Genomic DNA, 126,587 nt, shown 5'->3' with positions numbered 1-126,587 from the left:
TGCAAACGCACCCAGCACACTTTTGAAAACCCAGGTTCTAAATGCTTTAAACCATTGCTAAAAGAGGCAGGATGAGTCGGCTGCCCCTGACAGCAGTTAGATAAGCATTTTATTCCACTTTCAACCAGGAAATGGGAAAGACTAAACTCAACATTCACATTCAGTTTACCTGAAAAGTGCTTTAATACTATGGTGGTGATGGGTCAAGAAAACCTTAAGATGAACAGGCAGGCATCTGACACAGTTTACCTTGGACAGTAAAATCCCTGAAGGCAGACCACGTCAAGAATGTCAAAAAGCAATGCTTCATAACATAAGGTCAATTTTCCTGCCTGGATTTGGTTTTAACATCAGCAAAGGTGGCTAAACGTGAGAATGCCTCTACCTAAGTATGTCGAGGAGGGAGGGACATGTGATTCCTGGCAACAGTGCCACTATTTCCCTACCAGAACAGTCATACAAGGAGTGCATTTGGAAGCCGAAACTGAATAGGTCTCTATGGTGGTCAATGCCTGACTTACACACACTTCAGAGGACAACCCTGAAGCAAAGGAGGTAGTAACTGAGTAGCAGTTTACTCAAGCTCCCTCTGCTTCCCCAACAGTAGGATTCTCTGCCTACCTTCCTCTCACAGTCTTGCAAGATCTTTTATCCACCCTCCCCTTCTCATATGAGGCTTCTTCGAGCGGTGCCTGCGGATGCTCCACTCAGGTGTTGGCACGTCCCGGCGCTGCAGATCAGAAAGCTTTTCGAAGCAGTGCTCCCCCATGCCACGCCTGCGCACTCAGAGCCTCAAGCTGTTGCCGCTCTGTGGAGTACGCATGCAGCACAGCCCTCGTCGGTTCCTTTTCAAGCGTCCCAGGCTGAAGACGGTCTTCAGAGCAGTTCTTTTTCTGACTGAAAAAAAAAAAAGAAATTCATCATTAGTTTTAATCTTTTACCTCATATTCTTAATCGTTTTACCTTTTTAATGCTAACTATGAAAAAAAAGCAGTGACTGCTGCAGTGCCAAAGCGGTGGCTTTTTTTTTTCCTTTTTCAGCATGCCGGGTTCCCCCAGACTAAAGAAGTGATGGGCATGACCCTTGTGTAAAATGTCATTGAATAAAGTGCCTTCATTGCCTGAACATGTCCACAAGGGCTAGAAAAGACCACGAACAGAGGTAATGTGGGCGCAGCAAAAGCCCTCTGATAGGACAGCTTTATTGCCCAGCAAAGGTTCTCAAGGCACAAGGGCTTCACCAGTACATTCTCTATCAGCATTGCCCAGAGACTTGCGTTCCCTGGTCCCATCAATATCTGGTGCCATGGAGAAATGCAGGTCCACCTCAGCCAGAAGAACTGAGGCAGACACCAAGCGAGCCACATCAGTTGGTGCTATTGAGGCATCAGCTTCAAAAAAAGCTACATATACCTCCACCAGCAGCTCCTAACAGCTCTGCCTCTGTGCCAGAACAACTGGCACCACAACACAGAGAAGTGCTGCGTAAGATGCGGCACCTACAAAAATCTCCTCAGCCTGACACAGGAGCACAAGCTTCTTCACCACGCTCTGTAACGCAAGGGCACATTAATCTCCCACAAGGTGCCCCACACTCTCCTATACCGCTATCCCCACAATCTGATTATGGAAATGTGGATGTGTCCCCCACATCAGTTCCCACCTCCATGGGCCCCTGGGATGCATGGCAGGGCTACCAACGATATTCCTCTCATACCTACCATTCAAGATGCACTATCACTACACCTCAGCATCAGCAGGCCTCCAGGCACTCACCCACAATCTCTGCACACTTCTACTGTGCCAACCTGTCTTTAGTAATCTCCTAAGCAGTTTCCAACAAGCTCAATCGCTTACCGCATTCAGACTCAGAGAGCTTCTCACAGGGGCCTAAATCTAGGCAGGATAAAGCAGTGTTCCAGATCTCACCCTCTCTACTGGCAGATGATCTGAAACAATTTCAGGAGTTATTTAAACAAGTAGCCCAATCACAGGACATCACATTGCAAGAGGTTCAAGATAAACAATATAGATTGCTTACTATATTACAAGCCACAGCATCCTCGAAAAATCTATTAACGAGGCTATCCTGAGCTTTTGGATGCTCTGTGGAAAAATCCAGCAATTTTGCCCACAAACTGCAGCGTGGATAGGAAATAATTTGTCCCTGTAAAAGACATGGACTTACTTTTTTCTCATCAACAACCAAACACTTTAGTAGGGACTCTGTACATCACAAGGCTAAGAGCCCACAATTTAAATCTACGCCCACTGACAGACAGCATAAATGGCTAAACGCTTTTGGACATAGAGCTCACTCTTCTGCTACACTCCAGTTTCATATATTAAACTATAGAGCTCTCTAGCCAATTATGATCATGTTAATTATGCCAAATAATTGATACAGTATGCCCCTGACAACAAGCGACCTCTCCTCCAGTTTGTTACTAAGAAGGGTTTGTCAATAGCCAAAACAGCTCTCCAGGCCGCTGTGGATGTCACCACGGCATAAAGTCAGGGCTTTGTTCCTGGGAGAGCGCACTGGAATGGAGTTCCGGCACCTTTTTTGGAAGCTCCAAGCAGCACGTTCAGGTGTCAGCAACCTGAGGGGCTGAACACTGCTGCCGCTGATGCCACTTGTGGCTCTGGAGGCTGCTGCCGCGCAAACAATGCCCAGCATTAAAACTACATTTAGTATTTTTGTTTAAGTGGGGGCAGCCTCTGGAGCCACTGAGCTGCAGCAAGGAGCCCCAGCAGGGGAAGCTGGCAGGGCAGGGAGCTGCCCGCGCACTCCACGTGGGGGAAGTCTAAGCCTACAGGAGAGCTGGTGGGAGGAGTGCTGAGCCTGCCCCTGCTGGAGCTGTGCTGAGAAGGTGGCAGCAGGGTGTGGGGCCAGCAGTGGCCATCGAGGAGCAGAGCGTGAACCTGACTGACCTGGCAGCCAGCAGGAGAGTGGGCAGCTCTGCTCCAGCCACAGTGGGGAGTCTCAGCCAAACAGGGAAGAGAGGCGGCTGCTCTTCCGCCAGCTGTTTGCTCCCCCTTCCCCTGCTGCCGCTGCCAGCTCGGAAGCACCCATCCGCAGCACCTGGTGCTAGCGCCACTGCTGCTCAGACTGCACCATCAACCTGTGCTGTGAGTGGGAGTGGGCACCAGCTCCGGGCCGCCTCCTCATACCTCAGCAGCCAGGGGAGGTGGGCAACACACAGAGTTGTCGCCTGAGGCAGGTAAATCCTGGGGTTGTGGGGGGCAGGTTTGGGGCTGAAAGGCATTAAGCCTGGGGTGTTGGGGGGGCAGTTTGGGGCTGAGTTCCGGGACCCTTTTTTCTCGAAAAAAAGCACTGCATAGAGTTGTGTGGGTATGGTCACCTGGCATCCCAAGAGAATTACAAGAGAAGGTGGAGGATCTCCCCTTCGGCAGAAAGCAGCTTTTTGCTAATAATACAGATGAGAGCCTATACATAATGAAAGATTCTCGAGCGACACTTCATGCTTTGGGGATGTATACCCAACTGAATAGGAAACACAAATATACTTCCTACCATAGGCCCAGGGACTTTAACTATAGCCATTACAGGCAACAACAGAGGCCATATGATAACAGGTCCAAGCAACGTTCCCACAGGAGGAAGACAAAGCAAATCCATTCCTCTACAACTCACTCTACCTCTCACAAACAACAAATTTGAAGTTTTGTTCGGGTGTCTGAATGACCATCCGACAAATCCAGTGCATCCCAAGGCTACCTGTCATCACTGCCTGAGACCTTTTTATCAACAATGAGCCCAATTTACCAGAGACAAATCATAAATCCTATAAATCATCAGACTGGGTTATACTATTCCCTTTACTTCCACACCTCCTCCGGGTCAAGGGGTTCTACTCCACCTGTTTCCTCACAGCCAAGAAAAGAGAGGTATGGAGACCAATCTTAGATCTCAGGAAACTGAACAAATTCATTCACAGCACAAAGGTCAGAATGGTGATCTTGGCAACTATCATACTGACACTGGATGACAGGGACTGGTTCTAAGCCCTTGACTTCCAGAACACATATTTCCATTTGACTATCCAGCTGTCCCACAGAAGATTCCTCAGATTCATTGTGGTCCAGGACTATTATCAGTATCGGGTCCTACCTTTTGGCCTTTGTATGGCCCCTGTAGCCATGGCATTTCTTAGAAGACAAAACGTCATCATTTTCCCTTATCTTGTTGACTGTCTGATCAAGGACCCTACCTACCAACTAACTATTTGCATGTCAGCCACTACCAGGGAATGGTTCTCCTGACTTGGCCTTTTCATCAACATACAGGAGTCTACCATACAACCCATGCAAAAGATAGAATTAACTGGGGCACTGCTAAATTCAGGTGATCTCATTCATCTGCTCAGGCAGACCCCTTTCTCCACAGCCCAGAGGTACTTCCAATCATTGGGGTACATGGTTGCCACGACATTTGTAGTCTTGTTTGCGAGACTACACAGGTGAGCCTACAATATTGGCTTGCACACAGGTACATACCCAGCTGACACAGCCTCTCAAAGTGCCTTGTGCTTCCTCCACTAGTGCTGCACTCTCTCGAACGCTGGATGTCCCCAGCCAATCTCCTCGTCAGTATACCCTTCCACTGACCAGACCCTTCAATGACTATAACAACAGATGCATCACTCATGGGCTGAGGAGCTCATTGTGGTGCAACCTCAATACAGGGAACATCGGCCCAGCACGAGAGACACTTTCATATCAACACCCCAGAGCTCAGGACCATTCGCAGGGCTTGCACCCATTTCCCTCCTCTGATAAGAGGCAAAACTATCCGTGTCCTCAAGGACAACACATCCACTATGTTTTATGTTAATCTATGTTCCGAAGCACTCAGATTCTGGAACTGGGGCATCAAAAATCAAATAACCCTGACAGCAATGTACATACTGGGACAACAGAATGTGAGGGCTGACAGACTGAGCAGATATTTCTCAGACCAACACGAATGAGAGATCAACACCAATATATTCCTCTCAATATTCCACAAATGGGGTTTCCCAGTGATAGACCTCTTTGCAACTCGTTACAACTGCAAGTGTCACAGATTATGGTCCCACACAGGGCTAGGCAGGACATCACAAAGGGATGCCTTCACCATTTGCAGGACATCTCTCCTACTTTATGTATTTCCTCCAATACCACTCGTTGCCAGAGTGATCAACAAGATTTGAGCCAGCTGGGCCACTGTAATCTTAATAGCACTAGCCTGGCCGAAACTACCTTGGTTCCCTTATCTACATTATCTATTGACAGATCAGCCAATCCCTCTTCCAACTGTGCTGAATCTCCTAACAGCACCACAGCAACACGTCACCTCAACATCAAAGCCATGAAATTCACTGCCTGGCTTCTTCAATGGCTTCTCCATGATTCCAGAATGAAGAATTTACCTGCTTGGAGAGGGTCAAACATGTTCTTCTAAACAACCATAGTCCCTCCACCAGAAGCACCTACCAAAATAAATGGACATGCTTTAAACAATGGCGTACAACGTGCAGTTTACATCCCAGGTCTGTCCTCATACTTACCATGCTCGACTACCCTAAGGATCTTAGTGACACAGGCCTCTCTATCAGTTCCGTCAGTGTGCACCTGGCAGTGATTGCAGCCTTCCATGAGTCGCTAGATGATTCCTTTCTCTTTGTGCATTCCACGGTGAACTGTTTTTTCCCAGGCTTACAGAAAATGCATCCAAATATGCACCCTCCGGGACCACCCTGGGATCTGAATCTTGTTCTAGATGCACTCACCAGACCACCAAGGTAACCCGAAATAGCTGTGCCATGTACACACATCCTAGAGCTCACTGCCATCTGCCCTTTCAGAACAATGTGTGCATTTTCTGCTAGTTGCCAGTTCCTCTGGGTTGTCTGTCACTTTGCCTCACTACAAATAATACGCAAAAATTAACAACATGATTTCACTTATTGCATGTCTCTGAGTCTGGTAACAATGGATGTCAGAAGGGATGCATTTTTTCTGAAAAAGATACTTCCTCTTTCTTATAATTTCACTGAAAGGTCTCATCTGGGCTCAAGCCACAAAGTTTGTATTTCGATCACAAATCTCCTCAGATTAGGAAGCTTTGGGATCCACAATTTTGTTTATCCTGATTGTAGGGATAACAGATAGTCCTAGATTTAAGAACCATCCTTCCCTAAACCTAGGAATGTCCGGAAACAGAATTTTAATTCTGGACCATCTTGATGCACATCATATTAAGTTACATGTGTAACAGTCTTCAGCAGTAAATGAAGTATTGGGGGTGAGGGAGGAGACCGGTGCACATCAGTGTAGCAGTGTAGCAGCTTCATTACCCTGAACAGTGAATCTGGGTCAAAGTTTGGCAGCTGACTAACAATTAGTGAGCACAAAATGGTGTGTTCTGATTGCTGGAAGCCCGGGAGGAGAATAATCTTTTGCTCTGTGGTTGCAGCTGTTAATTTTTCATAACACATTCCTGATTTTATAGATCAGCAGTTATGGTTTCTCAGCTATTATCTCCACAGGTGCTTCATTTAGTGACCAGGCTGTTCATGGATTTACAATGCTTATATAAATCTGTTATTGATTACGTAGATTTGTGCACTTCAGCCAACAGTGAAAAGTGAAAAGTAAATTTAAAAGGAAATGGTGAAACGGATCCTGCTTAAGCCTCTAAACTATTACTTCCTCAGGGAATAAATAACCAGCCATGCTAATGCTAAGCTACCATAGACAGGTTTTGGGCAGTGTTATTTCTTTATGTTAGCCTTGTGCTTTGGCATTTTCCAATGAAAGGAGTTACAGAAGTCCAAATTAACCATAGTATTTAATTTATAATTATATAATTACTAGAAGTGACCATCATAATTTTGGTTGGGTCATATCCTGCTCTGTGCTGCTAAGATGTGCTCGGTATGGAAGAAAGCAGCATGGCAGAAATCTGTGTAATAGTGTATCATTATTCCAGGAGGTATGGCCAGGCCCACAGCTGGCTTATGTACATGCTAAGGACATCAATGACTGCTAGGAAGATGACAGTGCTCTTCTCCTAGGGGTGATCAGTTATATGTGGAAATGTTTCTTCCCCCACACATCCTATTTTGTGCCAGCCAGACATTATCATGCCAGATATGCAGCTGGTACCACTCTTCTCCCCCCAGCATGGCCGCACTTGTTGGAAGTCAGGATATCACTCTATGGCCGTGTCTACACTAGCCCCAAACTTCGAAATGGCCATTTGTGTGGCCATTTCAAAGTTTACTAATGAAGCGCTGAAATGCATATTCAGCGCTTCATTAGCATGTGGGCAGCCGCGGCACTTCGAAATTGATGTGCCTCGCCGCTGCACGTCTCGTCCTGACGGGGCTCCTTTTCGAAAGGACCCCGCCTACTTCGAAGTCCCCTTATTCCCATCAGCTCATGGGAATAAGGGGACTTCGAAGTAGGCGGGGTCCTTTCGAAAAGGAGCCCCGTCAGGATGAGCCGTGTGGCGGCGAGGCGCGTCAATTTCGAAGTGCCGCGGCCTCCCGCATGCTAATGAAGTGCTGAATATGTATTTCAGCGCTTCATTAGTAAACTTCGAAATGGCCATTTGCGTGGCCATTTCGAAGTTTGGGGCTAGTGTAGACGTAGCCTATATAACAGACAGGCCTACATTTCCCATTTGCTCTGAGATTCTATGATTGTATCCCCATTGCTAAAATTGAAACCAACTGTTATCTCTCTCCACTGGTAGTAGAAACAGTGGTAGTTATTCTCAGCACAGGGTTAGAATACATGGGGTTAAACAACCCTGAATTCTGTCTAAACCACATTCTGCATTGGGAATGGAACCCATCTTTCCAAATGCAAGGAGGACTTAGGACAGATATTTTGTTGCTTTAAATTTACAGATAATATCATCTAAACCCTGAAAAGTCTTATCTGGTCTGACACACTGAAATTTGCATGGCAATTCCCTTCATTTTTAACATTCAACTCAAGAGAAAGAAGTGGGGATGGCAAGGCCACGCTCTCTGAAAACCATCATCTAGCATAGTCCATCAAACTCTCAAATGCAACCCAGAAGGAAAACGCAAGAGGAAGACCTCAGACAATGTGGAGAAGATCTACTGAGACTGAAGGACAACAACTGGGGTACTCCTGGGGTCAGCTAGAAGTTTTGTCCTGAGACAGAGTGAAGTGGAGGATACTTGTAGATGACCTATGCTCCACCCTGAGTAAAGGGTTTAAAGAAGAATGGAGCTCCAGGGAAAAGGCTTCGACCACTTGCAGTCTATTCTAATGACTACTCTAAGAATGCTTTTATTGTTGTCTGGTCAAAACTTTTATTTATTTTTCAGCAACTATTTCCTGTCTTAACTTCCTATATCATTATCCTCATGACTTAAAATCTCGCATTCCGAATGGAGCATTATCCTCATACTTCAATATTACTGACTCAATGACATTTAGCTATTCCCAACTCCCCCAATCTCCTTTCTTCATCCCATTCCCAGCTCGTTATTTTCTATGTCCCTAGACCTGTTTGGGTAGGCAAACATTTCCACATGTTAATCTCTTCCTCTTACCTCCATTATATACCCAGACCAATTTAGTCATCTCTAATTAACACATGCATGTTTGTGATTTCTGGTCCTTTTAATTGTCCTCAGTTCATTATGTATGAGTATATGTGATACAGTGCAATTTAACTTCTTTTTTTTTCCCCTTCCCACTCCTCCTTATATAGATTATAACATCTCTCTCTAAAATTCCAGTTACCTGTTTTAAACCACTTTAGAAATATGCTCTGGTTATGCAGAAAGCAAAACTACCACCAATTGTTATGTATCCAATTAATGGAATTTTACAGCAAAGTTAAGTTCAGGGAATTTGATCTGGTACTACACAACCGTTTGATTTCAAAAACTGGAATAATACAAAAGTCAAGATGACACACATGAAATGGATTAAAAACTGGCTGAGTAATAGGTTTCAGTGTAACTGAAAAAGGGAGAAGGAAGCATCACGGAGTGGATGTGTTTCTAGTGAGGTCTGCAGAGATCCATTCTTGGCCCTACCTTATTTAACATTTTTATCAATGACCTGGAACAGAACATAAAATGATAGCAGACACAGTTTGCAGATGACACAACAATTAGAGGGAGTGGAAAATAATGAAGAGGACAGGTCACTGATACAAAAGAATCTGGAGTGCTTGGGAAGCTTGAGGCAAACAAACTATAATTGGAGCACTATAATCAGAGTGGTCCCATCTAAAGGGGCAGGTGCTCCTGGCCTCATGCTTTTGGGGGTCTTTGCACAGCCTGGAAGGCATCAAGGGTGCAGTTTCTGGAAGATGTGGTGGGGGGTGTCTACAGCCATGTGTACTGAGATGCTACTTGTTTTCCTTCCCCTTCTCATCGTGGAGTGAGAGGAAGGTACACAACTCGTGTGCATTCCGCCCACTTTGAGCTGGGGAGAGGAGTAAGTTATCCAAGCTGTGTGCTTTCCTCTTGCTCCCTGACACACATCACACATCTCCTAGAACTGGGAGGGACCTGAGGAGGTCATCGAGTCCAGTCCCCTGCCCTCTCGGCAGGACCAAGCACCATCCCTGACAGTTTTTTTTTTCCTTCTGTCCTTTAGAACCAGGCACCCCCAGCTCCCTACTATAAGCTAACCCCCCTCCCCCCATCCCCGCTCGAATTCAATGCTGGTGACTCGCCAGAGCCATTGCCACTGCTGCCACCATGCACTTCTCCCACCAAGTGCTGGGATGCAGCATGCAGTGGTGGATGGCACTCCCTGTGCATGGCTCTGAGGAGGAGCCACATATAATGGCTCAAAAAGATGCATGTGGCTCAAGAGCTACGGATTGGCCACCCCTGGGCTAGAGGCTGCTTAATTGTCATATAGGTGTTCAAGCTTGGGCTGCAGTCCAAGTCCTGGTACCTGCCCATCTCACAGGTTGAGCCCAAATATTTACATCACAGTCCCTGTGAACCAGAGTCAGCTGGCACAGAGCAGTCACAGGCTGCATCTACACTACAGTTCTGCTTCGAAAGAGAACATCGAAAGATGGTGTTTCAAAACGGAGCGTCCACACACACCAGCGGGGACTGAAGGTCTGGTCTGTTCTTTCGAAAGGCCCCCAGCACAATTTCAAAAGAGAGCGTCCGCACATAGCAGGGTGCTCTTTCAAAAGAGCAGGGGCAGGAAACGCCACGGGCAGGGTCACATGGGGGACACGACCTTCTGAGACTGCTGCCCGCCGTCCCCTTAAAGGGCTCCCCCCATGCCTCAGCCTGCACATGCCGAGGACCAGCAACCCTGTCCTCAGGCACAGCAAGAGCAAGAGAGAGACATCAGAGGTGGCATCCTGGGCCACCCTTGACCCCGAGCAGCAACCCCCTTCCATCGCAGCCGTGGCTGGCGCCCTGGCCGCGGTCCTGGCCACTATGTTGCAGTGGCTCTGGGTGGCCAGCATAATAGCCACCCTCCTGGGTGCCATCCTCAGGGCGCAATGTCCCCATCCGGTCCACTGGGTCAGCCACTGCCTGTGGAGCTTCCCCACAAGCAGCAACTGGTGGGACCAGCTGGTGCTGGAGGACTGGGCTATTGACTGGTGGCTACAGAACTTCAGGATGACCAAGGGAACATTCCTGGAGCTGTGCCGCTGGTTCGCTCCAGTCCTCAAGCACCGGGACATGCATCTGAGGCCAGCACTCCCCCTGCACAAAAGGGTGGCCATCGCCCTATGGAAGCTGGCCACCCCAGACAGTTACCAATCCATCGGCCACCAGTTCAGGGTGGACAAAGCCACCGTCGGGGCTGTCCTCATCGAGGTAAGCCATGCCCAGGTCACACCTAGACTGCATGCGGGGAGCAGCCTGGTGACAGGCACCATCGGGAGAAGGGCAGGCACCCCAGGGACGGGGTGGGGATGGGGACGGGCACGGGTGGGCAAGCCACACTCCAACCCACGCCCACAAGCGCACCCCTCTATGCCCTGCAGATCATCCGGGTGATCAACAAAGTGCTCCTGAGGCAGCTGGTTTGTGTCGGGGACCTGGACGACACCATCTGGGGATTCCAGGAGCTGGGCTTCCCCACCTGCTTTGGGGCCCTGGATAGCACCCACATCACCATCTGGGCCCCGGAGCACAGCCATGGGGCCTACATGAATCGCAAGGGCTACCACTCGGTGGTCAACGCCAACGGCCGGTTCCAGGACATCTGTGTGGGCTGGTCCAGACACGCACATGACACAAGGGTCTTCCAGAACTCGGGGCTGGGACGTTGTATGGCCGAGGGGACCTTCATCCCCCAGGAGGATCTCCCCATCAGAGACACAACGATGCCGCCCTGCATCGTGGTGGATGCAGCCTACCCCCTGTGGGCCTGGCTGATGTGGCCATACACCAAGCACACCCAGCCGAGCCAGGATCTTTCTAACGAGTGGCTGAACCGTGCCCGGGAACACCGCAGAGCAGGCATTTGGCTGCCTCAAGGGGTGTTTTAGATACCTCTACACCAGGCTGGAGGTGGGCCTCCCTGACATCCTGGCAGTGACTGGGGCCTGCTGCACCCTCCATAACCTGGTGGAGGCAAAACACGAGCCCTATATGCAGGGGTCGGCTGCCGAGGCGGGGAGCAGGAGTGAACAGCCCCCTGCCACCCCGTGCCACCAGGCCCAGCAGGACGGAGTGTGTATAAGGGAGGCCCTGCACCAGGCCTTTCAGCGGGGGCCATGGTAACACACAGGCGATGGGAGTGTGGGGGATGGTGGGGGGGTTGACGGGGGCATGGGTGCACGAGTGACCCACGATGGAGTGGCGTCAGGGGCCAGAGGGCCGACCACAGCCTGGGTGAGGGCGTCCAGGTTGGACTCCACCCAGTCGCACGCCTGCAGCTCCATGGCAAGCCACTCCCGAACGACGCCCATCAGCTCCCTGAGTGCGGCCGTGTGGGCCGTGTCCCCTGCCTCCTCCTCCCTGGCCTGGTGGCACCAACAGAGGGACTGGCGGTGGCCCTGCGCTGTCCCAGACTGGGGCCTGGGCTGCCCCCCCTCGCTAATCGGGCTCCCCGGGCCTGTCGCGGGGTTGGTCCGGCTGCTGGAGCTGTGGAGATAAAAGGGGAGAGGAACGGGCCATTCGTCCTGGTGAGGGACCCCTTGAACTCACCCTGTCCCTCCCACCCCATCCCAGGGGCCCTGCAGGGACCGCATCTGGGCTTTCCTGTCTGGGTTGCGGGAGCGCTGGTTCTCCTCTGCCTCCTTCGGTCCCTCCGTGGCCCATGGTGCTGTCCGGTCCGCATGGTGCTGGGTGCCACACATCAGCCCTGTGAGGCTGGGACAGTGGGGCCGTGTGGCCTGCTGTAGCCAGACAGAGCTCCCCCTTTTGCTCTACTCCATCTTGTCTCTCCTAGGTTCTCCTAGGCTCCTCAGAACACTACAGGGTTAAAGAAACAGCTCAGCCCTGGAATGCCCGAGAGCACAGATGTGCTTATCTCAGGCACAGTCTTTTGATGCTCCAGAGCAAAACTGCAACATAACGACCCTGAATGGGCCGAAACCAGACAACAAAGACAAATGGGCTAACAGACAGCTGGGGCCTCGGGCTGCCCTTGGCTAGTACCATCAGTTGATCCACCTACACAAATGTCCCACACGAGGAAACCTCCAGCCCATAAGGAAAGAATGCCCTAAAATTATCTCCACCTCACAGGTGTGAACTAGATCTTGAATTCCCTGTGAGAACTAGTGTCACGAGATGATCTAATTCAACTGGCATCTTTTGAGATAAGGAAGAGTGTACATGACCCAATGGGTATAAAGTAGGGCCTGGCAGCCCCCTCTAACTGAGCTCCAATTACCTCTACCTGCCAGTCAGGAGGGTCTTTGCCTCCCGAGGTCCCAGGGGATGCCCTTTCCTCGTATGGTTTCTTCCCGAGGGATTGAGTGAAAATGCTGATCATGCCACGTTGGGTAATGCAGGGGTGAGAATAAGACCTGTTAAGTGTATTGCTTTTGCTTTTGTGCACATTCAATAACAGATCTATGAATTGTTATATGCTAGCTATTGGTGACTAAAGAAGGCAAGTATAAACCCTGTAACCTTGTAACCATAAGAGTTAAGTTCCTTAGTCAATAAATAAGTAACTGGTTAAGTTTTTAACCTGACTCTTCCTGTAACTGTGCAAACCGAACACAAAACAAAGAACTCAGCTGCTTTTCAGCTGTTTTAGCCTGGTCACTGGCGAGGCGTACTGAGAGCTGAGCGCTGAGTCGTGCTGCCTCCACAAAGCAGATTCTTGGGGCACCTGTCAGCCACCCCTGGCTGCCAGCTGCGAAAGGACCATCTGTCCTAGCAGTTAAAGAATCAGATGAAGTGAGGGCACAGGTGGTATATCACCCCATCGGCTAACACCTGCCTGTGCCCTGGGGATGATGTCCCTGTGGATGGGCTGCAGCCACCTTGGGTGGGACTGTGTGCTCCCTCCCCTGGCCCTGCAGCCACTGGCATGCACGGTACCTACCTGTGGGTCCCTCCAGGAACTCCAGTGAGGTGCAGTCGGAGGGGGCCAGGCTGGATGGGCCCGAGGGGATGTTGATGACGAGGGCCCCTTTGCTCGAGCCCTCGTCATTGCTGGTGTCCTGGATCCATGGGGGGCACCTGTGGATGGTCAGTGGTCCGGGGTGGTCCTCCCCCTCTGTCCCCATCCCCGTCTCCTCCAGCTCAGTCAGGGGTGTCTGCCATGTCGAGGTACATGGCGGGGGGTCCCGCCTCCTTGGGCCCAAGGAGGCAGTCAAGTTCTTGAAAGTAGGGACAGCTGGTGGGCGCTGCCCCTGACCGTCCAGCCATGTCCCGAGCCCTGCAGTAAGCTGCCGGAGCTACTTGACCTTGGACCTCACCTGGTCCGGGGTCAGGTGACCCGGGCTGGTGAGGCCCTTGGTCAGGTGCTCGAATGCTGTGGCATTCTGGAGCTGGACCCCCATCTGCTGCAGGACCTCCTCGTCTTCCGACATGGCGAGGAGGTCCTGCAGTTTGGCCTCTGTCCAGGACGGGGCCCAGCGCTTGGGGGGGCCTGGGAGGACTCTCCATGGTCCCTGCATGGCCCCTGGGGTGGGCGGGAGTCCCGGCTGCTGGCCACAGTGCTGGAGGTGCTGCAGCTTCCCCCGGGGCATCACGGCTGGGAGCGGTCAGAGCAGCAGTGTGGGCTCCCTGTTGCCTGCATGCTCTCAGCTTCCTGCCTGAGGGCTTCTGGGCCTGTGTGCTGAAACACGGCCGGATGCTGGAGCCACAGAGCTCCACTTGTGCTGTGAGCAGTGCCGCTGCTTGCCAGCTGATCACGGCCATAGAGGACCCGCTCTTTTGAAAGAGCACGTGGAGCGTCTACACTTGCTCTCTTTTGAAATTATCTTTCGAAAGAGGGTGCTTTTCCCATCCCAGGAACGGAGGACTGACTTTGAAAGAACGGGGGAGTTCTTTCTAAATTAATTTCGAAAGAGCGCCGTGTCAGTGTAGACGCTCTGTGGCTTCTTTCGAAAGAACTTGGTCTTCCCATCCCAATTTCAAATGTACTTGCTAGTGTAGATGCACCCACAGTGTTTTAAATGGCAGCGTAGACATAGCCAGAGAGGAAGGAAGGAATGGGTTCAGTGTGAGAAATAGGAAGAAGGTAGATCCTCACTTAAGTTAATCTAAAGGGCTCGGGTTCAGATCCGGGTATGGAATAAGACTTAACCCTCATTTTTCTCTAACCAATTTACCCACCCTGATTTTCAATCACCAGGAAACATTCACAGAGGTAGAAGTCTCTAACAGGGTAACAGCAACATTGTAAGCTAAAAGTACTGTATTTGAATATTTTAGTGCTGCTTGTCCTTCAATTTTAGCTTGATGAATGCTGCACCCTTGAGGATGAACTTTTTGTTGAGATTTGGAATATCATTGGTGCTCTACTGTCAGGGGTGATTAGTTATGAAGGATGCTGAGAATCCCACTGGCCACTTGACCCCTTCCAGAACTCCTCCACGTGCCATCGGGGGAAGACCAGGACCACCCCCAACACATACATTCTACCCAAGACCCCACCTCATCCTGATGCCATGCCACCTCTTCCCTGCTTCCTGCTGCAACCACAAGCCCTGCTAGTCCCCTAGCCAGCACAGCAGCTTTGGTCTCTTGCCTCTTGCACCCTTAGCATTGGGGAGGGGGGCACATGGTCCCTCAGGCCCCCTCATGTGTCACCAGTGCATACAGGATTGAATCTATGGCCTCCTAGGAAATCATAATTATCGTTACAGTGCACATCACAGCCACCTGGAACTTTACCACGACAAACAGATTATAACTCAGATCTTCTTGCTAAAATGCATTGGGGTTCCTATGATTTGTTAACAGTATTGGTGCTTATGACCCATAGTTAATCCATGCCAATTCCACTCTGTAAAGGCCAACTCAGTTGCTGTCAGGGATCTGCCTTGAATGTTTTCTAATGTTGTGGAGAATGAAGGATTCATAGCCCAAACAGTGGCAACTGGAAAAAAAAAAGTTGTCTGACATATTCACTTATAAAGAGGTAAACAAAATCAAAAATCCACCATTCCACAAACCAGTTCATTGCAGCATTATTCTGTTAGCCTCACTGAGAACTAACAGCTGAATCTATAACAAGCTTCAGAATTGTGGCAGACCTGTTTGCAAAGACATTGCAATTACACAAGAAAAACCTTTGACAAATTGAATAGAGCCCTCTTCATCTTCAATGAAATTGCATAGTCTTGACTTGTTCCTGAAGAGGATTTAATGTTCTTGCACACCACTGATGTTGCATAACTGTTGCACTCAGACTCTTGTGTCTTTTAACAATGCTTTTATATACTTTCTCGAACACACAGTAAAACACAAGCCGCGTCTACACGTGCCGGCTACTTCGAAGTAGCCGCGCCAACTTCGAAATAGCGCCCGCCACGGCTACACGTGGCAGACGCTATTTCGAAGTTGACATCGACATAAGGCGGCGAGATGTCGAAGTTGCTATCCTCATGAGGGGATGGGAATAGCACCCTACTTCGACGTTCAACATCGAAGTAGGGCATGTGTAGCCGATACGCGTCCCGCAACATCGAAATAGTGGGGTCCGCCATGGCGGCCATCAGCTGAGGGGTTGAGAGACGCTCTCTCCAGCCCCTGAGCTCGATGGTCGTCACATGCAGCGGCCCCTTAAAGCTCCCCGCCCCCTGCCTTCCTGTGCAGGAAGCTGAGAGACTGTGCAGGTGGCAGCACAGCCACGCAGCCAGCCTGCACGTCTCACAGCAGCCACAGCCCAACAGCCTGAACCCATGGCAGCCAGCCAGCCCCCCAAGCGCCCCCAGGGGACCCCCCCAAGGGGAGCCAGGGCTCCCAGGCTGGCAGCCAGCTGGGGAAGAGGCAGCGGGGCCCCTCCTGGACGGAGGCCGAGCTTCGGGACCTGCTGGGGCTCTGGGGCAAGGAGGAGGTGCTCCAGGTAATGGGTAGCAAGAGGCGGAACGCGGATGCGTTCGCTCGGCTGGCCAAAGGCCTGGCCGCCCGGGGTCACCCTGCCTGCACTCCTGACCACGTCAGGGGTAAGGTTAAGGAGCTGCAGCAGGGTTACGCCCGGGCCTGGGATGCGGCCAGCCGATCTGGGGCTGCCCCCGTCACTTGCCCCTTTTACAGGGAGCTCAGGGAAATCCTGGGCCCCCAACACACCTCCTCCCCTCCGGCCACTCTTGACACCTCGGCTGACGAGCCCCAGCAGGCCCCAGAGGCGGAGTCCGCCCCGGAGGCAAGCCCCGCACACCAGGGGCCCCCCCAGGAGCCCACCCCTGGGACACCAGAGGAGGAGGACGAGGGGGGATCCTCCTCCAGCGATGGGGGGCTCCGGATCGCCATCCCGTCCCGGAGCTCCAGCAGGGCATCTGCCCACCGGCTGTCCCCCCGACTGTGGGAGCAGACCGTCAGGTATGTACCCCCCCCCAGTGCACACCCCCGGGGTTGAGAGGCGGGGGCAATAGACATGACCAGGGCCCTCCACATGCCCAGATGACCATGGCCCCAAGGACAGCAGTGGCATGTCTCTCAGAAGAGTGCATCAGCCGCTGCCCCCCCCAGCACGACAGTGCCATGCCCCATCCCTGGGGATGGGGGGAGCGGAACCTAGGGTCCCCCAGGGGGAGGGGGTGGGACACCCTGCAGCAGCAGCAGCATCTCCTGGGGACGGGGATGAGGAACCAGCAGCAGAGGGGTGGGGGGACAAGGGCCACGGCTCGGGGGCCACACTAACGGCTGTCTCCACTTTTCTTCCCCGTGTTCTGCAGCTGCACCATCGGAGGGACCGGAGAGCGCTGGCGAGGTGTCAGTGGTCCTGGAGAGCCCACCGGGGCCATCACTCCAGGCCAGCCCCACGGCGGAGCACCGACCAGCCCCAGGGCAGGGACGAGGGTGGACCCAGCACCATCCGAGGACGGCGACGGACCCCCAGCTGCTGGCGATCCTCCGGCGGCAGCTGGAGGTCTCAAAGCAGCGCCTGCGGGTGGAGGAGCGGCGCCTCCATCTGCAGGAGCGGGCGCTGGCCTGGTGCCAGGAGGCATGGGGGGCCTTTATATGCACATTTGAGCGCATCGCAGACTACCTGGCCCCCCACGCCACGCTGGCTGCTGCTCTGCCCGCCCTGCCTGCTCCACCCGCCGCTCCACACGCTGCTCCACCCGCCGTCCCACCACCGTCCGCCACCTAGGGGCCATCCACCGAGGGGGACCTGAGGCCTGCTGACACCCGCCAGCCATATCTGCCAGTCCGCCTGCCCCCAGCCAGCCCCGGCCAGGGCTGAGGCCAAGGTGCGGGTCACGGCCGCCCACCCCCAGCGCTGGACATTAGGGGGTGCGGGGCCCAGGACTTGCCCCCCCCCCCCTTTGTACATATCCCCTTTTACTTGTGTTTTGTATATAGTTTGTATTAGACACCTGTTATTTTAGGATACCTGCCCCCCCATGTAAATAGTTCTCTCCTTCCTTGTCTTCCCCTTTTTTTTGCTTATCATCATATAATATATATAATATTTATATTTGTTGTAAATAATATAATAATAAGAATTCAACGTTTGGTGGTTTCACGAAGCACAGGTCTATTTTTATTTGCAAGAAAAGTGTGTGGGGGGTGTGCTCTTGGGTGCTCTGTGGTGTGGGTGTAGGGGCAGGGAGTGTTGTGGAGGATGCGGGGGCGCAGTGGGGGGCCTGCCAGCGTTCACCCCGCGGCCTCGTCGAAATGGGCCCGCAGGGCCTCCCGGACCCGGATCCCCTCGGGGTCCACCTGGCGACTGGGGGCAGCGGATGGCTGCACGTCAGCCCTGCCAGTCTCCACAGCCCAGCCCTAAAAGAATGCCTCTCCCTTGCTCTCCACCAGGTTGTGGAGGGTGCTGCACGCGGCCACAATCTGGGGGATGTTGGTGGGGCCCACATCAAGGCGGGTGAGAGACACCTCCAGTGCCCTTTGAGGCGGCCAAATGTGCGCTCAACCACCTGGCGCGCATGGTTCAGGCGCATGTTGAAGCGCTCCTGGCTGGCTGACAGATGGCCCGTGTAAGGGTGCATGAGCCAGGGCCGGAGGGGGTACGCCGCATCTGCGATGACACAGAGGGGCATGGTGGTGTCCCCCACAGGGATCTACTGCTGGGGGATGTAGGTCCCTGCCTCCAGCCGGCGGCACAGGCCCGAATTCCGGAACACCCGGGCATCGTGGGTGCTGCCAGGCCAGCCAACATTTATGTCCAGGAAGCGGCCCCGGCTGTCCACCAAGGCCTGGAGGACCACTGAATGGGAGCCCTTCCTGTTCAAGAAGCGTCCTCCACTGTGCTCCGGAGCTCAGATGGTGATATGGGTCCCATCCAGAGCCCTGAAGCAATTTGGGAACCCCAGGGTGGCAAACCCTGCGATGGCGGCATCCGGGTCCCCAAGCCGCACGAGCCTGTGGAGGAGCAGGGCGTTGATGGCGCGGACGACCTGCAGGTGAAGGACATGGGAGAGCACCAATGAGGGGTGTGCAGGGTGTGTCTGGCCCTCCCCTCCCTAGGCCTCTCCTCCCCTGCCAGGCGTCCCCTCCACCCCCAGGGCTGCCTCCCCCTCCCCGTGCGTCCTCTTACCTCCATGAGGACAGCCCCGACGGTGGCCTTGCCGATGCCAAACTGCTGGCCCACGGATCGGTAGCTGTCTGGAGTGGCCAGCTTCCAGACAGCGATGCCGACCCGTTTCTCCACGCTGAGGGCACGCCGCATGGCAGTGTCCTGGTGCCTCAGTGTGGGGGTGAGCCACTGGTAGAGCTCCAGAAATGTCTGCCGGCTCATACGAAAGTTCTGGAGCCAGTGGTCGTCATCCCACTCGCTGAGCACCAGCCGCTCCCACCAGTCGGTGCTCGGGGGGAGCTCCACAGCCAGCGGCATGTGCGGCAGTGGGGGGCGGGGGTCTGCAGGGTCTGAGGTTGCTTCCTCCTCCCCTGGGGGCAGCTCCTCTTCTGTGGCTAGAATGTGGTCAGCTGCCTCCTGCATGGCAATGAGCTGGGCAAGCACTCTTCCTGCAGGGGCAGCTGGGTGGACCTCTGGCTGCTGCTGCTGCTGCTGCTGCTGCTGCTGCTGGGGGTCCATAACTGCGTCGCCGAGGTGTGCGTGCCTATGGCTCTGCAAACCGCGTGCTGTGCAGGCTGAGTGTGTCTGGGAGGGGCCCTTTAAGGGAGCGGCTAGCTGTTGCCCGGAAGTGCTAGTCTGCCCTGTGACCCTGTCTGCAGCTGTTCCTGGCACCCTTATTTCGATGTGTGCTACTTTGGCGTGTAGACGCTCCCCTGCAGCACCTACTTCGATGTGGTGCTGCCCAACGTCGACGTTGGATGTCAACGGCACCAGCCCTGGAGGACGTGTAGACGTTATACATCGAAATAGCCTATTTCGATGTAGCATACACGTGTAGACGTAGCCACATTGAGGCTAAAAGAAAGCCTTCAGCAGTTCTCAGCAAAATGGACAGAACCCAATGCACAAACAAGGAACATTCCCAAATCCTTTAGCTTGTTTTAATAGTTCAGGCATTGGCAAGTCTATGAAATAGCTGGGAGCCGGACAAAGCATTCTGGGAACTGGCATGAAATGATCCTACTATGCAACAATTTACTCATAAAAATATTGCTTGTGCACCTTTGTAGAAGTAGCTACAATTTTCTCACGCAGTCAAGTTCATAGTTTCTGTATTATTGCATGTTATTGCCCCTTAAACCATGAGCTATTGAATGGATAGAAAGATCCAGAACATAGAATCTCTTGAATTTAGATTACAAACTCCTTTTCTCTGTGGTTCAGGGATGTTTGTTTTCACTTGGCTCATCTGAAGCCCTATCTATACTATAGGTTGAAACTCTAACATCTGTGACTCTCTGGTCCAGCAACATTCATGGTTTGGCATGACCACAGACATGGCTGGACCAGAAAGCCCCAGAACCCTGAGAATTGGGTGCTGGGAGATGAGGGGGATGGCAGCATCCAGCCAGGGCCAGGGAGCTGTGACCAGGGTGGAAGCAGAGCAGGGAAGGGGTGAGGCATGCAACACATGGGGATAGTTGACCAAGACCCCATTACCCCCTCACATCAGCCCTGGTACTAGCCCTCCCCAGGTGATTTAAAGGGCCTGCGGCTCCTGTTGCTGCCACTGCCATAGTATCAAGAGTGTTGCTCCTGGGCCCTTTTGAATCAGTGTGCCTTGGGGAAGTTGTTCCTTCTGACCCCACAGTTGGTGAGCCTGACAAAGACTGAAATAGAATGAATCCATCTCAAAAAGTAGGTGTGTCAGATTCAATGTATGAAAAATATTTTTCACATGTGTACAGAATTGTTCTGAGGATTCAGATGTTAAATGTTTAGGTCTCTGAAAATCACTATGGAAGTGAAAAATAATAGTATTAGTTACAAATCTTAGGGACTGAAGTACATGCCTAAAGCACACTTTTAGATGTTAAATTGAAAAAAGAATACTTTCCCAAGCGGGGGTTGTAAATTACAAAATCAAGCAGTTGAAAGTTTGGAAATGTCAAAGGTATATGCACCATTTTAATTTAGCTCCTTTTTTGCATGTGTTGATACTATGCTCAATTTAAGTAGAAGAATTAGGTCTATAAGAGCTAGAATTTTAGGTGTCTAATTATATTTAAATCTGATCCTTAATGCCCCTTATTTATAGTTGTAACCCTGTCTGCCTATGTATTATAGTGCATAACTTAATATGGAATTGGCTGCAGGCAAAGGAAAAAAAGTTAAGATGTTTTGAACTCTGGGTTGTAGATGGGAGTATCAAGTGAGAAATCCTATGGCCTAAAAAAGAATCAAGCAACATTTAACCGTTATTATTTTTGGATGTCTATGTTTACCATCAGCTACAAAAGTTGTGGCTGCCAAACCTTACTGCTCACATAACAGTTTGGACACGATACTGGATTTTTGGAGGACAGCTCGGGTTACTCAAAGTATGATTTTAAAAGATTTTACTTCTTGAGAAAATTAGACTTAATTTCAATAGAATTCAATAGTGATCACTCCAGCAAACTGGGAAGAGACTCAGGATGACAACCCAATTCGTTATCAGGCACAGGAGTACAGGCTTTAAAGCAGGGCAACAAGTTCTAATTGTAAAGATTTTGTGTGGGAAAGAATGAAGAGGCTCTGACAAAACTTCTAAAAAAGTTACATTTTTTTTGCCAATTTTCCTTTTTTTGTTACAAAGTGAGATTTCTCTTATTATTTCTCATCATCTATCTTATTATTTTCAGGTGATTTTAGTATTGTGGGGCTTGGGGTACGCCAATCAGTGTAGCATTATTGGCTATTGGTCACACTTCAGTGTAACAAAACCACAAAGAATCTCTATATTAATAAACTTTTTCTAAAACAGAGTAAATCATGAGGCCTAATCTTGGGTGTTTATTTTAATACTCTACAGAATTCTACTAAATTCAGTGAGACTATTCACATGAGGGAAAGGAGAGGAAATCAATAAAAAGGGAATAAACTGAGCGACAGTTCAATACCTGTCTACATTTATGATTTGAAAAACAGTATTTACTTTTAGCTCCCACCACTATCAAATTAAAGACCCAAGAATGTGCAAAGATTGGTTACTCATCCCCTTATCCTTGGAAGACTTCAGTTCAGCGCCCTGTCCATTACTGGAAATTTGAATTGTATGTTTGCAAAGCAAACTACATCACCTTGCCACAACACTTGCTATAAACTACCAGGTTTTCAATTGGCTAAATAACTATTTCTTTCCATTTAAATGGTTTCATACTTGGATAAAACCTCATTTAGTTGCTACATGCTGAATGAAATTATCTAGATCTGCTAGGGAATCATGAAGAGAATCATTCATGTCCTGACTTCTGAGAAACCTTCGAAGAGTATCTAAAGCAGTCAGAGCCTCATTTTTGGATGGCAAAGGCTGTTCAACTCCTGGAGCTCCATCACCTTCCTCTTCCTCTTCATCATAAACAAACAAATCAGTTTTGACTGAAAGGTTTTCTTTAGTCCATATTGTATCATTTGTAGTGATTTCACATGTTACCAAGTCATCATCAAAAGCTGCATATTCCTCCAAAGATAAACCTTCTGGAAACTCTACCCCAGCTGCCAATGCATATGCAATTAAATCTAAACCACTTTCAATCTCTATGCCTATGTCACCATTGTCCCCTGTTTGTGATTTGAATCCTGCTTCTTTGTAACTTTTAACAATAGTCTCTGAAGTTACATTCCTCCAGCACAAATGCAACATTTCAATTGCATCAAGCAGAGTCAATGTAAACTCTTTACTACTTTCCACACAGTCTACAAATCTCTTGATAAGATGATGCCGGTATTTGACTTTCAGACTTCTTATAACTCCCTGTTTCATAGCTATACATGTGGATGAGGAGGATGGAGGAAAGAATACTAATTCAATAGACTTAAGATTTTTTACCTCTGGATGAGCTGGGGAAGAGTCAACAAAAATTACAACTCGTCGCTGCTGTTTCTGAAACTTCTCATCAAGTTTATGCATCCATTGATCAAACAGTTGTGAGGACATCCATGCCATTTTGTTTGCCTCATAAACCACTGGCAGAGACCTTATATCTTTAAAGCAATGTGGATTTTTATTTTTTCCAATAATTAGCAATGGAAGTTTCTCAGACCCATCCATATTTGTACTAACCACTACAGTTATTCTCTCTTTGCTTAGTTTGCCAACAGAGCACGTTTCCCCTTTAAATGAGAAAGTATTATTAGGTAACATCCGATAAAACAATCCAGTCTCCTTTAGATTAAACACATTTTTTGGCTGATAATCATTTAAATAGTAAGGAAGAACATTTTGGTACCAAACAGTTAAAGTATCTACTGTAGAAGCTTCTACAAGTTGAGATCTGAATACTAAACCATATCTTGATTTAAAACGATCAAGCCAGCCATTACTACACTTGAAATCACTATGTCCAAGTTTCTGAGCAAAATCATTGGCTTTGAAACGCAACATTGGACCATTTACTGGTACATTCAAGCACTGAGCAATTCTGTACCATTTCATTAATGCATCTTCCAAATCTGTATAAAAAGCTGTTCTTAGTCTTTTTCTTTTTGGATCAAATCGTAAGGACTCAAAGGCATCCAGAACCTTATCTTTATTCTTCATAATTGAAGATAATGAATTTTTCTTTATACCATATTTCGCTGCAATGTCGGCCTTTTTCTTGCCACTTTCCACAGCACTTATTATGTCAATTTTTTCCTCGATGGATAAACTTTTCTTTTTCCTTATAACAGAAGAGGAAGCCACTGGAGTCTCTGCCATGGTCTCCTGTGCTCTTTTACAAACAAGCACACGCACACACACACACACACCCTTTGTAGTCCCTTCTGATGTCAGCTTCTTTAATTAAGTTAGATTTCAAGTATATATACACTGATGTCATACATCACATTTGTGAATGCTGATGTGGTGAAGTCACTGGCATCTTCTTGAATAATATTAGTACATCACTACCAATTTAGTCCATCTAACTACTCCAAACAAAGAGGAGTCTAAAAATGAGGTTAGCATTTACAAATTAACACAATAATTACAAGTTAGTTCCAGGTTCATTTTGCAAAACTGGTCCCCCTTGCCTCACGCTCCCAACTGAAAAAATAAACGGGAAAAATAATGACTTCACTGATATTGTATTATTAAAACCTTTCAGTCTGCTGATTTATTTCTGGCAAGTTATAATCCACACCTACAAACTAATTCGAAGCAGAGAACAAAGTCAATAAGAAAGTGGCCTCCTATGCCCTTTCCGCATGAATAAACAATCTTTTTCATAGAATGTACAACTGCCTGGTATTCTTTTTGTTCAGGACCATCCCATGATGTTAAGTTTGCTGTCAGGCAAAAGCCTAGGAAAGACTTTCCTGTCAGCAGCAGGTTTCTTCAAGCTACTGCCTTCCCCTCAGGCCACTAACACAAGAGGAAGCACTTCTTTCATTTACTATTCCCCAGCCCGCTGGATTTCATCTGGGAGTCAAGGTAGCCTGCCATGCTATTTTTTCAAGGTGCCCACCACCAACTGACACAACCTGCAGGAACTGGGCCCACCACTGCCACTGAGGCTGCATCTATATTACGAGCTAAGATTGATTTTATTAAAATTGATTTCTTAATGCTGGGTTTTATCCGTTTGATTTTGAGCATTTTCATCTTCCCACATGCTCCGCACAAAATTTTCTTATTGTTGCCACATACAAGTAACTTAAATGAGCTTAAATTGAGGGCTGCAGCAATTTATTGTGGGAACCTATCCCACAGTTCCCTGAGCCCCATAGCATTCTGGCCCCGCAAGTAGATACAGGTATCTGACGACATCTTCCCACATTTCATTCCCTTCTTTCTCCTGCCGTGTTAAACAAATATCTCTTTTTCCAGATGGGGGTCTAGCTTGCCTTTATGAGAGATGTACTTTTTATAATTGAGATGAGTGGAGGGGTAGTAAACCTGTCCCAACTGACAGGTTTTTGAAAATGGGATGCAAAAGCCCTGGATCTTTGCAGGCTTGGATCTGGATTTAGACCTCCTGGCAAAGAAGACACTTAAAAAAAAAGAATATGTTTAAGTAGACACAGGTGCTACACTGAATCTCAAATGAATCATCAGTAACGGCTCGGAGTGGCTAAAAGACAGCAGAAGTCTGAAAGCCTCAAAAACCATGACTGCTCATGGAGACCTGCCACCGGCCCCTATGAGCAGCGTACCTACGCTTTGATTCATTTTGGCCCTGGATATGGATTTAGGCCTCCTGGAAAAGAGGATCCTAAGTAGACACAGACACTACACTGAATCTTGAATGAATCACCAGTAATGGCTCAGGGTGTCTAACAGACAGCAAACATTTGACAGCCCCAAAAATCATGACCGCCTAGGGAGACCCTTTGATTATATTTGGACCTGAGTCTGGATTTAGGCCTCCTGCCAAAGAAGACCCTTTGAAGAAGAGTATGTTTAAGTAGACACAGTTGCTACACTGAAACTCAAATGAATCACTGAAACAGTTACGTCTCGAGGTGGCTAAAAGACCCCCCGAATAAAGCCAGCCACTTTGGTCCCTGGATAAAGCCCATACAAAAAATTTATTCTCAGAGGACAGCCACTCTAGTGACAAAGTACTTTACTCTATTGACTGAAAATCATGTCCACCGAGGGAGACATCCCCTGGGTAGCTAAAAGACCCTCAAGCTACCGCCAGCCCCTGAAAATCATGACCACTGAGGGAAGACATCCACCGAGCAGCTAAATGACCTGTGGCTACAGCCAGCCCCCGAAAATTGTGATCCCAATGGAGACATCCCCTGGGCAGCCAAAAGAACACAGACTACGGCCAGCCCCCAGAAATCTTGACCCTCACCATGTTCAAGCTACCTGGCACCTTGTGCAGCATGTCCTTTTATTGGTTCGGGGTCAAGCCATGTGATGAGGCTGGGAGCAGGAAAGTTCCAGACTGCGCTGCGCCTCTGCAGGGAGGGAAAGGAGGGGATGTAGGGATCAGGACAAAATGTGTGAGGCTGAAAAGAAGTTTCCTGTCCAAGCATGACCACCACCCACAGACTAGCTGCCACATGATGCGTGCAAGGGAAAGTTCCAGAATGTGTGGTGCCTGTGGGGGACAGAAGGGCGGGGATGTGGGAAGTAGGAAAAAATGTAAACTGCTGAAAAGAAGTTTCTTGTCCTATAAGACAAGCACGACACCCACACACAGCCCAGCTGACACATGGTGCAGACGGGCAGCAGCTGGCTCCAGGGTATGCAGAAAAAAAAGGCAACTAGCAGGGGTATACACAGAACCACAAACCCCACAGTCATGCTAATAGTAAAGAAAATGAAAGATTTTTCAGCCTCTCCTGACACTACAGTCACGCGCTTCCAGGTGCCAAATTGAAACAGTCTTCTTGTTGCCTAATTCCTCCGCACCTGAGAGCACAGGAGATGTAAAACGCCAGAGTGGAAAACTAGGGGGCAGTGGGGGGCACATATGGGAACATGTTTGGAGGCTAATGAATTCAATTTAAAGACACAGCACTTCCTCACTACTCTTCATTTGGCATTTTAAATTCAAATTGAATGCTACACCCATCAGAATACTATGATATATCGATATTATGTGAATTTTACTGCTCCATAAATCGAACTAATGGAATTTACAGTGAAGACAGGTACTTGGAAAAATCAAGCTAAATTACTTAAAATTATGGCAACCATATCTCCTGGTCCCAAATACGGGACAGGGAGATATCGGGGGAGGAGCGGCTCCTCCTGGCTCCTGCAAACCCCAGAAAGCAGGAGGCAGCCACCCACCACCATGGAGACCCAGGCCGCAGCAGCCCCCAGCACTCCTGAGAGCCCCAAGGAAGCATCAGAGACTTGGCAGCTGCAGAGCTCCCTCCCCCGACCATCCCTGAACCTCCGTGGTGGGGAGGGGGCAGCCGCTGTGTCCCCTGTCCCCCACCGCGCCCCAGGGAAGAGGAAAGAAGACTAACCTGCAGGCTCCCTGATCTCCAGCCAGTAGCTGTTCAGCTGCTGGCAGAAAATAGGGGACAATTAGTCCCTTTTCTAAAATAAGTAGGGGCACCATTTTGGGATGTAAGGGAAGGCTCAGTGGTTTGAGCATTGGCCTGCTAAACTTTGGGTTGTGAGCTTGATCCTCGAGGAGGCCATTCAGGGACTGGGGCAAATAGATGTCAGGGATGGTGCTTGGTCCTGCCAAGAGGGTAGTGGACTGGACTAGATGATCTTCTAAGGTCCCTTCCAGTTCTACACTATCAAAACAAAAAGCAGTCAAGTAGCACTTTAAAGACTAGCAAAATAGTTTATTAGGTGAGCTTTCGTGGGACAGACCCACTTCTTCAGACCATAGCCAGACCAGAACAGACTCAATGTTTTTAAGACACAGAGAACCAAAAACAGTAAGCAAGGAGGACAAATCAGAAAAAGATAATCAAGGTGAGCAAATCAAAGAGTGGAGGGGTGGGGGGGCAAGATCAAGAATTAGATTGAGCCAAGTATGCAGACGAGCCCCTATAGTGACTCAGAAAGTTCCCATCACGATTTAAACCATGTGTTAATGTGCCGAATTTGAATATAAAAGTCAGCTCGTCCACTTCTCTCTCTAAAACGGTGCGATAATTTCTCTTCAGTAACACACATACCTTGAGGTCATTGACAGAATGCCCCATTCCATTAAAATGTTGACTAAGTGGTTTGTGGATCTGGAGTGTTTTGATGTCTGTTTTGTGCCCGTTGACCCTTTGTCTAAGGGAGTTAGAAGTCTGTCCAATATACAAAGCATCTGGGCATTGTTGGCACATGATGGCATATATGATGTAATATGCCATAATGTGCCAACAATGCCCAGATGCTTTGTATATTGGACAGACTTCTAACTCCCTTAGACAAAGGGTCAACGGGCACAAAACAGACATCAAAACACTCCAGATCCACAAACCACTTAGTCAACATTTTAATGGAATGGGGCATTCTGTCAATGACCTCAAGGTATGTGTGTTACTGAAGAGAAATTATCGCACCGTTTTAGAAAGAGAAGTGGAGGAGCTGACATTTATATTCAAATTCGGCACATTAACACATGGTTTAAATCGTGATGGGAACTTTCCCAGTCACTATAGGGGCTCATCTGCATACTTGGCTCAATCTAATTCTTGATCTTGCCCCCCCACCCCTCCACTCTCTGATTTGCTCACCTTGATTATCTTTTTCTGATTTGTCCTCCTTGCTTACTGTTTTTGGTTCTCTGTGTCTTAAAAACATTGAGTCTGTTCTGGTCTGGCTATGGTCTGAAGAAGTGGGTCTGTCCCACGAAAGCTCACCTAATAAACTATTTTGCTAGTCTTTAAAGTGCTACTTGACTGCTTTTTGTTTTGATAGTGTATAGACTAGCACGGCTCCCTCTCTGTTACTATCCAGTTCTACACGTGTGTGTAAATACGGGACCATCCCGCCAAAAATGGGACAGATGCTCCCCCGCGCCCCCGCTTGAAATCGGTATTATCTTGGAGTGTAGACATAGCCTGAGCCAGGCGCCTCCGGCATCACCCCCCATGGCCGCTGACTGACACAGAGCCCCCGGGTCTCCCTCTCGCGGACCCCCGCCCGGCCCAGGGAAGAGGCAGCCGCTGCGAGAGCTTGCAGGTACCGGGCGGCGGAGCGGGGCAGGTGCCTGACCCCGGCTGACCGAGGCGAGGAGTCCGCTCCTCGCATCCCGCGCTGGGGCAGGCGCTTCCTGGAGGGTCCGGAGCGCCGCTCAGCCTCGCCGAGCCCAGTCAGGAAACGCCACGTCCCCGCAGGATCCCGCTCTGCCTCCGAGCGTTAGCGAGAGACTCTCCCGGATGCAGCGCCTCTGTTCCGTCCCAACCAGCCCGGGGCCCAGGGGGGCCGTGACCGCCTTCCGGCGCCGGTTCTCGACCGCCTGGGGAGCCTTCTGGCCGCTGCGGGAGCAGAGAGAAGTCAGGGAAGCGGCGGTCCAAGACGTCGTTGCTATGGCCACGGCGGGAAAGTAGAGACATCACAGAAACAGACATAGTTGGCTAGAGCGACTCTTCCACGTCATGGCCATAGAGTGGCGGGCACTGTCCCATTTCCGGCCAGTCACTTCCGGCTGCCGCTGGTGCCGGAGGAGAGAGAACCAGAGGTGCCGCGTCGGCCCCAGAGCCGTTTCTACGCGCCAGCGCCTCTCCTCCCCACGCCAGGCGTGACAGCGGCTGCTCCTCACCCGGCCGCGGCGCAGGACGTGAGCGGGCGGGGGTGGCGCCGCTGGCAGGTGAGGGGCTGGGGGCGGGGTGGGCAGCACTCCAGTGCCGGGATCCGCATCTCTTGAGGTTGGGGGGGGCCGGCGGCTTTCGGCTGCGCGCTCCGGTGCGGGACGCGGCCCGTGGTGGTGGGCAGGGAGCCAGGCCGCAGCGCCTCCCTCCTTTGCAGTGTTACGTGTCACATCCTAGCGCGGAGGCCGGGAAGCTGCTTCCTGGGGTGAGCAGACACTTGCCTTCTTTCTCCCCCCGCGGGCCCGCGTCTCCTGTCCCAAGGGCCAGCGCGGGCGGTGCTTGTGCGGGGCTCAAGGGAGCCGGGCTCTGAGTGGCGGCAGTGCCCTGGGGACAGGGCTCGCTCCCCGCCGCCGCTGCTGCACACCTGGCGGCAACGATCCCGACTCGCTTCTCTTCGCGGCTGCTATCCGCTTCGCCCAGGCTCGTCAACTCGCCAGCTGCAGAGAATCTGCACAGGGACACTAGTTGTGAGTTTCGGCTGGTGTTCACAGTTAGTTTATATTTTCATCTAACTTTAGCGCCTTGAGACTTTAGCTGATAATTGACATCTTAAGGCTTGCTTGAAATGATAAACTAAATGGGTACTTGATTGTTTCATTAAAAATTAAATGCAAGTGAAAAGCAAAAAACCAAGATTCTTTTAAATAGTCACTTGTTTTGATCCTATCTTCCTGCATGGTGTTTAACCTCACACAAAAAGCCACTTACCACATTGATTGAAGTATAGTTGGAAATGAAAGGAGGAAAGAAACATGAAGAGGAAATGATACAAACCATGATTTGCAGCAGTCTGAAATTCATGTTAATTCTTTCAAAATTCCTTTTAAACAAATCTTGCTCTCTTCATGTATGTGTAGTGTTTTTAAAATGACTTTTTGAGGAAAGCATGGCCAGTTTCTTCATGATAGAGTTTCAGTTTTAAATAAAAGCTTCAATTTCCATGTGTATAATACACATGCTCTCTCTTGGACAGCTAGAGAGCCATTTTGTTATCAGATGGAGTCACAGATTGGGGTGAAGTCCCTTCATATTACATTGCACTTCAGCCTTCTATTTTCCTGTAATTGCTAACATCTGTTGACTTCCATTTGCTCAGAAATCCTGCGGCTTTGCTTCCAACACATGTGAGACTCTTGTGATTGAAACTCCAGTTGTAGCCATACAGAAAGTGGGATGCCCCTTGAATATAGAAATGGAAATTGGCTATAGCATATGAACCCCGCGCAAGAAACAGAACAAATATTTGTTTTGTTGTGTAGCACTGCTGAGGAACTTTACAAGGTGACAAAATGAAGTGGTGGAGGGGTCAGAATTACAGGATATTATTAAATGGTCTCTGTCCATGCATGATTTCAATTATAAATATCTAAGATTATATTTATATCTTATGGCCTAAATGCTTAGTAGAAGAACTTGTAGAACCGATGTCTTTTGCAGGTAGTGTTCTTGCATTTATAATCCGATTGGGCTGCTAGAGAATGAGATTAGTTTGTCACTCAGTGGCTAAAATGGCTTTCAGGCTGACAGTTTCACTCTACATGTTAATGAGAAGTAGGCAGTGACTGGGAGAGTGTGCATGTGGATAGGAGTTATTTTTAATTGGACTGTGTTTGATGTGCATTAAGTAGAAAGAAGTCTATGGCCCTTGGCGGGGAATGCGAGATGTGCTCTTTTTTTTTTTTTCCCCCTTCAGGTGTAGTTGTGCGTCAGTCATATTACTACCAGTTCATTTAACAGCATGACAGTATGCCCTTTTTTATATGCATTCTCCAAGGTGGTTAAGGTGTGTTCTCTGATTATATTGGCTTTCTACAGCAGAATGAAACATAACCAGCGGCTGATAGTTGTGGCTGAGATGAAATAGAATGAGAGCTTGTTACAAATCTATGGGGGAGCCAAATTTCATATTTTCCTTTGATCTTTCAAAATAAGAAAAAACCCACAGTGTCTCAAAAATAATACTTTTGTAGTATTTTTCAGAGTATTTAGACACAGTTGACCTCAACAGACACTAGTGTATTTCCAAAAACATGATTGTCCTGGACAACATTGAGCGATGCCTTGTTTTAGGTGTCCAGATGGAATTAAGCAAACTGAAATGTGCTTTAATCATGTCAAAGAACAACCATGTTGTTACTCCTCCTTTTAATACTATTGTATTTACAGAGTACTTTGACCCTATGGTATTTTCCAGTAAATTTACTGTGCTGTGAATCTTGGCAAGTCAATGTTTAATAGAAAGGTAGAGTATGGAAGCCTTGCTTGGACAGATTACCCTTGAAGAATGGACTCTGAGATAAAAATTTAAGTATCTTCAATTTAAGAAGTCAGTTGAGGAAAACATTTTTCAGTGGTACTATTATTTTAATAAGCAAGATTGAACAATCTGATGAAGTAGGGCTGTGATAATCCATCACTATACATTAGTATTTGTACATTTATATTAGATACAGTATTGCATGTTTTTTGTGTATGTGATAGAGAAAATAAACAGCATATTTTTACTTCAGATTAACAAGCATAATTCAGCCAGGGAGGTGGTATTGTTTTTCAAATGTAGTAATTAATGGATTCGTGAAATCTGATATGTTGGTTGTCATGGTCCTTTAAAGAGAACAAAGGAGCAGTTTGGAGTCTTGTCTTCCTCCCTGTAATGTATATGTTAGTCGCTTACCAATAAAAAAAATGAAGTTTAGATTCGGAGCAAATGCTTTGTTTAAAAGGGAGATTTTAATGTATCTGGTTGGAGTATGTCAATAAATACAGTAAGTGTCACCAAAAACACCCTTTTCACATGCGGTAAAACTTAAACATGGATTGTCTTCATTAAGGTCATACAGTGTGACAGAGTTAATGTCTCTAATTTTGTGTAGTCTTGTATTTTAGCTATATTCAAAAAGGGCTTATTAGTCTACTAGTGCAAACAAAGACATTCACGCATGGCAGCAATGTTACAGGTCAAAAGTGGGGTATTGGCAGAGTTGTGTGGGGACACATGTAATAATGACTTGGGGGTAAGTCCTTTATGTCTGCAAGCACCTATTCACATTACTTATTGAAGTAGTTCGTAAGACTTTTGGGTAAGTGCAAATCTTTGTTTTGCTGTATAGACAGTTCTGAATGTGGATAGAATTCTTGCATTTGTCATGAATGTTGCTCGTTTTGTAGGTGATCTCGCATAATGCTATTCATTTACCTTTCTAAAATGAAATATGAGTCAGACCAGCATAATATAATTCAGGCAATTCATTTGCCCAGGTTTTCTATAGTTTGCTTATCTTATTTCATACAGCACAACGACCATCTGACTACTCATGATTAGACTTTATGTACATAAAACATTTAGCACAAATTGGAAGGTTGAAATTTGATACGAAGATAACTAGTACTGCTTTATTTAACTGGGATTTTCTGCATCTGGTGTAAAAGTAAGTGAATATGAAGTGCTAGGAGTCTTACTCAATTCAGGGCACGTTACCTTTCATTATACCAGTCCCGATTTGTTTATTTTAAAGATCAGCTTTCTACCTCACAAGTTGTTTAAATAGTTGAAACCTAGAAATGATAATGCACTGTCTGGGATTTTTTTTCAGGTCACAGTCTTAAAGTGCATTTCTGTTATGGAAAGTGATCATATAAAATAGTACTACAGGTTTACCTCTCTACTCCATCATGCTTGGGACCTAACTGGGGCTAAATCAGAGAGTTTGCTGAAGCATGGAATGTCCATATTATCTAGCAACATTACCAAAACTTGCACTACTTACTAGGCTAGTAGAAGTCATGAATTAGAGTTAAATAACAATGCACAATGCCCAGGACTGGTATCTGGAAACAATCTTGAGCAGATCAGTGGAAATTTGGCCATACCCATGATTAGTGACATCTAGCTAACTAAAATCATGCTGGACCATGGATGTTGGTGCACCAGAGAGTGCAGGACTAGAGAGGTGCAACCTGTACTTTACTCAGCGGAGCTATTCCTTGTGTGTATTCAGAGAGCTGAGTTCATTTCTGTTTATTGCATGATACACTAGTGCTAGTATATATTATTCTAGCAGTTTACACCAGAGTAAATAGGTTTCCTGTAGCTTCAAATTGTCCTCAGTAACTAATGGTTTACAGAGGTAACTGCAGTAAATAATTGATATTTATAACCTTTGTTACAGGAGACTAGCGAAAAAAATTATTTTGATCTCTGATCACAATTATTGTTTAAAAGTTTAGTCTGCTTTCCAGGGCATATACCTCTTCATGCTGCCGTCTTCACAGCCTTGGGAGCTTGTGGAAGAGAAACTTCTGAGGGGAGCTGACGTGAAAATGAATTGGCAAGAGTAGTGGGGAGGGGGAAAAAAAAAAGAAAGCAAAACCAGCTGCAGCTAGAATTTTGGGCACTGTAATAAGTATCTGGATTGTTTGTGCAGCTTTTACTCTGGATGCTCTTTCTCTTTGCTGAATGGGATATTTACTCCAATTTCCTGAACATCTCTTCTCTTCATCTTCATTCTACCAGCCACCCTCACATACCTTTTCCTCCCTCTTCCCTTCAGTTTCTCTTCTACCTTACTTTCTGTTTTCAGCTAATGTTCTATGGGATCTAAAGCACCCTGTATTCACACTCTGTGCACTGTTGTAATAGCCTAATGACAAAGTACAACTGACTTTTTTAGTCAAATTTCAAGGTAGAACCATTTTTTGAAAAGATAAATGTGCTGATTAAGATGAAATTGTGTTGGCATCTTCTGCTTTATAAAGGGTCACAAAACCAGGCAAAATCATGAGGAAATTTACTTTTGTTCTGTTCTCCCATCGCAGATAGTGTTCTGTGTTTTACATGAGTAAAATCTGACATCTGTGAGGCGAAGACTGAAAGGTTTTGTCAGTATGTAACCCAGACATTGGTCTGATGTGTCTCGCGTTCAGACCTGCTGCTCTTTTGGCAGTGCAGGTTGAACCTCTCTAGTCTGGCACATTCCCATCCAGCAACATCCATAATCTGGCAGGATTTTAGCTAGCAGGTTTCCCGTGGTCCCATAAAGTTTGTTTATAGTTATCAGTCCCGTTTCTTTGTTCTGTGCTGTTATTTCAAAGCCAAATAAGGAAGTGTAAATGTTGGTGATGGCGTTAGATAGCATTGACCTCCCATAGTTGAGCAAATTTTCATTTGGCAGTGGTCTGAGGGTGTCAGATTAGAGAGGTTCAACCTGTAGTCTGTTTCATAGTAGTAACAGCTACAAGCCCTTCTCCCCATGTAGCTTAAAAGGCTGAGAGTTGGGATGTGTCATTAACTGCAAAACCAGAATGGACCTCTGCGATTATCTTCTCTGACCTCATGTAACAGAGGCTGCATAACTTCCATAAAATAATGGAGAAAGTAGTAATATTTAGTGAGAAATCAGAAGAGGAACTCTGAGCTGGAGGGTGGACAGCCTGAAGAAGGAAAGAGGGGAGAGGGTCAGGAGTCCCATCAGGTAAAGGAGAGAGATGCATCAGGATTAATGGGGCTTCTCCGGCAGGAAACACACTTTGGTGGACCTGCAGATTTAACAATCCAGTCTCTTCTCCCTTTGCAGCCCATTGGGAATTTAATAGTGTGGCCTCTGTTTGCCCCACCTCAACATTCCATGTGGTGTCACTGATTGATACACTACTCTACAACCCTGCCTGGGGTTTATAGTAAAGACAGTCTCAGCTTCAAATACACAGATGTGAAACGTACACTTGGAATTATTTGGAATGTAATTCGTCTTTATTATTTCACAACATATGCTCATGAGGGCTTGGTAGTTCTGAAAGCAACCAATTATCGGTAATAACTAATAGAGTCAGACACAAACAAAATGAATGGGTTAATTAACAATGTTATATTCCTACATGTACAGCGATCACCCCACATGTGCCACAAAAGAGCAGGACCAGATAGAATAAACTGTAACAAAAGGTGTTACTCTGGCCCACTGTTAAAGTGGTCTTTCAAAACTTCACCAAGCCCTGTATCTCCATGTTGAGCTCTTCTAATACGTTTTGCATCTGGCTGTTCCAATTCAGTAGACAGCTGCTCCACCCCGCCCTCCCCGTGGCAATCCTGTGTTCTTAAAGATGTGTGTGTTGTGTGCTTTCCCTGACTGGCTCACACTGATGTCTGTGAATCATTCCCAGTGATCCACCAGTGCTTTCATAAGCACAGAAAAGTATGCTTTTCTGTTGACGTATTCATAGGAAAGGTGGTGTGCTAGAATAGAGATGTGTGTGCTGTCTCCCAGCTGCAGTTTGGGATCCCCAGTCACAGTCTTGCATAGCAGGGTGTGATTAATGACCTTGTATAACCGTGGCCTCCATAGCGGATTTCTGGACGCCAAATTGATAAATGACTGAGCAGTAACAATTTGGTATGACAGGTTTTCACCGTGCAGTTGCCTCTTCTCAGCTGTCAGCGAAGCTCTCCTTTTGCTCTCCCTGTGCTGACGTCCTGGGCCACACTCAATAGACAGATGCAGAAATGCAGCCTTCTGCAGCCAAAGGTTCTCCAGCCACTGCACGTTATCCCAAACATGCATTATGATAGGATCCCACCAATCGGTGCTGGGTTTTTCAGGCCGAAAAGCAGTATTTGCCATCTACAGCTGCTTGGTGAATGCCGCAACACTTTTGAATTAGTTCTCGCTATGTCCCACAGCAATCTGTCCTGCAAGGAATCCTCATGCTCCCTGCTCATTTAGTTCTTTTTGCAGCTGTGAAAATGTTTCAGTATTATGCACTGTGTGCTTGAAAGGATCATGACAAAAAGGCAGAGCTGTACAGCTTCCTTGCTTCTGTAAAAGATGGACAGCTGGAAAGGCCAGGCAGGGTTGAGGAGTTTTTAAAAGCCATAAAAATTATGGGATCCTTATACCATTATGAAATGGAGATACTTGAAACCTCAGAAGTTGACTGTATGATCTCGGTCACTGCTGCATAACTCCTTTTGCCCCATCCATTACCAGAGCTTCCCAAAGATCAGTGAGCTGGGTAGTGAGGAGTTGTACAGTGAGATATCTGCCATGGAGCACTATATTCTACATCAACACAAGCACTCCTAGTAAATAGATGCATGGCCAGCACAAGAAATCCGGTGTGCTCAAATTATGTACTAGGTTTAGCAACTGTATGCCGACATACCTTGAGTCAACAAGTTAGTCGTGTAGACATGGCCTTAAAGATTAACTACTGCAAAACATTTTAAGGTATTTCCGTGTAGTAATGTAAGACAAGGGGTTAGAACTCAGGCTCAAGCTTAATCCCTCTTTTCTGTCTAAACACAATCCCAGGCTCAGACCCAAGGTCTCAGAAACCTATGGGGGTGGAATATGTGAGCCTGAGCTAGGCTGGGATCCCAGTCTCCAGCCTTATTTCTTTACAGTCTCAACATAGCACAACTAGACTTGTGCTTTGGGTATCTGCTAAAAGTATTCCACAATGCCATGGCTAACTTTCTTAGTTCTGGGGCAGTAAAGCTTTGTGAACAGTCAAGTTTTGCCTTATTGCACCACAGATGAGGGGCTAGAAGAGCCACATTTTAGGAGGGTGTGAGGTGATCTTGGTTTGGTAGTTGGACTGGGGATCACATAATGCAGTGTGTGTGTAAAAAAAAAAAAAATTATTAGGTCTTGATTATCTTTTTCTGATTTGTCCTCCTTGCTTACTGTTTTTGGTTCTCTGTGTCTTAAATATTGAGTCTGTTCTGGTCTGGCTATGGTCTGAAGAAGTGGGTCTGTCCCACGAAAGCTCACCTAATAAACTATTTTGCTAGTCTTTAAAATGCTACTTGACTGCTTTTTGTTTTGATAGTGTATAGACTAGCACGGCTTACTCTCTGTTATAATGCAGTGTAGATTCTGGAGCCTCAGGCTGGAAGCTAAGATTCAGTAATTCCCACCCTGGGGTTACAAATGAGTGCAGATGCTCAAGCCATATGTTATTAAACTGAAGGCTTGCTCACTTACTTGCTATTAATCTTGGGCTTATATTACAGTGTAGACCTATACTTAGTGTTTTACATGGTTTTCCCAGAGAATGGCCACCAAAACCATGCCATCTGTCTTGGTGTATCAGTAATGTGCTTATGATCAAACTAAATCTGCTAAAATTGGTTATTCATACGATCCCTTTTGACTTTTATAAAATATTCCACTATACTGCAGCAATTTTATAGTAAATTTGGAAGTATTAGATTTTAATGCACAGGGAACATGGCATTAATATTTTCTGAAAGTTTGCTAATTTTCATTGGTGATATCTGTGAGGTACATTTAATCATGTGCATAAGAATTAATGCATGCTCAACATATTTCATTTTCAGGTATGTCAGGACACAGCAACGATCCTACAGCAGTTGATGAATCTCATCCAGCCGCAGAAGAGGTCCTGTCTGACTCTGAGGTGATTGAGTGATATTTGTCTAACTTTGTAAAATCAACCAATCCCCAGTTAACAGTTTCAGACTGCCAGAAAAACCTTGTATAATATATAATAAAATTCTTGAGTGGGTACAGATGTATGTGGTGCTGTTAGATTTATATTCTGGCTATTTTAATTTTGTTGGGTTTCTGATTATTCTAGTGCATCTGTAGCAAGTAAAATTAAGTTTAGTCCATAATTGAGGATCATTTCAGCCAGTAACTTTCCTTTGGTGCCGTGCTACTATTTAGTTTTATAAACTAAATGGGTTTAGGTGGCATGACAAACTAGATGGCCCCAATGTTTCTTGTCAACTGTGTACTGGTACATCCAGTCGAGAGACGAAAATGCTGCCCAGCTGATTAGCAGAGCACCTACAGCAAGGTTTTTGGTTTCTACTGGTGGTGCACATTCACGCTTGCCTCAGTATACTTAAAAACTTATTCCATATATGGATGGATTAAAATCTATATGTGGATGGAAAGGATTAGAGGGAACATTAGAAGCCACATACCGGTGATACAGGAAGAGTCACCTGTAATTAAAAAGATGGTCATCTTCCCTCAGTCTGCCTGGAGTAGTTCCTTGGCATGATAGTATTGCACAGAGTGAAAACAAACACTGAGAATGTGATCACATGTGGCTAACAATTAAGGCAGTAAACTCTGGCATGCTTCAGGAAGAAAAGAGCTACATTTGACGTTAGTCAAAGGACTAAAATAGGTACAGTAGTTGAATTTGGCTAAGAGGTAAACAAATGATTTAGGCAACATTTTCTTTTGCCAGTAAGAGATCATCTTATGGGGATAAACATCATCAGTTGTATGTGTAGTCATCTTATGCATGTCTTGTAATACTTGTCTATCTGAAGAATGAGCAAATTCACAGTGCACATCCCATTGTCACTGGTGGGATGTACAGCTGTCCCTTTCCCATGTAGCTGATGTGGGAAGAAAATTAGTATTGTTCATAGAATTGCCTCATTGGAATAGTTTGAGTTAACTCAAGAAACTTTTAAAATGCACTTAATTTTATAGTTTGTTTTTTTTATTATCTAAAATGCGCTTTTAATTTAATTCTTGGACAATTATTACATTTTACAGAGTTGGTGGTGAAAAGTTGGGGAACTTGTGCAGTGGACTGGATGCAGACATGGCTTTGACAACAAAGTGAAAGTGCTTGTGAAACACTGACTCATAGAGGATTTGGGATTTTGAGTGGATACCCAGTTGTGTATATATAGGCACTCCCACAGTGAATCAGTTTGCTTTTTTGACTGCTGCAGCACATGGAGTGGATGTTTTCAGAGAACTATCCACAATGACTGCAAGATCTCTCTTTGAGTGGTGATGGCTACATACGAAATTATGGGGTCTAATTGATAGTTGAGATTGTGTGCATTACTTTGCATTTATCAACATTAAAATTCATGTGCCATTTTGTTGCCTCATCGCCTAGTTTTGAGCCATCCTTTTGAAGCTCTTCATGGTCTGCTTTGTTCTTAACTATCTCGAGCAGTTGAATGTCATCGGCAAATTTTGCCACCTCACTGTTTATCCCTTTCTTCAGATGATATATAAATATGTTGAATAAGATTGGTCTGAGTACAGACCCATGGGGGACACCGCTGGCTACCTCTCTTCATTCTGAAAACTTACCATTGATACCTCCTCTTTGTTTCCTGTCTTTTAACCAGTTATCAGTGCATGAGAGGACCTTCCCTCTTATCCCGTGACAGCTTACTTTATTAAAGAGCCTTTGGTGAGGGACCTTGTCAAAGGTTTTCTGGAAATCTTAAGTACACTGTATTGACTGCATCTTTCTTGTCTGTTCGCTTGTTGATCACATCAAAGGACTCTAGCAGATGGCTAAAGTGTGGGTTTTCTTTACAGGAACCATGTTGACTTCTCCACAACAATTTATTTTCACCTATGTGTCTTACAATTGTAATCTTTTCTATCATTTCAACTAACTTCCCCAATACTGAAGTTATTTTTCCACTCTGTAGTTGCTGGGATCACCTCTAAAGCACTTTTTAAATGTTAATGTCACAGTAGCTATCTTCCATCATTAGATACAGAAGATGATATGTAGGATAGATTATTAACTGTGGTTTTCATTTCTGCAATTTTACATTTGCATTCTTTTAGAACTCTTAGGCGAATGTCATCCCATTGATACTGTTAAGTTTATCAGTTTGTTCCAAAACTTCCTCTAAAGACAGCTCAATCAGTGACAGTTCCTCAGATTTGTCACCTAAAAGAAAGGGAGATTCCCAAACCTGAACCAAACCTCCTCAGCTGTAAAGACAGAAGCAAAGAATTTATTTAGTTTCCCTGCAATGACCTTATCATCTTTGAGTGCTCCTTTAGCATATTGTTAGTGTAGTGGCCCAAATGATAAAGAATATGGGACCCTATTTAATCGAGATCCCTCTGTAAGCTTCAATTCATGGAAAAGTTTGGGATTTCACAGGATTCTTCAGAACATTTTCAGTCACTCAAATATTGTCACTGAGCTGCCCCTATTCCCTGCTACCCAAAAAGTTATTCTCCACAAAAACTAGTTTTGAGTTTTGCTCATTTGATTTTTTTTGTGACACATTTGATTTTCTCCACCTGAAAAACTACAGAAAAAGCATCCACTTCATGTTGTTTTTGCTTCCTGATTTTGCTGCAGACTTCGTATATTTTTGGGAGAAGTAGGTAACATCGCTATACTTCAGTTCCACCATCTGTTTAATGTCAAAACAAAAAGCAGTCAAGTAGCACTTTAAAGACTAGCAAAATAGTTTATTAGGTGAGCTTTCGTGGGACAGACCCACTTCTTCAGACCATAGCCAGACCAGAACAGACTCAATATTTTTAAGACACAGAGAACCAAAAACAGTAAGCAAGGAGGACAAATCAGAGAAAGATAATCAAGGTGAGCAAATCAGAGAGTGGAGGGGTGGGGGGGAAGATCAAGAATTAGATTGAGCCAAGTATGCAGACGAGCCCCTATAGTGACTCAGAAAGTTCCCATCACGATTTAAACCATGTGTTAATGTGCCGAATTTGAATATAAAAGTCAGCTTGTCCACTTCTCTCTCTAAAACAGTGCGATAATTTCTCTTCAGTAACACACATACCTTGAGGTCATTGACAGAATGCCCCATTCCATTAAAATGTTGACTAAGTGGTTTGTGGATCTGGAGCGTTTTGATGTCTGTTTTGTGCCCGTTGACCCTTTGTCTAAGGGAGTTAGAAGTCTGTCCAATATACAAAGCATCTGGGCATTGTTGGCACATGATGGCATATATGATGTTAGTAGAGGAGCATGAGAAAGTGCCCGTGATTCTGTGAGTAACCTGGTTAGGTCCAGTGTTGGTATTTCCAGAGAAGATATGTGGACAAAGCTGGCAGTGAGCTTTGTAGCAGGGAAAGGTTCCAGGACTGGTGTTCCTGGGGTATAGGCTGTGGCTGTTAGTAAGGATCCTCATGAGGTTGGGAGGTTGTCTGTAGGAGAGAACAGGCATGTCACCCAGGGCCTTCTGGAGTGTAGCATCCTGATTAAGAATAGGTTGTAGGTCTTTAATAATTCGTTGCAGTGGTCTGAGTTGGGCGCTGTAGGTGATGACCAGTGGTGTTCTGTTCTGTTGGCTTTTTTGGGCTGATCTTGGAGTAGCTGGTCTCTGGGTATGCGTTTGGCCCTGTCTATTTGTTTTTTTACTTCTCCTGGTGGGTAATTCAGGTGTATGAATATTTGGTAAAGTTCTTGTAGTTTTTGGTGTCTGTCAGTTGGATCAGAGCAAATGCGATTGTACCTAAGAGCTTGACTGTAAACAATGGATCTAGTCACGTGTGCAGGATGGAAACTAGAAGGCTGTAGATAAGTATAGCGATCAGTAGGTTTTCAGTACAGTGTGGTACTGATCAGGCCATCCTTGATTAGTACTGTAGTGTCCAGGAAATGTATCTCTTGCATGTTGTAATCGAGGCATAAGTTGACGGTGGGGTGTAGATTGTTAAAGTCTCTGTGGAATTCTTCTAGAGCCTCTGTACCATGGGTTCAAATCATAAAGATGTCATCATTGTATCTTAAGTAGAGGAGGGGTAATAGGGAACGAGAGCTGAGGAATCGTTCCAGGTCAGCCATAAATACATTAGCATATTGTGGGGTCATGTGGGTGCCCATAGCAGTTCCACTAATCTGGAGGTATAAATTGTCCCCAGATTGGAAATGATTGTGTGTGAGAACAAAGTTACAGAGGTCAGACACCATATTGGCTGTGGTGGCATCAGGGATGGTGTTCCTGATTGCTTGTAATCCGTCTTTATGTGGAAAACCTACTGATCACTATACTTATCTACAGCCTTCTAGTTTCCATCCTGCACACGTGACTAGATCCATTGTTTACAGTCAAGCTCTTAGGTACAATCGCATTTGCTCTGATCCAACTGACAGAGACCAAAAACTACAAGAACTGTACCAAATATTCATAAACCTGAATTACCCACCAGGAGAAGTAAAAAAACAAATCAACAGGGCCAGACTCATACCCAGAGACCAGCTACTCCAAGATCAGCCCAAAAAAGGCAAGAACAGAACACCACTGGTCATCACCTACAGCCCCCAACTCAGACCACTGCAACGAATTATTAAAGACCTACAACCTATTCTTAATCAGGATGCTACACTCCAGAAGGCCCTGGGTGACATGCCTGTTCTCTCCTACAGACAACCTCCCAATCTCGTGAGGATCCTTACTAACAGCCACAGCCTATACCCCAGGAACACCAGTCCTGGAACCTTTCCCTGTTACAAAGCCCACTGCCAGCTTTGTCCACATATCTTCTCTGGAAATACCATCACTGGACCTAACCAGGTTACTCACAGAATCACGGGCACTTTCTCATGCTCCTCTACTAACATCATATATGCCATCATGTGCCAACAATGCCCAGATGCTTTGTATATTGGACAGACTTCTAACTCCCTTAGACAAAGGGTCAATGGGCACAAAACAGACATCAAAACACTCTAGATCCACAACCACTTAGTCAACATTTTAATGGAATGGGGCATTCTGTCAATGACCTCAAGGTATGTGTGTTACTGAAGAGAAATTATCGCACCGTTTTAGAGAGAGAAGTGGACAAGCTGACTTTTATATTCAAATTCGGCACATTAACACATGGTTTAAATCGTGATGGGAACTTTCTGAGTCACTATAGGGGCTCGTCTGCATACTTGGTTCAATCTAATTCTTGATCTTCCCCCCCACCCCTCCACTCTCTGATTTGCTCACCTTGTTTATCTTTCTCTGATTTGTCCTCCTTGCTTACTGTTTTTGGTTCTCTGTGTCTTAAAAATATTGAGTCTGTTCTGGTCTGGCTATGGTCTGAAGAAGTGGGTCTGTCCCACGAAAGCTCACCTAATAAACTATTTTGCTAGTCTTTAAAATGCTACTTGACTGCTTTTTGTTTTGATAGCGTATAGACTAGCACGGCTTACTCTCTGTTATTATTCATCGGTTTAATGGTGATTGAGAGGCTTAATTAACGAGTTAAATGATTTCTAGTCTTTGATGGCAGGCATTCAAATAAAATGTAATCCAGAATGTGATCACTGTCCAACTCATGTGTCTTGCATGGTTATATGGGACAGCCCTTACTACTTTAAACCTCACCTCTGCATGAAGAATATAGTCTCTTGTACAAGTGATAAGAAAATAAATTACTTTGACTTGTCCATTAATTGCAGTACCACATATGGAAACAACTGGAGCCATTATGCCAAAATAACAGACTGTATTCTGTTTCTATTTGAAGCAAGCAATAGTTTTATCATAACTTCATCTAAATGTAGACTTGGTGTACGAGAGTTTAGTTTGGAGAAATTTTTAAAAAAGGTTCAGCTGTAACCAGTTTAGTAAAATAAGGCTTAATTTTGGCAGATGTTTAGTGTGTCCTGAGATAGAGTGAAATGGAAGAGACTTGTAGATGACCTGTGTCTCCAGGTTTAAGTCAAGTAAGTCTTAGCGTTTCTGAGCCTAATGTTCTTTCCTAGGAGTGGGACAGATATTTTCTCACTATCCACCAATTTATTTTAATGCATTTAAAAACACCCCTAAATATTTACTGTAGTGCCATACAGCTTGTGGTGCACTTCAGTGTATTTTTAGCTATAACTTCACCCAATAAACTGATAGATTTTGGCAGTGGTTTTTTTTTTTGTGTTTGGTTAAAGGACTCAACCCCAAATGTTCTCTTCAGTACGTGCACGTCAGATGTAACAAAGCAGGAAGTACCTCCTGAATGCTACCAGTAGCTGATTGGAGGGGGGGAGTTGCTAATCCCTAGGGCCTGCAGGGAGCAGAAGGGGAGCTGATGCAGGGCTCTTGCTCGTATTGGTTCCAAGTGGCAACCTGCTACCTGCAAACAATATTATAAGCAAACATTACACAACTTTAAACAAGTATTGGGACAGAACAGTGAAACAACCTTAACCAGGACCCGGTTAAGTGAGGAGTTACTGTGTGCGCTACATAAGGGCACCTCTAAATAGTGAAATACATTGCAACTCTCATTTCTACCTCTTTAGTTTTAAAGGACAAATAAGTTTGTACAGCAGCGTACTGTGTGCAGATATTTGCCTAGGCTGAATAAACGTAGGCTAATGTTGTGTTGATTGTCCACAAAGATTTCATGTTAGACAGGGAATTCTTATATTTGTTCATCATATGCACTACAACTTAATAGCGACAATCTTTTTGTGGCGCAGATCCATCCCTCTCATTCATCGTTGCATAGACAATCTTCTCTCCCATTGACAATTGAATAATATCCTTGTAACAACTACAAGAAAGTGTGACACAAAACCAATGGTATTTGGAGATAAGGAAATAGGAAAGAAGATCAGTGTAGATGGGATCGAACTAGAAAACGTGGAGAAGTTCTCATATCTGGGAAACAACATAACATATCTAGATTGTAGGAAGGAAGTAGCAACTAGAATAGTGAAAGCAAGAGTGAGTTGGAAGGTGATGGATAAGATCAGGAAAAGCAAAGAGATCAGCTAAGGAACAAAAGTGAACATTTTAAAAATGTATCTCTTCAGCATGTTGTACAGATACATGAGACGTGAGTGATAATGAAAGATTCAAAGAGAAGGATATTGGCATTCAAGAGGAATTGTTATAGTAGGATCGTGAGAATAGGAAAAGGAAGGTCACCACTGAGGAATTATGTAGGAAAAACAGTTGAAAGAGAACCTACTGCAGAAGGTTATACAATGGAAGTCACAGCTATTCGGGCATATCTGCAGAATGAAGAACGAATGGAAAATCAATACCCTAGTATTTGGCATAATGGATGCCGTTGCGGAAAAACTAAATGATTTCTTTGCTTCCGTCTTCACAGCTGAGGATGTTAGAGAGATTCCCAAATCTGAGCCATCCTTTACAGGTGACAAATCTGAGGAACTGTCCGGGATTGAAGTGTCATTAGAGGAGGTTTTGGAACTAATTGATAAGCTAAACAGTCACAAGTCTCCAGGACCGAATGGTATTCACCCAAGGGTTCTGAAAGAACTCAAATGTGAAATGGTGGAACTATTAACAGTGGTTTGTAACCTATCCTTTAAATCAGCTTCCATACCCAATGATTGGAAGACAGCTAATATAACACCAATATTTAAAAAGGGCTCTAAAGCAGACCCTAGCAATTACAGACTGGTAAGTCTAACATCAGTACTGGGCAATTAATAGAAAGAATAGTAAAGAATAAAATTGTCAGACACATAGAAGAACATGATTTGTTGACCAAAAGTCAACATGCTTTCTGTAAAGGGAAGTCATGTCTTACTAATCTATTAGAATTCTTTGAAGGGGTTAACAAGCATGCGGACGGGGGGGATCCAGTAGACATAGTATACTTAGATTTCCAGAAAGCCTTTGACACCAAAAGCTCTTAGGTAAATTAGGTGGTCATGGGATAGGAGGAAAGATCCTTTCGTGGATTGGGAACTGGTTAAAAGACAGGAAACAAAGGGTAGGAATAAATGGTAAATTTTCGCAATGGAAGGGGGTAACTAGTGGCATTCCCCAAGGGTCAGTCCTGGGACCAATCTTGTTCAACTTAGTCGTCAATGATGTAGAGAAAGGGGTAGGCAGTGAGGTGGCAAAGTTTGCAGATGACACCAAACTGTTCAGGATAGTCAAAACAAAAGCAGACTGTGAAGAACTTCAAAAAGATCTCAGCAAACTGAGGGTCCTGTGGCACCTTATAGACTAACAGAAAAGTTCTGAGCATGAGCTTTCGTGAGCAAAGACTTCATCAGATGCATCTGATGAAGTGAGTCTTTGCTCACGAAAGCTCATGCTCAAAACTTTTGTTAGTCTATAAGGTGCCACAGGACCCTTCGTTGCTGTTACAGATCCAGACTAACAAGGCTACCCCTCTGATACTCAGCAAACTGAGTGATTGGGCAGCAAAATGGCAAATGAAATTTAATGTGGGTAAGTGTAAGGTAATGCACATTGGGAAAAATAACCCCAATTATACATACAATATGATGGGGGAAAATTTAGCTATAACAGATCAGGAAAGGGGTCTTGGAATTATAGTGGATAGTTCTCTGAAAATATCCACACAGTGTGCAGTGGCAGTCAGTAAAGCAAATAGGATGTTAGGAATAATTAAAAAAGGGATAGGAAATAAAACGAAGAATATCTTACTTCCCCTGTATAAAACTATGGTACGCCCACATCTTGAGTACTGTGTGCAGATGTGGTCTCCTCACCTCAAAAAAGATATATTGCATTAGACAAAGTTTAGAAAAGGGCAACTAAAATGATTAAGGGTTTGGAACGGGTCCTGTATAAGGAGAGGCCAGAGAGACTGGGACTTTCCAGTCTAGAAAAGAGGAGACTGAGGGGGCAATATGATAGAGGTATATATAAAATCATGAATGGTGTGGAAAAAGTGAATACAGAAAAGTTATTTGTGTTCCTATAATATAAGAACTAGAAAACACCAAATGAAATTAATGGGTAGCAGGTTCAAAACTAATAAAAGAAAGTTTTTCTTCACACAGCGCACAGTCAACCTGTGGAACTCCTTACCAGAGGACTCTGTGAAGGCCAGGACTCTGACAGAGTTTAAAAAAGAGCTCAATCAATGTTTGGAGGTTAGGTCCATAGATCATTGTCTTCAGTTCACCTCCTCTGGGGCACCTGGCATTGGCTACTGTTGGCAGACAGGATACTGGGATAGATGGACCTATGGCCTGACCAAGTATGGCCATTCTTATGTTTTTATGGCTAGGAGAGGCAGCCCCCATAGAAAATGCGTAGATTGGTGCAGAGCTAGCCTATAGAAACTAAGCCACTGGACAGGGAAAGTTGGAAGGAAATAGTGAGAGAAGCATGAGCTGAGCCCATAGTTGTAGATGACGATGATGATGAACAGCTACGGTAATTGTTCATTCAGAAAAATTTTGGGAAAGCATTTGGTGTATTAGCTTTTAGCTAATACCCCTATTCTAGGTGCTGCAAGACTGGATCTCAAACACTTTTAAACTGATCTCTTTTAACTAATTTGGAGGAGAAATTAAAACACTTCAATCATTTTGTGGGTGAGGGGATGATGGACACTGTCTATCTTACTTCCCCTCAGCCCAAACCCCCTCCTTCCGAAATAAACAAAATTTAAACCTGAAAGACTCAAAACCAAAAAATTTTCATCTGTCTCTCCATGGATGAGTTTCTAACTACTTTAACAAACACTTATTCTGTAATTTGCTTTGGGCAGTTGCATATTGCTTTTAATGTGTATTTCTGAGTGCATAGTTGATTTAAAGCATTTGTAATCCACTCTTCCAAATGTGTGTTAAATGCTTATAAGAGTTCATTCAAAAGCCAGGCTATCTTGTTTTTGTATTTTATTTTAGGGGAGCTTTGTAGAAGGTTGTCTTGGGACAGTTTTGTGTAGAGTCCCTACCTTACAATTGCAACTTTATTTCACTAGTTTGAAGAGAAAGTAAAATGTGGAAATCAGTTGATTCTTTGGGGACTAAATGGAGAATGAAACTAAAAATATAAAACTTTAGATTTTCCTGTACCTATACACTTGTTTGTAACATGTTCTGTAATTGCCTAAGAGAAAAGATGATAGTGTGTAAGCAAGCGTGCTGAGAATAGGAAATTGCACTTTCCTCTTTCTCTCTTGCACCTAAAAGTGATGCTTTGTGAGTGTTGAAGGGATTTTTGTTTGTCTCCATGCTCTTTCCCTGTTTTTACACTTGTAGCTTGATTTCAGCATAAATTGTGAAGTCTTCTAGAAGTATAGGTTCTTTTAAAGCAAATTGGTACTTCTAGAACAAATTTTATAAGTTTTGCACAAAACCTTTGGATGTAATACTTCAAGAACATAATACTTTGTACTGAGCAAGGTTTGTACGTTTTCAACCCTTTAAATCTTTGTACTATACAGTCATCCCTTTACTAACAAGTACTCGCTAAAACAAGGAACATATAGACCTACCTTCATTCGTTAAATGAGTGAACTTCCCCTGCTTGTACGAGCAAGATCCCTGGCTGGGGGGTGGGGAGACCCACAGCCCCACGGCTGCCTCTGCTCCAGCTGCAGGGTCCCTGGCTGGGGGATGGGGAGACCCATAGCCTCGTGGTTGGAGTCTTCTCCCTCCCTTCCCTCAAACATGCAGCTGTCTGACAGCCCTGTGGCTGGGGGAAGAGAAGGAGAAGGCTCTTAGCCTGGTTCCCTTCCCTGCACTGGTGAGAATGTGAAACTGACCAGCTATGAGCTGATCAGTTTCCAGGTTCTTCAAGCCATGGGGAGGTTGGAACCAGACTGCCCTTGGTTCCCAGCTCCTGCCACTCTGGGAGCCAGGAAACTGATCAGTCCTGGTGGTTCCTGGCTCCCCTCCCCTTGCAGGAAAATTTGAGTTATGCAGGGGTTGCAGGAATAACCCCTGGCTAACTTGAGGGTTTACTGTATTAGAACCCCCTGCCCGCCCGGCATACCTCACCCTCAGCCAGGTTTTAACTACCCCCAGCAGCCCCAAACTGCCCTCAGCATTAGACCCCCCCCCGTTCCCGCATTCCTAAACAGCCCCAGCCTGAGACACTCCTCCTCTTCCTGCAGCCTCTTCACTGGGGCTGCTAGGTTGGGTAGCTCCCCCAGTTCTCCTGTTCCTAGCAATTAAGTGTTAAGGTTTCAGCATCTAGGCATAAGGTAATTGCTATTCCTAGTGATAGCAATAGCTACCATCTCCAGCAGCTATCTCTATTGATAGATATGTGCCTGAAGCAGCAGTGTTAAGAAACTGCAAATGGGTTCTTTAACAGCCACATGCAGCTGAAATCTGCCCAGCTGGCAATCTTTAACAAATCTAATGGGACCAATGTTTGGGTCCCGACCTACAAGTTGGGAATCCCTGCTCTGCATACAACCACTACATCCTGTTTCTGGAGCTAAACTATTCAAATACATCAGAAAAGTACCTAAACTCAACTGGTGTATGTCAAGTTACAAGCACTTGGGATGAATTGGAGACTTTTACATCTATTTTAATGGGAACTTAGTGTCGCTCTTATGAGTTTTCTCCTATGAGCAGAAATTTGGGAACCAATTGTGCTCGTATAGTGAGGAGTGAGTGTACTACATTTTTTCTGTTGGGACAGGAGAGATGCCAGGTTTCAAATCTATTTGAAGGCTTAATTTTGTTGTTTGAAATGTTAAGTCTTCTTTCCCCCAGTTGTTGGAACAGTTAAGGTGCTTTTTGTGTGTGAACTGCCGTGGTGAGAACAGGAGGGGGAAAAACAACCACCACCACCACCACCAAAAAAAAAAACAAAACAAGCCAACCCTCAATATGCTCCTTTCTTTAGCCTCTTTCCTTTGGGTTTTACTGCAACATAAATGGCTCCAGGGAGCCCATGGTTGTTGGTGATAATGATGATGAACTGCTATTTCTTGCTGCTTTACCAAACGGTGGCGGCAGCAGCACCGTGAAACTGAAGTGATTCTTTCTCAGCAGTAGAACTGATTGTTGAGTCTGCTGCTTCTGATAGAGCAATGAACAGCAACAGAAACATTATAATTGTTTAGTCCAGAAGACAGTGTTGTATTGGCTTAATTTGTTCCACTCTGCCACTTAAGGGGCAGAATCATAATTTCTTTAAAAATTAGAGCTTAAATTTGGCAGTAACTGATTATTAAAGCCATTTCGTTCATCAGGAAGCAGTTGGTGCTTGCCAAGAAGAGTGGGGATTTTCACACTAGGCTCATTTCATTGCTAAGTGCTTTGGAACATATGGGATATAACCAGTGTTCTTTTAAGGGGAGTGCTTGCGCAGCCACCCAGTAGAGATTCAGGTGCCACCCAGCTGACTAGCAGAGTCCCTACAGCCACCATGTGTTTCTGTTGAGGGTGCACATCTTGGTGCACATAACACATGTATTCCATCCATGAATGGAAAAAATTAGAGGGAAGACTGGATATGGTAGATACCATCAGTACAAACAGTTGATTCTTTAGGGTGTTATGAATTTAATTCTACTTTTCAGATTCTGATGTGGACATACAGGTAAGCAGAATGACATTCTTAATCACCAAACATTGTCATGTAGGTGAGGTCCTAAGTTTTCTGGTTTTGTTTTGTATCTTGGAACTGTTAGATAATTTTTGGCAAGTTATGCATCACTGTAACACGTCCTGTGACGCCCAGCCCCTTGGTCTAGGGCGGGCGGCAAGAAAAAAGGGGGTTAGGGCACTAGCCCGTACTCAGTTCAGGCAGACAGCGGCTCACCGCTACCACCATACAGGCCCCCAGCCCTCCGTCTAGGGCGGGGCAGCAGTTCAGAAGAGTTGTATAGTTCTGGGCCCAGCCCTCAGTCCAGGGCGGGGCAGCAGTTCAGAAGAGTTGTATAGTTCTGGGCCCAGCCCTCAGTCCAGGGCGGGGCAGCAGTCCCACGTAATAATACAGTTCTGGGCCCGGCCCTCAGTCCAGGGCGGGGCAGCAGTTCACAAGAGTTAAGCACCAGCCCAGCCCTCAGTTTGGGGCGGGGCGGCAACACAAGGGTTAAGCACCGGCCCAGCCCTCAGTTTGGGGCGGGGTGGCAACACAAGGGTGAAACACCGGCCCAGCCCTCAGTTTGGGGCTGGGCGGCAACACAAGGGTGAAACACCGGCCCAGCCCTCAGTTTGGGGCCGGGCGGCAACACAAGGGTTAAACACTGTCCCAGCCCTCAGTTTGGGGCCGGGCGGCAACACAAGGGTTAACAGACAGGCTCAGCGGGGGCTGGCCCTGTCAAGGAGGAGGGGGTAGGGGGTCGCAGGCCCTCCCACTCCACTGCGACCCGGCCCGGGGCCCTGAGGGTCGCTCACCTGCAACCCCGGCAGTGGGGATCCAGACCGCAACACACTGCCATTGGTTCGTGAGCGATGTTCCCCGGGCCACTTCCTACCTCACCCTCTGTTGGCGGCAGGTCCCAGTCCATCTGGTCGAGGGGTCCTCCTAGGTCGGTCTCCTCTGGGTCATCCACCTTTGGGGGCTCCGGCCAATCGTCCATAACCACGTCGTTAGGGTAGTCAGGCGGTGGCAATACAGGAGACGCAGGGCGGTCCTGGGTCTGAGTGTTGTAAGGGTCCGCCGGGACTCTGGGGCAGCCCGCTCCCGGGGCCTCTTCCAAGGTGGGGGGTCTCCGCCGGCGGGAAGGTCCTGGTAGGTCCGGGAAGTCCAGGTAGTCTCCTTGGGGCATACGGACCCGGGATTGCGTGGAGCCTCTGGGGGCCTGCTCCTCTGGCCTGGCCGGGCGGCCGCAGGCCCTCTCCCTTTGGCCCCGAGGAGCTCGTGCAGGCACGTCCTCCCTGCCCGGAGGCCCAGCCCTGAATGGTTCCTGAGTCCCGCCTTTGGCTCCTCTATCCCTTGGCCCCGCCCTCTGAGGGGCAGGCCTCTGGTCTCCTGACTCCGGCCCCGCCCACCAGGGCCTCTGCATAGCTTCCCCGGCCTCCGGGTCTGCAGGAGGCCATACTGACTCACTACAATCACACAGTGACTGCTTTTGTATGATTTAAATATTGACTGAATTAAGATTCAGTGTATCAGTGAAATGTTACAATTAGATTCCTACTTTGTACAGCAGCTGGCATATAAAATCAGTTGTTGAATGTTCTTCCTTCAGCTTTTATACTACACCAATTGCTCTGATGTACTGGCAAATACTAACCTGTTACTTTTTACACTGTAGGATATTGCAATGGCTCAAGAATCTCCCAAAAATTCAGCAGCAGAAATTCCTGTGACCAGTAATGGAGAGCTTGAAGATTCACGTGAACGCAGTTTTAAAAGGGTAAAAAGATTTTCTTCAGTCTCTTAAACTACCACTTTGTTACTCTCAGAAATCCAGCCCATGAAATGCTGAGATTACAAGGAAATATTAGTAAACAGAACCTGGCTGGGCTGATTCCCTAGATCTTACAGAAAGCTAGATTAGTTAATATTTCATCATGTTGTAGGTGAACCTATTAATATTCTTTCTTGTAGCTGGAGAAAAGGTTAGACTAAAAACTGTTGTATCAGAGCTTCTTGATCGTCAGTGGTTCATTACCCAAAAGAGTCATGTAGTGTGACTTAGTTTTTTCATTTACTGTAGTAATCTTTATGTTCATATTTAAACAGTATGACGGGAAACGCTTAGTTTTGATATATCTGTATTATTCTCACAGCAAAATGACTGATCAAGTATTAGTTTTACCCACTGCAGTGGGCTGATGACACAGTAAAACATTCTGATTGGTTAGTAATGTACATTCTTGAACAATTAAGTCAAACAGAACTTTCATTTGTGCTGCAAAGAGCTGCAGGATACACATTAAAGAGACACTTACAGCTTGCGCGCCTCAGTCTGAGTGTTCCTGTGCTACATAAAGGTGTTTTCTGGAGGCTTGTATTTGTTCAGTGAAATGTGATTGAAAGGCATTGTAGTGCTTTGTCAAACAGACAGAAATGTGATAAAATTTGAGCTTATTAAATTTGGTTTGAGTAACCTTCTGGACTACTGGGTTGTCTTGCTCCCCCCCCATAATCAGTAAGTTAAGATACATCTATCTATATGTTTATTACTTTTAAGTGTTTCTCATAGACACTTAATGTAAGTACTTATTTATTATTTCTGTGTGTAAATTCACCCAAATTCTAATGACAGTTACTACTAGGGTTATGAGCTGAAAGTAGAGTCTCTCCCATTAGACAAATCATTTCTAGTGCCTCAGGTTTCCTTAAATATTTTGGGGTTTTTGTACACTTCTGTCCTAGTTGTAAACTTAATTTTATATGGGGACAAAAAATGAGTTTGCAAAAAGCAGTACCTCATATGCTTTATTTTCTGTGGATGAAATGTCCATTGCAGGGAGATAAGGGGATGTTAAGGATCATGCCCAGTGACTGGGACGGATAAGGGGCCAGTTGCACTGGGGCCCAGCATTTCAAAGGATCCAAAAGCTCTGGCTGCTGCCCTTGTTACGTTGGCAGCAGTAGGTGCTTCAGGCCCTTTTGGAACACTGTGGGAGTGCTGCTCCATGAGGCCCGGGGGGAGAAGGGCAGTGCCATGTTCTAACTGGAGTTAAGGGCTGATTGCCCAAGACCTTGCTCTTTCCGCCCTTGGCCCTGCCCCTTCTGGGGGGCACAGAGCAAGACCCCCACCCCTCTTTGCTGTGGGACCCGCAGAGGATGTCAATCCGGCTGTTAGTGATCTTGGTAGTCTTTGGACAGCATTAATGGAAACACTTCTTTAAAAAAAACTGTGTGTAAAAAAATCAAGTTTAAAGTAGATAAAACCACACTGGCATAACTTTGTAATGCAATTACTTTATGCTTTCACTATTCATAAAACTCTGCCATTAGTAATGTACCATATAGCTCATAATCCAGCATGTAAAGATTACTTTCATAATAAAATATCTCTAAAAATAGATGCTATGTTACATTTTTGCCCCAAGTTTTTATTCATTAAAATGTCATAATATGTATTTGTGGGCTGGTGCACAGGTTTTTGGTGTCCTTGGAGAAGTATGACTTTTGCACGCCCACCCATTCAATATAGAAAAAAAAGATGTATGTAAAGTGAAACTTTATCTTGAAATTTGAAAGGAACAATGCAAAATTAAAATAAAATCTACTATTCATTAACTCTAACATGATGACACTGTATACAGGAGTTGATTTTCATAATATCTGAAAATCCCTTAGTCCTTGATATGAAATACAACTCAAAAATAGATTTTAAGTTTGGCATTTGGCTGTCGATCATGGTTCATAACACTGCAAAACAGCTGTTGCAGGTCAGTGACCTTCATTCACTAAGCATTGACCAACAGTGAGTCACCTATATGACTGGCCAACATTGAGCTCTGGAGAAGGACTAAAGTGCCAGACCCCACCCACCTCCAGGCAGCAAAACAAAGCAGCACTCTTGAAGCTATGCTGTGGCACATTTTAACTGTAAGTACACAGCTGTGCTCCACAGTGTGAAATAAATAACTCAACTTCTGACATGGTAACGATGCAGTGTTTTACAAGTTCAATATTTGATACTTTATAAGCGATAACATGTGGTGGACCAGAGCAGACTATAGTAGCCTTATGGAGGACAAGTATGTGGGCAGCTGGGTCAGTGCCTTTGTGTTTCCCAGGGATTGAGGCTCATCAGGGATAGGCCTGGAGCAGCAGGCTAATCCAGCACCTGGGGCTAATCAGCCACCTGCAACTAATGAAGGCCCGTGGAATCCTTTAACAGGCTTCTACTCAGGCAAGGAAGGGGAAGGAGAAAGAGCAAGGACCAGAAGGAAGGAAAGGTCTATGGAGGAGGGCCTGCAAGGGGGAAGGTCCTGGGGGAAGCATCTGGGGAAGAAGTTGTTGCACTTTGGGCTGAGGGAGACAGTCCCTCCAACAGCAGCTACCTAGTGTCCCTGGGTGGGAACCTGGGTCGAGTGAGAGGGGACAGGGTTCCCCCCAAACCATCCCATACTCTCCAGGACAGCTCAGAAGGAGCAGGAGAAGACCCAACACCTATGTGGAATCTCTTCTCTCCTTCCCTCTCCCCCATGTTTATGACTATGCCAATTATGAGAATGGCTCAGTAGGCTGTGCCCTGCCCCTGGGAAAACTAGGAGACAGAGCAAAAGGGATACAGCGAGGCTCTGTGCCATATCTTTAACTGCCACGAAGCACAGGATGCATGAGAAGTTGCTCAGGACTTTGTCACACGTTATATGTATTTTAAACAGAGAGCGAGAGAATTCACTTAGGTCCCGTTCGGTGCCCTTTAAAACCTGGTGCCCTAGGTGACTGCCTAGTTTGCTATGTGATTGGGCTGGCGCTGCTTGTGTGGTTATGCAATTGCTGTTCACATAGCTGCTGCTTAAGTTTCGCTTGGTACAATGCCGGCCCCGTCAAAAGGCTTAAGAAGAAGTGGCACATTTTAAAATTACATCTGACTGCACCCAGATAGCATTTGTAAAAAGCAGAATGTAATAATTCTGTTTATTTGGGTTATAGCATTTTTCATGCCTCATATCTGTATGAGCAATACCTATAGCTATACGGTGTCATAGAATCCTAGGGCTGGAAGGTACCTTAGGAGGTCATCTAGTCCAGCCCCGTGTTGAAAGCAGGATTAAGCCCAACTAAATCATCCCAGCCAGGATTTTTTCCAGACAGCACTTAAAAACCTCTAGGGATTCCACCACTGCTCTAAGTAAAGTATTCCAGTTCTTCTCCACCCTCCTGGTGAAATAGTTTTCCTAATATCCAAACTACACCTCTTCCTCTGTAACTTCAGGCCTCTGCTCCTTGTTCTGCCATCCATCACTATTAAGACCAGCCTCTCTTGAGCCCCTCTTGAGGAAGTTGAAGGCTGTTCTCAAATCACCACTCACTCTTCTCTTCTGCAAACTAAATAACCCCAGATTCCTCAGCCATTCCTCATAGGTCATGTGTTTTAGCCCCCTGATCATTTTTGTTGCTCTCTGCTGGACTTGCTCCAACCCATCCACATCCTTTCTCTGCTGAGGGTGTCCAGAACTGGACACAGTACAGTAAACCCTTGAAATGTGCAATTTTTGGGTTGCTCTTAATTCACATTAACGTGAGTTAAGCGCAACTCAAAACCCCACTGCCCCTGGTTCAACCCTCTCCTGCCCTGCGTGGCTCTGGCTCAACCCTCCCCCCTCCACCTGCCCCAGTTCAAACCCCTGTGTGTGGCTCTGGCTTAACCCCCTGTGGCCCAGCTCAGCAACCGTGCCTGGCTCCAGCTCACCACCCCCGTGCATGGCTCTGGCTCAACCTCCCCACGTATGGTTCCGGCTCAGCTCCACCCCCTGCAGCCCCAACCCACCCCAGGCTAAACCCCTCTGCCCCCCTCCCATGGCCCCAAGCCACCACCAGGCTTAACCCTCCCCAGCTGCCAGGGAAAAAGCCGCCTCCCCAACTTATGCAAAGTACGAGTTAAGGGAGGGTGCGTGGGAACGCAACCCTTGTTTAACTTGAGGGATTACTGTACTGCAGATGTGGCCTCACCAGTGCCAAACAGATCTGCTGGAAATGCTTCTCCTAATGCACCCCAATTACCATTAGCCGCCTTTGCTACAAGGGCGCACTATTGATTCATATCAAGCCATAATCCCCAGGTCCTTTTCTACTGCACTGCTACTTGACCATCAGCCCGCAGCCTGTAACAATGCTTGTGATTCTTCCGTCCCAAATGCAGGACTCTGTGCTTGTCCTTGTTGAACCTCAGGAGGTTTCTTTTGGCCCAATCCTCCAATTTCTCTAGGTCTTTCTGGACCCCATCCCTACCTTCCAACCTATCGACCTCTTCCCTTAGCTTAGTGTCATCGGCAAATTTGCTGAGGGTGCAATCCATCCCCTTATCCAGGTCTTTTAATAAAGAAGTTGAACGATACTGACCCTAGAACCGATCCGTGGGGCACCCCACTTGAAACTGACTGCCAGCCAGACATTGAGCCATTGATTGGTACCTGTTGGGCCTGACCATCTATCCAGCTTTCTATCCATCTTACAGTCCATGTGTCCAGTCCATACTTCCTTTACTTATGGGCAAGAATGTTGTGGGATACTGTATCAAAAGTTTTGCTAATGTCAAAGTATATCACATCCATTGACTTCCCCATGTCTGCAGAGCCACTTATCTCATGGTAGACACTAATCAGTTTGGTCAGGCATGACTTGCCCTTGGTGAATCCACATTGGTAACTCTTGATCACTTTCCGCTCTTCCAAGTGCTCCAAAATGAATTTATTGAGTATCCTTTCCATGATTTTTCCAGGGACTGGGGTAAGGCTGACAAGTCTATAGTTCCCTGGATTGTCCTCCTTTCCTTTTCTAAAGTTGATGGGCACTACATTTGCCTTTTTCCTGTTATCGGGGATCTCTCCCGATCTCCATTAGTTTTCAGACATAATAGCCAAAGGCGCTGCAATGACATCTGTCAGTTCCCTCAGTACCGTTAGATACATTAAATCCAGATCCATGGATTTGTGCTCATCTAGCTTTTCTAAATAGCTTTTAACCTGTTCTTTCCCCGCTGAAGGCTGCCCATCTCCTTCCCATGCTGCATTGCCTAGTGCCGTAGCCTGGGAGCTGACCTTGTCTGTAAGGACTGAGGCAAAAAAAGCATTGAGCACTTCAGCCTCTCCCAGATCATCTGTGATCAGGTTACCTCCCTCATCCATTAACAGCCCCACGCCCTCCCTGATAACACTCTTAGGCTGTGTCTACACTAGAGAGTTTTGTCAACAGAAGGGGCCTTCTCTTGACATAACTCAGGGAGTGTCTACACACAAAGCATTCTGTCGACAGAGTCTCAACAGTACTCCGCATTTACCTCAACATTATTATCCCTAAAAAAATTGAGGTTCTGTCAAGATTTCCCTGTTGACAACAACTTTTATTGACAGATGCCTCTAGTGTAGTCGTAGCCTAATTGTTAACATGCCTGTGGAAACCCTTCTTGTTGCCCTTCAGAGTCCTTGCTAGCTGCAGTTCCAATTGTGCTTTTGCTTCCCTGATTACTGCCCGGTATTCTCCAGCCATATATTTATACTGCTCCTTAGTCATCTCTCCAAGTTTCCATTTCTTATACACATTTGCATTTAAGCTCACCAAGGATTTCCCTGGACAGGAAGCCAAGCTGGTTGCCAGCCATATTTGCTTTTCTTACTGCATATTGGGATGGTTTTGTTCCTGTGCCTTCCATAAGACCTCTTTAAAATATTGCCAGTTCTCCTGAACTCCTTTCCCCTTCATAGTAGCTGTCCAGGGGATCCTGCCCATGAACTCTCTCAGGGAGTTGAAGTTTGCTCTTCTGAAATCAAGGGTCTGTATTTTACTGCTCACCTTCCTGCCTTTGGTCAGAATCGTCATGATCACTGCAGCCCAGGTTGTCACCCACTACTATTTCTATTTCTAATAATAGTTTCCATTCTTATGAGGGAACATAAAAATGGTAGCATTTATATTACATGGTACAGAATTAGTGTTCAAGGGCATGCCATTTATTTCAACTCCTTAACCTTAAATAATAGCTCTTCAGTTGTTCCTTGATTGACCAGCAGGGGCCGGTATGGTATAAGCCTACAGATTTAGGTGCCACAAGACCTCTTATTAAGTATCAGAGGGGTACCCGTGTTAGTCTGGATCTGTCATAGCAACGAAGGGTCCTGTGGCACCTTATAGACTAACAGAAAAGTTTTGAGCATGAGCTTTCGTGAGCGCAGACTCACTTCTGTGCTCATGAAAGCTCATGCTCAAAACTTCTTGTTGTTCCTGCAGATTTAGGCATTTTCATTTTCTGACTGTCAAAGCAAATGATGGAACAAAACAAAGGCTTGTTCGTGCTCTAAATGCTTGTTTACCCTTATAGCCTAGGGTTAAGAGAGCTTCTAGCAGAAAATGAATTAGAATCAGACCCATTAAATGTGCTCACAATTGGAGTAAAGCTAACAGTTCTGCTGATGACCAAGCTAGAATAGAATTCCAACTTACTCTGTTGTGTCTTTGGCTCTGTGGGACTGCTAGGTCAAATACAGCAGAAACTTGCTATAGTTAGTAAGTTAAGTACATACATAAGGGATGGTCACTAATTTTTGTTGGGAGCCACTCCAGGAATTTGGTAAGTGGTCAAGGGCCATGCTATTCCATTATATTAATGGAGGAAGTGTAGGGTCTGGGATGGAGGCTGGGTGCAGAAAGGAGTTTGGGGGTAAGGGATTGGGGTGTAGGAGTGGACTATGGAATTTGGGAGGGAGTTAGTGTGTAGGAAGGGGTGGTGACTGGGGACAAGGGATTCAGGGGCAAGGTCTATGCAGGATGGGGGCAGAGTTTGAGTTATATGGGGTAGAGGTGCAGGAATGGGGAAGCAAAAGCTGGGGGAAATTTACCTGGGTGACAGCTGGCTAGCAGTCCAACAGATTCCCTATCTTCCATATGCCAGCAGGTCAGTTGGAGCAGCCAGCTGCAGAGCCATGTGTATCTGTGAACAGCTGTGAGCCTTATGGGAGGGGAAAGGAGTACTTTGCTGGACAGGCAACTCCAGCTGGCCAGCTTCCATGACTTTTCAGATATTTCAGCATCTCTAGGGCTGTGTCTAAACTAGCAAGTTCTTTTGGAAAATCTGGCCCTTCTACAAAAGAACACACAATGCATTCTCTCAGTCCAAAATCAGAAGAATATGGCTCTTCTTTGCAAGCCCTCTTCTGCTCCTGGATCAGGAAGAGCACCTTCTTTCAAAAAAAAAAAAAAAAAAAAAAAAGTGTGTGAAAGTGCCCTGGGGCCCTTTTTTCAGAGAGCAGTCCTCATGGCATCAGATTTTTGATCCCTGGCTCCTTTTTTTGAAAGAGTGGGGGTTGCATGGATGCTGTCTATTGAAAGAGCGGATTGATCTTTTGGGGGGGGGGTGGGTGTGTGTGTGTGTAGACGCACTTTTTTTGGAAGAGATCTTCTGGAAGAACTTCTTTTGAAAGAACTCTGTAGTGTAGAGATAGCCAAAGAGCATTTGTTCTCAGCTGAAAGCAGAGTTGTAGCTGTGCAACTCATGTTCAGTGCTAATGTTACTTATGCAAACACTTGCTCTGGAACTATACCCCTTAGCAACAGAGGAACATTAGGGATCAACTTGAAGCTCTACTTTGCCCCAGAACGTAGATGTGGACATTTGTTGCATAAACCTATTTCTGTGCATGCACAAGAAAATGCAATATGCATTTGTGTATGTGTGTGTATACATATAGTTTGAATACTTGTGGTAAAGTTATTTAATTTTGAACTAAAATGCATTTAGTGTACTTGCATATAGTATTAGGCAGGAATATTCTGTGAAAACACAAGTTAACAAATGTACTTCATTTAAAAGTATTTGGTAACCTGTTAGTACAGCAGTATTTACTGTTTGCATCACCTCTAGTATGCCCTTGGTTCTATAACAAAACTCAAAGTAATAATTAAAAAGATGAAATCATTGTTTAATATCTTTATAAGCAGACTGCTGTATTCTCACTTGTCCTCATGCACCATCAAGAATTAAAGTACAGCTCTGATTGAAATTGCAACTTGGTTTGTCCAGCTACTGTGGTGAGATGTAAAGTTTTTAGAGTGACAGAACTGAGATGTAGCCTTGACCTGTATTGGCCCAAAAATTTGTTGTTGATCTGCTATAGTAGGGTGTAAACAGTATTGGGACTCATTTGATAGAAAGAGTTTAAAACATGTTCAAACATACTTGTTTTACTAGTGGCTATGCATCTTTTACGTTCATTATTAATGGCAGTGTTAATGGTGTTACTAATTGGCACAGTCCCTTCATTACTGTTTGCTGGAGGAAATCTAGCTAATTGCAACTTTTTACCTTGTTGGTTGTGTACTTAACATTTGTTACAACATGAACAGTGTAGGAAGTTTTACATTTTGTTCTTAATCCTTTCAGGTTTTTTTAACATATTTGAGGCTACTTAATTTTTTTTTCTTTAAAAACAAACCAGACCCTGACATAGGGGAAAATGCGTTATTCTTTGTAATTTGAAAACACACAATGTGTTGAGGTAGAATTCTAAGATTGTCTGGCTAACCAAGAGCCTAGATATTTGTTATCTTAAAAATGTACTTTCATACATTGCAAATTCTTTGTGAAGATGCAAAACCTGATGTGTGTGTTCTGAAAATTCATTTTATTAGCCTTCTTTTGGTTTCCTGTGTCTCAAAGCACAAGCTTTTTAATCCTGGCTCTTTGAGCATGAACGTTCTTCTAAGCATTCTTTATACAGCTAATAGCAAGGATATAAGACAGTGAGGGGAAACTTGAGCTTAAGTGTGAATCTTCAACATGTGTCATTGTCATAATAAAGAATATCTTGATCTCTTACTCGCTGCGCCTGCACTCATATCACCTTGGGCTTTAATCTTGTCAGATCATATAAGCCATGCAAGGTCAGAGCATTCATATTGGAGACTAGCAGAGTTTAGGATGTGATGATGCCTTCTGAGTCCATATTGAGCTAGCGTCAGATAGGTAGCCTTGTTAGGCTCATTTAGCAAAAATAAAAGGTCCTGTGGCACATACGACTAAAATATTTATTAGGTCATAAGCTTTCATGGGCTGCGTACCTCTGATGAAGTGAGCTGCAGCTCATGAAAGTTTTATGCCCTAATAAATTTGTAAACAACAGGTAGTCCTATGGCATGTTAACTAATGCTGAGCTTGGATGTTGCTTCCTGTGGTACTCTATTTTAGATGAATTAGAAATCAAAGACCTGATTATTTGTCATGTAAGTTTCCAGTTCACTTTTGTTAAAGCTAGGTATATTACCTCTAGCTCGGCCAAATTCCAGATTGGGCAATTTTTATTCAATTGTACTAAAACATTTCTCTTGTAGAAGCCAGTACACAAGTCCAGTCCCTTCCACTCGCAGCAGGACCTATCGCCAACCCTAACAGTTTTTTTGAACCTGCCCAGGTCCTTTGAAAGGCCCCTTCAAGGATTGAATTCATGACCCTGGGTTTATAAGGCCAGTGCTCCTAACCAGTTTGCTTCCTCTCATTAAAAACAAACCTTAGAAACTTCGATTTTTTTTTTCCCTTACTGCCAGGCAGCATTTTCATGCCTTTTTAAGGAGTAAGGGTCTGAACATTCTTGGTAAGCCAAGAGGGGAAATTGGTCAGGAAAGTGGATTGTAAGGTGAGATGTGAAGATGGAAACTGCTTTGGTTGCAGGAGGAAAGGTACTCTGCCAAGTGAAGAGTAGCATGATGTCAGGTATGAGGCCAGGAGTAGGAAAAGAAGATACATGGAGTGAGTAGTAAGCAAATGAAATAGGTTTAGTGCAAAGCAGTGGTGTGCAACCTCTGAGTCGCGATCCCCAAGGGGGTCACAGGTATCTTCCTGGGGATAGTGGCTCTCTAAAGAACCACTTGCAGTTCCGACCGTTGCTGCCGCTGACTTCGCTTGCAGCTCTGGAGGCTGCTGCCACTTAACGTTTAAGCAATGGCAGCCTTCAGAACCGCAGGTGGAGCTGGTTGGCCAGGGAGCCTCAGAAAAGGAAGCTGGCAGGGCAAGGAACTAAGTCTGCAGGAGAGGTGGCTGAGCCTGCCCTGCCAGAGCCACACTGAGAAGGAGGCTGCAAGAGGGAGGTGACAGCCATGGAGGAGCAGCGCATGGTGCTTATCACTTCAGTCAGGCAAAACCTGGGGATGGCAAAGTGGTTTGGGGCTGAGAGGGGTTAAGCCTCGGGGTCGGCAGCACGAGTGCAATAAAATATAGGGGTTATGGCTGAAAAAAGGTTGAGCACCACTGGTGTAGGGGCAATAACAAAACACAGATGTAGGTGTGGGGGGAAAAATATAGTGGAGCTTTTTAGCTTAAGAGGAGAGCTTAGAATGGTAGTAATGCAAGCAAGTAATGGCTGGGTTCACGGGGAAGTGTGAAGAGTGGGTAATACATTGGCAGAAGTGACATTTTAGTGTAGACCAGTGGTTCTTGACCTACTAATTGCTGTGGATCATGTATGCATTTATCTGTTTTATGGGGACTGCATCCACACGCAACACATCTATCTATATGGCCACATGGGCTGTGGCTGTGTGCTGATTGGGCTGAAGGTTGAGAACAACTGATGTAGACATTTGCGGAGTGAGGGTGACCATGAGTTGCCTTTTGAGAGTCTAACTCTGCAGTGTAGACCAGGCCTTAGGAAGGAAAAGGCAAATGAACAGCAACACAGTGGGAATAACTGTGCAGAAAAGGATCTGGGGTTTATAGTGGATCATAAATTGAATATGTAACATGTTGCAGTTGTGGAAAAGATTATTATCCTTCTGATGTGTGTTGAGGCATGTCATATTTAGGAAATTGTCCTGCTGGTGAAGCCTCATCTGGAATATTGTGTCCACTTCTGGGCAGCATGATTTTCGTGACTAAGAAAGGATAGCACTTTTTAAAGGGAAAAGAAACACCCCAGGGAAGGATCAATAACACAAGATGATTGGACTAATTCATATTGTTCCAATCATTTGAAATCATCTTGAAAATGTGCCATCGTAAGTATAAAATCTTCTTGTCCCACCCTTATAACATGGGACTATGGAAAGTCTTTTTACTTAAAGTTGCTGTTTGGACATGCAGAAGAGTAATATTTTGCAGATCTAATTATATATAATCATAAACATCCCCATATGGTCTGCAGGTTTTGATACACTCCCCACTGGTCAGACTAATCCTAGAAATGCACAGCTGTAAGGGACCTTGAGATCTATCTAAACCAGCTGCTTATGCAGAGGCAGAACCGAGAATACCTAGGGAAAGAGCAGGTTAGCTAACTGCTCTGGCCAAAGGGCAGTAATACTTGTATCAGTTGTGGAACTATTATATTTCATAAGAGTTTGTAATACAATGTCACGCTCTTCTATGTATCAGGCACACATTTAATAAAGCAGTTACTTTTTGGAGCAGGGTAATTACAAATTACCTATAAATGTGTCACTTATGGCACGTGTATTTCCTTTTACTGGCATATCATGCTGGAGCACACTTTTTTAAAAAAATTATAAAGAAAAGACTGTTAACAGGCTGGTCGCTTTTTGTTCGAGGAAAAAATGTTGTTTGGTTGGTGGGCTTTTTGCTTAAATAAGAATGTATTTCCTGATAGCATGCTTTCGTTTGTGTGTGTGTTAAATTTCAGATGTCTTGCAGTCTCTTCATTGAAAATGTTTAATTTTAAATGAAAGCAGCGTTTTAAACTAATTTAAATTAATTTCTCCTCTGAAAATAGAGAATCTTTAAAAATATATGCAGATTGTCCAAAAATCCAAACTTTGACAACATAAAACACCTCAACCAATTCATATAACTTTCAGTTTTTGTTTGTTTGTTTTTTCCACGTAATGAAATGTCATCAGCAAACTAACTCCATAGTTTCAGCCTAGACTGTGGGTAACTGTTACTAAATGTACTAAGTAATTTCACCAATATGATGCACCAGCTCTCCCACCACATTATACCATTATGATTAAATACTGTATCCTTATAATTAAATTAGCCATAAAATATTAACTGAGCACTTGTGTGTACTTGCAAAATTATTTATTAACCCAAAAATGGCCTCTTGAATTGATGGAAACAGAAAAATCTTCAGACAATTATGTAAAATACCTTATTAAAGCAGTTGTGTACTATGGTTTATAATTACTTCTCATTAAAACATGAACTAAGTCCCATCCCCACCCTAGTATATTCAGGTAATGTTATGTTTAACCATTAGGAAACGCAATTACGTGGCAACCTTTTTTCACTTTTATCACATGACATAAACCAGGGAATGTAGAGGCCAAGTTTGATACTCTCCTTTTCATTAAGGAATTTTAATAACCTCTGGTATGTATTTGCATATATGGATCAGTTTCTATATTTCCTGTATCACTTTTGTTTGTAACTAGTCCTTACTAGACTGTGTGTGTGTGTGTGTGTGTGTGTGTGTGTGTGATATAAGCTAGAGTAGCAGTTAATGGAATCTTTATAGGGAAATAACTTCAATATACTTGAAAACAGTAGATTTTCTTTTTCCTATAGCTTAAGCTTTGTCCAAATCGCCTTCAACTCTAGATCTCAAACACTCGAAAGAAAAATTTAAGTAGCATTAGGGCTGAAAAACATTGTGTGGTAGTATGTATATGCTGATGCAATCAAATGATACAAATGCATTCTTGATCATTTTTGTGTCTCTTCTCATTGGTTCACCTGGTTGCCTGGAGATTTTCAGGGACCCACTATCTCTGGTTTAACTCTTCACAAGAGATTTAATTAACTGAATGGTTGGCATGTCTAGAAAAGCATAGTTGCCCTCCCATCCGTCACAGTTCTAATCTGAGATTGAAGTCTGAAAAGATACAAAAATGTCTTATCTGTTTAACTTAGTGAGAGAAACAAGTTTTACTAATGAAAGCAATACATTGCTGAAAATAGTGTGGGACTTTTTAATCAACAAACTATCATCAAGTTCTGATTAGAGAATCTCTTTGCTGTTTAAACTGTCCACCAAAAGACAAACAAAAAAACCTCCACTAAACCATAGCTTGATACTATCTCAAATTTTAGCATGACGTTTTTCATCCCTGGTACTTACAATGCTAGTAAAATGATGAATTTTACTGGATGTAAAATATTGCACCTTTACAGAGTCTTTGTCGTGTCGTGTTTGCTTTTAACAAAACTTATAAACGTATGTTGTGTTGTATGAAGTATATTATATTAATGAGTTTTGGTTTTATGCCAAGAACTCTAGTTCTTTTTTTTTTTTTAAGTGTTTGTCCACATAGATTGTTATAGGTTTGTGCTCACTATCACCATGCTTGAGATCAGAATCTTTGAGCCAGCTGGGTTAACTAGTCACAACAGGTCTCCCAGGTTTTAAAATCTGTCCTGCTTGTGAGACTGCTGTGTCAATCAATGATATGCTTATCAAGTGTTTGTTTTGTTTAAGGTAGTATAATCGCTAGCATGTGTGCATCTTGTACATGGTTTCCTAAGCATGCTCAGTGGATTTATGGTGCCTGTGTGGAAAGTGTGTGTGTGACTGAAAAGTTGCTCTCTTGAGAGCAGTCATCTCCTGTTTAAAAGCAGGTTCCAACAAGTGGTCCCAGCTACAAGAGCCACCACTCTGAGACATGAGAGATCTTTCAGAAGGAAGAGAACAGCAACTGTCTCTGGATGGGATACAGGACTGATGGCCATCTCTGATACCGAACAAGAATGAACAAGAGTCACTGTGCTAATCTCTCAAAAGAGTCATTTTTGCATTACAACTAAGTCTTCAAAGGCCTGGCGGACCGTATTCTTTAGTGACCTGCATGGCTTCCATAGTACTGGTGATATCAATCTGTATATGTTGGAATATGTAATCTGACAAGACTTCTTTTAGGACGCTACCTTCTATTACTGATTCTTGTGTACAGAACAAGAACTGGGGAAGAATATCTGACTTTTCTAGCCAACTGAAGCCTTATAAATATGTCAACATATGTTCTTTGTTAACTAGAATCTATTATTTTCAGCCCAAAATGGAGACGAGGACAGTATTTACTTTTTACCAACCATCAGTAGTTTCAATCAGTTGTATGAAAAGCTTTTGGCTTAATTATTTTTAGTTTCAGTGAAGAGTATTTTCTTCATTTGGACTAGTTTGTGCAAAGTTGAAAAAATAAATCAAGAGCTGAAAAAGGACAGCTTGTTTTCCTCTTCCAATCTGCAAATAAAAATCAGGTGGGAAAGGATGAGCTGTAGTAATTCTAAAAACTTGGAAGCATGTGGAGCCATATTTGCAATGGACTTAGCAACCTAATGACGTAGTTGAGTGCAAGTGTGATTTTATTTTTTCTCCAAGCGTACCTAAGGTTAAGCACTCCCACTAGCCATCTCTTGCATTTCTAGGTCCCTCCCTTATAGACTAACAGATGTTTTGGAGCATAAGCTTTCGTGGGCCAGAGTTGACAGGATGGCTCTCCCCTTGACTGAGACTCTCTCCTTCTCGTAAGCCTATATTTAAGCCCTCCTTTGGAACCTCCCCACTCAGGCATCTGACAAAGCAGGTCCTTGCCCACGAAAGCTTATGCTCCAAAATATCTGTTAGTCTATAAGGTGCCACAAGAGTTCTTGTTGTTTGTGAAGGTACAGACTAACTGAGCTACCCTTCTGATACTAGATCCCTCCCTGTAGCTTTGAAAAAATCCTATCCCCATAGGTAGGTAATGTCATCAATAAGCTCTGAAGCAGCACAGCAGGACTAGTGCAGCTCTGGAGTTGGCAATAGCAGATTGCAAAATACCATTTGGGGGTTACGTCTCAGGGGAGAAGCACTCTTCAGTTTTTAAATGTATGCAGTGGAATTTGGGTACTACATGGGTTCTACATTGACAAAGACAAAAGAGCAGTCTAGATAATACTTAGCATTGGGCTGAGTGCAGGGAGCTGGACTAGAAGACCTTTTGAGGTCCTTCCAGGCCTACGAAAGTGATGGACAACTGCTCTAAGTAGGAAGCCGCTTTTTTGCCATCCTGCAATTTGTCCCAGGATGAGCGAATTGTCAAGAGACAACGTAGGCTCACTTTCCTTTTAAAATGAGATTATTTCCTTACCACGCTGCTCATCTTGTACCAGATAACAAGCTCCTAAGGGAATGCAAGTCAAAGCTGCTGCACCCTTCAAAAAATGTCTCCCATAGCATACATATAATTTCTCTCCTGTTGTAAATAGGAATATACATATTATTCCTCTCATTTTTTTCTACAGCTTTTCTCCATATAATATCAAATTTTATTCTGTATAAACAGTCAATGATAAATCCCTTCATCAAGATCATTACAGGTTGTTGGCAGCCTTCCTATATAGGAGTGTCGTGTAATAAATCATAACTTGCTGTTTGAAATTAGATGCCAAAAACCAAGCTCATGTTTTTGTGCAAGAACTTGTATGTCCAGAATAAACACCTCTTCTGTTTATTTAAAATCCCTCTCCACAAAAAACCCTCCAGTCAGAGATGACTTATTTTTTTCAATCAACAATTTCAATCACAATTCAAATTGGCAAGCAAGAACCCTGGAATAATTTATTCTGATTTTTTTAGTCCTTGTTCTTTTTAGTTAATTTTCTTCATTTAAAAAGTTGACTGTTATTACTTAGTATTGCCGTGAAAACCTGTTGATTTGCAACCAAATACTGCATAGCCTTTCAATTAAGTGATTGTCTTCACTTAATGGGAGATCGAGGCTTCAGAGATCTCCTGGGGATTTATTTAGTGCTTATAGTAGGGACATGCTGAACATCAACCTCGGTACCCACAGGGTTGCAAGGAGTAAGAGATGTAGATGGGAGAATTTCTCCCATTGACTTTTCACTGTGAAGACACTGCAGAAATTTGGCTTAAGGTATGTCAACTCCAGCTATGCTAGTCATGTAGATGGAGTTGCATATCATAAGTTAACTTTCTCCCTAAGTGTAGACCTTCCCTTTCTATATGTCCGTATTGCATTCACAAGGTACGAATGCAGCTATAGTAGACACACCGTAGTTAGTTTGGGTCCCAGAGCAGTGAAGCCATGGCAATGCAGGATAGCACTGTGAGTAATTAACCAGAGTTGTGGGTGTGCTTGTAGTGCATGCAAAAGCACCTTCATTGCTCTGAAACCTGCACTTCCTACATGAAAGCTAGCTTAAATATGTGTACTCAAGCTGCAAACAGACCCTGTGACTGCAGGATAGACACCCTAAATTTGCTCTCTTGGTTTCCTAACCTGAAAGAGATTAAGCTATGTAATTGCCTAAAAATCTGTCAAAGTAAATTTGTTCAAATTGTGAGTGTTTCACTTATTTTTACTCAAGATTTGTAGTAGGCTGTATTTGGATGGAAGTTGTAATTCAATTAAATAAACAGAGCATTTTAAATTTTCTCTAAGTTTTATTTCTGTGTGTGGGATACATAAGAAAAAAGTTGAAGTTTGCTTATGCCTACAGCATTATAGAGGCAAAGCTACAATGGTACAGCTGTGCTGCTGTAGCACTTAGTGAAAATGCTGCCGTTGGAACTGGGATTGCAAAAAAGATGTAAGGGATCTAAAAATGCAAAAGGTGCCTTGTGAGATTGTTAGGAGTACCTAATTATTTGGGTACCTACTGGAATTTTCAGAAGTACATACCTGCATCCTTAGGTGCCTAAGAATATGGCAAATCAGGCCCAACATCTTTACACATTGTTGGAATTCAGTAGCTCTCTGCCTTTCTCACCTGATTTTCTTCTTTATAGAGTGTGAGAGAAAAATAAGCGGCCTTGCTTTTTTTAACCCCAATTTACTTTTCAGCTTTGCTTGTACTAGTCTAAACGAAGAAAACACTCTTCACTGAAACCAAAAATGGTTGTAATGTAAGTTTTTCTGTAGAACAACCTGAACCTGCTTGTGATTGCTGTTTGCCATTTTAGACTGAAAGTAATGGATGCTTGCTTGCTTGCTTACTAAAGAACATGATATTTTGAAACATAAGACATGAGTTGACTGGAAAAGTCAGGTGTTTTTCCCCCATGTCTGTATTCAGTTAAAATATAACTGTCTCATAAAAATTACATGTGAAATTCTGAAAGCCTGTAGTAAGCCCTTAATTCACTATAAAATATAAAAATTCTTTAAATATTCTGCATCACTAAACCCTGATGTTAATAGACTTTTTAAAGTATTCGATTTAAATAATCCAGCTCTTAAATAAGAGTCTACGTTTTAATCCAACCTACCTCAGGTTCACAGTGTATCAAATCTTGGTAAAACAGTGTTGTTCTAGAATGAACTATGGTAGAGCCTCTGTTTATTATCTTTGTATCATAGGCTTTGTCTAGATTACAAGGATTTGTTGACAGAAGTTTTTGTCGGAAGGTACTGTCTGATACAACTTCTGTCGACAGATTGTGGCCGAACTGCCAAGTGGATCACTCTTTGGATCGGCTTTGTCAACAGAGTGGCTGGACTGCCCAGCCGCTCTATTGGCAAAACAGTGAACTGGAAACATAGCAGACAGAGTTATCTGGTGTCCTGGAAGGCCTGTCTGTTGACAGAGTGCTCCCAGGAATGCCCAGACCGGCTTTCTGTCAAAAGATCTGTCAACAGAGGTGTTGTGCCTCGTGGGGAGCAAGGTATGGCTGTCCACAAAAATACTGCATGCGCCTTGGAAATGTGGACCCTGTTTGTTGACAAATGCTCTAGTGTACACATAGCCATAGGTTCCCTGTGTGCTGCTACTTGTGGGTCAGTGTGTCATTATCCTGACATAATACAAACTTTTTTTTTTAAATCTCTGCCTCAGAGAGCTTATACTCATGGTTGTAAAATAAGGAATAATGTAGCAGGTAGGTAAACAAGTGGGAGCACCAAGAAACCGAGACAGTACTGTTTGCTACAGTAGGTAGTGTTCAGAGAATGCCAATTGCTTTATCATTGTCCAGGCTTTACAGGCATTATGGCAAAAGAGTTCTAAAAGGAAGGGAGGAAACATAGTTTTGTCAAAATTTGGCAAACAGGCAACGAAGGCTAACATCAGTAGAGTGAAGGTGAGAGTACACACGTTACAGAGATTTGAAGAATGCAGGGGGGTGTCAGGGGGTTGGAGATATCTGAGGGGCATGTCTATAGAAGATACAGAACTATCTGAGGGGCATGTCTATATGTAACCAGGAGAATGACCTGATCAGGGTCAATCTTTCTGGGTTTGGTTTCATGCACCTATCGGGGACGTGCAAAATTAACCTATCTGGGCTCAGAAGTCGACTCCTGTACTCATTCTTGCATAGAGTAAGAGAGGTCAGTGGGAGAATGTCTAGCTTTGAGGTCTGGTGTAGACCTGCAATGATAATTTTAACACTTTCACAGGAAAGAGGTTTGGCTTTCACTGGCAGGTAAAGAAAGGGCCAGCTGAATATAGTGGAGGCTAGAGTTGAGAGCCTTTAGAAATTCAAATTGTGTTACAAAGCTCTGTAGGAGGGCAGTGTCAGTATGTAGGCTGAGTCCGAGGCTATGTCTGCACTACATGATAAAGTCAATTTTAAGTCAGTTAGCTCATTTGTTTTTGTTTTTGTTTTTTTTTCCATGTCACTGTCTTCACTTCAAATACTACTAGGTCAATTTTTAGGGAACACTAAGGCCAGTATTATAACACCATGGAAAGTGACTTGGTGTAGTGTCAAGTTTGAATTTAAAAATTCGACTTAAGGCTATTGTGGAAATGTCATGTCTTTAAATCAACTTTATTAGCCTCCAGAGGTGTCCCGTTTGTATGCCACAATGCCCTACAGTTGTCCTCTCTGGCTACTTCCATTTCTGCTGTTCTCCAGGTGTGCAGGAAGTAGGTCACCAGAAGCCTGCAAATTTGAATTAATCACCAGCATGCCTGGGAAATTTAAAAGGCGTCAGAAAGCCTGAATTTCTTTTAGCTATTGCATGGGTAGCCATCACATCTGTTAGCCATCTCTTGCCATCATGAGTACTCTGAGTTATTGGTTATTGGGGGGTGCATTAGTCATTGTGGAGGATGGTGGTACTACAACAGTCAAGTACAACAAAATCATGTGGCTGCCTGACCATTCATGAAGCTATTTTTCAAAGCCTCCCTGATTGCCACTGCCTCTGCGCTGCATTGGAGAATGCCCTTGTGAGCGGCTATGAATAAGCCCTGCTCATGGCATCAACCTCTGCAGTCATGAAATTCTCCTGCTTGGATTCACAAAGGTTATGCAAAATACAACAAGCTGCAACCACAGCCGGGACATTCATTTATGAAAGGTACAAAATGAGGTTAATAGGCACCTGAACCTTACTTTTAAATGGCCAAAGGCGCATTCCACCAGCATTCTGCACTTCCTGAGCCTCTAATTGAAGTAATCCTTGCTGTAGTCCAGGGCACTGTATATGGCGTCACGAGGCAAGGGAGCAGAGGTCATCCAGCATTACTATAGGCATCTCCACATTGCCAATCTTTATTTTCTGGTCTGTGAAAAAAGTCTCATCCAGGAGCTTTCTGAGCAGACCAGAATTTCTGAAGATGCACGCATTGTGAACCTTTCCCGACCATCCCACATTGATGTTGGTGAAACGACCTTGGTGATCTACCACCGCATGCAACACCGAGTATCCCTTTCTCTTTATGTACTCAGAGGCCAGGTGGGCCGGGACCATGGTGGGAAGGTGGGTGTCATCCATTGCCCCACCACAGTTAGGAGACCCCAATGCAGAAAAATCATTCACTATGGCCTGTACATCTCCCAGGATCATGGTGTTCCTCAGGAGTTGCTGACAGTTTGCACTGGCTACCTGCACCACCACAGCCCCCCACTGTAGATACACCCACCCCAAATTGCCTTGCCACTGACTGGTAACTGTCCAGTTTTGCGGACTTCCTTAGACCGATTTGCCACTCGCTTGTGAACCATTAAAGCTGGTCTCATCCTTGTGTTTGTTGCACTTCAGGGCAGGGGCCAGCAAATCAGAAGTTCCATAAAAGTGGGCTTGCACATGCAAAAATTCTGCAGCCAATGCCGGTCATCCTAGGATTCCAAAACGATGGAGTCCCATCAGTGTGTGCTGGTTTCATGAGTCTAAAATTGTCGCTCCACTCCACTGTCAGCAATGCATCCAGGGCAGCCAGCATTTCTAATTTCCTGTTCTTCAATTTAGCAATTTCATGTCAGACATTTTCCTCATGATCCTCACCTATCTTCTCAGCTCACTGCCTTCATCATTGAAAGATAAACTGTGCGACATTGCCTTAACAGCCTGTGCCAAGACTTGAAGCATTCGAGGATCCATGCTTGCTGTAGCGCTGTGCCTCAGTCTCCCATTCATTTTCGTGCAGTTAGTGGGTGCTCTGAATTCTGGGAGAGTGCTTTGTATTCTGAGAGAGTGGCATCACACCCACAAGCAACTGCAGCAATCTTTTTTTCCCCAACAACACAGTGGAACAGAGCCTCACCTCAGAGTGCAACAGGGCTAAGGTGTTGTGGGCTAGGTACCCACAATGCACTGCTTGTGCAGTCAGACTTGGACAAGGCAATAGGGATGTGGTAAGTCGACACAGAGAAATGGTAAGGTGACTTCCTGGAATATTTGTGGACTATTAACTTTGACTGAAAAAAATTGAGGTTAAAAAGTCAAAATTATTAAAAATCAATTTTATTTTGTAGTGTACATGTAGCCTTTAGTGATATGGGCAGCATAAATTACCTGAACATAAGAGCGGGTGTTGCCCAGCTTCTCCTGCCAACATAGCTTCTGTCGCTACCAGAAGTGATTTTTATTATGCTGATGGGAGAACATTCTTGTCATAAAACCTCTTCACCATTGATGTAGTTGTGACCCTGCAGTACTGTATGTGTAAATTTGTCCCAAGAAACAGCCAGTGATAGTTGTGCTGCTTATTTTGTCCTCATTCACTATTGCACTTTTTGTTTGTTTATAAAAGACCAATCAGAAATCCTAGTTAGCTTAGGATACCAGTTTATTACTTTGAGGTTTGTGTGTTTTCTAGGTTTCCCTTTTCTGTTTTCCTGATCGTTGATTTATATTGCAGGGAATTATTAATGTGGCCTGGCATTATTCATAGCCATATTCTAACTTCCTGTTTGGACCCTTAGGTAATATCACACCTGTGCCTCAACTCCCATGGACTTTGAGATTATGACAAAAGACATAATTTGAGCTAGGATATTAATAATTCTTAGTGTTTGTTCTCTGTGTCTGTCTGTGTGTGTAAGTCATAGTTATGGCATGTTCCTTGTAATAGCACTTTGAAGGTAATTTTTCCCTGCATATTTAGGGCCCCTCCAAATTCACAGCGATGATCATGAAATCTGGTGTCCTCCTGTGAAATCGGCCATTTTGTGTGCTTTTACCCTGTACTATACAGACTTTACGTCCATTTCCTCAAATTGGGGGTTCTAACTCGAAAGGGAGTTGCAGGGGAGTTAAAAAATTATTTTGTGAGGGTCATGGTATTGTCGCCTTACTTCTGTGCTGCCTTCAGAACTGGGCAACTGGAGAGCAGTAGTTGCAATGTTGGCTGTGTGCCCAGCCCTGAAGACAGCACCCCACCAGCAGCAGCGCAGAAGTAAGGGTGGCAATACCATACCATGCCATCCTTCCTTCTCTGCTGCTGCTGCTGCTGGTAGCTCTGCCTTCTGAGCTGGATTCCTGACCTGCAGTCGTTGCTCTTCTGCTGCCCAGCTCTGAAGACAAAGCTGCTGTCAGAAGTGTGTGGAAATTAGGGTATCAGTACCACAACTTCCCTACAATAACCTTGTGACACCCCCCGCCCCACACACAACTCCTTTTTGTCAGGATCCCTACAATTACAACACAATGAAACTTAAGATTTAAATACCTGAAATCATGAAATTTACCATTTTAAACATCCAGTGACTATGAAATTGACCAAAACGGATTATGAATTTGGTAGGACCCTGTGCTTCACTCATTGCTCATCTGTTGCTATAGTATCTATTCCTTTTTACCTTCTGAAGATTGAAAGATTCAGAATTCCATGTCAAGTTTTCTGACTAAGTACTCTACATGTATGTGACTAATTTATTAGTCTCTGCCGCCTTCTTGCTCTTTTTAATACTTCTATTCAAGAAACAAGAAGGCTTTTTACAAATACATTGGTAACAAGAGGAAGACTAAGGAGAGGGTAGGGCCGTTGGTCAGTGAGGAGGGAGGAACAGTAACAGGGAATTTGGAAATGGCAGAAATGTTTAATGATTTCTTTGTTTCGGTCTTCACTGAGAAATCTGAAAGAATGCCTGACATAGAGAATGCTAGTGAAAAAGGGGTAGGCTTAGAAGTTGAAATGAGAAAAGAACAAATTAAAATTTACTTAGAAAAATTAGATGTCTGCAAATCACCAGGGCCTGATGAAATGCATCCTAGAATCCTCAAGGAGCTGATAGAAGAGGTATCTGAGCCTTTAGCAATCATTTTTGGTAAATCGTGGGAGACGGGAGAGATTCCAGAAGACTGGAAAAGGGCAAATATAGTACCCATTTATAAAAAGGGGAACAAGAATAACCCGGGAAACTACAGGCCAGTCAGCTTAACTTCTGTGCCAGGAAAGATAATGGAGCAGGTAATTAAAGAAATCATCTGCAAGCATTTGGAAGGTGGTAAGGTGCTTGGGAACAGCCAGCATGGCTTTGTTAAAAACAGATCATGTCAAACCAATCTAAGAGCTTTCTTTGACAGAATAACGAGTCTTGTGGATAAGGGAGAAGCGGTGGATGTGGTATACCTAGACTTCAGTAAAGCATTTGACACGGTCTCACATAATATACTTATCAATAAACTATGCAAATACAACTTAGATGGGGCTACTATAAGGTGGGTGAACAACTGGCTGGATAACTGTACCCAGAGAGTAGTTATTAATGGTTTTCAATCCTGCTGGAAAAGTAGAACTAGTGGGGTTCCGCAGGGGTCTGTTTTGGGACCGGTTCTGTTCAATATCTTCATTAACGATTTAGATATTGACATAGAAAGTACACTTATTAAGTTTGCAGATGATACCAAGCTGGGAGGGGTTGCAACTTCTTTGGAGGATAGGGTCATAATTCAAAAGGATCTGGATAAACTGGAGAAATGGGCTGAGGTAAACAGGATGAAGTTTAATAAGGACAAATGCAAAGTGCTCCACTCAGGAAGGAACAATCAGTGTCACACATACAGAATGGGAAAGGACTGCCTAGGAATGAGTACAGCAGAAAGGGATCTGGGGGTTATAGTGGACCACAAGCTAAATATGAGTCAACAGTGTGATGCTGTTGCGAAAAAGGCAAACATGATTCTGGGATGCATTAGCAGGTGTGTCGTGAACAAGACACGAGAAGTCGTTCTCCCGCTCTACTCTGCGCTGGTTAGGCCTCAGCTGGAGTATTGTGTCCAGTTCTGGAAACCGCAGTTCAGGAAGGATGTGAAGAAATTGGAGAGGGTCCAGAGGAGAGCAACGAGAATGATCAAAGGTCTAGAGAACATGACCTATGAAGAAAGGCTGAAAGAATTGGGCTTGTTTAGTTTGGAAAAGAGAAGATTGAGGGGGGACATGATAGCAGTTTTCAGGTATTTAAAAGGGTGTCATAAGGCAGAGGGAAGCAACTTGTTCTTCCTTGCCTCTGAGGATAGAACAAGAGGCAATGGACTGAAATTACAGCAGGGGAGGTTCAGGTTGGACAGTAGGAAAAAGTTCCTAACTGTCAGGGTGATCAAACACTGGAACGAATTGCCAAGGAGGTGGTAGAATCTCCATCACTGGAGCTATTTAAGAAGAGGTTAGATAGATGGCTTTCAGGGATGGTCTAGAAAATGCTTGGTCCTGCCATGAGGGCAGGGGGCTGGACTCGATGGCCTCTTGAGGTCCCATCCAGTCCTACTCTTCTATGATTCTATTCATAAGTAGTGTGGAACAGAGAAATTTGTGAGGTTGAAAGGCATTCTATTTTCTAATCCTGATTTTATTTGCTGCATAGCCTTTGGGAAATATCTTAATCTTTTTGCCTAAATTTCCAGATTTGTAAACATTGAGAATACTAGCTTTCCCACCTCAGATCCGCTTTAAGGGTGTGTTAATTTTTTCGTAGTGTTTTGAATAAGTAAAAGGTGCTAAATATAATACACCATGAAAAGTAACTGAGAAATAGCCATGTTAGTCTGTGTATTCTGTCAAAACAAAACAGCAGTCATGTAGTCATGATTTGTTGTGATACAATATTTGTACTTCTCTGCTTTATAGATTGCGGCTGTTTTAGTAAGGCTATAGTCTGAAGAAGTGGGTCTGTCCCACAAAAGCTCATCACCTAATAAATTATTTTGTTAGTCTTTTACAGTATTACATGGCTGCTTTTTTGTTTTGATTATACATTATGTTGTGTTGGGCACTTTACACCACAAGTGAAACAATGCACAATACAGAAAAACATTGTCTAGGTGAAGACTTGGACAACGGGAAAACCTTCTGTTATCGGTTACTGTTAATTTACTTTCTAAGTATTAATCTTGCACTTAGCCATTAAAAAAAACCTGGAACTTAGTTTCTTGTTTTTCCTTCTGTAAGGACATTGGTAGGGGAAGGAAAAGATTTTTTTGTTTTGTTTTCGTGTATTCATTTTTTTCATATATTTAACAAATGCACACCCTTGAAAATGGGCATGCAAACTGTTTTGTTTAGCACACGCTGTGTTGTAAATGTTTGCTATTAATGTGTCACAATAGGATGCCATGACACCATAAGACATGTTTCAGGCTATAGACAGAATTGTTTAAGATGCACTTGAAAAGATATTGCAGTGCCTGAAAGTTTCCTTATCTAGGTTTTCATATGGATTTTCCCTTTTATTCAAACATTTCCAAGGATTTGAAACGTTCGTTACCAGTTGGACTTGGTCTCTCGGAAACCCAAATAACATCTCATGGCTTTGACAGCACCAAAGAGGGAGTCATTGAAGCAGGGCCATTTCAAGGTAAATCATATATCTATGTGCTTTGTAAATTTTCAACCACATATGGTTCAGGTGTATATGAAAGGAATAGCCTCATAAGCAGCTACGACGTATCAAGACTTATCCAACTCTGTAGCTACTTTAGATTTGAGTATAAATAACAAATCTGATATGTCATGTATACCTGAAGTCTAAATGTATTTTCTCCTTGGTAGCTGGGCTGCTAAAATGAGAAAATTATCTCCTCTTGTCACAGGATATTAATGAAAACACCTAGCAGATTAGGTAACTTTTTAGCTAGCTTGCAGCTAATTGTAATAGTTCTTTCCTATAATCACGTTGGATTTCTTAATGAAAATATTCTTGATATTACAAGTTGTGTGTGCTGTTTGATGGATAAATTAATAACTGTTATATTCAGAAGTGAAAATTTAGGTGGTTATACTGTAAATGCTATGCATAATTAGTTATATAACTAAGTTATTGTTTAAGTTGTAATTATAACTGATTGTGGGATTGGTGTGAGCTATCAGTCTACTTTTTTCTAAATCAAGTAGAATTACAATGAATTTATTTGTCCAGTTGTTATTCCAATGAGACTAAATTGTTTCCTCTTTATTATGATGATATTGTATATGTTGTAAAATTTGTTAGACACCGATCATAAGATTTGGTCCTTAAAAAAACTACAAAATTTGCCTATATTGAGGATGGATCCACTGTTTTACTTGCTCAAAATAGAGCTTCTTCATATCTCATGGAACTGGAAGGGACCTTGAGAGGTCATCAAGTCCTGTCCCCTTCACTCTCGGCAGGACCAGTCACCATCTCTGGAAGATTTTTTTTTTTAAATCTATTTTCCCCAGAGCTGTGAGTTTCTTTTAATTTGAATATATTTAAAAGCTAACCTTGAGAAATGCAAAGATATCAAACAAGCCAATAATAAAGAACATAGGAAAAAAGACATGAATAATATCTTAAACTATTATATGTGGTTTTACTTGACCTAGAGGAGTATTATGAATTTAGAAAATCTGACTAAATATTGAGTGAGCATCTGAGATTCTTTCTAATAAGAATAACTTGTGTCCTTCCTTTTAATAAGTAACACCTTAAAAATCCAAAATATTAAGCAAAAAGTACAGCTTCTTACATAAGTAAAATGTCTTAAGGGCTTATGAGTGTTTGATGAAATCTTCATACCACTAATGAAAAGTAGTGTAAACGATCAGCACTACTTGCCATCCCTTTTTTCATATCTTCCTGTCTGTAAGAAAGTAATAAGCCAGTGTAACAGTGTGCTGGTTAAACCTCCTAATCTGGAACTCTGTTGTCCAGCAACATCTGTAATCAGACATGATTTTAATTAGTGAGTTTTCCTTGGTCCCGTAATGCCACCAGTCCTGGCTTTGTGTTCTGTGCTGTAATTGGCTGTAATTTACCCCTAAATATATCCTAAGAGCCCAGTAAGCAGTGAAAGTATTAGTAATGTTCTAGACAATATTGAACTTCCATGGTCCAGCAAATTCTCTCATCTGGTGCTGGTCAGATCCCAAGGCTGCTGGATGACAGAGGCTCAACCTGTAATATGTATGACAGAATTACTGCTAAAATAAAGTGCACAGGACATGGTTCAAGATGTGCCAGTATTTCTGAAATGCCATAAATGCTTTACAGTGTAGGCAAAAAACTTTTATATGTTTTATAGAGAGAGAACTTTCTTTGTGTGAAATATATTATAATCATTAACAAGATTAAAAAATACTCCAATATTTCTCCAGAGCATTTACTTCAGATTATTTCTAATTGTTTTTCCCAAATGAATGAGAGATGCTGGAAATTAGACTTTGAATAACAGGATAGAAAAGAAAGATAAAATGATTGATACCAAATTTTAAGAGCTTTTATTTCTGTTCATTAAGATGTATAACAAAGAAACACGGGGGGTGGGTGGGTAGGCAGGGAGCAATATTATTTGGCATCGAATGGTCGCAGGGTATTGTGAATAGTGAGGTGTAGGTGAAGGTGAATGATCTTGTGCCAGAAGCCAAAAGACTTAAAAGTTGTTCTTAGCTTCTGTACTTTCCATGATAAGACAATGCTCCTATAATAAGATCCTTACGGGCAGATCTTTTGTGCCTGTATGAATCCAGTTGCAGGATTGGGGACATTTATTATGTAAAGGATTGCAGGTCTTATAGAACACAGCATCATACTGTAACATGATAGGGCAAGTTAAATAAATGTATTCCAGCCTTAAATTTGTGTGTGTTTGGAGATTAATGATGTTGCTAAAATTGTTATACTTTACTCTTACGGTTGGAATAATGAGGGTGGACAAATTTTCCATGCTGCAGGGACATGTATAGAAAACGTGCTGATTCTTGCTTCAGTTATTTAAAGAGCTCTTTAGGGATGTTACTGAATTAATAAACTACAGGTTGAATCTCTCTTGTCTGGCACCGTCAGGACCTGAACGATGCCAGACAAGAGAATTTGCCAGAACATGGGGGGTCAATATTGTCTAGGTGATTACCAACACTTTAACTGCTTGCTGAGCGCTCAGAAAACATTTAGGGTTAAGTTACAGCTAAACAACAGCACAGAACACTGAGAGCCAGGACTGGTGGCTATTAACAAACTTTTGGGACCATGGGGAATTGGGCCATACCCATGATAAATGGTTGTCTGGCTGACTAAAATCATGCCAGACTATGCATGTTGCTGGACAACTGAGTTCTGGATTAGAGAGGTTCAACCTGTATAATTTATACTGTACATGATTTTAAGGGCATGTTGACCCAGTAGATCTTCATTCTGTCTTGAAAAAAAGTTACGAAAATCAGCATGCCCAGGAGCAAAACTGACTTGCAATATAATGATGATTCGGTGGGTGGGGAATGCTGGTGAGGAAATATCACTAATTTTAGTCACCTATCACTAAAAAATAAGCATTTTGTCATGGACAAATAAGATGAGGTTTTTCATGGTGACCTTTGTACAATTAACTGGTTAAATTGGTATGGTTTCCTTGATGTGGAAGAGTATAAAACTACACTCATCCCTCGTTTAACAAGTACTTTACTAATGAGTACTCGCTAAAATGAGGAACATATATACCTACTTTTATTCATTATGGTCTTGTCTACACTATCCCAAAACTTCGAAATGGCCATGCAAATGGCCATTTCAAAGTTTACTAATGAAATGCTGAAATACATATTCAGTGCCTCATTAGAATGCTGGCAGCTGCAGCACTTTGAAATTGCAGCGGCTTGTCCAGACGGGGCTCCTTTTCGAAAGGACCCCACCAACTTTGAAATCCCCTTATTCCTATCAGCAGATAGGATGTCTGGATGAGCCATGTGGCGGTGAACTGTGGCAATTTCAAAGTGCCGCAGCTGCCGGCCTTCTAATGAGGTGCTGAACATGTATTTCAGCGCTTCATTAGTAAACTTTGAAATGGCCATGCAAATGTCAAAACTTCGCATGGCCGTTTCGAAGTTTTGGGATAGTGTAGATGTAGCCTATATGAGTGAATTTTCCCCGCTTATATGAGCAGGGTCCCTGGCCAGGAGGCTGGGAGACCCATAACCCTGCGGCTGGCTCTGCTTCAGCTGTGGGGTCCCTGGCTGGGCCTGCAGCCCCGTGGCTGGAGTGGATTCAGCTGCTGAGTCCCAGGTCGGGGGTGGAGGGACACGGAGCCCTGCAGCTGGAGCCTTCTCCCTCCCTTCCCTCAGACATGCAGCTGTCTGGCAGCCCTGCGGCTGGGGGAAGAGAGGGAGAAGGCTCTTAGCCTGGTTCCTTCCACTGCAGTGGCAGGAACGTGAAACTGACCGGCAATGAGCTGATCATTTTCCCAGCCCTGCAAGCCATGGGGAGACTGGAACCAGCCTGCCCCTGTTTCCCAGCTCCTGCCGCTCTGGGAGCCAGGAATCTGACCAGCCCTGGTGGTTCCTGGCTCCCCTCCCCTTGCAGGAAAATTCGAATTATGCAGGAATTGCAGGAACAACCCCTGAGTAACTCTCAGGTTTACTGTATTAGACCCTGTGCCTGCCCCGTAGACCTCACCCTTGGCCAGGTTTTAACCCCCCCCTCCCCCGGTCCCAAACAGCCCCCAGCCTTAAACACGCCCCCAGCAGCCCCAAACTGCCCCCAGCATTACACACACACCCCAGCAGCCCCAAACTTCCCCCAGTCTTAGACGTGCCCCCCCCCCGGCATCCCTCAACCACCCCACCCTTAGACACTCCTCCTCCTCCTCCTCCTCCCCCAGCCTTTTCCCTGGGGCTGCTAGGCTGGATGGCTTCCCCAGCCCTCCTGCTCCCAGCAATTAACTCAAGTATTAAGTGTTCAGCACCTATGTATAAGGTAATTGCTATCCCTAATGAGAGAGAGCTGCTGGAGGTGGCAGCTATCTCTATTGATAGATATCTGCCTGAGGCAGCAGCGTTAAGAAACTGCAAATGGCTTCTTTAACAGCCACCTGCAGCTGGAAACTACCCAGCTGGCAACCTTTAACAAATCTAATGGGACCCATAGGCTTGGAATACCGGCTCTACATACATACACTATATACTATTACTGGTGCCAAAATATTCAAATACATCAGAAAAGTACGTAAACTCAACTGGTTCATGTCAAGTTACCAGCACTTGGAACGAATTGGAGACTTTTACATGTATTTTAGTGGGAATTTAGTGCCGCTCTTATGAGTTTTTGCCCATGAGCAGAAATTTGGGAACCAGTTGTGCTCCGATAGGAACGGATGAGTGTGTTGGCTGTATGATTTGCTTTTAAATACATATTACAGCATTGGGAACATAATACTCTTTCTGTTAACACAACAATATAAATTAATCAATATTCTAATAGAATTAATGTTTTTAGTAGGCCTTTTTGTTCTAGACAGAAAACCACACAGGCTATTACTTTTAACAGCTGAATGGCTCACTCTTAGTCTGAGCTATTCAGGCATTATTGCTACATATTACAGTAGAGTCATATCATTACTGTACTTCATTAAAATATGTTCTTTGATCTGCTTCTCAGAAATTGGGATTGAATCCAGAGTCCAAGCAGCAGCACTCAGATATAGGAGTATTTAATGATAATGATAGTGCCTTTCACTTGCAAAAGAAAAAAATCAGATTTCAGCTAGAAGGCAGCCATATTGAACAGTATGAAAGTCATTTTGTTGTCTTTTCTGCCCCCACTATTTATTTAGCATTTTGTGTTTTGGTTGATTACCACCAGTCATACTGCCAGTGTCTTTTAAAGAGAACACACAATTAAGTCTAGAGTAACTTTGTGGATTCATATTAACAACTGCCCATGTTTAAATATAGTAAACTCTTTTGTATCTGGCAGCCCCAGGAGTAGGAGGTTGCTGGATATTCAAATAACTCTGGATAATAGAGAAGTATACCTAGCAATACATAACACTAAAGAAAAATAAGGTTAGATGTTAAGGAACAAACAAAAGTGGATGAAAAGTACTTTATTTACCAACAACAGTAGTATTGTACTTGGTAAACTTATACTGTATTTGCTGTATTTATTTTCAATATACTGTATTTATGGAAAATGTAACTAAAATCTACTTATGATTAAAATGCCACTTATTTGAGAGTTCTGGATAATAGAATACCGTATATGAAAGATTTTACTGTGTATCACAACCATAAATTCCATAACGATTCCAAACATTATTCTACTTTGTATTGATGATACAAGTATATCTTCAATATTAAAGCTGTCTCAGTACATAACAGTACACATTTTCTGAGGAAAGATGATGATGTATTTTCATGGTTAAATGTGTCGCCTTTTCAGGTTCCTCAGGATCACCCATATCATCTGTTATATCTCCTAGCAATGCAGCAGCTATCAGATTGGCTAGACAAGGGAGCGATTTAATTTTTCCCACAGGTATTCACAACATTGAGTGGATAACACCTTCGTTAGTTATACTAACACCTTTTCTAGTTATACTAATTTCTACTCTCTAATCATTTGATTTTTTTTTTTTTAACTAGGTGACTGTGTAATTCCTGCTTTTTGGTGGTTCTCTCACTTCTGGGTTTCAGCAGTTTGCAAAGTAACCTGTACTTCTGAACAACTCTTCCTGCTCCAAAGCATGAAGTATAAGCTGTACAACCTTTTATCTTTTTATGAACAATAAATAAAAATGATGTATTAGAAGTACTGCACATATAATAGTGTTAAAGCAGTCAGCTTTTTTCTCACTGCCAGGCAAAAAAGCAGCATTATTTTGACACTCCATGTGTGAGATTAGATTTTGGAGTTCACAACACCTAGAGTGCGCTTTGCCCTTGTCTGCCTCTGTGGCTTTGGTCAAGTTACTTAACCTCTTTATGTCCATTTCCACCTCTTCAAAAGGGGAGAATACATAGATACCTCAGTGAGAATGCTGTGAGGATTAATTACTTAGATTTTATACAATATTTTTAGGATGTAAATCTCATCTTGGTATTCAGTGCTAGAAAGAAATGTCTGGAGACACATGCAGACATCCACTGTTTTTGTAAACTCTTTATTTACAAATAACCGTTCAAGGTTAGGGTGATTTTATATATAGTGTTCTGCCTTATACAAGATGTGGCAGATGCAAGGATGGTTGTTCTCTTTCTCTCTCTCTCTCCCGCCAGTTTAATTGGACCTTCTGAATAATTGTAGCTTTATGTGCCGATGGATCTTCTGCTAATAATTTACTCTTGCAGCTTGGAATGTCATTGGAAAGCTTAATGAATAAACTTCATTTGTTACATACCTTGCTTTTTTCTATCTGAAGGGGAGAAGGGGACACTGTCAAATATCTTTTTTTAAACCGTTTAGGTTTTTAACTTTACCACGTGTGCAGTGTTTCCTTAGGAGTGGAAAGAAAAACATTTCCATTACTGAGTGTCTTGCATCTGATGACATTTTATTTAGACGTGAAGTCAGCAAGGCTCTGTGGATGCTGTTAAGTATATGCCACATTCAGTAGCCATGTAGAGTGTATGCAACTCCAGGAATATGTTCATGTACTAGCAAAAAAGTTAGGACTGAATGTAGTATACTGATGATGATCCTTTATTCTGTTTCGCTGCTTGCTGTGGTTTCTTCCTTTCTGATTTTGAATGAGAACTAATGAGTTCTACTGTCTCGGTGAATGAGGACCTAATAAAAGTATCAAGTACACTAACTTTTTATATATACGGGAAAGTTAAGATCCTTCTGTTTAATTTTAATGAAACCTGTTGAAGCTAACAGCATGATCTAGAAAAAATTAAATTTTCTATTTGTATGTTAACAATAAATATTGTTCTGACAATTGCATACATCTTACGTTGCCCATACTTGATGGCAGCAGTTTGGTTGTACTTTGCATATTTCTGTAAATTATTAATAATGGCTTATGGCATGTAAATGTTTTTTAGATTGATTGGGTTGTAGACGTTGCCTATTTGCTGTTTTAAAATAGCTTAAATAATGAAACAATACCTGAATTACAGGTGAATGGTAATAAAAATTCTCTACAGAAACAGCCAAGTAACTTTATCATACTTTCTTACTAAATTTAGTTGGTTTACGTAAATTATTCATGTATACAAAAACTGTCTTCCCTTTATTTGTATGCCCTTAGAAGCCTGATTATTTGCAAAAAAACAGCTTTGTGCTTGTTTTTCATATTCATTTACCTAGGACAAAAATGTTAACAAAAAGTCTGGTTAGATACATCATTTGCTTTTCCATGTACAAGTATCATTTTATGACTCTTTGAATTTGCAGTTGTATGCTTGACTTTTTAAAAACAGGGTCCTTAAAAATTTTTCTTTGTCTTATATTTCCAGGTAGTGTGAAAATGCAGCAGAAAAGTGGACCAGTTGTTTTAGCAGATGAAGTAAAGAATCCAGCAATGGAAAAATTGGAACTTGTAAGAAAATGGAGCCTAAACACTTACAAGGTTAGTAAATTTGTATTGTTGTTACTAGTCTATTGCCAATGTAAATTAAAATGTATAAAAACATATTGCAATGCAGGATGTATAGATCTCTTCATCTTTTAATGCTGAAGTCCATCAGAGGTGGTAACCTCTCCACCTCTGGGTCAGTGAGCAGTCAGTCAGCCTCACTACATCACTATTGATCACAGGGAATTAGCAGGATGACTGGAGCCGTGAACATGGGTCTCTGGTCAGGGCTATGCAGTCAACACCATCATGGAGTCTCAGCTTCTAAGCAGGGCAGAGCAACAAAAACATTATTGTCGGGGTCTCAAGCCCGTGTTCAGACAGAGCTATAGGCTGGGGGCAGCCAACCCTCGAGGCTTTGAGCCTTTAAATGTGGCTCCTCAGAACTGCACACTGGGAGTGCCATCCATCCGCTCCGCACATGTGCCCCTCCACTTGGTGGGAGAAGTGCATGGTGGCTCCAGCAGCAGCTTCTATAAGTTGCTGGCATGGAATTGGAGTGGGTGGGAGGGCCTGGGGGTCCCTGGCTCTGGGGCAGGGGGAGGGCATTCATTTAGAGTGAGACGGGGTGGTGGGGACAGTGCCTTGCTCTGGGGGAGGGCTGGGAATGCATGGCTCTGGGGGAGGTGAAGGCATTCAGTTAGAGCAGGAAGGCTGTGGGTGCTTGGGTCTGAGGCAGGGGGAGGGCACTGACCACATAATTATTTTTATATACCTATATATTGCTCTATATTTATTTTTATATATCTGTAAATGTCTAATACGTGGCTGTTTGCACACTATCCAGTGCTATTTTGGCTCTTTGTCTCTAACTGGTTGGCCACCCCTGCTATAGGCAGTGAATGAGCCCAGGTTCTGGTTCAGTGTGAGGATGTTAGTGGTTAACTGATAAGAGCTAGAGCAGCCCATTGTGGGCAGGGGGTCGCTTTAGCCTGGCAGTAGCTGGGAGGCGGGCAGGGGCAGGGCACTGAATAGTCTGCGTTGGCCAGGCTGAAGCCCACTTGCCCATGGTGCACTGGAGCTGCTCTGGCTGCGCTGGAGTGCCCCCCCCGCCCCCGCCCCCGCCAGGCATGCTGTGTGTAGGGAAGCTCCAGAGCAGCCCAGATTCCCAGTGCACTGTAGGTGGGGATGCTCCAGCCTGGCCGAAGCAGCCCTGGTCCCTGCACCATGGATCCCTGAGCCAGCCACCTCTCCTTTAATTGGTTAACCAGTTAAACCTACCACGTAACCAGTTAAACAGGATTCTACATCCATAGTTCAGAGTGGGACACCAATACAGTCAGTCAACTCAGGCCTCCCTTCAGATAGTCTCCACCTCCCTCTGGCTGCCACTGATGGGCATGGGTGATGAGTTCTATGGGCCCTTGGTGCCTGGGCACCAGGAATATTCGTGGGTCTGGTTCTGGCAAAGTTCAGCCCCTCTTGGAGCGCACATGTACTCTTCTCTCAATGCATTCTCCAACCTCACCTGCCACCCTCAGGCAATTTAAAAGGGTCTGGGGGCCTCTGCTGCCACCACCAGGCCTTACAATGGGGCTGAAGCAGTTTCTTGCCTGCTCTGTCTGTGAATGCAGTGGCTGGCACTCCCCTGGGTTGCAGGTCAGCTCGTTACTATGTTTGAAACTTGGTAGATGGAGAGCTGGAGGGAAGAAATTGGCTTGGTGTTTGTATAATTTCATGTCATTTTTCACCACTCCTGCAGCCTATGGAGAAATGCTTTGGAGTAGAGAATCCTCATAAATCTAAGAACTCAAGCAAAGATACCGAGACTGCTTTTCCCCTTTGATTCCCCCAACTTCTTCATCTGACTATCAAGGTCTCTGGTTGAATTGGACAGGAAACTGTTTTCATAACTTCTTGAGACTTCAGAAATTTCCCCATTTTGCAGTGAGATGAGACCAAGGCCTTTTGATGTCTTTTTATACAAATAAAGAAACTGATTCTAACTGTTGGGCTTACCAATCTCCAGGGATGAGGGAGATCCAGGTTCAAATCCCTGCTTTGAGTCAGTCATACCAAGGACTTGAGCCTGAATGTCTGACATTCCTGGTAAGTACCCTTAACACCAGGTTACTGGCTATTTTTGGGATGGTGCACTGCACATGTTTCAACCAGTGATTTTATTTTGGAACTCAGAAACCGTCCTGATGAAAGTTTTGACAAAACTGGCAAATTTGTGCTGAAAGTTTTGGTTTCAGCTGATTGCCATTTTTAATTTGGAAAAAATATTCCATCAAAATTCGTGATCAGTTCTAGTCACTTTTTTTCTTAGTTCCATTTACTGACTTCTTCTTTGATGCAGTAAGAACAAATGACAAATTCTTTCAGTAGCAAATATGGTGCTGCTTTTTCAAAAGATGTTTTTTCGAGGCAGAAGCCTGCATCTTTTTTCTTGCCCAGTTCAGGAACTTATTTAATGTAGTCTAAATAATTGCAGAAGTATGTCCAGCTGCTGTCTCATGGTTTCCTTTGAGAGGGAACTCACATTTTGCCTTCCCTTGTAAATAAGTTTGTGGAAGCGCTCTGTACCCTCCAGTCAGGTAGCCTGCCAACCTACGTTCCTTGTAAGCTGCGCGGTCATGCAGCAGCCTACTTAGTGTGGCACAAGCATTGAGGGATTGGCTGGAGGAGGGCCACCCTTCCGCTCACTCCCACCCTGCCATAGCTGGTGGGGAGGGGTAACTCAAACTCAGCCCCAGGTTGGACAACTATGTACCTGACCCCAGGTCTGCCATGGACTGGATCTACCATGACCTGGGTGCCACTCTCCCGGCATGAACCCACCCTGGGCTGTGGCTTTGCCCCTCTGCCGGTCTGGAGGCCTGCCTGTCCTGTTGTCCCAGGCCCAGAACTGCCTCAGTGTGGGAGGAGCCCATGGCCCAAATGCTCCTGCAATTAGAGAGAGTGAGTGAAGTTCCCGCTCTCCTCCATATCCCCAGAGCACCCTTCTTCATCCCAAACCTCTCATCCCTGGCCCCACTACAAAGTCCACGCTCCCAACAAGAGTCTGTGTTCCTTCCCACACTCTAGCACTCTGCCCCAGCTCTGAGCATCTTCCCATGCTCCAGACTCCTTGGCCCCACCTCTGCCACATGAACGTCATGTGCCCTGGTATGGGGGTGAAGTGTCACACACTGCTGCCAAGCCTTGGGATTTGAATTGACATTCCACAGACTGAAAGAAGGGCCTTGGTCTTGCTTTCTGTTCCTCCTCTTACTCCTTCATGTTGGTCACCATCTTTGCCTAAAGGTGAAGACTGACAGCTAATTCACTTAGTGCAATATTTTTCAAAATAAAGTTAGCTGAGAGACATACAAAGGTAGTCTCAGATATTTGTTTGAAATATTATTTCTCTGACAAGCTCTTTTCAAAGCCACATAGCGGTCCCAGAGAGGTTAGGCTGCTTAGAATGACAGCAATAGACTTTTTGGGCCATGGAATAGGATGCAATTTTGCCTTTCAATCCAAAGGTCAAACGGTATTGCCTAAAGCTTCTCTATGAGTTTGTCTGTGAAGCCAGGTCATGCATCTGATGTTCCTGTTGTAGAATATTTCAGGGCTTTTTCCACTAAAAAGGGATAGGATAAAAGGCCCTCATTTGAAAGCTGTATGGCCTCTGTTCGGTGGTTGGTGGTTACATTTATGAACCTCTGTATTCTGTTCTGCACCAAGAATAGATTTATTTGAGAGAACAGAACAGTGCACAACTGTGTATGATGAGTGGGTTTCTTTGGCCCACCTCAGCGAGGTAATTGTTGGCTGATTTCCTTCATGTTTCCTGTCCTGTGGTTCTGTGAGAGCATATATGTGAAGGAGAAAAGGTCATTTCCTCTGTGCGTGTGCGTGTGCGTGTGTGTGCGCGCATGCACGCACACACACACCTGATGATCTCTGAACATATGGAATTTGTCTCACCAAACCAAATTCTGCTGCCCCTCATTGGATGCCAAAATACTTTCAGTGCTTCTGGTGATGAAGCTTTCAACGAATGCTGCACAGAACTGTTCTGTGACTGCCTGCCTAGGTATGCAGTTCCTACAATGTGGATCTGAATACATTTGTAAAACAGGAGTTACATCATCTAATTAACACACTTTATAATGTCAAAAGAGTTTGCAAACCCTTACTGTTACTCACCTCGATGGAATTTATATCCTCTAACAGAGATCTAATAGATTTCAGGCTCTGACTTTTCTCCAGGCTACTCTATCTGGTTACCATTTAGAAAGATTCTTACTACAATCTGTGAATCTTTCTCTTCCCATCAGGTTTCGGCCTGAGATTGTGTAGCCTATTGGCCATCTCTGTCTAGTGATTCTTCCTTCAAAATTTTTTCATTCACCACTGTTGAACTCTTCTAGGTTCACTGTCATTTGGGACTTCAATATCCATGTTGATTATTCTTAATTCCACTTTTCTCTTAGCTTCCTTTCTGTTTCCAGATGTTCTCTCTTGTCCATTACCTGAAAGTCACTGTGGTGGTAACAGAAATTCAAGTAAACGACCAACAGCTGTGGCTAAAGTAACCGGTTCAGGCTGTGTCCTGAAATTTGGTGTTGCTGGCCAGCCTTGTACTGGTGAGAAGTCTGAAACTGAGCAGACCTGAAAAACACATTTTTAGAAACAGGGCAGTTTTGAACTAAATCTTGACTCAAGTGTAGAGTGTGTGAATTATTGGTGACTGTGGTGATGTGGTTCTGTTTGAACATGGGAGAAGATACTGGGGGCACGTGGGAAATCTGCACATACAGAAATCTGAAGAGCTGGGACTGAGGGAGGCCTTAGGTAAGGGAGTTTCATGTGTAAGGGTGAAAAGGGTGAATTCATATATGCAGTTTCAGCACAGATGGAGTTGGTGCAGTGGTGTTTACAGACACAGTGGTGTAGGTGGTGAAGGAAAGATTTGCAGACGTTGGAGATGTGGAAGAAAAGGAGACTTTAGCTTAGAGGAGAAAACCAGGATTAAACAGTCAAGGTAAATAGGAGGAGGGCCTTGATGATGATATAATAATACAGGAGATAGGCTTGAATTTAATTTGAGAAGCCATTTCGGAGTCTGAGATTTAAGTGAGAACAGTATTGTCCACACCTGCAGGAAGATATTGCAGGCAAACGAGTTGTTCTTTAGTTGAGCATCTAGGTAGCAGACTGGCAATCTGCATCAGTTCAGTGATCCTGTTTTCTTTGATGTCAGCATTAAAAGTTGATTTTAGAATAAGTCTTGAAATTGATATGATAAAGTGATGATGTCACAGCAGCACCACCCTCTTTTTCAACAGGACTTTATATAAGTGTGATCATATAGATGACAAAATTTCATTTTTGGTAACTATATTCTGCTTTCCCATATGCTTTTAAACTTTTTCTTAGGAAATTTGTTTAATTTTTTTAATTTAAACAAAGCTTAACACTAATGATTTTAAACCACATTTTTATTTGTCTTTCCATCCTCCCTTCTATCTTTCTGTCCCTGGAGAGAAAAATAAGTTCTCAGTTCTTTTTTTAGGCCTGGTCTACGTGCAGTATTTATTCTGATAGAATTCTTTTGGTTATTGCTGACATTTTAATTGTAGAGGTTTACCAGGTGAGATGGATTAAAAAAAATCAGTTCCTTTTAAAAGCATGTTCTCTTTTTTACAATCAGTTGATTAAAAACTAGGCATGAGAAGTAAACTGCTTAGTTGTAAAATCATGAAGCACCTTGTGACTATAAGCAAATTGCTTTATTTCATTAATACATCCTGTGTTGATTTAAATCAATTTTAAATGCAAAATGTTTCAAAACTTTTTTCCTATTCAGCACATTTAATGTTTAACATTTTATTAAATGAAACTTAATTTTTAATTGCATTTGAATTTCATCCGCATACAGCTTGACACAAATCACAGTAAAAAAAAAAAAATTAATCTAAGAAACAGAGCATTCAGCATTCCTAACAAAATGTAAAATTAATCTGAACAGTTTTAAGCTACATAATTGCTTAGATAGATGTGTTTAACTGTTATATCCTCCTGATTAGCAAAAAGGCGCTCCGAACAGTAAAAAAGCAAGTGGGCCTGGTGTAAAAATAATTGTTCCTCTTACTGTATGGGTGTAGATAAGACCTTAGGGAGGAGCTGTAGATAAGAGATTAAGAGAAGATTGACTGTTTTCCATCAGTCAGTGCTTTCAGTTCTGTCCTTTGAGCAGGTTGGTTAAGAACCAAGAATTCCCCAATGTGTTAGTCTATGTCTAGGTATACAGTGCTGGACCTGTACTAATACAGCTGTTCCTCTGCAAAAGGTCTGGTGAAGAATCTCTGTGCTGGTGAAAGGGAGTTGACCGGTTGGCGGAGCCATCTTGTCCCGAGGATGAGGTGGAGTGGCAGTCCCAGGCCCTGCACCTTTGGGGGCCCCGTTGGTGGTTGTCCCAGCTATCCTATGGACAGGATTACTGAGGATTACTTGGGGCAGGACACTACAGGGGTGGCAGCAGCACCAGCAGCAGGGTGTTTCCTTTTATCCCATTCCCCTGAACTTACCATACAGCACCAAATGCTGCCTACTGCTCTGCCGCGTGTCGTCCTAGCCCACTGAACCCAGCTTCTCTGCGGCAATGGGAAGTGGCCTCTGCTGCCCATGGAGAAGCTGGGCTCAGCGGGCTGGAAGGGCACAAAGTGGAGCAGGCTGCTGCTGGCACTACTTGGCAAGTGCAGGATGGGGTGGCGCCCCCAATTTTTGCCCCACCCCCACCTCTCCATCATAATAGCCCTGTCAATTGGTATAACAAAACTGCCTTGACAAGCAGTAAAAACTGTGTCAACAGGAGACTGACTCCTGATGACGACAGTGCTCATGTGCATAACACTGTGTCGCACAAGGGGTGTTTTTGTTTTTTTTTTGCCATGAGTAGCATAAGCCAGGGGTGAGCAAAATGCGGGTGGCGGGGCATGAAATTTCATAAGCGGGGACACAGGCTGATAGGCTGTTGGGTCTCCAGCTTTCCCATCTCATTAAAAATGTTGTTGTTTTTATGTATGTGTGTTCACAATTCTGTACTGACAGTTTTTACATTCTGCAGGCTTATTTCCTTACACTTGCCAACGGGTTTTTAAAATATGAACATAACCAAAATTTCCACTGGTTTGGATTACATTAGACCTGGACAGGGGCTCTGTTAATTGCAGGGATAAAAAGTGGGGGCCCAGCGTAAGAAGTTGGCTTATCTCTGACATAAGCTATGTTGACTTTGGTTGTAGTATAGGTGTAGCCTTAGTGATCACATCATCTTTACGTGGGAAACTTGTGTCAAATCCAAATGCTATTATCTAGAAGAACAGTGGCGGAAAGAGGGAGGAGGCAATTTATGTAGTCAGCTATTTTACATTAGGGTATCCTTTTACAAACTGTTAGTGCCCTGGTGGTGCAGTAGAGCATAATCTTGCACATGTAGACAATTTCAAAACAGTCTGTGATGTTACAGGATCGTATAACAGCCCTCACCTCAGAAAATATATCATGTGTGATCCTACGCAGACAGGACCAAATCAATCGCCTGGAATAGCAGAATCTACTAGGGGAGATATACTGAGCTCGACAATATACATACTCTCTTCCCTTATCAGTTATCAACAGTGCTGGTGATTCAGTACTATTTACTCCACCCAAACACTTCTGATTTTATCCCCTTCATCACTAAAGGGTTTGTGATGAGTTTGCTTGGATTCTTGTTTTGCAGATGCAAAAGATACTCCTACTCTTTTGCTGTGTCCTATTTTCCTTTGACCTACATTTAAGCTAAAGTCATCTTCATTAGCCTTTCTTTTGTGGTGGGATCAATTCTAGCCCTCGCCAAAGTCTTCTCTGCATCACATGTGAACTTTCTTCTGTGAGGCCCTGCCTTATTTCAAGTTAAGAATACATCTTTTTTTTGCAAATGAAGATCAAGCCGGAGACATTAGTTTACTATTGACTTCAGATAGCTGCAGAACAAAGAAAATCACTCATGCTTTGCTTAATGTCCGTGGACTTGCTATTCAAAGCTGTTCATATACATGGACAAAATGTGGAGTATAGGGTTTGAATTTTAGACTTAAACTTTCTTAATAGGAGTGGGGTTGGTTGGTTTTAGTGAGCTGATCTGTTAGCTGCAGTACAGCTATCTGGGGAATCATGCTCGGGTCCAGGTGTTCTTTTGCCAGTTCTGCTGAGCTTTGAAGTTCCCAGGATCCTTTTAGAGCCATCCCATCCCCAAAACCTCCCCGGTGTGCCATCCTTTTTTAAGGGAAATTGGGATGACTGCATTTTAACCAGGGATCTGTAAAGAATCTGCACTGCTACCTGTCTTACCCTTCCATTTCCATTCATGCAGTATGCGATCTAATACTCTCTGTGAACACATATATCTGCAGTCATTCAGTCCGCTTCCACTGGATTGTCTTCTGTCTTCCTGCCCTGGTTCCTTTTATATAAGTTCCATCACTGTACCTATTGGGTCTTTATCTCACTCACAACTATCATTTCTCATCAGTGGGACTGACAGCCACCATGGGCCCGAAGGGTGGGAGGCCCATCTCCCTGCCCCTTCTGAGTTGGGGCCAAGAGCGGGAGGAGTGGGGCTTAGGGCAGTCATCTATGGGATTCTTCCATGCTCTTCTCCATGCATGCCTCTGAGGGTGACACAACACTGCTGCATTTCAGAGGGGCCTGGAGTTCTGTTCACTGCCACTGCTACTTCATCAGCAACAGTGGCTGGAACTCTGGGCCCCTTTGAAATGCCATGCCCCGGGGCAACTGCCCCCTTTGCCCCTTGCCACCCCCTTTCCCCCATTAGCAGGCCTATTTTTCATTCTGTTAGGAGTTCCTCCTTCCTCAATTCTTGGTTGCTAATTTCATTCTCTCTCCTTTTTTATCAAGATGTTCTTGAGCATGCTATTTCCTCATCTGTTTGCCTTCTGATCCAGTCTTAGTTCAGAAAATATGCCCCTCTGTGAACAGCTAATCAATTATTCCTGATGTTTTTCATGTATTTTTCTCTTTCCCCATCCTGTTAGCTTTCAAAATTGCACGGAAAGCATTGTGGGGATATTTTTTTCTTTTGGTTTGGGAACAAGAAGCATGTGTCTCCAGCGTTGTTCCAATTTGTTATGCCTCTCTACATGCTCCATTTTTAATTCAGTTAGCGGGTTTGCTTCTCTGCACTTCTATGATTTGAAACTTACCTTCATCATGTGACTCACTTGACATAAATTGATAAGCATTCCTTGTGCCATTTTTTGTATGAGAAATCAGTGTCCATTTTAACAGACTGTTACCAGTTGAGTAGTCCAGAAGATGAAACTGTTCTATCCTTACTCTTTTTTTTAACTTAAGATCAATTAGGCGCCCCTTTGTTAGGGAAAACTCACATTTCAGTTTCTCTTTTCTCCAGTAGTAAGCAACCCCTTTATTACTGTTTCATGCTCCTAGTTAGGCGTGGCTTGCCCAACAAGTCAATAACTCTTCTCTCTCCCTGAACCAGTGGCAATAGTCACTTCTTTTGGGATGGAAGTGTATTCAATTCTAAGAGAAATAAATTACAGCTGTGTAATGTAGCCTGTGTCTTTTACTGGGTTTCAGCAGACTTTAATTTCAAGAAATACCCAGTCTGTTTCTGTAACATGTAATGTATCTTTCTGTAGATCTAATGCCTTGTCCTTGGTTGCTTCTCAAGGTACATCTACTGTAGGAGATTAGGTGAAATTTGTTAAGGTTGCCTTATTTTTAGCACCTGATTTTGTAAAGTGGAAGGTGCATCTCCGCACTGGCACATGAAGTCAGTGGAGTGTGTCCCAATTAGGGTTGGCGGCTTCATCTTTTGTCAGCAATGCACTGTCCAATATTTCTTGCTTCGCTCTTGCTTTGTGGGTTAAGCTCCCAGTGTCTGACAATACAAAAAAGTGAAGTGGGTGTTTCTGGGTGTGTCGTCAGCCTCCCGTAGTGCACTTATCTTGTCCCCCTCTCTTTGGAAAACAATGGTAAAATGTTTTTACACCCTTTTTTTTCACTGAGCACCTGTGCACCTACCATTGCAGGGCTAGCTTGGAGCGTCCAGATTCCAGCTAGTCTTAACACTGAATTTGTGTTTATCTTCCATTGCTAATTGCTTAAATATGCCCCGGCACAGTCTGGGAAGAAGCAGCTGTATTTCCCAAAATGGTAAGAATCTAAAAATTGAAGGATAGAAACTGAACATTTGCAAATGTTCTTTGTCAAATAGGTCTAACTTTAGAATTAAGTGGGGATGGGATGGTTGAGTAGATGCAAATAGGATTACTATTATCATAGTTATTTAGAATCAGTAACATTCTGGTTTATGTGGTCTCCAATAACTGACTCAAATGTATTAAATTAAATTATAATTGCTTTTGCTTAATCAGATTCACCAAATCTAAAACGTGAAGATCTGAAATCTCTCATTTGAGAATTGTAATTAGTTCTGCTCTTGATTTGTTAACTCAAGTATTTGTATTAGTAGGAGTTGAGACTTGTCCAACAAACGTTCTTGCTGAGTCCTGAAAAACTTCTAAAGAGCTTGACATTTTTCTTCAGTTTATTGTGCAAACTTAAATTGGGAGGGGTGATTGTGAAAGAATTGCTTATAATTATGTGCTCCTTGCAGCCAAAAAATGGTTTGTGCTGTTCAGTCTTGAATGTATTTTTTTTTTGCTTTTATAATAATTTTAAACTATTTGTTATGAATTTGCAGTGTACTCGTCAGATCATCTCTGAAAAGCTGGGCAGAGGCTCAAGAACAGTAGACCTGGAATTGGAAGCCCAAATAGACATACTGAGAGATAACAAAAAAAAGTATGAAAATATCTTAAGACTGGCACAGACTTTGTCCACACAACTCTACCAGATGGTGCATACCCAAAGACAACTTGGAGACGCATTTGCAGACTTGAGTTTGAAATCATTGGAACTACATGTAAGGCTTTAATAGTATTAGAAAATAAAATATGAATTTGAGGATGAACTTCACTAGCTTTTGCATGTTGCATAGTAGATATTCAACAATATTTAGGAAGATAGCTCCTATGTATCTGAGACTGAAAGAAATCACTGAAATTACAGTAAGATCATTCAATGGTTCTTTATGTGTGGCTTTAATTGGAAGTCAAATTAAAAGGACAACTAGCATACAATTTACTCTGTGTAGTAAATACTTTTATTACAGGTTGCACTTCCCTGGTCCAGCACCCTTGGGACCTGAACAGTCCCAAACAAGAGAATTTGCCAGACAAGCTAAGGTTCCCCGACTTTGGCCTCCCCAGCCTGCTGCGCTGCCCTTCTGGCTGCCTCCGGCTTCCCTTGTTGCTGGCCCCAACTGCTCACTTACCACTGGATTGCAAGCCTTGGGGACTCAATATTCACAATGGTCCTGTCAGACCGTGGATGTTGCTGGACCAGAGAATCTTGGTTTGGGGCGGTCCAACCAGTGCTCATTTACCACTAATGTCATTAAAATTGTTCTAGATTGTAATTTCCTACAAAATACGACAAATCTGTGGTGCTGTGTATTTTGGACTAGAAAGGGGCTCATGCAAAGGAGGGGAAGTAAAAATGCAGATTAATAACTTTTTCTTTAGCGGATTAAAACTGAGTTCATTTGTTTCATGGATCACCATTTTCATCAGAGCCTTTTACAATGTTTTGCAAGAAAGTTAAGAGTTTATTACGTAGCAGTCTTACATTTAGGCTTGGGATAATTCTTCAGTTCAGGGTTTTCTCATATAATATTCAGGCAATATTACTGCAACTGACTTTACAATTCTATGCCTTGTCGGAAGGGGAGGTATGAACGAAAAATGGAGATGAGTAGCTCCTAGCTACTTATAAATGTTGTCCTCCTTCAGGAGGATCGTTCATAAAAAGCAAAAGATTTCTACAATCTGAAGAGAAACCAGAGTATGAACAGATATGGAGGGGGTAGAGGGTGACAGGAAGCAATCTTTCTTCTCGTATCTATAGTGGTTCCCTTCCTGCCAACCAGCCTGGAATACGAAGTTACAATCTACCTGAATGTAATTACTGTAAACTTCCCAATTATCCACAGAGGCTGCAAAGCTCAGAAATATCTTCACTCTTACCTCTTCCCCTTTTCAATATCACTATATTCCTACCTTATCTGTTTTTGTTAATCTGTATACTGAATAACTTGGGCTGTTCACTACTGTGCTGTTCACTACTTTGTCCAAATCTGGAATATCATTTTTTCACATTCAAATATTGGGTTTAAATATTGCTTTGTGGCAAATGAAAACTGGTAACTGGCATTTTCAACTGAAACTATAAATTGTGTTGCCAAAAAGGTGTAGGAAGTGTTATCCCTCTATTTACTATCAGTGAAAGAATGGGGCACTCAGTTTGTGATAGTACTTAAAATAAAAACTTTGCACACTGGAGTTGGACATGATTTCTGAAACTTGTGATGTTGACATAATGTTCTTATTAATGTGTGCTGTTCTCCTCAGCTTGTTCCAATTGCTAAAGGTATAAGCTTTCTTTAGATTCCTCCAATTTCTTGTATCAGGCTTGAAATTCTTCATTATTTTTCAGTCATTCATTTCTTGTTTGTTGAAGAGGATCTGTTAATGAAAAACTCAAAGGTTTTCAGTAGTATAACAAAAGTACTCCAGCTTACCCTGGTTTTAATTGAACTTGATTGCAATGCTGCCTGATGAATCTGGGTGTGTGTTTATCACTATACCTAAGTTTTTTGGATGGTACGCTTTAAGACTTGAGTTTAAAAAGCGGGAATGTTAACATGCACAGTTGATAATTGGCCATCTACATTTGAGCTGCCAAAGATTTTGACATATTACTCTAATAAATTGAGCTCTTACCTTTTTATAAATTCCGTGGATGGAGTTTTCATCTTGCACTCTCCACTGTGTTTATTCTTTGGATTCAAAGATTTATCCTATATTTATTTCCTGGGTTCAAGGCCTATTTATTTTCAACTGGGGGTGGGGGGAGGTTGCAGTTGTTACATTGAGAGAGCTCGATTTCCATTTTCAATTATAATCTATGTCAGTGTGTAAATATAACTATCTCAGTCCAGAGAGGATTTTCCTTTAACATTTATAGGAGTTAAGCATGGGTAGAATTTGGTTGCTAGGTAATAACTAAATTTTTTTTAATATGCTAAACAGCCTAATATGACCCCTTTTAGCTTCACTATTAGGTTTTAGGATTCTTTTCTTCCCCACCTTTGTCCGTTTCTCTCCCTCCTTGCTATTTCTTTTTCTGTTGTTTTCTCTGCATCTTCTTTCCTCTAGGCTTCACTCACTACTCCCATCCACTAAAGTAATCAGATGTGAAACAGCTATTCTTAAAATGGAGACCTTATTTGACATTAGCATTTACAGTAGGGCATTGGTTATAATGGTTAATTTTTTCATGACCATGATATCTAGATGTTTATTTTATTAAATGAAAACTCAGACTATGCATAATCTTAAAATGCCTTATGGAAAACACAAATACATCAATGAGGCTGGTGTCTGGGATCCTTGTATGAGAAGAATTATTATAATCTGATGTTGAAATCTTTTGCTGTTGATAAATTGATCATTGCCTTTTGTCATAACTAAACTTGATTGCAGTTCTTTTTGGCAAAAGTTCCCATCCACTTGTGCCCCTTTCACATTTGTCTTTTATTACTGCTTTTCCTCACCATCCACGAGGGTAGTACATTCTGCTGTCTTAGTCACTTATATTAATATAATTACCAGATCTCATGATGTTCAACATTTTGTTCTGGGATATAATGGTACACCTCATTCAGTAATTAATACTGTTTACCCCAGGTGAGTTTAGTTAACTACTCTCATTTTGCTGGTATAATTCATGGTCTGACAGTTGTCCTTCAGAGGGGGGCTGAATTTAAGCTCATCCTAAACAGCTACAAAACAATCTAAATATTTTGAAGTGGTATTAAGAGTAATTTACTTTGTGTTTAGCCAACATCCATAACTGTCTTCACAATAGAACTGATATTAAGAGTAGGACCTGTCCATCCTGTTGGGACAGATTTTATTGAAGTCAGGGGTTTAATGGGAGAAACTTGAACGGTCGCTTTTAAAGGTCTAAAACAAAGGAATAGATTTCATTCTGACTCTTTCAGCTTAATTTGTTGCCTATAATATTATAATCACATGTCTATTTAAGTGGCAAAATTACATGCAACCTGGCCTACCATATCAGTATTTTCCTAACAATGTGTGGTTTTTCAGTGACTATCTTGGCAAACGTCATGATTATAAACTACATTTTTTGTTGTTGTTGTTTGTTATAGGAGGAATTTGGGTACAATGCAGATACTCAGAAGCTTCTGGCTAAAAATGGAGAGACGCTTCTTGGTGCTATTAACTTTTTTATTGCCAGTGTGAACACATTGGTAAATAAAACAATTGAAGATACGTTAATGACTGTGAAACAGTATGAAAGTGCCAGGTAGCTATTTTGTGTCATTGGTTATTTTCGTTTAACATACAAACTTCAGGTTTAGTTCTTGTGTTTGAACTGGTAAACAGCATTGAAAATCTTGTAAATATAACACAATTTTCATATTTTAAATCCTGGGTTTATTCAGTCTTTAAACTTGTGTAATATTTCAAAATGAAGTTTGAAATAGAAACTTAAAGAATTTCTGTTGTAACCATTTCTTAAAGATCTGAGCTTAGTTAATCCATATTTACACCAGGAAGCTTACAGCAGGACAGCTGTATCCATGCCATCCTGACGGTGGAGAACACTGCTGACATAACAACCTAATCTATTTACAGTAGATATGTCAGCTGGAGCGTGTCTCATGGGCATTATGCTGGCAAAACTTATGTCTGGCGGGGAATAAGGGGAAGTGTGTTTTCTCATCTGTGAGTGAAGTAAGTTTTGCTGACATACTGGGTAGCGTAGACATGGCCTTAGTGTATATCCTGTAGGGTAGGTGTAGGGAAACTGGTCTGTAGACCAGATCCAGCCCTCAGTTTCCTTGGATTGTGCCCCCACATGTGGCTGGAGTGGTGGGAGAGGGAGCCTCAAGCCTCAGCCAAGCACGCCGGGGCTTGGACAAGATGCAGCCCATGGGCTCTACCTGGTGGTGGGAAGAGGAAGTAGCTCTGTGCACTGTCATTTACTCCTCCCCCAGCTGGGAGATGGCAGTGCGGGGAAATGATGGCTTGGAGACTTTTCCCTTAATGCCCCATCAGCCAGCATCATGGAGCTGAGCAGCAGCCAGAAGGGAGCTGCACAGGTAAATGCTCCCCTGTCACCCTCATGCCCAGACCCTTCACAGCCAGACCACTCCTATCCCACCAGCTTCCTGCCTTTACCCCCAATCCCATCCCATTCCCCAGCAACCCCCTTCTGCACACTGAACCCCTCATTTGTGGCTGCACCACAGACACTGGGGGGCCACCCCCACCGTGGGGCTGGAGCATGAGGGGAGTGAAGTCTTTCAGTCAGAGGCCATATCAGTGAGGGTTTGGGGGCTTTATTTTGTTTTTGTGTTTTGCTTCTCACTTTTGTGTGGCTCTTGACTGATTTTTCTGTAGGTCAGTGGTGTCAGACCCAAAAAAAGGTTCTCCACCCCACTGTAAGACAGAAACAGATATCTCTCCCCTGCCAAGTAGAACCTTAAGGTAATTAAAGGTTCTGGATGGCTTCAGTTAGTCATAGGTGAAATAATGTTTCAGAATGAGAAAGGAACCTTTTAGCACTTTCTTCAGATAACTGATTCCCTATCCTGGATACACTGGCCTATAGTAAAGGTGTAGTAGCTTGGTGGCAACAAAGCCAGATTTCTCAGTTTGCTTCCTGTTAGTATACATATTAACCTTGAATAGTGGTCCAATCAGTTACCAATATTTGGAGTCTGCTGCCTCAGTGCCAGTTGAATTGATACCTATGCATGCTGTGAAGCCTCATCTGATGTGTACTGGACTGAGACCAATAATTCAGTTTATTTTTAATATGGTGGTACGTACCAGCTAAATTAATTTCATGTAAGAACTTTATCAAACAAATATCAATAACTTTAGATCACGTCTGAACTTGGCTGGATTCAAACTGACAATCTGGAGGGGACAGGCTCTTGGCTGGTTGTCTAAGCGATTTGGTCTCCTATCTTTAAACAGTGAATAGTTTATTTAGAATGGAATGGTAAATAAAAGATTTTCAAAAGATGACATTCGTTATTTTCCTATACTCATGCGTGGGATGATGTAGTGCTTTTGGTATCAGGATACAGCCCCTTGATTAGAAGTACAACTTAAAATCCATCTTGTGCTAGCTTTGCGTAAGGGTAAAATGATTTGATTATTTCAGTCCATCCCACATCTCAAAAAATCAGCACTGGTGCTAATTTCAAGTTGCAAAGAAAGATCAATGATTTTATAAATTGGGGTGGGGAACCTCGGGTTAGGGGTCGGCATCTGGACTGTGGCTTGTCCAGATCTGGACCTCGAGTCTCAGGGTTCCGCTCCATAGAATCTGGTCTGCAGTGGGTGGAAGCTGCAGAGCCCTGAGCCTCACGGGCCTGGTCCAGCAAGCTGCGGTCCAGATCCAGACTGTGGGCTCAACCAAGAACTGGGGGCAGGAAGCAGAGCCAGGCTCTTGCTGCAGGTAGCTGCTATTCTCCCTGCTTGGAAGCTTTCTGCCACTTCTCCTTGCTGGAATTCTGGTCAGACCAGTAGAGGATAGTGCCTGGGAGCAGTGGGGTGTGCGTGCGTGTGCAGAGCCAAGTGCATCCAGGGGTGCTGCAAGACTGAGTGTGTCCCCATTTCCCAGACTGTGCACCACTTGTGTGGCCTCAGCTGATTTGTCATGGGGTCAGTGGCCCCCAACCTGAAACAAGTTCCTACCACTCCATTATAAATAGATGGATTTAATTACTATGTCTTGTTGTTGTATGTCTTCACTGAAGATTTTAATGCAGACTGTTACTTGGGTCTTGTCTCACCATCCTACCATCCAGATACACAAGGATCTCCCCAGAAACTGGTGCTTTCACACAGACTAGCTGGCTCATCTGGAGCTGTAGGCTGCAATCTGCTGCTGCTTGCAATTGACTTGGTAGCCTGCCCTTTTGGCAGTGAGGAGGCTGGCTAAATCACTCAAGTGCTGGTAGTCTTCCAGTGCCTTCCCACAGTTATCCCCTTATGCCCAAAAGGACAGACCTTTTCTGATTCTCTGATCATGAAGCTGTTTAGCTCACTACAGTACAAAAAAAACTTAGCTTATATCCCTGAAATCCCATCAATACTTATGGATGAGTGTGGCACCAATGAGGGCACTGAGATGTGGTTTTTCCTGTGTGTCAGATCACACCTGTTCTAGGCTAACTTGCATATGTGGACACAGGTGCTGATCATCTGAGTTAATTCTGCAGTGAAGACATACTGTCATAAAGTGGATGAGTTGTACTGATGAGAAACATGCCAATGACTTAGGTTCTACTTGCTCTGATGGATAAACCAAGATCTCTGTCCAGCATTGTCATTCCAGTATCTTTCATCAGCGTTACATGTGCTTGCATATTTCTTTCTAATCTCCTGGCTTTGCTGTGCAAGTTTTGAGACATTTTGTGGCTCATGTTAACTTGTTTTTCCTTTTTAGGATTGAATATGATGCGTATCGCACAGATCTAGAAGAACTTAATCTTGGTCCTCGTGATGCAAACACTCTACCAAAGATTGAGCAGTCACAGCAACAATTCCAACTCCATAAAGAGAAATATGACAAAATGCGCAATGATGTATCTGTCAAATTGAAATTTTTGGAGGAAAACAAGGTAAGTTATAATGTCACCTCTTACACCAGGAAAGTGGAGTTGCTTTCTGCTAGATTCTGTCTTGAGGTCAATAACTGACATAGCAGCGTATTTTCTTAAAATACAGTCCACTTCAAAATGTAGAACAAGAAAGAGAAGTAAACGAGATTGGTTTTTGAATTCTTATTGTACTGTGGGAGTGTTCCCCCATGGAGTTAGAGACCTCCAGTCCCTCACTTTAAACTACTGAGGTAAAAGCATATAATAAAGATGAAGTAGATATATGAAAATATTGCTACTGCACTTTTTCACGTTTATGTATAATAGTGATCAACACATTGTTTTACTAATTGTGATCTATGATTGGACTGCAGGCTCAAAATGCAGGGCATTATTACTGTATTGGGTTGGGTAATGCCTGCTAGAGGGATATGTGTAAATACAGTGAGGAACAGCAGGAAAGAGACCCTTTCAGAATTAATCTTTCTCACTGTTAAGAATAGTGTGGAGTCATGATACAAGAGTCCTATAGCACCTTAAAGACTAACATATTTAATTTATTAGGTAATGAGCTTTTGTGGGTAAGACCCACTTCAGATTTTCAGATGGAGGTACAAGCACTTTGAAGCAAAGATGTGCTTTCTTTAACCAGTATTAGGTGAGGGTTTGAATGAAGAGTTGTAACAATTGTTCTACATGACATCTTCAGCTCAAAAGCAAAGCTATTCTGGATCTCTCATCTCGAATCTAGGCAAACAACTGGTTCTTGGAACATTTTCCCTTTCTCATAGATTCAAGATTTCTTCCTTTCCTGTCTGCCTGCTCCCTTTCCTTCTATGGGGTCACTCGCTTGCTTGCTTGCTTGCTCTCTTATCATGCAATAGTTACTTTTCCTTGGACATGCAAGAGTCACTATTATTCCCCACCCTACCACTACTCCTGTGAACTGGAAAAATAAACACTTCTCCTGCAAACTCCTTAGTACTTGTTTCTAGTGATCTCTGTATGCATGGATTTGGAAGCAAGGTCAGGATTAAGATAAAATGAAGATAACTTGACAAAATGAATTTTCCTTACTTCCTTTTAGGTATAAAAATAGAATTGTCTTTAGATTTTGAGACTATGAGGTGTTAATATGTGCCTGGAATAGTTAGGGTACTCTCCCATCATTGCAGATACAGGGAAGGGAGCATTGGCAGGCTCTGTCTCTTAACAATGGATGAACATTTTCAGTAGTTCACCAGCTCATTGCAGAACCTTGACAGTGGGAACATTGCCTGTTAATTCGGCACAGCTGTTTCCTTAAACATACCTAAAAAAAGCCAAACAAACAAACCCTAAAACCTTTGCAAGTCTCAGAATTTACAAAAGAAATTATATCGGGCCAGATGTGCAGCTAGTGGAGGGGTCTGCAACCTGCAGCTCTGGAGCCACATGTGGCTTTTTAAAGGTTTCTTTGTGGCTTCCAAAACTGTAATTGCAAAGTTAAAAAACAAAACAAAAAAACCAAACAAACCCACCTCCTGATTATTTTTGATATATGGTGAATGTCTAAAAGCCCAAAAATGAACAACTCTCATCTAAAATAAACAAAGAATATGTGATCTTGAAACATTGGATTAACCCCACCTCCACCCCAGTGGCTTCCAGAGAGAGTGAGTAAAAGTCAGGAAAATAGTGGTACAAACACACATGTGTAAAGGCTGAGGAAATAGAATATGTAAAAGGCTTGTGAACATCTTGCAGTAGACATGTATTGCTTTACAAATCATTGTGTGTGCACTGTTCTTAAAAGTGGGGTTATAAAAGTATGATTTCACACTATTTGTTAAGGACTGTCTCATACTCACTTGCATTGCGGGGGGAGATTTTTACTGAATTGGAAAAATGGCTCCTTGCTATTTCGGTTGCTAAACCCTGAACTGATGCACTGAAGTTATATAAGGCTTTGTCTACACTATAAAATTAAAATGGTCAGCGTACAGCCACCTCAGTCATTACCATGGTGGTTCCTGTCCACACTGCACCCCACTCCATCCTACCCAGGAGCACTTCCACTGAGTTTAACTTTATGAGCCACGGACAGCTGGAGCTCCCCTCACCTGGTGCCAACAAATAACATAGTGTGTGAGAGGACACTACATCACCATAACTACATTGACCGAAGGGCTTGAGGAAGTGGAATTATTAGGTCAATGTACTGGGCAGCTGACATCATCAGGAGCTGCCTTATGTCAACCTAACTCTGTAGTGTAGCCTAAACTTAAATCAGACAATGCAAGTTAAAATAAGCTCTAAACGTAAGGGGAAAAGGTGTTGGAGAAAATATCCTAGTGAGGAAAGGAGAAATTCTCCACCCACACACTTAAAAAAACCCACCTCTTCCCTGTGGTTTCCAGCTTTGCACCCACTAAAAATTCAGCTCTTCTCTGTGGATTAAGATTCCTTACTATATCGGCATCAGCATTAGGTCCAGAGGTTCACATTCCTTCAAGAATATACATACTGCAGATCAATGTATCATCTGCAAGTGAACAGCACACAACTCCTTAAAGGGCCACATTCCCAGGTGTTGAAAATTAGTGTTATCTGGTATTTTTCTGTTCACACCTAATGAGCACCTGGCCCAGCACATTAGTGTTAGTGTCTAATCCATGATTTGCAAATGAAAGAACTGTGCTATAATCTATATTCTTGAAGCAACCTGAACTTCGGATCCCCATGTTAATGCGAATACTGAAGTACTAGTTCTCAAAAGAGCTGAACTTTCCATGTGTGCTGAACTGGAAACTGTTAAATGTTTGTTTCCACAAACTGGTGCACTGAGAATTTTTTTTCACGGCTTCCTGTTTTTTCCTGTTATGTCTATGATTAAGGGCTTAATGTAATTGTATAGTTTGCTTTTTTTCCTTGAAATGATTTCTCTTTTGTAGGGGTCTATTGATGTATGACTTTAAATACAGCTGATGATAGTACTCGCTGAACTTTTTCCCTTGAACTTTTGCATTTTTCTATCCATATCAAATTGCAAATTTCATGGTTGTATAAATACAAATTACATGAACGCACCATCCGCGTGCAGTTTGACATACAAATACACTCACACAGTCAATCTAAAGTGGATTTGTGTTTTCCTACAGATTTAACTGACCCTTAAGAGTCCATTTATAGCCACCTCGTTATTTATTAAGCTGAATGTTGCAGAGACCCCTGATGAATTCTTCCTTCCTTCCTCCGGGAAGTCTTGGTTAACAGCAGAGTTATATTGGCTGTTACAGCCTGCAGTCCTTAAACTTGTCCCCACAAGCAGGTTTCTGCAACTAAGGGGTGGGGGACAGGTAATGCCTGTGGAGGGAACTGCCATTTGTATTGGAAATAGGGAACAAAAGAATTGCCTTGTGATGCCTTGTAGCTAACCCTGAACTGGAGTGGGAGACTTGCCATTTCTTAAGGAAGCCCTATCTTATTTTGCAGTAAAAAGGCTAAAGTCTGTTTGGGTTGGGCAGAAGTTGGAGTTGATTCTCCTTTCCCTCCTTCACTGACTAAATGCAGCCTCTGTACAGGGAATAAGTCCTTACCTCCTGGACATAGGATTTAGTAACAGATCTCAAGTGCGTTCTACACAGTGGACATTTTGTTCTTATGATAGTTTGAGGTGTATGTTTTTTCTTACAAAGATAGTACACAGTTCAAGTTCTGTACGGTTGCCATAAAATAAACATTTGTACATAAATACCTACTTAAATATTAAGAGTGACACTGTTTTTAAATGTAACTGGTGTGATTTCTAAAGATGTAAGTAGAGTTTTAAGTACATGTGCTAAGAAGCTTTTTGAAAATTAGTGAGATCTTTCTGTACATTTTCAACAAATAGAATGGAATTAGCACATAAATTTAAGGACTAATGGTTTCAGTTTCATACATAAATTATAAAATCTGGCAGTTGGTCTTGATCTTGAACCTTGAGAGAGATTTCACTCACAGCAGCTCCTTTTTAAAAGGGATTTTAAATAACTGCGTCTGTGTACTTACCACCCTTGTGTGTTTTCCAACTACATGGCATTGGAAGCTCCAAAATATTTCCTGTAGGACTTTCATAACTACCGTTCAGAAATGGAGGCTTTGGGATCATTGTTCATAATCAAAACAGCCCTAATGAGATATCTCTTTAAATACACCTTCAGGGCTGTATCGAACATTTTCTAAAGCTACCATCTCTGTTATTGGGTCATTGAAGCCAAAAGTGGAGTGTTACTTGCTGTAATAGGAGCCCATCTTGCCAGGCTGTAGCTTTGTCTGTACAGTAAACCATCAATTTCTTTTTTTTTTACGGACCCCTATTTAGCAGACTTCAGGAATAATGGACATTTCCCCATTGTTCCCATAGTCAGCTGGGGTCCAAAAAGTCCTAAATCCTTCCCCTGCCTCCAAAAAAAGGAAGTGGGAGAGACTTACTGCTGCCTCAGACTGCATCCTGGTGGGAGGAATGTGTGGTGGCTCCAGCGGCGGCAGCTCCTGCAGGCCACAAGGTGGCCCTTCCTGCCAGCATGTGATGGGTTCTTCCATGCACGGTGAGGCAGCTTCAGCCATGTGTGGCAGCAGGGTCCCTGTCTCACCTGCACCATTAGAGTCTGCCTGAGACCCCGCAAGGATTGAGCTAGCGGACTCAAGTCTGTCTTGTACGAGAAGTCTTTACCACCAGCAGCCCTGGATAAGCCAGCAGCTAAACCTGTGGCCAAGGGTGAGGGCTCCAAGCATCCCCTGCCCTCCAGAGGGCCTTACTTTGTTGATCGGTGCCCTCTCCTGTGCATTCCTGGCCGTTGGCAGTGTCTGTATGGGCCACGCCAGAAGGCAGGTTCCTGGGCACCGTTCTTGCCAGCATGGTCGAAAAAGGCACATTCAGTGCCTAAACATAAACATGCAGCATTGATTTTGTCAGCACCAATAATGCCCTCAGCTTTGGTAAACCCATCTCTGGCAAAGTGGACCACTCCGGTGTCTGTGCCTTGTGCTGTGCCTGCCAGAAAATGTCATCACTCATTCTCTTTGCAACCGAGTGCTTCACACAAGTTTAGCGTGGATACCCTTCCCCATTCTTGGTCACCAGGGAGGCAGCTCAGCATAGGCATGGGGCGTTGTCTACCCCTTCCGCACTGCAAAGACCAGCATCGAGGACCCTGGCGCCAATGTCCGTGCCAACCTAGCCAGCTACCAAATACGGCACTATCTTATCAGCACCGCTCATTACCTCAGCTGTTGGCTTCCCCTTGCCAGTCCCACCACTTGGCATCATCATTTGCCTCTCAGGCTAGACCCCGACTCCTGGCTCCAAATCTGATGGTGCCAGTGTATTCTCGTCACAAAACTCGAGTCCTCTGCAGCCTTCGCAGATTGCCCCACTGGTTCCGGACGCTATGCAATATCATCCTTCACCTCTGCCATGGCTTGCTCGGCATTATTCCCGGCCGAAACAACAGTGGTCCTCAGGACCCGAACCAATACAGCACCTGAGCACTCAGTCAGCGCCAACCTCATTTTCAGAACCATGCCCATCTACAATGCAGTTCCTTCTGTCTGTGTGCCCCGGTACTGAGGGGTCCTCCTCTGAAGGGGCCTCTCCTCTGCACCCGTCCTCATCACCAAATGATGCAGTGCCCTCCACATTACCCCCTTCCATCGCCGATGTCCAGTCTTTCCAGGACCCTTTCTGCCATGTGGCACGTCCTTGGACAAGGACACTCAGGAGGTCCTGATGAGTCAGTACAGACTACTTCATATAACACAACCTTTTCTGTCTTCCAGGATGGTGTTACCTATGGATAAGGCCGTCATGCACCCAGCCACAACCCTGTGGCAAACTCCAATGTCTATCACCCCCAACAGCAAACAGGTGGACAAGAAATACTTGGGAGCACCCAAGGATGCCACATTTTTGTTCACTCGCCTGTCCCCTAATTCCTTGGTAATGGACGTGGTCCGTAATAAGACACAACCATTCAGATCCACGCCCCAGGATAAAAACTGCAAAAAATAGGATATTAAGGGCTTGGAAATTTATTCCTCAGGCACCCTTCTCCTCCATGCCACCAACTATATGGCCATGCTGGTGGATTATGATTCCAGAACTATTCCAAGTAACAGGAACTTGTCCCAGTGCTACTAGAACACCAGCGCCAGACACTGCCCAGCATCATCAAGGAGAGCCATACCATCACCAGAAGGATGGTACATGATGTACACGCCCCTAGTCAGGCGAGCCTGGTACTCTCCATTCCAGCGTATTTTTGGGACCAATACGAACAGGCCCAGCAACAGTCCCGGTTCCAGCAGCAACATCAAAGGCTCAGGCCACAGCACCATCATTCAGGAAGGCAACATCAAAACCAGCAGCCCTGGACATCCCACACTCAGCCCTTGAAACAGCAGTTTCGAGAATTTGGGTGAGGGTCTGATCCATCGCTTCCAAGAGGACATTGTTCAGCCATTCCACCACCATCTCCTCCCCTTCCTGCATCAGTGGTCTGCCATCACCACAGACAAATGGGTTTTGGAACTGGTTGAAAAAGGATACTCCGTCCCCTTCACCTCTCTGCCCCCTACCCGCCCCATTACCCCCTCTCTTTTCAGGGACCCTTCTCACAAGAATCTCCTCGACCAGGAGGTCCCACACCTCCTCGGTTTGGGCGGGGGTGGAGCCCGTACCCGAGGAATTCTGGGGCAGGAGTTTTATTCCACCTACTTGCTCACTCAGAAGAAGAGCGTAGGACGGAGACCATTTTTGGATTTCAGACGACTCAGGTACATCCTTTACAGATGTTTCAGTATGGTGACTCTTGTTACCATTATTCTGGCCATGGACAAGAACAATTGGCTCTCAGCCCTCGACCTACGGGATGCATATTTCATGTCACCATTCATCCAGCTCACAGGCACTTCCTTTGCCTTCACAGTGGGGTGATCCCACTGTCAGTATCAGATCCTTCCGTTCGGGCTTTCCACCGCACCATGTGTGTTTTCCCAAACTTTGGTAGTGTTGGTCACTTATCTTCATCATCCAGGAGTCATCATCTTCCCGTACCTGTACAACTGCCTCATCAAATGACAGTCACTTCCTGAAGCGTGACACATGGTTCACATTACCACACACCACCTACTCAGCTTGGACTTCCATATCAACTATGCCAAGTCTACTATTCATACATTTATAGGAACTCACATAAACACCATCATGGCCATGGCATCCGTGCCCATTCAAGAGTTTCACACTTTGTGCAACCTCATTCAGCCAGTGCGTCTGTTCCCTACCACTACGGTATGCACCTGTCTAAAGTTACTGGGCCGTGTGGCTGCCACCTCTTACATGGTCAAACAACCTACGCTTCCTATGTGCTGCCTTCAAACATGCATGGGCTCATGCTATACCCTGGCCAGGGATCCGCTCTCCAAGTCAGTGGCAATCCCTCCACAGGTTCTCGCTCCACCCTTTCACTGGTGTGCCATTTTGCCAACCACCACCCTCGGTCACTCTCATCACAGACACCTTCCTCCTTGGCTGGGGAGCGCACCTTGGTTGTCATAGGGTCCCCAGAGCACCTTTCCTTCAGTCCAACCTTTGGTTCCTATATCGGACCTTAACCATGTGCTTCACTGCCTTATGAAGCCTCCCTTTGAGCCCGTAGTGACGTGCTCCTGTCACAGCCCAATCAACCCTGGGTGAGCCCACTACTACCTTCCTCAAGAACGTATCTCTCATGGACATTTGTAAGGCAGCCACATGGTCTTCTAGCAACACATTTGCTTGGTGCTATGCTCTCTCGTCTTCCATCACATCTTCTCTCCAAGTGGATCAAGCTGTACTCTCTACTGTGGTAGTGACTGAGCTCCAAACCCACCTCCATTCTGCAGCTACTGCTTTATAGTCACCCAGAGTGGAGGACCCACAGGGGCACTGCTCGAAGAAGGGGTTCCTCACCTTCTGCACTACGGATTGTTTTTTTGAGATGTGTGTCCCTGTAGGTGCTCCACTTCCCTCCTGCTTCCCCTGCTTGGAGCATCTCGCTCTAAGTGCTGTGTAGAGAAGGAATGGAGGAGCCCATGCCACACATGCACCAGGGAGCATGAGAAGGCGCTTCTGCGCATGCGCAGTATGGAAAACCACAGCTATGGAAGAATCTCTGAGAATCAGCGCGAGGACTTGCTAGCACCCATGTGTAGACACATCTCAAAGAACAATCATTGCTGCACAAGGCGAGTAACTTCCTCTTCTTAAAATCCAGAGGGATTACTGCACTCAACTTCAGTTTCCTTTAGACCAGGGTTTGTTAAGCCATGTTCCGCGGAACATTGGTGTGCTGTGAACAAATTGCAGATGTGCCGCAAGCGTCTTCTGCTTTTTTGATACTTTCTGACACTGATGAGATATATATTTGCTGTTGTTAAAGCCGGATGTAATGTTGTTGTTTCACTGCTGTGATACCTGATTAAATTATTTTGTTTTGTTTTTGCTGTATATGTTGCTGGGTTTTTTTGTTTGTTTTTCTTTTTTTGGGCTGACAACACATTTTTTTAAAGACAATTTTTATAGGTGTTCCATGGTCCCAAAAAGATGAAATGATAACCTGTGCCTTTTTCCCCCCACACTTTATTTGTGGAAGCTGAGACATCATTAAACTTGTCTTACCAAATGAGCATATGGGTGTCATCAGCATTCTAACAGATCTTATAGTTAGTCAAATTATGACTCAGTCTCTGTCTTAGGAAGTGAAGTGTAGTACAGGTTGAACATCTCTAATCTGGCACCCTTGGGAGCTGACTCGTGCCAGACGAGAAAAGTTGCTAGGTGATGGGAAGTCAATATTGCCTAGCATCATTACAAACACTCCCACTGCTTACTGGGCTCTTAGAAGACATTTAGAGGTAAACTGCAGCTAAATAATAGTCACAACACTGAGAGGCAGGACTGATGGCTGGAAACAAACTTTATTGGACCATGGTAAATTTGGCCACACCCATGATAAGTGGACATCCAGCTAACTAAAATCATACTGTATTATGGATGTTGCCAGACAAAGTTCTGGATTAGAGGTTCAACCTGTCCCTGTTAAACAAGTCCCAGAATAAAGCTATAGAATCTGCTACCCCATTGTTTCACGTTACTTCAGTACAGTCTTCCCTCACCTTACGAGGGTAATTCGTTCCTGAAAAACTCCTCTTAGGGCAAATTCTTGTAAGTCAAAAATGTAATTGCCATTAATTTCAATGGGAAAAAATGTTATGCGTTCTTGAGCCCCAAAATTTACACCCATTTACGCTAAAACAACACCACATCCCATTAAAATGAACACAATTACTTCAATAGTTAACATTAGTTATCATAACACAACCTAACAAGGCATTTTCCCTTCATTAATTACTCTACAATATGTCTGTTTACCTGCAGAGACAGGGGAATGGAAATCGAAGAGCACGTGGGAGGGGGACGCAAAGCCAGGTAGCTGCCCGCAGCTGCAGAAGTGGAGCCAGTGCAAGGGGGCGGGCAGGGCAGAGCAGGGCATGGGGAGGCAGCCCGGCCTGAGCGCAGCTTAGGTTAAGTGGGGAGGGAGTAGTGTCAGGGGCTGGCCGTGCGGGGAGCTAGGCAGGCACAGGAGGCCCCCAGCTGGCAAGGGACGGTGGAGAGGCCCCGCCAGCAGCGGCTGAGGCGCTAAATGCAAAGGAACGCCACAGGTGGCAAGCAGCACCTGAGGCACAGCTGCGCAGGGCAGGCAGTGGCAGCTCCGTAGCCACCCAGGGAGCGAGCGGCAGGGGCGGGGCTGGGATGGGCTGCTCGCCTAGCAGCCGCTTCTCGCGGGAGCACCTGGGAGCCTGTGGCCGCTGGCTGGGCCGGGGCACGCCGCTGCTGCAGAGCTGAGGCGGAGACCCAGACCAGCCACAGGTGAAGGCTACGCTGGGGGCTCCAGGAAACCACTGCCGGGTGCTGCGGAGAAACGCACCATCAGGATGCAGCTGCGGGCAGCCGTTGCCTGGAGCCTCAGCCTTTCTTCTGCTGTAGGGCGTTCGCATCCCACTGAGGCGCACAAAATTGAAATCGGTCCTTGTAAATTTGAGGAAATGCCTCATAAGACGAGGTAGGGGTTTTAAATCAAACTCCTTGTAAACTTGAATTCTCATAACTCGAATGGGTGTATCTCGGGGTATGACTGTATATCAAATAGGAGACTATGTTTAAGAACTGCTAAGGGTCTTTCAACTTCTAAGGTTGAAGAGTCTCCATATTATTACCCAGTAGTTGCAAAGACTGGTCATACGCTGGTTTGATAAGCCCCTAATTAATTATTTATACAACAAGGGATGTGCCAGTGCTCAAGTGAAGAAAGTTGAAAAAGCAAGAGTCCAAACTGGTCTAATATTTTGGATCGTTGCCTTGGGAAGCAGCTGTCATTCATATGCCAGACTTCTTGCATATGAAGAAAATCCAAAACACATTTTATGAACTGTTATCCAATGCAGTAGGAACACTGAGGTGTGTCAAGGCTGATCCTCATTCTGGCACTTCAAGTACAGAAGGTGGGGCCCGCAAGAACTCTTTAAGTACCTTGCTACTAAAGGCTTCTGCTGCTTTAAAACAAAAAAACAAAACAAAAAGCTCAAGGTCACAGATTCCCTGGTGTTAGGTGATATGTTTCTACTTCCCAAGTGCAAAAACCTCTTAAGGAACCCAAGACAACATATTGGGATGTTTCCCTGTGGGGTAATCTCAAGCTCTTAACCTTCCCTCAGGAGAGATCTTCGAAACAAATTGCAGTTCCTTAATAACTGACATTTCAGTCACAGCACATGCACACACAACTTCTTGCCTTATTAACAAAACAAAGATGACATGCTTGGTAAATATACTTAGTTGCTACGTGTTACAGAGCAACGGGGAAAAAAAGATGGATCAAATTTATGGTACTCTGGAATAATAAATCTTAAAAGCAGCAATGTGCATAAAAGGGTAGTGAGTGGCCTCATGAGTTGCCCTCCTTCATCTCAGTGGGCCACAAGAATGTTGGTCTCCAAGATGGTCTCCAGGTTAGGGTACTTTTGCTGACTGTGCTTGTGTACTTAGAAATTGCAAATTGTGCCAGTGGAACTGTAGCAGCTCTTTGATTGGATGCAGAGGAGGCACATGGTGCTCACTCCGTGTTGTGTGCAGTCTGCATGCACCTCACTTCATTTTTTTCAGGTTTCTGTGTGTCTCTTTGGTAATCCTGATAGAGAAAAACCCAATGTGGATGGAAACCTGCAGAACCTGACAACCTGCACTAGGGCAACAACTAAACAAGATGTCTTGTGGGGCACACACACAGAACTCTTGGGCTGTGTCTACACGTGCCCCAAACTTCGAAATGGCCATGCAAATGGCCATTTCGAAGTTTACTAATGAAGTGCTGAAATGCATATTCAGCGCTTCATTAGCATGCGGGCGGCAGCGGCGCTTCGAAATTGACGAGCCTTGCCGCCGCGCGGCGCGTACAGACGGGGCTCCTTTTCGAAAGGACGCCACCTTCTTCGAAGTCCCCTTATTCCCATGAGCTCATGGGAATAAGGGGACTTCGAAGTAGGCGGGGCCCTTTCGAAAAGGAGCCCCGTCTGGACGCGCCGCGCGGCGGCAAGGCTCGTCAATTTCGAAGCGCCGCTGCCGCCCGCATGCTAATGAAGCGCTGAATATGCATTTCAGCACTTCATTAGTAAACTTCGAAATGGCCATTTGCATGGCCATTTCGAAGTTTGGGGCACATGTAGACATAGTCTTAGACATAACAGGAAACATAAGCTGCATGTTGCCCTTCAGCTGTAGGTTGCCTGCCCCTGCTTTCAAGGGTAGGAGGTGTGAGAAATATATCTGTAACTTACTGCAAGAAGAGTTACAGTGTGGGTTGAATTTATACTATTACTTAAAAGACAGATTGTATTTCAGACGTTAACAAATATACTTGCCTCTTATTAGGAGAAAATGTAAGCCTTTTGCTAATGCTTACGGAGTATTCTGATCATATTTTTACACTTCTTTCTGCAAGGAAATAAATGCAGGAACATGTTCAGACATATATAGAATAAATGGCTGTAGAATGTAAACATTCTTATACACATACCCATGTTGAATAGTAACAGAGAGGAAGCCGTGATAGTCTATACACTATCAAAACAAAAAGCAGTCAAGTAGCACTTTAAAGACTAGCAAAATAGTTTATTAGGTGAGCTTTTGTGGGACAGACCCACTTCTGTCTGTCCCACGAAAGCTCACCTAATAAACTATTTTGCTAGTCTTTAAAGTGCTACTTGACTGCTTTTTGTTTTGACATACCCATGTGTTATCTTAGTTTTCATTGTTACCCCCCAAATTTTGAAGTGGGGAATGGAGTTATTTGATTTAATAGACACCAGTAGCACTTAGATGACATCACGAAAAGTTGGATTCTTGCATGAAAGGTTAAATATGTATTGAATAACACTTTTCCATTTTGAGTCTGAAATTTTAAATTAATACATCTAAAAAATCTCCTGTTATGTCTAAAGCCTTATGTCAGTCAAATGCCTCTTTGTCTTTAACCCCCTCTGTCCTTGTCCACAGGTTAAAGTATTGCACAATCAGCTTGTTCTGTTCCACAACGCCATTGCAGCATACTTCTCTGGGAATCAGAAGCAGCTTGAACAGACACTTAAACAGTTCCACATCAAATTGAAAACTCCTGGAGTAGATGCTCCATCGTGGCTTGAAGAACAGTAATCAACCCAGAAAAGAGGACCATTGTTTAACCTAGAATCTGTGCATAATCTGATAAAAATTAAAGGGTTGGGGTCAAAGGACTGTGGCAGTGATTCTTGCACAAACAGCTTTAATTTTTCCCTTTTGTAATACTGTAATTGAATATGGTGGGAGGGTAGGTGGCTTTAAGAAGGTACCCAAGCATAATTTCTGTCATTTCAGATTTTGAGTACTCCTTTTGTATGTGAGGGTTGATGGCTATTTCTGTAGTTTAAAAAAAACATATATATATATATATATATAGATTTGCACTGATGAGATGTTTGTGGTTTCTGGTCATTGTGGTGGCTAGTCAAAATATTTCCAAAGGGAAGTTTACATGATTTGTACCAACACCTGATATTTTATATATGAATATATTAAACATCTAATGAATCACTTTCATGTAATTGTGTTTTAAAAAGAAGAGTAAAAATATTTTGCAGAGTAATAATATAAGGCCTTCATGCAGTATCTGCACAGAGGCAACAGCTGTAATGGACGGCTGATTGACTCATGGAATTGCAGCAAATACCTTTTTGAAAGGTAGGTCTTTCCCTGTCCATTGCATATTTAAAAACAAACTCTAAAGAAGCAAGAATCACTGTCAGTTTGAGGCTTCTAAGCACACATTTTAGCTTTGCACCAAGTGGTTAGCTAGGTGAAGCCAATCACTTACAATACTAATTCCATTTTTAAATGTTTCTTTCTGTGTGAAACAAATACCATATTAGCCTTAAATCACAGGTATGTGCCTTTTCATAAGATATTTCTCTCAATCAGTGTACATAATCCATTTCTGTGTTCCCTACAAGGGAAGGGAAACATATAATATATTTCTTTCTACATTTTAGACTTACAATGAAACTTCGGTTAACATTAGTGGATTGATGTGAGGTTTGAAAGAAAAATAGGGCCAGTATAATTAACTGCAGCATATACTTCAGCAGCACAGATAATATGGCTGTTATTTGTATGTCTCATTTCTCCCTCAGTAGTGTAATCCCTATTAAATGTAACTATAAGTTAATTTCATCATAGGCATTTTAAATTCCATATATGGAAGATTCCTCATTGCACGTGTTCCATTGGTTTGTGTTATTTTTAAGTAAAATGAAGTACTTAAGGACTATTATTTACAACTATGTGAATGATATGATTCATGTACTATATGTTCAGGTGTCTTTCGGCTGATGTTTCACAAATTGTTTTCTGTGAGTAACACAGTAATGTAACTGTAAATCAAACATATTTACATCTTTCTTCATTAGAATCAATATCTGGCAGAGCCTTCTTTATTTTTGTATTCTGTCAGAGATTCTCTTGTAATCATTCCTCTTACATTCCCCAGAATGTACCTCCATCATAAATTTTTTATTCATATTAAAGGTGTTTGCTGCAATATCTTTTTCTTTCTCAATGACTACGAATAGAATTCTGCTCTACTTCTCTGAAATCAAACCTATTAGCAGCATCAGATGAACACAACATTTAAATTTCAGTACATGAGCACTGGGAGCATGGAAACAGTTTTATAACCTACAGTCAGGTGAATTCACACTATATGCAAGTTAAATTCCAGTGCAAACAAATCTACTTCTAAACAGATGACAATGAGTAAATGTTGAAGCCACTGTGGACCACATACTCCCTGACTGAATTGACCTTGTCGACTCTGGCCTTTCGCTTGAGTGGGACTCTATCCTTTTCATGAGCCTGTATAATTACACCTGCCTCTGGAATCTCCACTACATTGTATCTGACGAAGTGGGTCTTTGCCCACAAAAGCTTATGGTCAAAAATATCCGTTAGTCAATAAGGTGCCACAGGACTTCTCTTTTTTGCAGATATGGACTAACATGGCTTCCCCTCTGATACTTATAGGGTTAGGAATTGTACATGTAATCGGGTGTCTCTTCTGGAATGGTGTTCAGATGTCCAATCTGCTCCCTTTGATGTTAATCACTTTGGCTGGATGCGTGTGCTCTCTTTGGACAGCAGTGTAGACTCGCGGTTAGCCAACACTGCAGACCTTGGAGAGCCCCCAAGAACCACAGATCAAGCAAGGTATGAAGGCACTGGAGCCAGGTTTATTGTCGTTGATATGTGGTCTCCAACACCCTCATGAGCCTCCAATATGACTCAACAGTTTACATTGGTACATGCATATGCCGTGACAGTGGACACGACTCAGTTGACACCAAAGGGGCTTCGTCATCCCCTAGGTCGCTCACCACAGCCCATTACACACACTTTTATACACGGGTATAAACAAGTTACGTATCCAGGTACAACCCCCTCATTGTAATACATTGACACCCCCTAATGTAACTAGACCTACCCACTAACTTGGGGGTAATAGAGGTGCCATCAAAACAACACTATCCATCATGTTGTCATTATGACCTGTTTTTGCTTTAACCTACTGTTGCTCAGGCTTGAGGCCGTTTGCTTTCCCGTATGTTAACAAAGTATTGACTGTTGTTCTCGACCTTTAGCCTTACACCAAGCCTCTCATTACTACATTCCCCCATTTTTTGTCTTTTTAGGGGGAGGATGTTTACCCATCATCCTAGAAAAGTATAATGCATAGACTGAAAGGTGACCCAGTGGGCTAAACACTGTTATGTAGACACCTTTCTTCTGTCCATGCATTCGTGCCCTATCTGTCCCAAAGTCTGCACATTCCATCGTACGTCTGACGGACAGATTTTATTTGCCAATTTTGATTAGTCCCTTTTTGATGGGCCTGGGAATGTTAGGCCAGGGACCATAACCACAAGTGGGGTAAATGTGTTGGATAACATGAGATGGCTTTGATTACCTGTTGCTCATATGCATGAGAGTAGTGGTTTCTTTACAGTAAACAAGCTCACTCGATGACAAAACTCACATTTTAGATGTTACCTGTACATATGCCCTAACATGGTGATTTTCTGTGATGATGGAGTTAGCGGCCACTTCCATCCTTTTTCTGATTCTATGCTGAAATCTAGCTTTGTTAGCTTGCCTGTGCATATAACAGCACATTTCAAAGAGAACCACCACGGTAATGGCTTGGACTCCCATTAAGACAATACTTAGGGTCTGTACCACTGGATGTAAAGTGATGTCCTCTGGCATGGCTCACCATGGTGTTTCCATCTTTTGTACTTTTTCTGTTTCCTCTACCTGCTGTTGTATCAGTTGAGCTATGGGGATTAGGGCTTCTTTTGTTCTGGCTACCATGTTATGTATATCTGATTGGAAATGTCTATGGGAGGAAACAAATTACTCAGCAGATTTTGTAGATGTTCAGGGGGAGAGAGCATTTCAGTAGCAGTGTTCCCCAGGGCTTGTCGACCAAAAGGCATGAGAACCAATTTGGACTGTGCTGGTAACAAGTACACAAAATTCAGTATTAGTGGGAGTACATGTATAAATTTTTTTTTGAGTATCCAAGGGCACAGACTATATTTTGTATTTGGACTACCTCTTGTACTAATTCCTTGTGTATCATGAGAATCCAGCCTTTTTTTTTTTTTTTTGCATTATTAGTATTAATTATAGCATAGCATTCACACACAGCCATCATCCTTTATTTAATGCACCAAGCCTGATTAACGTCTAGGCCAGTATCTGTGACTAAACACACAGGGGTAATGTATATATGTATGTTATTTACCACAGTCCCCACACTGTTTGCATGATATGCTTTTGACTGGCTTCTACATCCATTTAGGGATGGTCTTCATGATGTACACATTTACCATCCTTGTGATGTCATTTAGGTATTTTCTAAAATTTAGCAAATTGTAAAAAATTTGGAATTAATCTTATAAATTTCTTATTCCTGCACATGCTTAATGATGGCTGTGTGGTACAATATTTGTGGCCAGTTTTGTAGCTGCTTAATTTTATTTGGTATGTATGCCTGTTTAGGAGGTATGTGAAGTTTAGAGTTATTACTGGAGCCTGTCTATAAAATCACAGTGTAACAAAAAAAAAAAAAAAAAAAAAAGCATGCAGAAACAAACAAAAACAACAATAAAAATACACCAATCACAACTAAGAACATCATGTAACATCCAGCAACAAACATGTTTCCTGTGTACTTTTAGTAAAGTCAGTTTTTATGATATTTCCTCTTATTAAATTTTGCGCAGGGATTTTTCATATTTGCAACTGTCCAGTCGTAGGTGCTCTTAAGATCAGGTGGCATGGCTCTGTGGATATGTTCTGCTTGTTGTCTTTTTGCTTTACACACCAACTGTAAAACAGATCCAGCTGGATGGGTTTGGCTTGCCATCTGTATCATAGCGGTAGATGGTAAGATCTCAGTTTACACATTCTGGACCACTGCATAGGTTTGGTCAATCTGCGTGGTATCAGAGTCTCTTTCTGTATTGGATAGCCCAGACTGCACTGGACAGCATGCATTGCCAGGCTGGTAATACCTGTGAAAATTAAAAAAAAAACAAAAACAAAACACTTCTTTCCCTTATGAGATCGTGTAGCCAAATGCAATTACTATTTTTTAATTATGCATAATGTGGCTTGGGCTTCTTGTAGTGTTCAATAGGCAGCAAGTTGTTTACAGAGTCCCAATTCATTTTTAAGAGCCATTAAGGTTCTGATATAATATGCATCAGGCATTTTTTTTTTAAGTGAGAAGGTTTAAATTTTACACCATACTTTTGGCAACAGTTTAGAAGTTTAATTTTGCTCTGTTTCACTGACCACTGAGATTATTCACATACTGCTCAATTTTTCCTGTTTGCAACACTTTTGGTCTTTTTCAGCATAGTTTTTACAATATTGTGAAAGATGGTGAGTGCATCATAGTACTTCATAGGCAAAATGTTCCATAAGTATTGCACACCCTGAAATGCAAAAGCTGTTTAATACCAAGACTCTGGCAAAAAATCCATTTGCCATATCAAGCACTGTGAAACACTTTATTTCAGGGAATGCTATTACAGCAGCTCCCTGCGTCACAGTTTTATTTTAACCCTTTGTAATTGATAGTTAATTTTCATGGTCCACGCGGTTTTTTGACTAGCCAAATAGGTGCCGTGTGAGGTGCTGAACACTGTGGATTAGTTTTCATTTTTTCAATTTTTATTAGTTTTCATTCTAGGGAATTTACTGCTCAGACATTCCAATGGGGGGTGGGGGTGTTTTAATTTACACTCATCCCTTGCTCTACAAGCACAATTGGTTCCCAACTTTGTGCTTGTAGGTGAAAACTCTTGAGAGACACTAAATTCTTATTAAAATACACGTTAGTCTCTGGTTCCTAGAGCTTGGTGAAGGAGTGGCAGCAGGTGGCGATGCTTTTGAGAGGTAAGCGAACCTGGGGTTGGAGGGTTGGAAAAGGTTAAAGGCTGGGGGCAGTTCAGGGCCATGAGTTGGAGGGGAAGTTTAAAACCTCATGGCTGGTTGGGTCTGTGGGGTGGGGGGGTTCAGTTGGGGTGGGAGTTTCAGGCTGCTGAAGGTTGGGTGTGTGGTCTGGTGGGTGGGGGTGGGGTCAGGCTGTGGCAGGTTAGGTCTACTGAGCTGGTGGTGCGGGGAGACATGGGGTTAGGCTGCCATGGGCTGGCAGAGGGTGGGGGGTGTGTCAGGCTGCTGCGGGACTGATGGGGGGTGGTTCAGGCTGCTGCGGGCCAGCGGAGGTATGGGGTCAGGCTGCCATGCGGCCAGTCTACAGGCCCACATGGGGGTTAAGCCTACTGCAGGTTGGGGCAGCGGGGCGTGATCAGGCTGCAGCAGGTTGGGGCCACGGGGCAGGGGTAAGGCTCATATTAGCGGGGGAAGTTCACTCTGAGTGAGCAAAGGTAGGTAAACCTGTCCCTTGTTTAAGCAGGTACTCGAAAGTAAAATGCTCGTTTAACAGGGATGAGTGTTATTGCTTTTACAGTCTGACTAGCAAGTCCCATTAAGGTCAAAGTTACATCATTAATTTCCTTTTTTACAATAAGAATTTGTTGAATACACGTATTTGGCAAATTTAAAATTATTTCCAATAGTTTTTTAATTTTTGTTTCAATCAGTTGCTATTCTCTCCCAGAAACAGCACACTTCTCCAGAATGGTATATGCACCAAGCTGAAGAAGTAGCTTACTGGATCACTCACAGCAGGATCATTCAATTCATGCGTTAACATATTTACTTTAGCAACTTTTGTTACAGATTTTTCCTCTGACTTTTTAGATTTATTGCTAATCATACATACCTGCAGCCGCACTGCTGCTTCTTATTCTCTCCTATTTTAAAATTTCAGGCAGGACCCACTCACTCGCTTGACTCACTCTGCCTCTTGCCATTCCACGATCTCTCCAACCCCAGCTGAGAGAGCCACAGAGGGAGACTATTCTAATCTCTCTGCTCTCTGCTGTGTCATCTCAGTTTTGAAACTCATGCACAGTGGTTCCCTTCTGTTGTTTAAAAGCATTTTTCAGTTTTTCAATCCATTCATTCCACGGCAGAGATTTACTCTTGTTCTCACAACATACATTCATTCATTCCTTTACTCTAGGGGCAGTATCCATTTTCAATAAATTTATTAATAAATTTTTAGTATCAATTTCTTTAGTATCAATTTTTTTGTATCAGTTTCCCCCATTAGTATCGTAAGGTATGTTTGAATCCTGCCTGCCAGTTTGGCAAGAGGTTTTCCTGGCAGCCTTGCTATTCCTCTAAGAGTAGTGATGGCACTACATAATTTAAAATGCTTTTGAGTTACACATTTAACCATTTGAGCAGCATTATCATCAAAACTTTGGGTTTGGCTGCTTAATGTTTCCAATAAAGTCTGTGCAACGCTGGTTCCCGGGCAATATTAATTTCTACTGTCTTTAATAGTTGTGCTCATTTATGCAACCATGCCAAAACTCATGAAAATTGTAAAGGGTGGGGGACTAACAGTTAATTCATTCCTTTTTAAAACGTTGAACCTGTCTGTGAACCCTCTGACTCAAGGTGCCCGTGACTTTTAACAAGGTGCCAACACTTTGTTTCAGTATTCCCCCATTTTAATCAATTTTTTAAAACATCCCCTTTCTCCTGGGCAGTATGTTGTATGTTTCTGATAGTCTGTTTACGGAGGAGCCTTCAGGAGTAATTGGGGGTGTAACGATAAGGAGCCTGACTTTCTCCTTCACCAGGTGTACTTCTCATTTTAACAAGAATTGATCTAGGTTTTGGCAGAGGTTTTTCCAAAACATGGTTCTCTGCATAAGGTAGTGGTTGCTGTGTGGTAGCTCCTGCCAATGGGTCAGTGAAGGAGGGTTTGCCTAAGTCATTCCCATTCCAACTGTCCCATGAACCATCTTGCAGCTTTGCTAGGGCTACCTGTATTAATGTCTATCCCATCTCTGCCAGCACTTTAAAAACATTGGCAGTCTGTTGTATAAGACAGGGACAGCACATTTTTTTTTTTAAATTCTTAACAGCTGTTTTCAATCAATTGAAGGAGGAAAATGTTACCTCTCTGGCACATTTGCTTCCCTGTCTGCAGGGTTAGCACTTTCTAGTGATTTATTGACTGTTACCTCCTTTCTCTCTCTGATCTTTCCCTTCACCTTGGAGGCAGGTAGAGTAGTATGTTGTTTAAGACATCTCACTGCCTGTTCCATCAATTGCGAAGGTCTGTACTTTTTGATTTTATTACTATTCTTTAGAGCTTCAGGTTCTGTCATTACTTTATATACGGCAGTCCAAGTTTCCCCACTTTCTTTTTTAAATTCATAAGGACCTCCCACCCCCGGCTGGCAATCCAGTGGGTCCATATTTCATCAAACTCTGTAGGGATTTTAAGGGAGGGGTTATACAGGGGATTCCCTAGCTCCGAGTTTTCTCTCTTGTTAGATCATGATTCCTACAGAGGACAGCTCACTTACTCACCAGATCAGTGGTAGGCGTCACCAATGTAATTGGGCATCTCTAACAGAACAGTGCTTGGACATCCAATCTGCTCCCTTTAATGTTAATCAGTTTGGCTGCGTGCATGTGCTGTCTTTGGACAGCAGTGTAGACTCCCAGTTAGCCAATCCTGCAGTCCTTGGAGAGCCCCCGAGAACCACAAATCAAGCAAGGTATGAAGGCACTGGAGCCAGGTTTATTGTTGTTGACGTGTGGTCTCCAACACCCTCACGAGCCTCCAATATGACTCAACAGTTTACGTTGGTACATGCATACGCCGTGACAATGGACACGACTCAGTTGACACCAACGGGGCTCCATCATACCCTACGTCGCTCGCCACAGCCCATTACACACACTTTTATACACAGGTATAAACAAGTTATGTATCCAGGTACAACCCCCTCATTGTAATACATTGACACCTCCTAGTGTAACTAGATCTACCCATGAACTTGGAGGATAATGGTGGTATCATCAAAACAACACTATCCATCATGCTGTCATTACAACCTGTTCCTGAACTTGGGATGGAATGTACCTTGTGCTAAGCTGTTCTCTATGGGGAGGGTGTAGGGAGTGCGTGGTATGAAGCAGGATGTGTTCATGTGTATCACTAAGTGCCTAGCTCTGGGTGTTTTTAGGCCCTGTGACTTATCACCTCTGTCTCTTGCTGCATTTCTGTAGACAGAATCTACTTAGCACAGTTTTTGCTTTAACCTACTGTTGTTCAGGCTTGAGGCCATTAGCTTTGCTGTATGTTAACAAAGCATTGACTGTTGTCCTCGGCCTTTAGCCCTACACCAATCCTCTCATTACTACAATGAAGTTAGACTTACCAGCCTGTAATTAATTGCCAGGATAATCTCAAGAGCCTTTTTTAAAAATTGGCATCACATTAACCATCTTCTAGTCATTTGATACAGAAACAGATTTAAATGCTAGGTTATAGACCACAGTTAGTAGTTGTGCAATTTCACATGTGAGTTGTTTCAGAACTCTTGAGTTAATACCATCTGGTGCTGGTGCCTTTTTACTTGTTTAATTCATCAGTTCATTCCAGAGCTGCCTCTAATGATGCCTCAATCTGGGATAGTTCTTATTTGTCACATAAAAAGAGTGGTGTAGTTTTGGGAATCTTCCTCACATCCTCTGCTGTGAGGAGTGGTGGAAATAGTTCATTTAGTTTCTCTGCATTGAGCTTATTATCCTTGAGTGTTCCTTTGACAGAGTTTCTGGCTAGCTTTTCTTCAAATTATTTTTGGCCTTCCTAATTATATTTGTACATGCCAGTTACCAGAGTTTATGCTCCTTTCTATTTTTTCTCACTAGGATTTAACCTCTGCTTTTTAAGTGATGCTTTGTTTGTCTCTCACAGCTTCTTTTATTTGGTGGCTTGGCTATGATAGCACTTTTTTGGTTCTCTATGTTTTTTTAATTTGGGGAATACATTTTAAATTGAGCCTATAATGTCTTTTTAAAAAGTTTCCATGCAGCTTGCAGAATTTCACTCTTAGCACTGTGCCTCTTAACTTCTGTTTAACTTCCTCATTTTTGTGTAGTCCTCCATTTTGAAATCTAATGTGACATTATTGGATTGCCGTAGTGTTTTCCCTACCACAGGAATGTGTTAAATCCATTTATATTACATTCACTGTTACCAAGAAGTCCAGCTACATTCACCTCTTGACCAGATCCTGTGCTTGGGACTTTACCAAGAATTGCCTCTCCTCTTGTGCGTTCCAAGACTCAGTCATTTAAGGTGTCAAGAAACTTTATCTTTGTATCTCATCTGGAGGTGATGCATACTCCCACTGAGGGGAAAATTGAAATCCCCCATGTAACATTTCAAATTAAACAACCTCTTAGCTGAAGCCTGAGTCCGCTGTCGCCAGCCTCCATGGATGTTTATACTATGTCTACAATCTCTTGTATATCCACTGTACGCAGAAGGCAGAGAGTTCTCCCACTGACAAAGCTACCACAGATTATTGAGGGTGGTTTAATTATGCCAGAAGAAGCTCTCTCACTGACACAGCATGTTCACTGGCAAAATCTGTGTTGCTCAAAAGGATATTTTAGCAGATCTACCTGCTAGTGCACGCATGGCCTTATTGCCATGTAGTCATACCATTAGTCCAAACCTCCTTTTGTCCTACAGGAGAACTTGTGATTAACTTATCCTTAGTTATGTTAACTGAAAAGTGAGTTCACCACTAAGGTCTGTCACTGAGCCTGTGATTAGCACGTCTCCAGTTTAAGTACCAAGCAGTGGAAAGGAACTGGTCTCTTTGTGTAGGCTGAAACTTGAGAACCCTACAGTTACATTACCCAGTGCTTACAAGTGTCACATGTGAAGCAGACAACGTTTAACTCTGAAGTAAAAACATTAAATGAACCAAACTGTACCATAGTCTCTATCTATATAGTAGTTCCATGTCCTCATAATAAGAATACCTCAGGAGAGATATTTATGTAAGTAGGCTCAAGCAAGAACCCAGCTGGGCTTTAGAACTCTACCTGGGGAAGGCAGAGGGTGGGGGGTGTCCAAGAGCTAAGGTTGCAGCTGGAGACTTGAATATCCACACTGCAGTTAAACAGCCCCTTAACCAGAGCCCTAGTCAGTCTTTCAGGGTGGAGGAGGAATACCTAGACATGTGCATACTTCCTGAGAGGGATATTAGGAGGAGAGGAGTGTGAGGCTG

General features: G+C 43.8%; 2 protein-coding genes across 4 annotated transcripts; one reads left to right on the top strand and one right to left on the bottom strand.

Annotated features, from left to right (window-relative positions):
• Window positions 1–22,369: 22,369 nt before the first annotated feature.
• On the bottom strand, window positions 22,370–23,896 carry TIGD4 (tigger transposable element derived 4). The gene has a single exon (XM_074991897.1). The coding sequence runs from the start codon at window positions 23,894–23,896 to the stop codon at window positions 22,370–22,372; it is 1,527 nt and encodes a 508-aa protein (XP_074847998.1).
• Window positions 23,897–29,241: 5,345 nt separating this feature from the next.
• ARFIP1 (ARF interacting protein 1) lies at window positions 29,242–117,382 on the top strand. Of its 3 annotated transcripts, none has more exons than XM_074993171.1 (10): window positions 29,257–29,408; window positions 37,748–37,827; window positions 52,101–52,202; window positions 77,337–77,445; window positions 83,260–83,355; window positions 85,281–85,393; window positions 96,126–96,347; window positions 99,720–99,877; window positions 103,040–103,214; window positions 115,807–117,382. In XM_074993171.1, exons 2-10 carry the CDS (start codon window positions 37,750–37,752, stop codon window positions 115,960–115,962), a joined length of 1,209 nt encoding a protein of 402 aa, XP_074849272.1. In that variant the 5' UTR covers window positions 29,257–29,408; window positions 37,748–37,749; the 3' UTR covers window positions 115,963–117,382. The 3 variants fall into 3 exon arrangements, with proteins under 3 accessions (XP_074849271.1, XP_074849272.1, XP_074849270.1); XM_074993169.1 differs by lacking the exon at window positions 29,257–29,408 and adding an exon at window positions 29,706–29,876; XM_074993170.1 differs by lacking the exon at window positions 83,260–83,355 and having other exon boundaries at window positions 29,242–29,408.
• Window positions 117,383–126,587: the final 9,205 nt, after the last annotated feature.

Source organism: Carettochelys insculpta, chromosome 4, assembly GCF_033958435.1.
Source record: "Carettochelys insculpta isolate YL-2023 chromosome 4, ASM3395843v1, whole genome shotgun sequence".
Classification (NCBI taxonomy): domain Eukaryota; kingdom Metazoa; phylum Chordata; order Testudines; family Carettochelyidae; genus Carettochelys; species Carettochelys insculpta.
Note: the sequence above shows the minus strand (reverse complement) of the source record. Positions and strands in the feature narration are given on the sequence as shown.

What these genes read in the sequence shown, in the direction of transcription:
- TIGD4 (XM_074991897.1), bottom strand. Translation starts at nt 23,896, where the DNA reads ATGGCAGAGACTCCAGTGGCTTCCTCTTCTGTTATAAGGAAAAAGAAA.
- ARFIP1 (XM_074993171.1), top strand. Translation starts at nt 37,750, where the DNA reads ATGTCAGGACACAGCAACGATCCTACAGCAGTTGATGAATCTCATCCA. An exon ending in TGAAGCAGGGCCATTTCAAG is followed by an intron (nt 77,446 to 83,259) that starts GTAAATCATATA and finishes TCGCCTTTTCAG; the next exon opens with GTTCCTCAGGATCACCCATA. An exon ending in AATTTTTGGAGGAAAACAAG is followed by an intron (nt 103,215 to 115,806) that starts GTAAGTTATAAT and finishes CCTTGTCCACAG; the next exon opens with GTTAAAGTATTGCACAATCA.